The sequence below is a fragment of the Camelus bactrianus genome, chromosome 4 (genome assembly GCF_048773025.1).
Source record: "Camelus bactrianus isolate YW-2024 breed Bactrian camel chromosome 4, ASM4877302v1, whole genome shotgun sequence".
In the NCBI taxonomy this organism is placed as follows: domain Eukaryota; kingdom Metazoa; phylum Chordata; class Mammalia; order Artiodactyla; family Camelidae; genus Camelus; species Camelus bactrianus.
The window spans coordinates 35,666,041-35,804,855 of record NC_133542.1 but is presented as its reverse complement, the minus strand read 5'-3'; the positions used below and the strand labels follow the sequence as shown (position 1 = coordinate 35,804,855).

The following is a 138,815-nucleotide window of genomic DNA, read 5'->3' as shown; positions in this document are numbered from 1 at the left end:
GCAACGTGAGGATTCCTGTGCAGTGTGACCCCTGTCACTTTCACCTTTCTTTGTAGGTGAGATGTTGAGATACTAATGGTAAGTGTTCTGTTTTATAGTGCAAAAGGCAGTCCCCTAACAGGGACAATGGAGTGTCTTGGGTAAAGCCTCTGCAGACTTTTTTTCTCCTTCCTCTCAGGAATGAGTATTTTGGTACAGACTACCTGTAACCTGGCCAGCTCTGGCTGCATAGATTAGGGCTACACTGGGCCTAAGTAATTGGAGGGTGAGTTGTCCATTATCTTATAGTTCTTCTATAAAAGTAAAACTCGATTAAATGGAACTGGCTCTAAGCAAAGCGGTACCCAAGCAAGTGAGATTTAAAGGGCCACAGCCCTGTGTTTGAATGATAATAATGCCAAACGGAATTCGATTTGCTTGTTCTAAGAGAGACCCTTTTGTTGTTCTCAGGCAGAAAGAGCACACCCCCTGGAGACTCTTGGCATGCAGGTTTTCTTCTGGTGCCAGCTCTCAACAACCACATTTACCCATTTTTAGAGTACATGCACTTGCTTTGTTAGTCCTAGGAAAAACCATAGGGCCTTGAATCATCTTTGCATTTTTACTGGCTTGGAACCATCACTGTTTGCAGAACTCCCCCTAAAGCAGCAGTTTTACCCGCCCTTCCACTCCCTTCAGCCCCTTTGGTTCAGCACCTCTGCTAGAGTCTTTTTCTAGCTATTCCTGCAGATTTTAGACCCTGCCTAGGCCACACTTTTAACTCTATGTATAAGAGTTCTAGATAGACAGGGATCTCCCATAGAGACAGTGCTAAGTTGCTTATAGTTTCTCCAACCTTTTATTATCTTCTAAGAGGCATTCAGTAATTTTACTATGTAGTGTTTATGCTGTCCAAGATTCCAGCTAACTTTCCCTATTTTTAAGGGAGTCACAGATAAGTGAATTTTTTTAAAAGGTTTTTTTTCTTAACTCACTGAAAAATTTCTTTATCTTTTTTTGGGGAGGAGAATTGGATGGATTGATTGATTGATTGATTTAATGGAGGTACTGGGGATTGAACCCAGGACCTCACCCGCCCCACCCATAAGCACATTTTAAATGGTTTGTTTCTCTGAGTCAAGATCAGCATTGATGTGCAATCTGCTGTTCCTAAGTACCTCTGATAATGGCTAAAAATATGTTTTCTTTTTCTGTAGAAGTCAAAGCGACTTTTTAAAAGCCTACAATCACCTTCTGTGTTTCTCTGCTGGTCTTAGGTAATCAGCTTTGGGTATCCTCAAAAATAATTTTCTGTTATCACCACCCGTGGAAATACCAGTTTGCCTCTGAGGAATTTGCCTAAGTGAGTCAACCTTTATGCGTGTTTCAGTTCTGTTTATTTTTATTATCAAGGCTTATCATTTGTATTTTTTTCTCTTCAGAATCCTATGAAATGTCTCAACATTTAAAATATTTACTTTTTAAGTGTCCTCCAATTTAAATATCTGAGATTTTACATGTACTCCAAAAAGCATTTCAGAATGAGGCTGCCTGAAGTTTACTTTTGAAACTGGCATTTATTTAACTCTGGTGCTTTTGTGCCCCCCTGTCCTCTCAAAATGCTATTTGAAATCTTAATGATGATAAAGTATGCAGAAACACAACTGAAAAATAAGCTTAACGTATTCTGGGGAAATATACTAATGAGAAAACATTCTTATTTAGAAGTCAGAATAAGCTTCTTTTATCTTCTTGAGATGGGGAGAGGTGGGTTGGAGTAAAACTAGGGGTAGGGGGCTGAGTAGAATACTATAGAGTTTTTCATGAGAAAATGTTACACTTAAGAGAAATGAGGTATAAAGGTCAAAGGACTCTGCATTTACTCAGAGGAGGCAACATTATATTAACCATGGAAAGTTGGTCCATCTTTAAAGATTTGGTTGCTCATCCTTTGGGGCTCCTGAGCACATAGCATCATGAAATTATGGCATTCTGTTGACTCTTGTCTTTCCCATGAGGCTCTTAGTTCCTTGACTGTGTAACTTATCTTCACATAGCACGCCTCCACCCTGTCCTTCTGGGGCTCCCATACCTTGTCTCTCCCTGATAACTCAGATCGACCCAACCAGTGTTGGAAAAGAGAAGTCTTTTTGTCTGCTACATTTGCTTAGTTGGATTGTATGAGTCTGGGACTGCAAAAGGCCACGTGAAGGAACTGTGTGTGCAGGAGAAAAAGAGGTAACCTACAGAGGGAGAAGAGCTGAGAAGTGGAACCAGGGTGAGCCCTTAGGATATATGACAGCTTGGATACAGCTCTGCCTGTTCCACCCCTGTACTTCCCAGTTGTGTGGAAGTGAATTTTCTGTTCTGTTTAACCTAGTTTGAATTTGGCTTCTCTGTCTTTGTCAGCCTAAATAAAGAGATAAACTGAGGCAATTTCCTCAAATTACAGGAAATTGAGTCTATTCAGGAATAGCAGAGGAACTGCGGTTTGGGAACCACATGCTCTAGCAAGCTACACGCAGGCCAGTCCATCCAGGATTCAGGGTGGGCTGTAGTTATGGGCAGGAGGTGCAAAGAGGGGGAGGTCCAGCCAGAGTCCAGGAGTTCACTGGTTTGAGGTTGGGGAGAGATTCTTGGTGGATGGTCATTGGTCAGGAGATAAGTCTCTGTCTGCTGTGAATCAGGAATTTATGGGCAATCAGTCTCTTAGTTCTTAAGAGTCTTCTGAGGGCGCATACGTGAGATCGTCCATTTCCCATCTTCCCGGTACATTTTAGATTAAACTCCTCTCACAACTTTCAACCAAGAATTCTACCACAAACCTGGTAAAAGTTTCTGTCACAAAGGTGGCAAAAAAAAAAAAAAGTTTGAAAAATCTTTTTATTATTTTGTTGTTTTACAAATCTCTGATTCCACATTTTTTAGACTGTGATATTTAGTCTTATCTTTTATAAGTCAAACAACATTGCAGTATTTCATTGACCAATGCTTCTTTTTTTAAAAACAACTTTATTATATTATTTCTGTGCAATTAACTACATATATTTCAGATGTACAATTTGATGAATTTTGATAGAATTATACACCTATGAAACCACCACCACAACCGATACCTAATGTTTCCATCACTCCCCAAGAGGTGCAGATTTTGAATTCCCAATTTACTCCTTCCCACCCCCTTTACCCACTGGTAACCATAAGTCTGTTCTTTTGTGAGTTTGTTTCTGTTTTGTAAATAAGTTTGTGTCTTTTCTTCAGATTCCACATATAAACAGTATCATGTAGGATTTTCCTTTCTCTTTCTGGCTTACTTCTCTTAGAATGATGATCTTCAGATCCATCCATGTTGCTGCAAATAGCATTATTTTCTTTTATATGGCTGAGTAGTATTCCATTGTATGTATGTGTGTATATGTGTATATACACAACTTCTTAATTTTTTTATTGAAGTATAGTCAGTTTACAATGTTGTGTTAATTTCTGGAGTACAGCATAATAATTCAGTTATACATATACATACATATTTGTTTCCATATTCTTTGTCAGTATAGATTACTACAAGATATTGAATGTAGTTCCCTATGCTATGCATTGTAAACTTGTTTGTATATTTTATATGTAGGAGTTAGTATCTGCAAATCTCAGGCTCCCAATTTATCCCTCCCCCTCCACTCCAGTAGCCATAAGTTTGTTTTCTATGTCTGTGAGTCTGTTTCTGTTTTGTAAATAAGTTCATTTGCTGCCCTTTTTATAGATTGCACATATAAGTGATATCATATGGTATTTTTCTTTCTCTTTCTGGCTTACTTCACTTGGAATGATGATCTCCAGGTCCATCCATGTTGCTGCAAATGGCATTATTTTATTATTTTTTATGGCTGAGTAGTATTCCATTGTAGAAATATACCATAATTTCTTTATCCAGACATCTGTTAATGGACATTTAGGTTGTTTCCATGTCTTAGCTATTGTAAATAGTGCTGCTATGAATATTGAGGTACATGTGTCTTTTTGAATTTTATTTTTCTCTGGATATGTGCCCAGGAGTGGGATTGCTGGGTCGTATGGTAAGTCTGCTTTTAGTTTTTTAAGAAACCTCCATACTGTCTTCCATAATGGCTGGATCAACTTACATTTCCAGCAACAGTGTAGGAGGGTTCCTTTTTTTCCCACATCCTCTCCATTATTTGTCGTTTGTGGACTTTTGAATGATGGCCATTCTGACTGGTGTGAGGTGATACCTCATGGTAGTTTTTATTTGCATTTCTCTAGCAATTAGCATCTTTTCATGTGTTTGTTGGTCATATGGATGTCTCCTTTGGAGAGATGTCTATTTAGGTCTTCTGCCCATTTTTTTGATTGAGTTGCTTGTTTTTTGTTGTTTTTTGATATCAAGCTGTATGAGCTGTTTGTATGTTTTGGAAATTAGTCCTTTGTTGATTGCATCATCTGCAAATCTTTTCTCCCATTCTGTAGGTTGTCTTTTTGTTTTGTTGATGGTATCCTATGCAAAAGCTTTTCAATTTAATTAGATCTTGTTTATTTTTGCTTTGATTTCCATTACTCTAGGAGCTGGTTTGAAAAAAAAATTGCTGTGATTTATGTCAAAGACTGTTCTATGTATGTTTTCCTCTAGGAGTTTTATAGTATCTAGTCTTACATTTAGGTCTTTAATCCATTTTGAGTTTATTTTTGTATATGTGTTAGAGACTGTTCTAATTTCAGACTTTTACAGGTAGCTGTCCAGTTTTCCCAGCATCACTTATTAAAGAGACTCTTTTCTCCATTGTATATTCTTGCCTCCTTTGTTGATTAATTGACCATAACAGTATGGGTTTATTGCTGGACTTTTTATCCTGTTCCATCGATTTATGTGTCTGTTTTTGTGCCAGTACCATGCTGTCTTGATTACTGTAGCTTTGTAGTATAGTGTGAAGTCAGGGAGCGTGCTTCCCCCAGCTCCATCCTCCTTTTACAAGGTTGTTTTGGCTATTTGGGGTCTTTTGTGTTTCCATACAAATTTTAACGTTTTTTGTTCCAGCTCTCTGAAAAATGTCATTGGTAATTTGATAGGGATTATATTGAATCTGTATTTTGCCTTGGGTAGTATGGCCATTTTAACAACATTGATTCTTCCAATCCAAGAACACAGTATATCTTTCCATCTGTTTATATCATCTTCAGTTTCTTTCATCAGTGTCTTACAGTTTTCAGAATACAGCTCCTTTGTTTCCTCAGGTAGATTTATTCCTAGGTATTTTATTCTTTTGGGTGTGACCATGAATGGGTTGTTTTCTTAATTTCTTTTTCTGCTATTTCATTGTTAGTGTATAGAAATGCAACTGATTTCTGTTTATTTATTTTGTATCCTATAACTACCAAATTCATTGATGAGTTCTAGTAGTTTTCTGGTCACCTCTTCTAGAGTTTTCTATGTATAGTATCATGTCATCCACAAAATCATTTACTTCTTTTCCATTGGATTCCTTTTATTTCTACTTCGGATTGCTATGATTAGGACTTCCAAAATTACGTTGAATAAAAGTGACAAGAGTGGGCATCCTTGTCTTGTTCTTAATCTTAGAGGAAATGCTTTCAGCTTTTCCCCGTTAAGTATGATGTTAGCTGTGGGGTTGTCATATACGGCCTCTATTATGTTGAGGTATGTTCCGTCTATGCCTACTTTCTGGAGAGTTTTTATCATAAATGGATATTGATTTTTATCAAAGCTTTTTCTGCATCTATTGAGGCCACATGGTTTTTATTCTTCAGTTTGTTAATGTGGTGTATCACTTTGACTGACTTGTAAATATTGAGAAATCCTTGCATCCCTGTGATAAATCCACTTGATCATGGTGTATGATCCTTTTAATGCATTGTTGGAGTTGATTTGCTAGTATTTTGTTGAGGGTTTTTGAATCTATATTCATTAAGTGATAAGGGCCTATAATTTTCTTTTTTTGTGTGTGATATCTTTGGTTTGACCAATGCTGCTTTTTGAGATTTTTTTTTTTTTTCAGAATGAGAGAGGGTGGGGGATTTAGGTGGTGATTTTAATGAACCAAGTATTCCCTCCCAGACCTTTTTGTTCCTCTCAATCCAAAATATTTTAGTTGTTTTAAATTGTTTATACCTAGTCTGCTACATAAGCAGTACTTTCATTGTTTAAAATTTTTAATCTCTAATTTCTAGTAAATTGCCCAAGAGCAAACTGGCAAACAAACACTGCTTCCTGCAGTCAGTTCAGATAGATAACATCTGTTCACTCCAGGGAGATTTTACAAATTTAAAAAAAAAAAATTGTTTTTAAAGCAACCTCTTTGTTCTCTAGTTCTTAAAAATTTTTTTCAGTCAAGGCCACCACTTTGCCTGTTTGTCAACATGTTCTACATTTTCTTAGGGTATTTCTCTTATATTCAGGCAACTTTCGTAAGTTTTTTTCAAAACAGAAAACCCCAAACCTCTAATAGGACGGTCAGTTTTTATGGCATATTCCTGAAAAGACCAAAAAAAAAAAAAAAAGTATAAGCATCAGAAATATTTGAGAAGCATTGCATAGATTATTTCTCATTAGTTTAATTTTCTGCAGAGAAAAGGTTGGAAAGAACCTATATTTCCATCAGACAGCCCCAATTAAATACATTATGACACTTAAAGAAAATGTAATAAAATTTGCAGTTAAGAAGAATGAAATAGAGCATATGATATGGGACACTTCTCAGGATAGATTTTGTGAACAGCATTGTTCAGTTCATTCAACCACTGTTTACTGAGTACCTTCTAAATGCCAGATAGCATTGAGGACACAGAATTTAAGGTGGACAAGTTCTCTGATTCACATGTCTACATTAGTATAGCTCATTTCTATTTGTGACGGTTAAGAGTATATATAAATATTATAAAGTATAATTTTAAAATATTCTTTGTATATATATGTATATTCAAATATATACACACACACACAATTATATATGTGTATATAAAATGTTTGCTTTTCAGTCTTCTGGAAGTATACCTAATAAAGTGTTCAAGTGATTGCCTCTGGGGTAGGGGAGAGGAGTCTGAGGTAAGAGAGAGCCTTCCATGTCTACCATTTGTGTACCATACACATGTATTTTCAATTTAAAATATATTAATTTTTTTGTATAATTTTTTGGACCTGAGGTGGGTAGGTAACTAGCTTTATATATTTTTTTAAGTGTAGTTACTGGGGATAGAACCCAGGACCTCATGTATGCTAAGCACACACTCTACCACTGAGCTATAAGCTCCCTCCTGAAAATACAGTAACTTAAAATACAACTTTCCAATGATTATAGGCAGTATTTATAACCTTCACTTTAAATATATAACCATTGTTTGTTAAGGTAGAGGAATCATTGATGGTTGAAATGACTCATTTCCCAATAAATCTGTCTGCTCCTGTATGACACATGTCTGGTGTTTGATAACACTTGTGGAATTGAATAAAGAGTACACTCTAGAAACTGGAGCCAGGGGCAACCAGAAGTAGAAAAACATAAAAACACGGAAGAAAGGGAGAATAATGTTAATAATATTAAAGAAGTACAACTAGAGAATGGCTGGTGAGAATTTTGGTTCTATACTACGGAAGTAATTGGGAAATTTACTGAGCTCAAGGGAAATTTAGCAGTCAGTGTTAGAATGGTGGTGAGGCAGGTAGGTCAGGCAATTTTTGGGTGGCAAATATTAAAAGGTAGCAAACTCAGAAGGCAACTCATGAGAGGGAGAAGAACAAGGTGTCCTTCAGTACAGGGTACTGTGGAGCCTCTGCAGGGACAGGATGGCTGCTCCACCCCAAATCTGGATCAGACTGTTAAGACTAATGATGCCTCCACCACACCAAGACATGTGAAAAGGTTTATTATGCACTTAAGAAGACTTCTGGAGAGAGCAGAACAGGCCCCAAGTTTCCCCAAAATGGCTTGAGAGCGAGGAGGGGAGAGTGGTGTGGGTTTTCACTGTGGCTAGCGGGTGAGGTCAGGGTGAGGGTTCCTGTGGGTGGGCAGGGGCTGGTGAGGTTTGAACCCCCTGCTGGCATCAAAGGAGGAAGCACCTGAGCTCTGTATCAGCTCTCCCAGATATGGGGCACAAGCAGAAGAGGCTTATAAACCTCAGAAGTCAGACATCAACAACTGAGTCAGACTACTGTACAAGGTCCAGTGAGTTTAGAATCACTTGCCATTATTCCATTTCCATGTGAAAGAGATAGAAGGGAGAGAAAATTCTGAATTTCTACTGCCCTGTATTTTAGGACTGGTAAGGAAGGAGTGCAATTCTGGAGAGAAAAAGAAACCCAAGGGACAAAGATAAAGTGTGAAAATGACATAGGAAAGATGATACAATTAATTTAAAATGCCAGGCATTCTCAAAGATGATCTAAGGAGTCAGTGGATTTGCAGGCAAGGTTGCTAGTGTCAGAAAGTGGCTACAGAATTTGAAGTTTGAGACAAAGATGGGAATTCCCAGGAAGGGTTTTGTACAAAAAGGCTTTTAATATCAGTATTAAATTTGTTATTTATATCAATTTTGCTTGGCAAAATTCTTGACATGATAAGACCAACAGAAAATGAAAGATAGAGAATATATATAAAAAAGAACAAGAAGGAAAATACAATGTCCCCAAAAGAAGGCAGTCAAATACAGAAATTCAACAAGAAGGCAGTCAGTTACACTAGGTAGGGGAGGCTCAAATCTCAGTCCTGCCACCTCTCACTGTGTAACTTTGAGTAAATAGGTGACTTGACTTCTGTAAGCCTTAGTTATCTCTTCTGCAAGCTGGAAGATGATACCAGGACTTGTACAGTAGTTATAATGGCTTTAAAAGGATAGTATATATAACCTGCTGAACACGGGGTTCAACCAATGTTGATATTAACATATTAACATAAAGATTTTGAGAGTACTTGGCAAAAAGGGAGGAGTGAGGGTAGCTCTGTTTTGAAGCGTTATCTCATTTAATCCCCACAGCAACCCTGCAAGACAGGTGCCATTATTATCTCCACTTTACAGATGCTGAAATAGAAACAGAGGTGCTCTGTCACTGGTCCAGTGTAGGCACTGGAGCCAGCATCCAAGTACTGGTCCAATGTAGGCACTGGAGCCAGCATCCAAGTACAAGTTTTCATGGCTCCAAATTCTCCAGGCTGTCCTATACCAAGATGCTTTTCTTTGCTACTCATTCCTGGATATTTATCAAGTGAGAGAAGAGAGGAAGAACAATGGGTCTTAGAAAGAATAGAAATGTGAAAGTCTACAAATGTGTATGAGTCAGAAGAATGGAACTAGAATGTAAAATACTTTTGAGAATAAAAAGAAAAAAAAAAGAAAACAGATGAGGGAAAAATAATGGCCATATGTATATTCTTTTTTTAAAAAAACCTGCAATGTTTGTGGAAATTTTCTTGGCTAGGTGTTGAGGGAAATTGTATGTAAATATGTAAAATGTTAAGATAGCTTTTATAATTAAAACTTGTGAGAAAGAGATGCAAAATTGCTTTGGTGGGGGAGGGTGTAGCTCAGTGGTAGAGTGCATACCAAGCATTCACAAGGTCCTGGGTTCAATTTCCAGTACCTCCATTAAAGATAAATAAGACTCAGCGTTGGTGGTATAGTGGTTAGTATAGCTGCCTTCCAAAGATAAATAAATAAATAAAAACCCAATTACCCCTTCCACCCCGCCAAATTTTTAAAAAACAAAACAGAAAAATTGCTTTGGCAAAATTAAATGTACTTTACTAATACTATTAGAAATAATGTATTCTTTAAATGTTTCCTGATAATGTTTTAAGGCCAATTTTATGACCATAATTTTTTTAACATTTTTAAAGAAGAGGTCGGTGCACAGTAAGTGGAAAGAATGCATTTATCCAAAGAACTCCACTTAGAGTCACTTCATTTCCACATTCTTGTTGTTTTTGTTGATACAGGGGGCGGTGTCTCTCTTAACTTCAGATGACTGTTTGAAGACAGTCTCGAAGGCATTATTACTTGGTATACATACAAAATTTATGCCTGCAGCAACCAATCCTGATCCCAGTTTTTAACAGTTTTTAATACTCCATGCCTCTTACAAATTGCTTCAATCCCACTTTAAATTCCTCAACACTGAGTTTCTGAAGAGCCACAATGTTTGAAATTGAGGAGCAGAAAGAGAATGTGAATATGAAAACAGTAATTGTGTACAATTCCAGGAATCTATAAAGGGCAGTTAAATAGCCAAGTCCAAGCAAGATCCTGTCCTCTGGTTCACCTGCCTTTCATGATGCTCACTGAGATAGTACCCAGCCCTCTGTACCCGTCCTCTGTGTTCTCCTTAGACCCAAATCCAACAGATTACTGGTCCATGGTAACACAGCCTCTCTATAAAGAATTTTCACGCACTTGGAAGCTACAGCTGAGGCAGGAGGACAGGTAATGAACAGAATCTCTCCACCTGAGCTCTGTGGGTTCCGAAGGCTTCCTACTTATTTTTGTAAAATGAATCCAGGTTTATACAGAGTAGTTTTATCTTTCCACATTAGAATGTAAAAGGCAAGAAGAAACAGAACTAGTCTCCCTCAGAAGACACAATGGCAATCAGTTCATTAAGCCGGGCATTCTACTTCCCTTATTTTTATACTCAGTAATTATTTTTAAGACTAGATTTTGGCTATAACTTCTGTCAACTTTAATAATATGATAGACAGTTATTTTACCAGCAAAATCAAGTTTATTCAGGGACAACTAAAATAATTACAATTCAGAATATGCCAACTATGGTGGACCATAGGCAAATTCAGAAACAAGGAAGGGGAACTTGCTTTTGTAGAAAAAAAGAGGGGAGTTGGGAGGTTCTGTAATAAGTAAAGAATCCACTGGAGGAAGCTGGGAGTCCAAGGAGTGAAGGCTTCTCATTGGTTGAGCTGTTAATAGTTTCTGATTGGCCAGACTGTCATGGGGCAGAGAGGTTGTTTCTTCCTGCTGAATAGTAATGTAGGCAACACTTTCCTCTATGAGACGTATGCATAGGTTTTCTTCCTGTTTGGAGTAATTGATGATGCATGGCGCCCATGAAACCTTCCCCTACAAGCTTGTCCCAACTCCAGCTGTAGCTGAGGTTTTTTTTTTAATTCCACACTTCTTAAGAAGTTAGGGTTATAATCAGCCGAGAAACTCTTCTCTCTCTCTGATGATGACAAATGAGTCAGTTTTTATTTTAAAGGAGAGGGTATTTTTTAAAGGGTTTTCAGATACTGCTTTTTGCTTACTCTATATCAGAACAGTCTTACGGAGAATCCCGGGAGCTAGTATCAACAATAGGTAAGGCAAAACAACCAACAAGCATAAACAAGCAAGTAAAACTTGGCGGCAATAGCCTTCATGCTATGACTTGCTTTGGAATGAAAGACTCTATTAAAGTCTTTTTTTCTGTTAATAGGGATAATCAGATTGATTTTTTTAAGTTCTCAATATTTTATCAAATCAATAATTTTAACAGCTTTGGTGACTTATGATTGACATACAAGAAACTACATATATTTAAAGTGCACAGTTTATTTTGCCATACATATATACTCTTCATGAAGACCATCACAATCAAGATAACAAACACATCTATCAACCTCAGTTTTCTTAGGCCCCTTCATAATTGCTCCATCTCTTCCCACCCACCCCTGCCACATACCCAGGTTACCACTGATTGTTTTCTGACACTATAAATTTGTTTGCTTTTCCATGACTTTTATATAAATGAAATAATACAGTTTTGTTTATTTGGGGGAGGTGGGTCTGACTTCCCTTGCTCGGCATAACTATTTTGAGCTTTGTCCATGTAAGATTCCATTCCATTCATCTATTGATGGGCACTTGGCTATTACAAAGAAAGCTTCTATAAACATTCATGCAGAAATCTTTGCATGGACATATGCTTTCAATTCTCTTAAAATATTTAGGAGTAGAACAGCTGTATCATATGGTATGTGTATATTTAACTTTTTAAGAAAGTGGCAAATTGTTTTCCAAAGTGGTTATACTATTCTGCTTTCCCAACAGACTTGTAGGAGAGTTTCAGTGTCTTCCAACACTTGGTCCTATATATCTTTTTAATTTTAGCTGTTTCAGTGAATATGTAGTTGTATTGTGATGTGGTTTTAATTTGCATTTCCCTAATGACTAACAATGTGGAGCACTTCTTTATGTGCTTATTTGTTTGCATATCTTCTTTAGTGAGTTTTCTGTTGAAATTTTTTGCCCATTTAAAAAAATGGGTTATTTTCTAATTTGAAAGTACTGTATGTACTCTGGATATAAGCCCTTTATCAGATATATGCCCTGAAATTACTTTGTACCAGTTCGTGACTTGTCTTTTTCTTTTTCATTCTTTTACCAGTCCTTTCAATGAGCAAGTTTTAAATTTTGATAAAGTCTAGATGAACAATTTGTTATTTTATGAATTGTGCTTTTGGTGTCATATCTGAGAAATCTTAGTCTAACCCAAGATCATACGAGTTTTCCCATTTCCTTCTAGAAGTTTTATAATTGGTTAGGGTTTTACATTTAAGCCCATGATCTATTTTGTGTTAATTTTTTGTGTATTGCAAAATATAAATGAAAATGTGTTTTTTTAATTATGACTATCCAGTTGCTCCAGATGAAAAGGCTATTATTTCTCCACTAAATTGTCATGGTAATTCTGTTGAAAATTAATTCATCTGTGTGTATGTTTATTTATAGATTCTTTATTCTGGTTCATTGATCTGTTTATTTTTATGCCCATAGCACACTGTCTTGATAATTTTTGCTTTATGATAACTTTTAAAATCTTCTGGTGTTAACCCGCAAACTTTGTTTTCTTTTTCAAAGTTTCTTTGCATAGTCTCAGTCTTTCAAATTTCCATACACATCTTAGAATCAGCTATTCAATTTCTACAAAAAAAAAAATGCTTGCTAGGATCTTGATTGGGCTCATGTTGCATGTAGAGATCTGTTTGGGAAAATGATATCTTAATATTGAGCTTCCAACTTCTGAACAAGGTATATTTCTCCATTTACTTAGATCTTTAATTTCTCTCAGCAATGTTTTATAGTTTTCAGTGTATGTCTTTCACAACTTTTCTTATTCCTAAGATTCTGGATTTTGTTGCCTTTAGAAGCTGTATTTTTTATTTTCAGTTTCTGATTCTTCATTTCTAGTGTATTGAAATACAACTAATTCATTTAAAAGTTTTTAATTGAGGTATAACTGACATATAACACTGTTAGTTTCAGGTGTAAAACATAACGATTCCTTATTAGTATATGCTGTGGAATGATCACTGCAATAAATCTAGATTACACCTGCCAGTACATAGTTAACATTTTTTTATCTTGTGATGAGAACTTGTAAGACCTACTTTCTTAGCAACTTTCAAATATGCAATACAGTGTTATTGACTATAGTCACCATACAGTACATTACATCCTCATGACCTGTTTTATAACTGGAAGTTTGCACATTTTGACCCCTTTTATCCATTTATCTCAATTCCCAACCCCCACGCTCTGTCAACCACCAATCTGTTCTCTGTATCTATGTATCTAGTTGTTTTTTGTTTCATTTTCATTAGGTTCCACATGTAAGTGGGGTCATACAGTATCTGTCTTTCTCTGTGTGACTAATTTCACTTAGCATAATGCACTCAGGTTTCATCCAGGTTGTCACAATTGGCAAGAGATCATTCTTTTTATGGCTGAATAATATTCCATCACATAGATATGTGTGTGTATATGTATATATAATATATAAATATAACATAATATATAAAATCACATTTTCTTTATTCATCCATTGATGAACATTTAAATTGTTTTCATATCTTGGCTATTGTAAAAAATGCTGCAGTGAACATGGGAGTGCACATATTGTTTCACATTAATGTCTGTGTTTTCTTTGGATAAATGCCTGGAAGTAGAATTCCTGGATCATATTGTGTTTCTATCTTTAATTTTTTGAGGAACCTCCGTACTGTTTTCCACTGTAGCTGTGTTAATTTACATTCCCATCAGCAGTGCTCAAGGGTTCCCTTTTCTCTACATCCTCACCAACACTTGTTATTTCTTGTCTTTTTGGTAATAGCCATTCTAATAGGTGTGAGGTGATAGCTCGTTGTGGTTTTGATTTGCATTTCCCAGATCATTAGTGATGTTGTGATTCTTTTCATGTGTCTTTTGGCCATCTGTTTATCTTCTTTGGAAAGATGTCTATTCAGATCTGACTTTTTAAAGTCAGACTGATTTTTTGCTGTTGAGTTGAATGAGTTCCTTATATATTTTGCGTATTAACTCCTTATCAAATACATGATTTGTATATATTTTATCCTGTTCAGTAGGTTGCATTTTCATTTTGTGGATGGTTTCCTTTGCTGTGCAGAAGTCTTTTAGTTTGATATAGTCCCACTTGTTTAATTTTTAAAATTTTCACCTTTACTTTTAGTGTCAGATTCAAAAGTCATCACTTAGACCGATGTCAAGGAGCTTACAACTATGTTTTCTTCTAGGCATTTTATGGTTTCAAGTTGATGTCTTTAATACATTTTGAGTTAATTTTTGTGTATGATCCAGGTTTTTGCATGTGGCTGTTCACTTATTCCAACACCATTTACTGAAGAAATTGTCCTTTCCCACTCTATATTCTTGGCTTTGTCATAAATTAATAGACCATATATGCATGGATTTACTTCTGGTCTCTCTAGTTTGTTCCATTGATCTATATGTCTATTTCTATGCCAATAATATACTGTGTTGTTTACTATAGCATAATATAGTTTGAAAGCAAGGAGTGTGATGCCTTCAGCTTTGTTCTTCTTTCTCAAGGTTGCTTTGGGTATTCAGGGTCTTTTGTGGTTCCATACAAATTTTGGGGTCATTTGTTCTATTTCTGTGAAATATGTCATTAGAATTTTGATATGGATTGCACTGAACCTGTAGATTGCTTTGGGTAGTATGGACGTTGTAACATTAATTATTCTAGTCCATGAGCACAAAATGTTCCATTAATTTGTTTCTTCTTCAATTTCTTTCATTAATGTCTTATAGTTTTCAGTATATAGGTCCTTTACCTCCTTGATTAAATTTATTCATAGGTATTTTATTCTTTTTGATGCAGTTGTGAATAAGGTTGTTTTCTTCATTTCTCGTTCTGATAGTTTGCTTTAACACACAGAAATGCAATGGATTGTTGTATATTGATTTTGTATCTGGCAAATTTATTTTAATTCTTTTATTTGTTCTAACTTTTTTAGTGGAGTCTTTAGGATTTATATATATAATATCATGTCATCTGCAAATAGTGACAGTTTTACTTCTTTCCAGTTTGGATGACTTTAATTTTTTTTTCTTTCATCACTGATCTAAATATGACTTCTAATAATGTGGTGAATAAAAGTGGCAAAAGTTGTCATCCTTGTTCTTATTCCTGATCTTAGAGGGAAATCTTACAGCTTTACACTATTGAGTATGGTGTTGGCCGTAAATGACAAACATACAGCTTTTATTATGTTGAGGTATGTTCCCTCTATACCCACTTTGTTTAGTGTTTTATTGTAAATGGATATTGAATTTTGTCAGATGCTTTTTTCTGCAGCTATTGAGATGATCGTATGATTTTTATCCTTTTTAGCTATATCACATTGAGTTACAGCTGTTGAATCATCCTTGCTGGGGTAAATCTCACTTAATCATGGTGGGTGAGCCTTTTAAAGTATTGTTAAATTTGATCTGCTAATATTTAACTGAAGATTTTTGCATCTATGTTCATAGGGCTATGGACCTATAGTTTTCTTTTCTTGTGGCATCCTTGTCTGGTTTGGGTATCAAGGTAATGCTGGTCTCATAAAATAAGTTTGGAAGCATTCCCTCTTCTATCTTTCTTGGAAGAGTTGTGAAAGATTGATACTATTCTTCTTTGAATGTTTGGTTGAATTTACCAGTGAAGCTATCTAGTCCTGAACTTCTGTTTGTTGGGAAGTTTTTGATTACTGAGTCAATCTCCTATCTAGCAGTCATCCTGTTCAGATTTTCTATTTTTTCATGGTTCAGTCTTGATGGATTGTATGTTTCTAGAAATGTATCCATTTCTTCTATGTTGTTCGATTTGTTGGTGTACAGTAGTCTCTTATGATTCATTGTATTTCTGTGGTATCAGTTGTAGTGTGTCCTGTTTCATCTCTGATTTTGAGTCCTCTGCCTTTTTCTTGGTGAGCCTAACTAAAGGTTTGTCAATTTTGTTTATCTTTTCAAAGAACCAATTCTTAGTTTATCTATTGTCTTTTTAGTCTCTGTTTCATTTATTTCTTCTCCAATCTTTGTTATTTCCTTCCTTCTATGAACTTTGGACTTTGCTTGACCATCTTTTTCTAGTTCTTTCAGGAGTATGGTTAGGCTGTTTATTTGAGATTTTTCTTGATTTCCTGAGGTTGGCATTATCATTGTGAACTTCCCTGTTTAACTGCTTTTGCAGCAACCCATAAATTTTGATATGTTATCTGTCTCAAGGTACTTTAAAATCTCTTCTTTGACTCTTTGGTTGTTCAGTAATATGTTGTTAAATCTCCATATATTTTAAAGTTTTCCAGCTTTTTTTTCATGTGATTGATTTCTGGTTTCATATCACTGTGGTCAGAAAAGATGCTTGATATGATTTTAGTGCCCTGAAAATTATTAAAACTTGTTATGTGACCTAACATATGATCAGTCCTGGAGAATGTTCCATGTGCACTTGAGAAAAATTTGTATTCTGTTGGTTTTGGATGGAATGCTTCCTGTTAAGTTTACCTGGTCTAATGTGTTATTTAAGGTTGTAGTTTCTTCATTGATTTTCTGCCTAGATGATCCATCCATTGATGTAAGTGGAGTATTAAATTCCTCTACTATTGTATTGCTGTCTGTTTTTCCCTTTAGGTCTTTAATAATTTGCTTTATACATTTAAGTGCTATTATGTTGGATGTACAAATATTTACAAATGTTATACTTCTAGAAGTATTGACCCCTTTATTGTTATGCCCTTCTTTATCTCTTATTAGTCTTTTTAAAAAGTCTATTCTAAGTATAGCTACCCTGGCTTTATTTTTTTGTTTTGTTTTCATTTGCATGGATTTTTTTCCATCAATTCACTTTCAGCCTGTGTGTTTATACATCTGAAGTGAGTCTCTAGTAAGGCAGCATATAGATGTGTCTTGTTTTTTAATCTATTCAGCCACTCAGTCTCTTGATTGGAGAATTTAGTTTACTTACATTTAAAGTAATTATTCATAGGATCTTATTGCCATTTGTTCATTGCTTTCCGGTTGCTTTGTAGTTTCTCTCTGTCCCTCTGTTCCAGTCTTCTGTTGCTCTCTTCCTCTGTAGTTTGATGACATTCTTTACTGGTATACTTAAATTCCTTTCTTTTTCTCTTTTGTGTGTCTACTCTACAATTTTGCTTTGTGTTATCATGAGGCTTACATATAACAACTTGTATCTATAAAAGTCTTATTTAAGTCGGTAACAACTTAAGATTAATCTCATTTTACAGCTGTACATATTTACTCCACCCAACTTTTATGTGTTTGATATTACGTTTATATCTTTTTATCTTGTGTCACTAATTATTATAATCATAGTTATTTTTACTACTTTTTTCTTTTAACCTTCATAACTAGCTTTGTAAGTGATTGATCCACTACCCTTACTCTATATTTACCTTTCCAGCCTTATTCCAGATTTATTCTTTCATATTTTTTTTTATTACTAATTAATACCCTTTCTTTTCAGCTTAAAAAAGTCCCATTAACATTTCTCGTAAGGCCACTTTAGTGGTGATGAGCTCTAGCTTTTACTTGTCTGGAAAACTCAGTTTCTCCTTCAATTCTGAATGGTAACTTTGTCACGTAGAGTGTTCTTGGTGGGAATTTTTTCTCTTTCAGCACTCTGAATACATAGTGCCATTCACTTCTGGCCTACAGAGTTTCTGCTGATAGCCTTAGGGAGATTCTCTTGTATGTAACAAGTTGTTTTTCTCTTGTTGCTTTTAAGAGTCTCTCCTTGTATTTAACCTTTGACATTTAGACAAAATATGTGTTGGTGTGGGTCTCTTTGAGTTCCTCTTTCTTGGAACTCTCTGGCCTTGGATCTGAGTGCTGTTTCCTTCCCCAAGTTAGGGAAGTTTTCAGTCATTATTTCTTCAAGTAATTTTTTTGCCCGTTTCTCTCTCCTTCTTCTGGGAGCCCTATAGTGTTAGTCCACTTGTATTGTCCCTGAAGTCCCTTTAGCTATATTCTCTTTTTTTCTTTTCTTTTTCCTTTTGCTGCTCTGATGGGATGAATTCTGCTGCCTTGTCATCAAGTTGGCTGATTCTTTCTTCTACTTCATCTAATCTTCTGTTGAACACTTGTAGCTTTTTTTTCCCATTCAGCTGTTGTATTCTTCAGCTCTGTGACTTCTATTTGGTACCTTCTTTTGTTTGTCATCTCTTTGTGGAAGTTCTGTGTTCTTTTATTCTGCTCTCCTGTTCGGTGAGCATCTCTCCAACTTTTACAATATCAGATAAATTGCTTATCTCCATTTAATTAACATCCCCCCTCCACCCCAAGCTTTTATCTTTGTTGTTGTTGTTGTTTGGAACATATTCCTCTGTTTATTCATATGACTCTTATATGGTTTCTATGCAGTAGATGAAATAACCACTTTTCTCTTGAAGTCTCGAAGGAGTGGCTTGTATAGGAGATGAAACTTGTGTTCAACCCTTCCTTAGCTCCTGGTTGTCTCTCAAACCTTTGTGATTGCCCAGGCAGCCTATTATATTTTTAAAACTGCCAGTATTTAAAGATGTGCTAAGACCTGTCCATGTCACAAAAGGGGAGGGTCTCAGTCAGCATTTAGATTTAGGCTGATTGGAAGGCAAACTCTTAGACAGCAGTTTTTAAAATATGCAAATATCTACTGTCCTGGTGGACGACAGGGATAAGCCCCACTGACAACCAAGCCGTGTGACCTGGAGGCCAGACCTTTGGCAGAAGTCACAAATATCGGGGTTCCAGAGATATAGGACATACCAGAGAGCTGTAGTGAGCTAGAAGGAAAGCACAAGGATGGCATGTCCTGGCCTGTGTCCCCTGAGAGCAGCTCTGTAGGTCCCTAGGTGTGTGTGCCAAACCTGAAGCCTGCCCCTCAGGCCAAAGCTCCAGCAAATAGGCCTCTTTCACAGAAAGACCATGAGTGTGTGAGAGTCTGCTGTCTGCGCAGTGTCCTGAATTTGGCAGCCTACAAACTACCCTTCCAGTCCTTACAGTCCCTTGGGACCCAGGAATGCAAGCCCCTTTGGCCACTAGAGCCAGGCGGTCAAGATGTGTTCCCTGGTTGGTAGCTGCAAAAACTGCAGCACCAGAAGTGAAAGCCAGGGCACCTGACCCATGTGAGAGCCCCCCTCTGGGAGATGCTGGTGCTCTGGAGAATGGTAGGGCCCTGCCTTCTGAGGTCTGTGGAAAGGGTTACAGTCAGCCCTAGTTGTGTGTTTAGTTAGAAGCCTGCCCGTCAGGCTGCAGCTGTGATGATTAGTTAATAGGCCTCTTTCACTGAGAGACGGAGCCCCTGGGTCTGTTGCCTCTTGCTGTGCCCTGGGGGGTGTTAGCTATTTAAGAACTCTTTCTTTGGTTCCAGTTCTGCTGGCCACCAGAACCAGATCATGTAGAAGTGTCTCTTGGCAGCAGTTGCAAAAATGAGGGCACCAGACAAAGGTATAAGCTTCTTTCTGGGAGATACCAGTGAGCTGGAGTGAGGCAAAGGGAGAGCACAAAGACTGTCCACCCCACTCTGTTCCTTGAGAGCACTTCCTGAGGCCACCAGATGTGTATCAAACCAGAAGCCTGTCTCTCAGGCTAAAGCTCCTAGATCAGCCAGTAGGCCTGTTTCACAGAAAGACTGAGAGTGTGTTTCAGTTGGGTGTCTGTGCAGTGCCCTGGGGGTGGTAGCCTGCCAAGACCTGTCCCTCTGTTATGGTCCCCTGGGACCCAGGTATGTGTGCTCTCCCGGCCTCCAGAGTCAGGCGGTCAAGAGGCATCCCCTGGAGTAGCTGCAAAAATCAGTGCATCCCACACATGAAAGAGCTCCCTTCTGGGAGATACTGGTGCTCTGGGTCATGGCAGGATGACAGCATGAAGATGGTGTCCACTGGCTGTAGTGAGCAGAGGGGGAGCATATAGATGACACCTTTAGGAATAAAAAAGAAAAAGATGGCACCTGTCGGCTAAGCAAGGCAGAGTGGTAGTGCGTGGATGGCGCCTCCCAGTCTGTCTCTGGAGAGTGTCTCTGGAGAGTGTGTGTTAAATTAAATGCCTTCCACTCAGGCCAATGCTTTAATATATGAAAATAAACCTCTTTCACTTAAAGTCTGAGTGCAGATCTCCTGCCTCTGAACTGGGCCCTGGGGCCGGTGAGTCTAAGTGTGAAAGCCCATTTCTCAGATTTTGTGGATCTGGTGGATGTGAGCCTGGTTGGTTTTCAAAGTTAGATATTTGGGGGGTTCATCTCAGGTGGACATCTTAACAGTTGGGGTGCCCAATGTGGCGTTCGTACCCTTTCCTCCTCAAGGTGAATTTCTGGGTTTGAGTTCCCTGCTGATTTGGGGTTACTGCATGAGCAGTGGGGTTCATGGGAAGATTTTATCCTGCCTTCTCCTACTCATTACAGTGTGGTTTTCTTCTCCTTTACCTGATGTGTAGTCGGTGCTCATCCAGACTTTAGGTATTTAGAGAGAGATGTTCCATCTGTAGCTGTAGACTCACTATGTCTGTCAGGGGAGATGAGTTTAGGATCTTTCTCTGTCACCATCTTGAATCAGAAATTTAATTCTTGTATATTGATCTTCTATTCTGAGATTACTTAATTCACTTATTGGTTCTAGTAGAGTTATAATAGATTTTATGAGATTTTGTTCATAATGGAGCACATCATTTGTGAAATGACATCATTTCTTACTTCTTTCCTCTTGCATTATTGCACTTGCTGGAATCTTTAATGTTGATGTTAGACATCCTTACCTTCTTCCTGATCGTAGGAGAAAATCATTCAGTTTTTCACCATTTAGTACGATGCTAGTTGTAGGATTTTAAGTAAATGCCCTTTATCTGAATGAGGAATTTTTCTTTTATTCCTACTTTTGAGAGTTTTTATCAGGAATGGATGTTTGATTTTCTCAAATGAATTTCTGCATCTATTGACATAATTACAAATAATTTACATATTTATTTATAAACATTTTTAGTTAATATGATGAATTGATGTACTTTCAAATGTCAATCTTGCATTCTTGGGATAAAATCCATTTGAGCAAAATATATTATCCTTTATAAATTTTGGATTCCATTTGCTAAAATTTTGTTTGATTTTTGTTTTTTATGTTTATGACAAAGATATTGATCTGCAACTTCTTTGTAATATCTTTGTCTGGTTTTGGTATCAGGTTAATTCTGGGCTCACAGAATGAGTTGGGGAGTATTCCCATTTTTTTCAATTTTTTGAAAGAGTTCATGAAGAATTTTTGTAAGTGTCTAATGGAATTCACCTGTGGTGCTCTGTGGGCCTGGAGTTTTCTTTGTGGGAAAGTTTTAAACTACAAATTCAGTTTCTTTAACAGATACAGGCTATTTCTGGGCAAGCTTTGGTAATCTGTGTCTTTTAAGAAATTTGTCCACTTCATCTAAGTTGTTGAATTTATTAGCATAAGATTGCTTACAGTATTTTCCCTGATTATCCTTTTAATGCCCGTGGAACCTGTAGTAATGTCATTCTTCTCATTCCTGTTATTGGTATATTCTTGCATTCTTTACTGCTTTTTAGTTTCATAGATTTATTGTTTCGGGTTTTTATTTCATTCATTTCCACGCTGATATTTATTTCCCTTCTGCTTACCATGGGTTTAATTTGCTCTTCTTTCTCTACCTTCTTAAGGTAGAAGCTGAGGTATTGGTTTGAAATTGTTTTTGTTTTTAATATAGCTGTTTATTGCTATAAATTTCATTCTAAATCTTGCTTTATAGGCATCTCCCAAACTTTGATATGTTGTGTTTTTATTTTCATTTGATTCCAAATACTTCCTAGTTTCCTTTTTGATTTTTTCTTTTGCCCACATGTTTAGAAGCATTTCATTCAGCTTCTGTGTATTTGCAGATGTTTCATAGATCTGTTATTAATTTCTAATTTAATTCCTTTGTGGTTGGATATTTTGTATAACTCGGATCTTTTAAGGACTTATTGAGAGCTGTTTTATCAACCAGAGTATGATCTGTCTCAGTAAATGTTCCATGTGCACTTGTAAAGAATGTGTATTCTGTTGCTGTTAGAAGTGTTCTACAAATGTCTGAGAGGTCCGGTGGGTTGGTAATGTTGCTCACATCTTCCATATCTTTACTAACTTCTTGTTTGTGTTCTGTCAACTATTGAGAGTGAGTTGTTGAACTCTTTAATTGTGGATTTGTCTTATGTTTCTTCTAGAAGTTTCTATCAGCTTTTGATTCATGAATTTTTAAATTGTATTATTAGATGCATAATTGTTAAGGATTGTTACATCCAATTTGTAAATTGATTGTTTCATTATTGTCTCATATGCTGCTTTTTTCATTTTTCTGCTGCCTTTTAGCTTAGTATTTTTAATGACTACACTTTATTTTCTTCGTTGGCTTATTAGCTGTAATTCTTTATTTTAGTGATTGCCTTAGGGGTTTTCATATGCATCTGTAACTCACCACAACTTACCTTCCGGTGACATTATACCACTTCACATACGTTGTTAGGACCTTGCGGTAATATGCTTCCATTTCTCACTTCCCAACCTTTGTGCTGCTGTCACTCATTTTACTTTTTATGTGTGTTATAAACTCCACACTACGTTATTACTGTTATTGTTTACATGGGCAATTTTCTTTTAATAAGGTTTAAGTCATTAAAAAAATCATATGTTTTCACATGTAGTTATCATTTCCATTGTTTTTAAAATTCCTTTTGTTGGTCTAGATTTCCATGTGATACACACTTGACCCTTGAACAACATGGGGTTAGGTATGCCAGTCCCTGCACAGTCGAAAATCCTGGTGTTGGCATCCCTTGTTATCCTTTGGGCATTGGTTCCAGGACCCACCATGGGTATCAAAATCTGTGAATGCTCAAGGGCCATAGTCAGCCCTCTGTATGCATGGTTCCACATTTGTGGATTCAGCCAACTGCAGATCTTGTAGTACTGTTCTTATTGAAAAACTTCCGCACATAGGTAGATCGGTGCAGTTCAAACCAATGCTGTTCAAGGGTCAACTGTAATTTTCTTTCTGCTGGAAGAACTTCTTTTAACATTTGTTTTGGTGCCAGTGTGCTGGTTATAAATCCTCTTGGCTTCCGTATGTCTAAAAATATCTTTATTTGGCCTTTGTTTTAGAAAGATATTTTTGCTTTGCATAGAATTCTAGGTTGAGTTTTTTCTTTCAATACTGTAAATATGGTGCTCTTTTGTCCTATTTGCACTATATCCAACGAGAAATCTGCTCTTAACCTTACTGTTGTTCCTCTATATGTAATGTGTCTTTTCATCTGAGTACTTTTTAAGTTTTTTCCTTTATTTCTGGTTTTGAGCAACTTGATTATGATGTACCTTGAAATAATTTTCTTCATGTTTTTTGCACTTGAGATTCATTAGACTTCTTGGTTCTGTAGATTTATAGATTTCGTAAAATGTGGAAATTTTCAGTTTTTAAGTAATAGTAAAAACTTTTATAGACAAAACAAATGTATGTGTCAGAAGAAAAGACATTACATGTTATTTACAACTCTGTACATAGCATTTGCATTGTATTAGGTATTATAAGTAATCTAGAGATGATTTAAAGTACATGGGAGTATGTGCATAGGTTATATGCAAATATTACACCATTCTATATAAAGGACTTGAACATCCATAGATTCTGATATCCACAGGGGTCCTGGAAGCAATCTCCCTGAGTATACTGAAGGACAGCTGTATATGGGATCATGTTAATTATGATAAGTGCGCACTACTGTGACAGAGACAAAACAGTAAGGTGGTTTAAAAAAAGATGCTCAGTTCTCTTCTATTTAACACTCACTCTGTGAACAGACCAAGTCAATTTGGACAGCTTTGCAAATGGGGACCTTGCCCTGAGCCCAGTGACACAGGCTCTGAGCTCCCTGTCAGGCAGTCCAGGGACGACCTGTCTTGCTACTTGCAGGCCTTTTGAGACTTTTGCTCCATGATGCCAGCAGCCCCTTCAAGTTTATGTCCTGTTTTCCCTCTGATCGATGTGGCTACAATGTGCTCTCCCAGGCTGGTCTTAAGTCATGCTTGACAAGGTGCAGGCACTTCTTGTGTGAATGGGGCTGCTGTTCTCAGTCGCACATGGGCCCCTTGCTTATCCTCCTCTCCAGGCTGTAGTGTGTGGAAGCCAGGGGTGTGGTCAACAGAAAATGAGAACACGGTCTAGGAATACAGTGATTATGGCCTAAAGATCTCAAGAGAAAGCACTATTGGAAAATCTGTTGTACTTTTATGCTGTAAAATTCCGAATGGTAAATTTAACACGGCAAGAAAATGAATGATGGTTCATCTTTTCCTGCACACTCAGTTTAAGACCTGCCTTTGTCCTCGTCATTCATGAAGCATAGTAGCTCTTTGACAGAGCCACTGGAAGTCACTTAGATGCTGCGCTCTTGGGAGGAATAATGCAACCAGCATTAAATGCGTGGTGCTGGGAGAAGGCATAGGCAAAATCCACCTACATTGTTTCCACACAAACAAATCCCCAGGGGCTATGGTATTTAAAATACTAACACCATTGCTACTTTTTCTTGGGGTGGCGGGGGCAGGGATATAATATTAGCCAGGAGGGGTGATTTGACAATACAGAAGAGATGGTTCCTGGACCTGAACAGGAAAACATGATGCACTTATTGAACAATAAACACATTTAAGTACTTCTTTCTACTCATTATTCTAAATTTTCATCAACAAATCACTATACCTTCCATGGGCTGATAAATTTTTTAATGCATTCAAAAATTAGATTGTAATCAGAAAGAAGTAAATGTTTTTTAAAAAGACTAGGAAGAATTACACCAAAGTTTTATAGTGATTGCATCGGAATGTTGGCTTCATAAGACAGTTGTTTTTTTTTTTCATGTATTCTACAATGTGGTCACATTAGATTAGAAAATAATAACTTGGACATGGCCACGTAGCTAGTTAAGTAGAAGAAACAAATTCTCCTTGAGTCCAAAGTCCATACTCTTTTCTCTTAAAAAAAAAAAGATTTAAAAAATAGTAGTATAAGCTACATACAAAAAGGGTTGGTGAAAAATAAATCTTCTCCCACTCTGTTGTTTAGGTGTCTAGTTGTTTTCCTCAGAAGCAGCCACTGTTAGTTTCTTTGTAGTTTCTGTCAAGAGACCGAAAAATGTAGCTACATGTTTGTGTATGTGTCTTTTCTTCTTAAACACAAATGATAAACACACACATACTCTTCAGCACTTTTTTTCATTGGTAAAGCCTAGAGATCTGATCATATCAGTATTAATGTTTGCATCATAATTTTTAACCCATTCTCAACCTGTTGCTATTTCAAAGAATATTGAACTTAATTCTCACACACATGCTTAGAAATACATATGAGGGTGTACAGGTGGGATAAACTGCTGTAAGTGGATTTGCTAGGTCAAAGGGGGCACTTACTTACTCACGACAGGAGTTGTCCCGGTTTTACACTCTCACCAACAGTGTGTGTGTATCTTTCACCATAAGCTTGCCTACTCTTAGAGTTCTGCCACTCCCCGCGTTCTTTTCAGTGCAGCACACTGCCTGGCCCCGAGTCCCAGCCCAAGCGTTTACTAGGTTTGTGGCTTTGGACGAGTCAATTTTTTTTTAATATATTTTATTGAAGTATAGTCAGTTTACAATGTTGTGTCAATTTCTGGTGTACAGCACAGTGCTTCAGTCATATAGGAACATACATATATTCTTTTTCACCGTAAGTTACTGGATGAGTCAATTTAATAATCTCTCTGCACTTCTGTCCCCAATGAAGATAATATTCATTTTCCATAGTTTCTATCACAATTAAAGGTGGTATGTGAAAGACCAAACATTACACACATGGTAGGCAGAATCAGTATCATTATGCATTCTACGTACAAATACTCTTGTGCTTTTCTTCCACTTCTCCACTTCTGTTCTTAGCGCAGCAACTGTTCAGGCTTTATGATTCATCTACTTGCTTTCAGTACCTATTTCACAGGCCTTTTCCCACCTCCCCCAAATCTGATGGTGAAATGAATCTTCCTGAATTCAAGTTCTAGTTGTTACTGTCCTGCTTTAAAAGACAAACACAAAACAAAATCTATATAACTAAGAGGAAATTCTGTACCTTATTCCGCATTATCTAGCCCCACTCTGCCTTCCTGAGTGACTTTTCACTGCTGCCTTTGGATGTTGTATTTATAATTCCTTTTAAATATTCCTGAATAGGCAGAGTGATACAATGTGTAGGTTAAATTATCAGTGCAGTCAGTTTCCCTGGTCAGTAATGTGCACATGAGTGTTCTAAACAGAAGGTCCACATTAGAGCGGCGGCTATCACAGGTGCATCTACTATCCATGTATAGATTAATGCCTGATAGATGCTTTGCTAATTAGTAGAGCAACCGTCAGAAGAGGGTTTTTAATTAAATTGATGGCTTGTAATTAGCATGATGACTGTTGGAAATGGACTCTCAGTAAGAAATTACAGGTATTCAAGATACAAGTTAATAGACTGGCTAAAATGTGCAGACACTTCTCCTTGTTTTGTGAACTGAATGTAAGAATTCAGTCAGTTCTGTATGCTTTACCCTTAGAGGTGGTTCCCAAAGCTTAAACTATCACAGTTCCATGGCCAAACATTGGATGTAATGATTTCTGGTTGTTTCATGCCCATTTAAAGGAATATTATCTGATATCTGCTATGAGTGAACCTGTCTTGCAAAGTGTGGTCAAATCACCCAAATTGATAAAGAGCTAGGCCTTCATCATGCTTACAAAACAAGTTATACAAACAGTATTTTTTTTTAATTGAAGTATAGTCAGTTACAATGTGTAAATTTCTCATGTGCAGCATAATATCCCAATTGTGCATATATATATATACACACACACGTATACATATATTCATTTTCATATTCTTTTATCATTAGAGGTTATTACAAGATATTGAATATAGTTCCCTGTGCTATATAGAAGAAAAAAATTTTAATCTATTTTTTTATATAGTAGCTAATATTTGCAAATTTCAAACTCCCAATTTACCCCTTCCCACACCCATCCCCCCGGTAGCCATACATTTGTTCTCTATGTCTATGAGTCTGTTTCTGTTTTGTAAATAAGTTCATTTGTCTTTTTTTTAGATTCCACATATGAGCGATCTCATACGGTATTTTTCTTTCTCTTTCTGGCTTACTTCACTTAGAATGACAATCTCCAGGTCCATCCATGTTACTGTAAATGGCATTATTTTATTCTTTTTTTTTAATCACTGAGTAGTATTCCATTGTAAAAATAAAGCACAACTTCTTTATCCAGTCATCTGTTGATGGACATTTAGGTTGCTTCCATGTCTTGGTTATTGGAAATAATGCTGCTATGAACATTGGGGTGCATGTATCTTTTTGAATTAGAACTCCCTCCCAATATATGCTTGAGAGTGGGATAGCTGGATCATATGGTAAGTCTATTTTTAGGCTTTTGAGGACTCTCTGTACTGTTTTCCATAACAGCTGCATTCCCACCAACCTCTCCACAGCCTCTCCAGCATTTATCATTTGTGGACTTTTGAATGATGGCCATTCTGACTGGTGTGAGATGACACCTCATTGTAGTTTGATTTGCATTTCTCTGATATTTAGTGATATTGAACATTTGTTCATGTGCCTATTGGCCATTTGTATGTCTTCTTTGAAGAATTGCTTGTTTAGGTCTTCTGCCCATTTTTGGATTGGGTTGTTTGGTTTTTTTATTATTAAGTTGTATGAGCTGCTTATATATTCTGGAAATTAAACTTTTATCAATTGCATCTTTAGCAAATATTTTCTCCCATTCTGTAGGTTGTCTTCTTGTTTTGCTTATGGCTTCCTTTGCTGTGCAAATCTTGTAAGTTTAATTAGGTCCCATTTGTTTATTTTTGCTTTTATTTCTATTGCCTGTGTAGACTGCCCTAGGAGAACATTGCTAAGATTTATGTCAGAGAATGTTTTGCCTATGTTTCCTTTTAGGAGGTTTATAGTGTCTTGTCTGATATTTGTTTTTAAGCCATTTTGAGTTAATTTTTGTGTGTGGTGTGAGGGAGTGTTCCAACTTCATTGATTTACATGCTGCTGTCTAGTTTTCCCAACACCACTTGCTGAAGAGGCTGTCTTTTCTCCATTGTATATTCTTGCCTCCTTTGTCAAAGATTAGTTGACTGTAGGTCTGTGGGATTATTTCTGGGCTCTATTCTATTCTATTGATCCATATGTCTGTTTTTGTGCCAATACTATGCTGTTTTTATTACTGTGGCTCCGTCTGAAGTCTGGGAGGGTTGTTCCTCCAGCATCATTCTTTTTCTTCAGTATTGCTTTGGCACTTCTGGGTATCTTGTGATTCTCTATAAATTTTAGGATTATTTGTACTAGTTCTGTGAAAAATGTCATGGGTAGTTTGATAGGGATTGCATTAAATCTGTAGATTGCCTTGGGCAGTATGGTAATTTTAACAATATCGATTCTTCCAATCCAAGAACATGGGATATCTTTCCATTTCTTTAAGTCATCTTTAATTTCCTTCATCAATGTTTTGTTATTCTCCATGTGTACATCTTTCACCTCCTTGGTCAGATTTATTCCTAAGTGTTTTATTTTTTGGATGTGGTTTTTAAAAGGGATTGTTTCTTTACTCTTTTTCTGATATTTAATTGTTAGTGTGAAGAAATGCCACTGATTTCTGTATGTTTCTCTTGTATCCGGCTACCTTGCTGAATTCTTTTATCAGCTCTAGTAGTTTTTGTGTGGAGCTCTTAGGGTTTTCTATATATAGTATCATGTCATTCGCATATAGTGACAGTTTTACCTCTTCTCTTCCAATTTGGATCCCTTTTATTTCTTTTTTTGTGCCTGACTGCTGTGGCTAGGACCTCCAAAAGTATGTTGAATATAAATGGTGAGAGTGGGCATCCTTGTCTTGTTCCAGGTTTTACTGGGACGGCTTTCAGTCTTTCATCATTGAATATTATGCTGGCTGTAGGTTTGTCATAAACAGCCTTTATTATGTTGAGATATGTTCCCTCTATACCCACTTTGGTTAGTTTTTATCATAAATGGGTGTTGAATTTTATCAAATGCTTTTTCTGCATCTTTTGAGATGATCATGTGATTTTTGTCCTTTTGTTGATGTGGTTTATTACCACATTGATTGATTTTGTGTATGTTGAACCATCCAATTTGCTTCCATGTAGTTCACAGAATTCTTTTATGGTTTTTTTGTATTTTTGTAGTATTGATTGTAATTTCTCCATTTTCCTTTCTTATTTTGTTTACTGTGTCCTCTCTGTCTTCTTGGTAAACCTGGCCAGAGGTTTGTCGATTTTGTTTACTCTTTCAAAAAACCAGCTCTTGGTTTGATTTTTTTTTTTTTCTGTTTTTTAAATTTCTATTTCCTCCCTGATCTTTATTATTTCTTTCCTTCTGCTGACTTTGGGATGTTTGCTCCTCTTTTTCTAATTCTTTTAGATGATAGGTTAGGTTGTTTATTTGAGACTGTTCTTGGTTTTTGAGGAAAGCCTGTATCTCTGAACTCTCCTCTTAGGACTGCTTTTGCTGCATCTCATAGACTTTGTGTAGTTGTGTTTTCATTGTTATTTGTCAAAGTATTTTTTAATTTCTTCTTTTTTTAGCAGCGTGTTCTTTAGTCTCCATGCCATTTTTTTTTTCCTCACTTGTTTTTCTGTGGTTGATTTCTAGTTTCTTGGCATTGTGGTCAGAGAAGATGCTTGAAATAATTTCTATCCTCTTAAATTTGTTGAGGGTTCTTTTGTGCCCCAGTAGGTGATCTATCCTAAAGAATGTTCCATATCAACTTGAAAAGAATGTATATTCTGGTTTGGGGGGAAGTAATGTCCTAAAAATATCAACGAAGTCCAAGTGTTTTATTGTGTCTTAGTATTTCTGTTGCCTTACTGATTTTCTGTCTGGAAGATCTGTCCAATGATGTTAATAGGATGTTAACATCTCCTACTGTTATTTATATGAACAGTTTTGTGGTTGCTTGTGATAATGTTTAACAAATGTCTGAGTGGCAGAATTTGATCTAAGACTTATTTTCACTGTATCTTGTTAAACAAGGGTGTAGGGGAATAGCTCTCATCCATGCTAAACTTAGTTTTTTGCCAATAGAATTCCTAAGAGTTGTACATGACAAGATTGTCTTGAATCAGCTTGGGAATAACTGGATGTACATTTTTAACAACGTGAACATCTTTCCACTTCTGTAGAACACCTTATGACAGGTGCCTGCGTGTTCTTTTTTTTTGGAAGGTTCACTGTCATTATCTGAATTCTGTATCTTCATGAAGCCTTCACGGTTTTCAGGCAGATCCTATCCCCTCCGAATTCCAATAGTATTAAATCTGCATATCACCTACCACATTTCAAAATTTGTCTTTGTGGTCCATTTTATGCCACTTGGTAGATTGTTTCTTTTTAAATTAAGAACATTTTTTTTTTACCTTTTGACACCTTTCACCCATGTCTGTCACCTCTCACCCCCCCATCACCCCCACCACTGGCAACCATTAATCCATTCTTTGTATTTATGAGGTCAGTTTTTTGTTTTTTTGTTTGTTGTTGTTAGATTCAACATGTAAGAGAGATCATGCAATATTTTTCTCTGTCTTAATTCACTTGGTATAATGCCCTTGAGATCCACCCTGTTGTCACAAATGGCAAGATCTCATTATTTTTTATAGCTGAATAATATTCTGTTACTCTCTACATACATTCCCATTTTCTTTATCCATACAGCTGTTGAAGGACACACATTGCTTCCATATTTTGGATATTGTAAATAATGCTGCAGTGAACATGGGGATGCATCTGTCTTTTTGAGGTAGTATTTTCTTTTTCTTCAGATAAATACTCTGAAGTGAAATTTCTGGATCATATGGTAGTTCTATTTTTAATTTTGAGGAACTTCCATACTGTTTTCCATAGTAGCTGCACCAGTTTACACTCCCTCCGATAGTGCAGAAGTGTTCACTCTTCTCCACACCCTTGCCAACACTTGTTATTTTTTCTCTTGGGTAATAGTGCTTCTAAGAGGTGTGAGGTGATACTTCATTGTGGTTTTGATTTTCACATCCCAGACCATTAGTAATGTTGAGATTCTTTTTGTGTACCTGTTGGTCATCTGTTTGTCTTCTTTGGAAAAATGCCTCATTGGATCTTTTGCGGATTTTTAAATAGGTATGTTTATTTTTTTCTTATTAAGTTGTGTGGGTTGTTTATATTTTTTGGATATTAACCCCTTATCAGATATATGATTTGCAAATATTTTTTCCCATTCAGTAGTTTGCCTTTTCATTTTGTTACTGGTTTCTTTTGCTCTTCAGAAGCATTTTAGTTTGATGTAGTCCAGCTTGTTCAATTTTGCTTTTGTTGCTTTTGCTTTTTTTGTCGGATTAAAAGCATCACAAAAACCTGTGTCAAGTGTACCCTCTGTTTTCTTCTAGGAATTTTGTGGTTTTAGGTCTTATGTTTAAGTCTTTAATCCATTTGAGTTAATTTTTATGTATGGTGTAAGATAGTGGTCCAGTTTCATTTTTTTGCATGTGGTTGTCCACTTTTCCCAACATCATTTCTTAAAGACGCTATCCTTTCCCCATTGTACATTCTTGGCTCCTTTGTCATAAATTAATTGCCCATATATGTGTAGGTTAATTTCTGGGCTCTGTTCTCTTCTGTTGGTCTGTGTGATTGTTTTTATGCCAATAACATACTATGTTAATTTTTATATCTCTTTAATAAATGGTGTTAACATTAAAAAAATTATCTTTGTAATGTACAGTGGATGTACAGTGGACCCTTGAACAACGTGGGTTTGAACTGCTTGGGTCCACTTGTACCTGAATTTTTTCACTACATATGTACTACAGTTTACACGATTGGTGGTTGGTTGAATCCTCATATGTGGAACTGCAGATATGGAGGGCTAACTGAAGTTATATGCACAGTTGACTGTGTAAAAGGTTAGTGCCCCTAACTCCATTGTTGAAGGGCCAACTGTAGTTTGAAATCGTGGGGGTAGGGGAGTGATGCCTCCAACTTTGTTCTTCTTTAATCAAGATTTCTTTGGCTATTCAGGATCTTTTGTGATTCCATACACATTTTAGTATTGTTTGTTCTATTTCTGTGAAAAATGCCATTGGAATTTTGATAGGGATTCCACTGAGTCAATAGATTGCTTCAGGTAGTATGGGCATTTTAACAATATTCATTCTTCCAATGCATTGGCACAGAATATCCTTTCATTTATTTGTGTTGTGTTCAGTTTCTTTCATTAATGTTTTGTAGTTTCAGTAAACAGGCCTTTCACCTCTTTGGTTAAATTTATTTCTAGGTATTTTATTCTTTTTTTTTTTAACATTTTTTATTGATTTATAATCATTTTACAATGTTGTGTCAAATTCCAGTGTTCAGCAGTTTTTCAGTCATTCATCGACATATACACACTCATTGTCACATTTTTTTCTCTGTGAGTTATCATAACATTTTGTGTATATTTCCCTGTGCTATACAGTGTAATCTTGTTTATCTATTCTACAATTTTGAAATCCCAGTCTATCCCTTCCCACCCTCCACCCCCCTGGTAACCACAAGTCTGTATTCTCTGTCTGTGAGTCTATTTCTGTCCTGTATTTACGCTTTGTTTTTGTTTGTTTTTTTGTTTTTTAGATTCCACATATGAGCGATCTCATATGGTATTTTTCTTTCTCTTTCTGGCTTACTTCACTTAGAATGACATTCTCCAGGAGCATCCATGTTGCTGCAAATGGCATTATGTTGTCGGTTTTTATGGCTGAGTAGTATTCCATTGTATAAATATACCACATCTTCTTTATCCAGTCACCTGTTGATGGACATTTAGGCTGTTTCCGGTATTTTATTCTTTTTGATGTAATTGTAAATAGGATCATTTTCTTCATTTCTTTCTGACAGTTCAAATGCCAGAGATTTTTTTTTTTTTTTTGCATTGATCTTGTATCCTACAACTTTACTGAGTTCTTTTACTAGTTCTAATAGTTTTTTCTTTCCAATTTGGATGCTTTTTATTTCTTTTTCTTGCCTAATTGCTTTAGTTAGGACTTTTAGTACTTTGTTGAATAAGTGGTTAAACTGGGCATCCTTGTCCTATTCCTGATCTAGAGGAAAATCTTCCAGCTTTATACCACTGAGTATGATAACTGTGGATTTGTCATAAATAGCCTTTGTTATGTTGAGGCATATTCCCTCTATATTCACTTTACTGAGTTTTTTTCATGACTAGATGTTGAATTCAGTCATTTTTTTTGCATCTAATAAGATGATCATATGATTTTTATCCCTCATTTTGTTAATGTGGTGTATCTTACAAACTAATTGTGGATGCTGAATCATCCTTGCATCCCTGGAATAAATCACACTTGATCTTGGTGTATGATCCTTTTAATCTATTATTGAATTTGGTTTGCTAATACTTAGTTGAGGATTTTTGCATCTATATTCATTGGGGATACTGGCTTGAAATTTTCTTTCCCTGTGGCATCCTTTGTTTGGTTTTGGTATCAGGGTAATGCTAGCCTCATAAAATGAGTTTGGAAGAGTACCTCTTTTTTCTATATTTTGGAAGGGTTGGTGAAAAGAATTGGTATTAATTCTTAGAATGTTTGGTAGAATTCACCAGGGAACCCACCTAATCCTGAACTTTTGTTTGTTGAGAGGTTTTTAATTACTGATACAATCTCCTTGTTAGTAATCAGTTTGTTTAGATTTTCTATTTCTTTAGAATTGTCTTGATAGGTTGTATGTTTCTAGAAATTTATCCATTTCTTCTAGATTGTCCAAATTGTTGGCATATAATTGTTCATATTGGTCTCTTACGATCCTTTGTATTTCTGTGGTGTTAATTGTAATACTTCCTCTTTCATTTCTGATTTTTTAGTACTTTGTTTTTTTGAGAGGAGGAAATTATGTTCATTTAATTATTATTGTTATTTTTAAAAATGGAGGTGTCAGGAATTGAACCCAGGACCTTGTGCATGCTAAGCACTGCACTGTTCCTCTGAGGTATACCCTCACCCCTTAGTTTTTTTCTTGAGTTTAGCTAAAGGTTTGTCAATTTTGTTTACCTTTTCAAAAAGCAGGTCTTAGTTTCACTGATTTATTCTGTTGTCTTTTTAGTGTTTACTTCATTTATTTTTGCTCTAATCTTTGTTATTTCCTTCCTTTTACTAACTTTGGTCTTTGTTTTTCTTTTTCTAGTTCCTTGAGGTATAGTTAGGTTGTTTGAGACTTTTCTTGTTGTTTGAGGTATGCATTTGTTGCTATGAACTTCCCTCTTTAAGTGCTTTTGCTGCAATGCATAAATTTGAGAATGTTGCATTTCTATCTTTTCGTCTTAGGGTATTTTTTCTCTTTTGATTTCTTCTTTGACCTATTTATTGTTCCATAGTATCTATGTTGTTTAAACTTCATATATTTGTGCCTTTTTTTTTTTTATGTGACTTCTAGTTTCATACCACTGTGATCAGAAAAGATGCTTGATTTGACTCTTGTCCTCTTAAATTTATTAAGACTGATTTTGTGGCCTAACATATGATCTAGCCTGGCAAATGTTCCACGTGCACTTGAGAAAAATGTGTATTCTGTTACTCTTGAATGGAATGTTTTTTATACCTATTAAATTCACCTGGTCTAATGTGTTAATTTAAGATTGTGGTTTCTTCGTTGATCTGCCTAGATGATTTATCCATTGATGTAACTGGAATATTGAAGTCCCCTACTATTACTGTATTGCTGTCTATTTTTTCCCTCTAGGCCTTAATATTTGCTTTATATATTTAAGTGCTTTTATTTTGGATGTATAAATATTTACAAATGTTATACTGAGAAGGATGGACCCCTTTATCGTTATGCCCTTTATCTCTAGTATGGCCTAAGTACAGCTACCCCTGCTTTCAGTCTGTGTGTTTTTACATCCGACGTTAGTCTCTTGTAGGCAGCATGATGTGTCTCGGTTTTTAATCCATTCAGCCACTCAGTTTTTTGATTGGAGAATTTAGTTTATTTACATTTAAAGTAATTATTGATAGGGGCTTAATTGCCATTTGTTCATTGTTTCTTGGTTGCTTTAGTTCTTCCCTGTTCCCATCTTCTATTGCTCCCTTCCTTTGTGGTTTGATGACCTCCTTTAATGATTTGCTTATATTTCTTTCTCTTTATCTCTTGTTTATTTACTACAGGTTTATGCTTTGCAGTTACCATGAGGCTTACATATGACAGGTTATATCTATGTCTTTTTTTTTAAATGGAGGTACTGGGGATTGAACTCAGGACCTCGTGCATGCTAAGCATGCACTCTACCACTGACCTATACACCTCCCCCAATGTAGTTGTCTTTTAAAAGTTGATAACAATTTAAGTTTGATCACATTCTAAAGCTCAATATTTTTACTCCTCCTCACATTTTATGTTAATGTCTCATTTTACACATTCTTTTGTGTATCCTTTAACTAATTATTCATAATCTTAGTTGTTTCTACTATTTTTTCTTTTAACCTTCATAACTAGCTTTATAAGTGATTAATCCACTACCCTTACTCTATATTTACCTTTCCAGTGAGATTTATTCTTTCATTTTTTTTTTTATTACTAATTACTTTCTTTTCAGCTTAGAGAAGTCCTATTAACATTTCTTGTAAGGCCAGCTTAGTGGTGATGAATTCCTTTAGCTTCTGATTGTCTGGAAAACTCTCAATTTCTCCTTCAATTCTGAATGGTAACTTTGTCACGTCGCATATTCTTGTTTGGCAGTGTTTTTTCTTTAGCACTTTGAATACATAGTGCCATCCATTCATTTCCGGCCTACAAAGTTTCTGCTGAAAAATCTGCTGATAGTCTTAGGGAGAGCCTCTTGTATGTAACAAGTTGTTTTTCTCTTGTTACTTTTAAGATTCTCTCCTCGTGTTTAATTTTTGACATTTTAAGAAAATGTGTCATGGTGTGGGTCTCTTTGGGTTCCTCTCATTTGGAACTCTCTAGGCTTCTTGGATCTGGACATCTGTTTCCTTCCTCAAGTTAGGGAAGTTTTCAGTCATTATTTCTTCAAATAATATTTCTGCCCTTTTCCTCTTCTTCTGGGAGCCCTATAGTGTGAATGTTAGTCCATTTGATATTGTCTTAAAGTCCCTTCAGCTATCTTCTCTTTAAATTTTGTTTTTCCCTTTTTCTACTCTGATTGAGTGAATTCCATTGCCTTTTCTTCAAGTTGACCGATCCTTTCTTCTACTTCATTTACTCTCCTTTTGAACCCCTCTAGTGCATTTTTCAGTTCAGTTATTATATTCTTTAGCTCTGTGACTTCTATTTGGTACTTTCTTATATTTTCTATCTCTTTTTTGAAGTTCTTGCTGTATTCATTTATTCTGCTCCTTTTTTTGGTGAGCGTCTTTAGAACCATTACTTTGAACCCTTTATCAGGTAAATTATCTCCATTTATTAACTTTTTTTTTTCCCCTGAGCTTTTATTTTGTTCTTTTGTTTGGTACATAATCCTGTGTTTCTTCATTCTGCTTGACTCTGTGTTGACTTCTATGCAGTAGATAAAATAACCACTTCTCAGTCTTGAGGGAATGGCCTTGTATAGGAGATGAAACCAATCTGGAGGTATCCCCTGAGTGGCAGTCAAAATATCAAGGCTCCAGTCAAAGTGTATAAGCTCTTTTCTGGGAGATACCAGTGATCTGGAGCAAGGCAGAGGGGGAGTGCCAGGATGGCATTCATAGCCTGTATCTCTTGAGAACAACTTCAGACCACTCAGTGTGTGCCAAACTTGAAGCCTGCTCCTTAGACTAAAGCTCCAGGACAAGTAAAGGGACCTGCTTAACAGAAAGATTGGGAGTATACCTCAGTCTGCTCTCTGTGTGGTGTTCTGGAGGTGGTAGCCTGCCAAGAACTCTTGATTGCCACAGTCCTTGTGACCCAAGAATGCAAGCCCCCTGACCATCACAGCCAATCAGGGGGAGTCCCCTGGGCAGCAGTTACAAAAAGTGGAGACCTGCTATAAAAACCAGGGCACAAGACATGTGTAAAGCTCCCCTCTAGAGGATACTGGCACTCTGGAGTGTGGCAATGGGAGAGCTTGAGGACAGTACCCACTCTCCCAGATCTCTGGAAGATACTCAGACAGCCCCTAGATGTGTGTGTAACTGGAAGCTTGTCCCTCAGGTCGCAGCCATGATGATTTCTAACAGGCCATCTTCACAGACTGAGCTCCTTGGTTGTTGCCTCTTGCTGTGTCCTGGGCATCTTTCTCCACTGGTTACTGTCCTGTGGGACCTACCGGCATAAGCCCCATGGCCACCACAGCCAGGCGATACAGAGGTGTCGGCTGCAGGCAGCTGCAAAAACTGGGGTGTCAGATTTTTCTGGTGACACCAAATTTGACAGTCCCATGGGACCAGGAACACAAGCTCCCTAGGCTACCAGAGCTACATGACCAAGAGGTGTCCTTTGGGCAGCAGCCAGGAAAATCAGGGCACCAAATGCATGGAAAAGCTCTCGTCCAGGAGACACTGGTGCTCTGGAGCACGGCAGAGGGAGAGCGTGAGAACAGCACTTGCCAGCCTGCCCGCCCCAGGCGTTCCAGCAGGCGCCCAAGTGTGTTACACCAGATGCCTGCCCCCAGGCAGGGGGTGCTGACTTTTCAGCAGGTGAGCCTCCTTCTCTTATGTCTGGGTGAGATCTCTTGCCTCTAAGCAGAGGTAGGTGAGCCGTCTAAGAACTGTTTTTTAGATTACTGCAGTCTGGACCTCAGGACACAAGCCCCATTAGTTACCAAAGTTAGATGTTTCGGGGCTTGTCTTTCAGGTGCAGATCTTAAAAGTTGGGGTGCCTGATGTGTTGTCCAAACCCTTTACTCCTCATGGTTTTTAGTTACCTCGCCATTTGGGGCTCATCAGGGTGGGGTTTATGGTGAGTTTGTGTTCCAGCCTCTCCTCTGTGACATTTGATGTGATTTTCTTGTTTGCCTGATATGTAGTCATTGCTCAGTCAGCCTTTAGGGTTTTAAGAGGAAATTTTTCATATGTAGCTGTAGGCTCAGCGTGTCTGTGGGAAAAGGTGAGTTCAAGATCTTCCTTAGGGAAGATCAAGATGGGATTTGCTATCTTGAACTGGCATCCCCATCCTAGGTTTCTTGACAGTGGAATCATATGCAGACCATATTTTTTATTCTTCAAAATATACAACGTAGTGCTTTGCCTGTGGTTATGTGTAAATAAGGATTTAATCATGAATAATAGAATAAATATGCTCAAATCTCTGTTAAAGTTGGGAGAAAGGGCATTCATTCATGCTACAATTACTGAGTGCTTACTGTGAACTAATAAACATTTTTCTATGCTCTGGGGAGGTAGTCAACACAACAAAGTGTCTGTCTTCATAGAACTCATATTCTAGTGGAAAAGACAAACAACAAAAAATACATAATGATTAGTAATAAATGCTATAAAGAAAAGCTGGGATAAAAGAATAGCAGAGCGGCTTAGGGATGCTATTTTTGATGAGGGCAGAGTGGGGAAGATATGTAGAACTCTTGAAGTCTGTGACAATTGGATTTTTGAGTGTGATGGAAAACCTACCAAGTCTTTCCTCTGAAAAGATTGCTGACAGGCCACAGGGTACCTGGGTATTTCTTTGGATTTGTGGCAGAGACTCCTGCTCGTCCCAGGTACTCACCCTCCCCTTCTTGAGTATCAGAGTGGCTTAAGTTTAACTAGGTACTTAGCCACACAGGTGAAGGGGACGTATTCAGGGCTCTCTTGCAGACCATGCTCCTAAAAGGGGTGGTCAGCCCCTTGTCCTTTCCCCCTTCCTGATTGGATAGGTATGTTGGCAAGAGATGAAGCAGCCATCTTGGATGAGAAGGAACCTACAGGTTCTTGTGGTTGGCAGAGCAACAGTACAGGACTTGGGTGAGGAGCCCCAGACTGCGTATGCTCTGTTAACCAAGGGGAAACTTTTCTTTTTAGGGGGGTTGATTAACAGAAGTAACTTGTACCCTAGCTCAGGGGCATATTGGAGAAGTGATATTTTACCCACAAGGAAGTTAATCACATAATCAGGAACTGTTCATGGTATAGCTCCAGTAATTCAGAAGGCAAGGTGCCTTGATTAAAAAAGGCAGCATGGTATTCTTTAAAAAAAAAAAAGAATTAAACCTCATTTTTCAGCCCCACCTCTGCCATTTATCCATAATAAAAGCTTGAAAAAGTCATGATGTTACTAAGTTCCTATTTCTCCATCTGCAGTACAGGCACACCCCGTTTTATTGTGCTTTGTAGCTTTCGCTTTTTTTTTTTTTTTTTTTTTTTTTTACAAATTGAAGGTTTGTGGCAGTCATGCATTGAGCAAGTCTGTTGGCACCAAGTCTGTTGCATCGTATTTTGGTAATTCTTGCAGTGCTTCAAACTTTTTCATTATTATGTATTTGTTATGGTGATCTGTGTTCAGTGATCTTTCATGTTGCTATTGCAATTGTTTTGGGCTGACATGAACCCCACCCATATAAGACAGAACTTAATCGATAAATAATGAGTGTTATTACTGCTCCACTGACCAGGCCTTTCCCCATCTCGTTCCCTTTCCTTGGGCCTCCTTATTCCCTGAAACATAACAATATTGAAATTAGGCCAATTAATAGCCCTACAATGGCCCCTAAGTATTCAAGTGAAAGGAAGAGTTGCATGTCTCTTACTTTAGATCAAAAGATGGAAATGATTAAGCTCAGTGAGGAAGGCATGTCAGAAGCTGAGACAGCCTGAAAGTTAGGCCTCTGGCACAAAAGAGCTAAGCTGTGAATGCAAAGGAAAGGTTCTTAAAGGAACCTAAAAGTGCTACTCCAGTGAATACACGAACGACAAGAAAGGAAAACAGCCTTATTGCTGACATGGGGAAAGTCTTAGTGGTCTGGATAGAAAATCAAACCAGCCACAACATTCCCAGAAGCCAAAGCCTAATCTAGCTCTCTTAAATTCTGTGAAGGCTGAAAGAGGTGAGGAAGCTGGAAAAGAAAAATCTGAAGCTAGCAGAGGTTGGTTCATGAACTTTAAGGAAGAAGCCATCTCCCTAACATCAAAGTACAAAGTGAAGCAGCAAGTCCTGGTGTAGAAGCTGCAGCAGGTTGTCCAGCTTGCGATCATTAATGAAGGTGGCTACACTGAACAGCAGATTTTTCAGTGTACACAAAACAGCCTTTCATTGAAAGAAGCAACCATCCAGGATTTTCATAGCTAGAGAGCAGTCAGTGCCTGGCTTCATAGCTTCGAAGGACAGGCTGCCTCTGTTAGGGGCTAATGCAGCTGATGACCTGATGTTGAAGCCAGTGCTCACAGACCATTCTGAAAATCCTAGGGCCCTTAAGAACTATGCTAAATCTACTCTGCCTGTGCTCTATTAATAACAAAGCCTAGATGACAACACATCTGTTTACAACATGGTTTACTGAGTATTTTAGAAGTCTGGAGCAATACTACTCAAAAAACAAACAAACAAAACTTTCAAAATAGTATTATTGCTCATTACACAGCACCTTGTCACCCAGTAGTTCTGATGGTGATGTACACTGAGGTTAATATTTTTGTGCCTATTAACCACAACCCCTATTCTGCAGCCCATGGGTCATCCTGACTTTCAAGTCTTATTACCTACGAAATTTTGTAATTGAGGTGGCAGACTTCACTGTCATGTAAAGAAACTGCCAAAGCCACTCCAGCCTTCAGCAACCACCTCTCTGATTGGTCAGCAGCCGTCAACATCCAAGTAAGACCTTCTACCAGCAAGAAGATGGACTCACCGAAGGCCCAAATGGGTTAGCACTTTTTAGTAATAAAGTATTTTAAAATTAAGGTATGTACATTTTAAAGATAATGTTATGTTGCACATTTAATATATTGACTACAGTATAGTGTACACATAACTTTATATGCACTGGGGAAAAAAGCCCTTTTAACTCACTTTTTTGCAGGGGTCTGGAACAGAACCTACAGTATCTTTGAGGTATGCCCTGTAGGGTTGTGTATGATATACATGAAAACATTTCAAAAGTATCATGTAGCTTACAAACAAATTATTACAGCATCTGGTTTACAGAATAACTTATTTAGGCTTATCAGTGCTAGCCTTAGGCACTCAAATGATGCCTTCTCATGATATACGACTGAACAGAAGAGGATGACCGAAGCCATTTGGAAGCTCCTTTCAATATCTAACAATCAAATATTTGAAGATATAGAATGAACATGTCAGAGATCACTGGGACGAAATTCAGATTTTAAATATATGAAAAGAACTTAAAATTTATCATTCTATCATAACATTCATTGGAAGCTTGTCCCAATCTCTCCTCACAGTGGAACGTTTGTTTCAGCATGGTCCTTACTGAATACTGGCAGGACGGACTGTGCGACCCCCTGGCGCCGCTGTCCCCTCAGCCTCCACTTTAAACACACGGACCTAAGTGCCAAGAGAGCGGGTGGGCCTGCCCGAGAGGCATTTCACTTCAAAACGAAAGGAACGTCTACCAACTGAAGGGCGGTCAGAAAGACAAGGCACCAGTAGTTGACGAAGGACAACATCTTCCATACATCTCCAGCCTGCCTAAAAATAGCCAACCCATGCTCCAGCCTCTCAGATGAAGCCGGGACCCACGGACCCAGAGCTGTTCTTAGGCTGCTCTTGGCTTCACCAAGTCCTCTTAAGCATAGTTCTTGAAGCCGAGGAGAGTAGACTTGCTTTCTTTTTTTAAACAACACTGGCTTAAAAAAAAGAAAATACCCAAACCTTCCAGCCAATCACCAATAACTTATTTTGGAGCAGTGAGTGAGTAGTTACAGCTCAACATTTAAAAACAGTTAACAACAACAAAAATCCTACATCCAGCTTTTCCTGGGAATAAAAAAAAAAGCCCAAATTGTGAATACTCAGATCTCCTAAATGTGCAAACTGTACTAATTACAAGCTTTCCAAAATATATAGCCTGACTATGAAGTACTGAGATGGACTGGTGTGGGCATCTTTAGAGTAGCACACCTGGCTAATACTCAGATTCCATGACTAACAAGATGTATTAAAATAATTCTGTCTGTACGGCTCAAGGATCACTCAGAGCCTACAGATCTCTACATCCTTTGAACAACTGACACTACCAATAAAATATGATAAAAATCTCTACAGTAACTATACTTAGAAATCTCAGACCTTGAGGTATAAAAAAACATAGTACACTTTTCATGATACAAAATAATGAGATTTCAGTAAACCTGGAGAAAAAAAATATGACGAGAAGGAAATTACAAAGGGCCTATCAGTGGTGAAATGAAGAGAATACCCAATTCACACACACAGGGAGGTAACGTGTCTTCAAGCAAATGACAAAGTCCGCATAACTCAAAAATGTTTTGAAAAGATCCTTCAGATAGTTTAATGGAAGAGATAAGACAAAATTGGCTACTGGGAATTTTTTTTTTTTAAAGCAAATCTAGGGTTGCAACCTAAAAATACTTATACTTGCCTCGTAACTGGTTTCTTTAGATGGTGTAAACCTTTCTTATGTAATTACTGTTTCATTTAGACTGTAATTTCCTTGCAGGTAGACAAGGGACTGAATTTCTTATCCTTTTGAACATGGACTGCCAAATACTATTCTATAAATGGCAGGCATTCAACAGACTTCTCACCAAATTTGAAAACCAAAATGACTCTTACAAAGGTTCAAAGTATATAAATACAGTTCTCATTTAAAATAACATACACCAAAAGAATATGAAAATATGCTTTTATTACCAACAAAGTAGCATTTCCCACAGGTGTTTTTTCAATTACACACACATACACACACACACACACACACACATACAATAGCAGGACAAAATTACATTTTTTTACGTACTAAAGAGTCATACTGCAAAGAAAATAAGCACACATCTGAAAGACAAAAAGCAGCAAGAAATCCTTCCTTTTAATGTTAAAAACCTTTTAATAGAGATTCTCTCCTTAGGCACCTCAATGAAGATTTTGTCATTAAAAATACTTGCAATATTTGAAAACCTTAGGGTTTTAAATACTTTATTCATGAAATCAGACTGTTACCTGAAGTTTTAACAATTTGTATGTAATTAAAATCAACTTTTTCAGAAAATATGTGAAGTTTCAAGTGGCTGGGACTAATGTGCTAGACTTACTATTCTTTTAATTAGTATGTTAATACATAATTTATCCTTCACAGCTCAACATTCAGTGTAAAACCAAATTCTTCTACAGTGAAGAAAGACAAATACTTATAAACAAGGTATGGAATAATTATTGGCATATGTAAACTGAAATGTAATTGACCTTTTTATTTTTTCAAACACGCCTAATCTTCAAGCTTCTTTTTCACATTGATACTCATTTTGCAGAAGTAAGATGGCTGGCACTAACTTGGACAATTAACAAACTACAGCAAGCACTCATCAGTAAAGATATTCTGGTGGAAAACAACAAAATCATTTGGTAACAACATCCATTTGCTAATAATGTTACCAAGTTTTTCAATGTTTACATGAGTTGTTCACACTAGTAGAAGTGTTATTTTAAAATATTTTCATAGTACATGCATTAGACTTAGTTTAAGAGGGGAAGGCTCTTTCTTTAAAAAGCTATTTTCTCTTTATAAAAATTTTAAAAGAGAATGTCCAAGTGAGAGGACATAAACCTATGGTTCATTATTTTTCAACTTAACAAGAATATAAATTTCAGTGGCTATTTAAGAATATACAAAACTCAAACTGAATGCAATTCTTCAATTTAGTCAACTACCAAGTCAAAAAAATAATTTTGTCATTACTGGCACAGATCAAATCCATTGTTCAAAGATACGTCCTTGGTCTAGTCCATTATTTCACAAGATTTAAAAGAACAGAATTTGTTTTGGCACTGGTAATTAGGATTACTCAGAGATAAACAAATGATTTTCTCATCTAATTCCTTCATGCTGAAAGAAAACAATTTAAACTAGATTTTCTAAAATAATAGGGTAGGATCAACACTGTAAGGAAGGACCTATAAGCTCAGGCTTTAGAAACATTATAGTTTTAAACAAATCAATGCTTTCCCTCACTCTTTACATAACACTGAGGAATTTTCAAATATAAATTGTAGAAACCAGTATATGAAATCTTAAGAAAAATCTTACTAAAAATAATTACAAAAATGCTTTAGAAATTTAAGATGTAAAATAGAATTGACTTTAAATTAAAACAACAACAACAACAAAAACACCACCCACACTTTACAGACTTACTCTTTAAAAAACCCTTGTCACTTGATTTTATTCTGTCAATCTTTTGGTTGCATTCTGCATCATCTAGTGGCCACCTTGTGGCATTTCAAAGAAGTCTTGCTACCATTTTTGAACCCCAGTACTTTTTTTCCCTTTGAGATACCAGTACAATTACAGCATCAAGTTTCATAAAATGTTTTTTAAAAACCCATAAAATTCCATTTCCTAGTGGAGATAAAGAAATTTTTAATAGGAAGAAATGAATAGATTTGTCATAAATTATTACTATACATCAGTCTAGACATTTTCACATCAAATTTTTTAAATTAAATATAAAACACTGGGAGAAAACTATGACTTACACCATAAGAGTAATCTTTAGGCTCTAAAAGTAGTTAAAGTTACTCTGCAGTTAAAGCTCAGGGTTACTGTGTCGACTAAACTTCTTGTAATTGATAACCCCTTCCACTGTATTTTTGATTTGAGTAGCAAATACTTAAAAAAAAAAAAAAAAAAAAAAAAAAAAGAGTGGGGCACCAATGACTCATGGTCATAGGGCTAAGGACGCAAGTTCAATAAAGACTGAAGAGGACTAAGTGTCCACCACCAGATGATGTTCCACAGAAAGACACTGTTCTGGTCTCCATTCAGCAACCCATTTGTATCTAACAGCTGGTTTCTAAAAAGAACCGATCTTTTAGTCTCAAGGAGTCTCCTAACTTTTACTCAGTTGAGCCATACTTACAAACAGGTTTAAGAGGAAAATCCCAAAGTTCTCACCCTTCACTTCTATTGAGAAGGCTGAGTGAACGTGATACGGCGCCGTCGTCTCTGGAAAGCCTTTAAGTTCCACCGGTTTGGTTCCAGCATATGAGGACCATTGTAGACAAACAACACTGTCATCTTGTCAGAATAGGGAAGATTCTGTAGGAGCTGTAAGTGTTAAAACAAATGCATGCAGTGCTATACATCAAGAAGCCCAATCTTCCAATCTCACGTGTGTACAGTCAGGTGTTTTATTTGTAATATTAGTGAAGCTCTTAAAGTTCTCAAACACCTCAGTGTGCACCCTGCCAGATTGTGATCCTTACCTGAATGAGCACACCCGGAGCCTGGCCTAAGGAACCATCAGCATCCCTTGGGAGCCCTCTATAATCACAGGCCAAATGGGATCATCCAACTTTCTAGGCTGACCTTAGAGAAGTGTGTCCTCCAGAACTTTCCTAGGATACCTTCACTCTTATCCACAAAAACTTCTCAAGCAACTTGTGAAACAGGCACTGTAATAGATTGGTAGCCTGAAAAGTGTGTAACAGGGAGGTTTGGTTTATAGGCCAACATGTTTGGTAAACAACAGGGTATTAACAGATCTGACTATTCCATAGAGCATCTGCTGGGAAAAAAAAGACAGGCTATACAATAAAAACTTGAATTTAAGTTGGGCTCTCCAACAAAGTATTTCATGAACACTTGGTTCAAAAAGGGGAAAAAAATCTGATGACATTAATACATATATCTGAGTGCTGAATCAGTTTTATAGTTGACACACAGCACAAGTCGTAAGAAAATTTCCCATTGCAATGGCTCTAGCTTACAGAAAATTCTCTATAATTCTGTTTTTATCAAAGTTAATGTGTGGGTAGAAGATGCTAGGGTAGAAGATGTTAGGGTACTAAGGATTTCCTCTGGTGAAAAAAGGACAGAATACACAATGATAGGGCTTTCTGGGGAAATGAGGAGGACCACAGTGCTGGGGTTTGTATTTGCCTGTCATCTTTTGTGCTAAAAGAGGAACGTCTCCCTGCCAAAAGCAGGGAGGAAATCTCGGTTCTAGAACATAATGTTATGCCTCCTACGTTTCTTCCTCTGATAATGAGGTTTCTGATTAACTATGTCACTGTAACTTGTCCCCTTTAGTAATATAAATATTACTGTAATCTTTTTAGTTCCCTTTATGGGAGTGTTCCTGCTCATATTTACATATGAGGCCAAAATCTGCTACGTGATTTAGCCACAGGGGACTTCTGTGTACATTTGAGTATTTTTAGGTTACTGATTACCTACCTTTGGTGTAATAAAGAAGTACTGAGATGTGTTCTCTTTACAAGCAGTATTTACAACCATTTCAAACACTCTCCGTTCATTGATCGGGTCCATTCCCTAAACAATGACAATAATTATGATTAGATTTAAATCTGTTATAAGATACAGCAAAACCCAAGTAAAAGAATATGCTATACCTGATTGATTTCATCGACCACTCTGAATGGACATCTGTTAAGCTCCTGAAGTGCCATCAAGTATAACATGGTAGAAACGCTTCTTTCACCTCCACTCTGATGATGAGGAGTTAATTCGTGCAGTTGAGTACTACTGCGAAATTTGACTCTAATTCGAATTCCATATTTATCATAGTCTTCCTATAAAATGTTTAAGAAGTTGGTAAAAGGTGAGAATTTCTTCTGGTATTTCATATTACTATTAGAAACTAGACTGAATAAATCAACAGTAAATAACTTCAAATGTAGTATTATTAGTTCTATCTCAGTAGATCCTTGGAGACCCCAGAAGTTTGTAGACACCAAGTGGTTCTTCAATATTTTATTGTTTCAGTTTATTTATAAAATAGGGTTGATAAACTTGGAAGTACTTGGCACAGCGTCTGGCACGTAGGAAATATATTCCACATTAGACTTGTTACTGCAGTACGTCCCTTACTTCTAACAAGCCCAAAGACTATGTAGATGGCAGTCACCATGGCAGGTCTAATGTCTTCCTAGAACTTAACAGTGAAATGTTTGCTGTCCTTATGTCTCACACTGAGCATATATATATAAAGGAGTCATGGGGCAAAATTCCTAATGGGAGAAAGAGGTGCTAGCTTGCTTTATGTTTATGTCTGTAATGTACATGCAAAATCGTTGAGCTGTGGAGGAAAAGGATTTTTTTAATCATTTATTTCTTAAAAAAAAGTTTGACTAGGGAAAAATTTCAACATGCACAAAATTAGAACCCTAAAATAGGCTGACTGTATCTACCATCAACTAGTCTCAACTGTGATCAATACATGACCAATCTTGTTTCGTCTGTAACTTCATTCACTCCTTCCTAATTATTTTGAAGCACATCCCAGTTCATCTCTTTACACATTTCTACTGGAAGTCTTCTTTTAGCCACAACTGCAATACATGAACATATAGCTCAAGAAATTAGTACCAAATTTCCAAGTATTTTTATTTTTGCGAACTCTTATATTCCTGATCAAAAGGAAACCACTGACATCATACTATATTTCAGTTATGTTTGCTACTTTGTTTATGACTCTTCAAACCTGGGGGGTGGTAGATTCATAAAACAATGCACTTGCTCATCACAGCTGAATAACCACTAAAGATTGAACATGAAAGGAATTAGTAAGGTATTGGTCACTAATCTCAAGTGTCACCCCTCCCCCAAAAAAGTGACCCCGATGGAATCCCATAGATGGACTTTTCCTTCCTTTGAACAGTTTTTAACAAGCAAAATTTTTACAGATATACCTCTAGAGTAAATGAATAATTTACATGTATATGCATATAATTAAAATTACTTGCCAGGAAACACTGCAAATGCAATTTTACCTCATTTTCTGTATGGAGATCAACTTCACCAGCACACTGCATGGAACTAAAAAAGTTGCTGAATTTTTCATTAATTTTTTCTACCAGCTCTTTTAAAGGATTAAGCCACCTTTCTTTTACCTGCAAGCAAAGGCAATATAAAAACACAATTTTAAAGAAATGTGATTACATTGTATGAAACAAACTTAGTATCAGTATCAATCTAGTTATGAGGACATACACCACTGCTTTCTTAGAAGCATCATTACTTCATTTTGCATTGTTCTCATTCCCATACGGCTAATGGTAAGCATGTGACAAAAAAAAGATTAAGGTTAAATAATTACCTGTGAAATGTTTTCCCTATATTTATCCAGTTCAACTTTCTTTATCTTTAGTTCCTCAGTTAATTGTTCTATTTCCTCTTCTCTTTTTGTGTATTCCTCAACAACCTGGCAGGAAAAAAAAAATCTTTTAAGATAAATCTACCAAAGGATAAAATTACAGAAATTCTTGCATCAAAACATTAACTGAAAATGCCAATCATGTTGCACTGACTGTATGCAACCATTTTTTATCCTTGAAAATATAGACATTGCAGAGTTTCAGGTTAGCCCAAGTATTCTTTTTATAAAGAAAAGGCACAGAACACTGTGTTCCTTAGGAAGAATCTATTTAAAATTCTAATAGATTCAGAATCTGGCATTTAAAGCACATTGTTCCTGCTGTCTAGCTTATTATTACCAAGAGCTCTAGTACAGAGTGGGAGGCAAGTACTGGAGGGAAGCGCGTGTGTGCGCGTGTGCATGAGGGTGGGTGCTGGTGGCTGCAGTAGGGAAAGAGGCATACTGTAGGATTCAGTCCCGTGAAGCAGGAAGCTCTTGATCTTTCTTCAGTTAATAAGGCATCAATTTCATCCAATGTGTTTGGAAGATCTTGGAAAGCCTAAAGAAGAAAAAGATTATCCATCATTATATAATACAGTGAAAACAGTTCAATTCAACTAGTTAAAAATATTCTGCTAAGTGTCTACTATGTGTTCAACAGCATGCTAGCACACAACAAGGAATCAAAGGAATTATAAACATGGCTTCATGCCTTCAAAAAGCTTCCACTTTAAAACAGTGTATACACTAAAAATGTATACAGTAAAAATGAATGACACCTTAAGGTGATGTACTGATGTTGAGTATTAAAATAAGCACTACATATCATACAGGTTATAGAATTCAGAGAAAGGAAGTATCAGTTCATGCTACAGGAACTCTAAGAATAAGAGAATTCAGAGGCCTAGAACTCATTTCTGGGCCTTAAAGCAAATGGCTAGGGAAAAGCAAGGCAGAGGGGAGACAGGAGCTTGGAAAAAAGAATGAGCACTGCATACCATGGGGGGTGAGGAGTTGTGTCCATTTGGAATGGTGGGTACTTGCTGAATTGGTAGAATGGGTCCAGAATATGTGGGGCATTGAAAGAGAGCAAGAAGTTAGAACTTTATACTATATTTATGAAGAACTACAAAAGCATCCTAAGAATCCAATTACTTTGACAGTAGAATTTCAGCAGAGTACGATCTTCTAAGACCATGCCACAGAGACAAATTAGATACTTTCCTGTGAGGGGAGGCAAGCAGGACATTGTGCTGCCAGCAGAGCCTGCAAAAGTTTATGTACTATGAGGTACAAAATGAATCCTGAAACCCTGAAAAAGATCCTGACACACTGCATTAATCTAGTATCTTAATCTTACGTCTTTTTCCCTCTAACCTTTTAGAAAGCAGTCCAACTTTTATAGGCCTTCCGTTCTTTGTGTATTTTGTGAGCTTTGAACTCATGTGCCAAATACTTACTTGGTATCATCATTTTACTAACAGACATCTTACATTTAAGATGGTGAAACAGAAATCTTCAGCTCACCCACCTTCCCCACCAATGTGAGCAAACCTATTTGTCCTTTAGTCTTTCCCATCTCAGTAAATGGCAACGTTTAGGTGCTCTCACTCTCTAATGCAAATCCATCAGCAGGCTTGCTAAACTCTGTCGTTAAGCTATCTCAAATCTGTAAACTGCTGTCTCCACGGTGTCCACCCTAATTCATGCCACGATAATCTCTTGCCTGGTCCAAAGCAACAACCTTATAAGTAGTCTTCTTGCTTCCAACTTGTGTCCCCACTTCATCTCTATAGAACAGTCAGAGCGCTCTTTTACAAACTCAAGTTGTCCTGCCTCTGTCACTACTCAGACTCTACTGGGGAACTTTTTTACTCAATCTCAAAATAAAGCCCAAATCCCTCCTATGGTCTGTAAGGCCCTATGTGATCTGACTTCTGCCCTCCTTTCTGCCTGGGCTATAAATTTAGCTCCACTGAGATTCTTTCTATTCCGAAACAGGCCAAATATGTGTCTGCCTCAGGAGCTTTGGACGAGCTGTTTTCTCTGCCTGGCATGCTTTTCCTTCAAATCTTGACTGATTTCTTCTCTTCAATCAGGGCTCATCTAAAATACTATCTTCTCAAAGGAGCCTTCCCTGACACTCTAGCCTCTTCCCTTGTTTTACTTTTCTTTTTAGCACCTCTTGCTATCCAACATTATCTATTTGCTTTTTGATTTGTTTGTCCTCCCAACCCTCCAGAGTAGAATATAAATTTCAGGAGAGAAGGAAGGATATCTGTCTTGTTCAATGCCTGAAATGTAGCAGGTAACCAATACATTTTTAATGAATATAAGAATTATCTTCTAATTTTGTTACTATCAAAAACAGATATTGTACTAATATTTACTTATTTTTAACACAATGTATTCTGAAGAAGTTCTAGTATCTTTTTAGAAACAGCCCCTCAAACTGTTACAATTATGTACCAAATTCCTACTATGTACCCAAACAGATCCATGCGCTGTAGTTTCTGGATCTGATACAAAGTAAAATTTTTGAGGATATAAACATTATAATCCAAATAAGTTTTTTCTAGTTCTATTTATATCTTTAATGAACATTATTTCATTATCTACTGAAATAGGTAATATTTGAAGTTAAGAATCAAAAAAGCATATACCAGATATTTAAAAATTCATCTTCTATTCAATTTCTCATTTTATTCTGACACTATTCTCACAGAGTACGTATGTAGGTGAGGCACAAGCCCTGCTTGTCAAGAAAAAGCACTGGGTCACAGAGCTATTGAAATAATGGTGGAACGTGGACAAAAGGGCAGCATTTGCTAGCTGAATAATATGTCAGAATATGAAATACGCAATAATGGAAAGAAGAAAAGGCTCTTTTCTCCTTTCCTTAACAACATACACTAGCCATAAAGATTCAGCTCCTACTGAACCCTAAATAAACACCCTAATTTCTGGGACAACATTTTCACTTTGCCTTTGTTTTTCTAAGTATCACCTCTGTTTACTGTTTCTTATATACAAGTTACTAGTAGTATGTTTCCATGAAAAACTACATCCCATCTCTTGACCCTAACCCTTAAAGGTTGCCTGGAGAGAAATCTTTTTATTGGAAGAATGAATGTTAAGGTGCTAGTAATTCTGCAAGGTGGTGCCTGTAGTCTTAGCCACACTAGTGTGAAGCAACAAGACTGCCTGGTGTCCAAGTGAGTACAGTGATGAAAACTCATTGAGCAAAATTACTTTATGTACATACTCAGTTTAACAATGGGGAGGGAGGAATCCCTATTTTTTAAGGAACATCCTGTTCTTCAGGGCCCAGATCAATGGCTAACACATTTTACGCTTAAAAATACTGTGTTAACTATGTTAACTTGCAGCATATACTTCTTATACTTACTGTCTGATATTCTTGAGGAACGGTCTGCTCTGCACCCAGGTTACATACTTGCCTGGCTCTCTTCATAAGTTCCTTGCATTTCTGCAATAACCTCTGTCTGCTTTCATCCAGCTCAATGAAATGTTGCTATTACAAGAAAAAAAATTTTGAAAATCTGTGTTACTGTTGTATTAGAGGGCTAATGTATCAAACCATCACGTTATATCAAATACGACATTGAATTTTGATTGTGATAAGCAAATCATCTGAAAACCGTGTCTCAAATCATTATTGATTTTATTGTAAAGGTTAAATTTGAACTTAAATTTTACAATGTATCAGGATATTAATAACGTCATTTCTCTAATCCATAAGAGCTCTGAAATTTAACTGCCCTTATCTGAAACAGTTTACTTCAGCTATATATAATTATACTCTAATAATAAATTGATATATACAGTATGTAGGCTTCATACCAGAAAACTTGGCATTCAAATCTAAGTAGAACCTTTAAATTGTGTTTGATAGTTTTCTAAGTGCCTTTCATGTAGTTATCATTTATTCATGGACCCACTGGTTCCTTCACCAAATAATTACTCAGAATCTATTAAATGTCAGTATTTTATTATCCATTGAGCATAGAAAGGTGAATAAGAAGAAAGATACACAAAATTATTATCATAAAATAGCTACTATTTACTGAAAGCTTATGTGCAAGGTGCTTCACACACATTCCCTGATTTCTCACAGCACTGTACAGTATTATTATCCCCATTTTGCACATTAAAAAGAGAGAAATTAAATTGTCTAAGTGCACACATTTAGTTGGAGACTGTCAGGATTCACATCTATGCTCTTTTCTTGTATCATGATGCCTCTCAGTGGGAGAGGACTGGATAGAGTAAAGAAGAGAGTATGTGTGTGGTTGGGGCAGGGGATGGAGGAAGGTGAGAGTGGCCACAGAAGCTCTGACAAGTGAATGATCTTAAAGGACAAATAAGAAATTATCAAAGAGGGAGCAGCAGAAGGTGTTCCCAGGATAGGTGATTATAAATGGAAAGGCATGAAAGCCTCAAAGGCCTGCATATTCAGGGAATAAGAATTCAACATGGTTGGAGAGGAAAGGAGGTAAAAGACAGATAAGGTGGGTGAGAGCCAGCAGGCAGAAGCTTCCTGTGTAATGAGGGCATCATGTAGGCAACCATTGTGATAACCACCATCCTATATGCTAATTAACCTAATCCTCATTACCATCTTAAAGAAATGTATTATCTCCTTTTTTATATGTGGCTCAGAGATATTAAGAAACTTGCTCAAGGTTATGGAAATAGCAGGTGATTAGATTCCTGAGAAAGAAAACAGATCTAGGTTGCTCTTTCCATTAAACCTCAAACTTTGGTCTGCACAGAAAGTAATGGGATGGAGGCAGGTGCTAGAGGAAAGATTTGTGAAATACTTGATGCCCCAGCCACATGCCAGATCTACTCAAGTAAAATTTCTGAGCCCATAGCCTGGACATTTGTATTATTACAAGGTCCTCAGGTAATTTTTATGCACACAAGTCTGACAGCAAAGAAACTTAAACTAAGACAAAAGTTATGAAAGTAAAAGGATATACACTGGACTGATCTGAAAATACAAGCAAGCCTTTCTACTAGTTACTTAGTATACGATTTGCCTGAATGCATTCCTTGGACCCTGCGCCCCAAGAGAAATACTAGAAGTCGCTCAGGTACCCCTGCCCTGCTCTCTGGAGCCTGTTACATGCAGGCACATGCACAACACGGGGCAGCTAGACAGAAAATGAACGCTCCTAAAGTCCTCCGTTCCTGCTTCCTAGTCCTTGCGCTACCTTGCTAAAATGAAGTATTAGAACATTATGGCAAAGGAACATCCCTAAGTTGAATATCTGGGGCTCTAGGCTTAAGGGAACAAAACTTCATTTGATTTCTTCCGTTTGGTGGCATATTAAATGTGTAATAGAATCTTTACCAGAGAAAAAATGTTCTTTCTATACATACGTGTTAGTGACATAACCTCTTCACAGAGCACTTGTTCCCCACCCCCACACCACAGTTTTTACTAAGTTTTTTTTTTTGCGGGGGTGGGTAGCAGAGAAAAAGTACAATTATATAAAATAATGCTGTAAATTCAGGGCAGTGAAAAGGGCTTTATTTACATTTCTGCTTAGAGTCTAGCCTTTAAGTTAAAAGACCATAGAAACATTTCATCTGAGTAAGACATAAGGAAAAAGCAAATTTACAAAAGCTCCCCCACCAACATCTCAGAAAAGATTAATAAGTATTTTCTAGGAAATCCTTTTTGATAAAGTTCAACTGTTAGGAAAGGTGTACACAGAAATACCTTGACAATTAAACTAAGAAAAAGCTTCTCTAAGAGGGCCCTCTAGTGGAAAAAATCAGAACTGTCTGCAGAATTTCTTATCAAATAGTATGTTGCACGTAAATTGACACAGTAAGTATTCTACTTAACTTTTTAATTTGTGAAGCAAAATGAAAATTTTTGGTATGAAACGAATTAAATGAAGTTCTAGATAGCATAAACTTTTACTTAAACAGTAGTTGTAAATTATAACATTTCTTCCTCAATTTTTCTTTCAAATACAAGCATTAAATTTCATTCCAATTTAATTGATTTCAAATTCAAATGTTAACCATAAGTTTTAGTGCATATAAGACTGCATACATCTTTTAGAAATATAAAAAATATTTAATCATTTTCGATGTCAGCTTAAAACTGTAACGTAAGTTTAGAAACCAGTGGTCTTACCTGCTAGCAAAATTCTTGTTTTTTCCAGTTTCTTTTAGCCATAAAGCTTTTTCAAGAAGCCAGAAGTTTGAAGAAGCTGGCTTCAGAAGGATGCTGTCCTTTAGTCTGATTTAATCTTTCCATTCATCTCTGCAATCCTACGTTTTATTTCCTAAAAACCTATCCTCTAAGGACTTTTTCCACAAAAAGATACTACTATTGTTCACTTTTACACAACAGGTATGTTTCTGATAAATGGAAAGAGAATTATGTATAGATCACTTCCAGAAAGTAGTAGATTCTAGGAGAGTAGAAGAATGGATAGGGAAAGGTAGAAGGGGACTTTGAATACATGAGAAGTCTTAAAAACCTGGATATTATGTTACCCTTCCTGCTCTGGTATAAATATTTAAAATTTCATACTTGAAAAAAAGATTTCAGTGAAACAAATGATAAAATCCTGAATTTTCTTAAACTTCTCAGCTTTGAAGTTAACTGATGAATAAACTGCATATATAAAGTATACAACTTGATGAATTTTGATGAATATGTTCATCAGTGAAACCATCACCAATGATAATGAACATACCTGTCGACTTCAGCAGCTCTGTACCACATCCCACTGTGCCCTTCCGAGGAAGCCACTGATTTCTGTCACTAGGCATTCTGCATTTTGTAGAATTTCATATAAATGGAATCATACAGCTTTTTGGTCTGGCTGCTTTCACTCAGCATAACTGAGATCCATCGTGGTGTGTGCAATAGTAATTCATCCCTTTTTATGGCTAATACTTCCATTGTGTGCATTATGTAATTTGCCAGTTTAACTGCTGCTGGACGTTTGTTTCCAGTTTTTAGTTATTACAAAGAAAGTTACTACACACTTGTGTACCAGTCTTTCATGGACACATGCTTTCATTTCTCTTGGGTACATATTGGGAGGGGAAAGGATGGATCATACAGCAGGTATATGTTTAGCATTTAAGAATCTCTTAAATCGTCTTCCAAAGTGGATATTCCCTTTAAATCTCTACCAGTAATGTATGCAAGTTCCAGTTGCTCCACACCCTCACCAGCACTTTATTGGTCAGCCTTAAGTCATTCTAGTAAGTCTGTGGTGGTAACTCATTATAGCTTTAATTCACATTTCCTTACTGATAAGACTGCATCTTTTCATGTGCTTCTTTGCTCTCTGTATGGTTTCTTTAGTGAAGAGTATGTTTAAATCTTTTGCCAATGTTTTTTGATTCAGTTGTCTTCTTTGTATTGATAGCTATGAGTTTTGTTTTTAATAGTTGTCCATCAGGGGTCAGCAAACTTTTTCTATACAGGGCCACTAAGTAAATAGGTTTTGAGGGCCATATACAGTCTCATATTCTTCTGGTGTTTTTTTTGGAGGCGGGGAGGGAGGGGGCTTAAAAAATGCAAAAACTATTCTTAGCTTGCAGGGACTTTACACATAAACAGAACTTAGGCTAGATTTGTCCCATGGTAATAGCCCTTCATCAGATACAAGTCCTCTGTCAAGTGAATGTTTTGCAAAAATATCTCCCCAGTTTGTAGTAGCCTTTTTTTTTTTTTTTAAATAGTGTCTTCTGAAAGTTTTAATTCTGATGATGCACAATTTCTAATTTCTTTTCCCTTATAATTCACGCTGTTTATTCTGAAATCTTGCCAAAACCAAGGTCACTAAAATTTTCTTATGTTTTCTCCAAGAAGTTTTACATCTTCAGTTCTTAGATTTAAGTCTATGACCCATTTGTACATAGTATGAGGTAAGGATTATGGTTCAGTATTTGTATATGACTAGTCAGTTATCTCAGCACTGTTTGTTAGACTATTCTTTCTCCATTAAACTGCCTCAGTTTCTTTGCCAAAAAACAACTGACCATATGTGTGCATCTATTTCTGGATTCTCTATTCTATTCTACTAACCCATATGTCTGTTTTTACAATGTCTTCATTATTGTAGTTTTATAATAAATCTTAAAATTAGGTAGTGTGAGTCATCCAGTTTGTTTTGTTTTTTTTCGAAGTTCACCTAAGTCCATTGGATTTTAGAATACATGTGTCAATTTCTAAAAACTAAAAACCCTGCTAGGAATTTTACTGAATCTATAGATTCAGGAGAGAACTGACATTTCAACAAATCCTGAATCATTGATCCATGAACATATCAATTCCACTTACTTAAATATTTGTTTCTTTCTTTTATTATTTTCAGTACTACAGGTCTTATACATATATCCCTATGTATTTAATATTTTTGATGCTATTATACACAGTATTATCTTTAAATTTCAGTTTCCAATTGTTCACTGCTAACAGATGGAGCCACAACTGACTTCTGTATATCGAACTTGTATCCTGCAACCTTGGTAAATTCAATGATAGCCCTAGCAGAATTTTTGTAGAATTGATCATATTTGTCTGAAATAGGTTTCTCCTCCCTTTTCAATCTGTAAGCCTTTCCTTTTTCTGGCCTTAATACACTGGCTAGAACCTCCAGTACGATGTGAAATAAAATTGGTGAGAATGAGCATTTTCCTTGCTTGCACCACTGAGTATGTGAGCTTATTGGGTTTTGGTAGATGTCCTTTATCAGGATAATGAAGTTTTCTTTATTCCTATGTGCAGAAGGTTTTTATCATAAAAGAAAGTTTTTATCATAAAAGGATGCTGGATTCTGTTAAATATTTTTCTGTATATAGTGGGATGAGATGATCCTCTGGTTTTCTCTAGTTAATATGTTGAATTTACACTTAGGAATGTCCACATGTTAAATCAACCTTGTATTTCTGGGATATATTCCTTTGGTTAGGATGTATTACTTTTATATATTTTTTTAATTTGGTTTGCTAATATTTTATTAAGAATTTCTGCATCTATATTGAGAAGAGATACTGGTCTGTAATTTTCTTGTCTGGTAATGCTGGCCTCCTATAATGCATCAAAAAGTATTCCCCTCCTCTTCACCTTTTCAAGATTTTTAGGTAGAACTGGTATTACATGAAGTTTCTGGGCCTGGAGGTTTCTTTGTGGGAAGGCTTTTAACTACAAATTTAATTTCTTCAGTAAATAAAGGGCTATTCTAGTTAACTGTTTCTTCTTTAGTGACCTTTGATAGTTTGTATTTTTTAAGAAATTTGTTCATTTCATCAGAATTGTCAAATTTATTGCCAATTCTTCTACTATCCTTTTAATGTCTGTAAGGCCTCTTTCCTATTAAATTCCTTTTTCCTACATTGTGGCCTGGAAACTTTCCACGCAGTAAAACTAAGGCAACTGTAGGGCTCACCTGGTTTTGTTTTCCCTTCTCTTAAGGATCACTGTCCTGTGCTGCCAGTTAACCTAATATCTGAAAATCACTGCTTTATATATTTTCCCCCATCTTCTAGTGATCTGAAGTGAGAGGGTAAATAAGGCCCTTGTCATTTCATCATGGCCAAGAATGGAAGTTTTTTACTTTTATGATGGAAAATTTCAAACATATGAAAAATCTTTCAGGTATCTATCATCCAGCTTCAAACAATTCTCAACTTCTGACCATAATAATTTCATCTATATTCCCTCTCTACACAGCTCCTTCCCTGTTATATCTTGAAGCAATTCTAGATAATAATTAATCATAAAATTATTATTTCTTTGTAAATATGACAGCAATTTCAAAAAGATTAAAAAATTCACAACCACATTATCACATTTAAAAAATACTATCACTAAACTCTATTATCAAATACTGAGCCAGTATTTAAATGTCCATTTCTTAGGTTTTTTAATGGTAATTTTATTCAAATCAGGATCAAAATAATGTCCTCACACTGTATTTGGTTCGTATGTTTTTAAAGTCCCTTTTAGCTTATATGTTCCCTCTCCCTTGTAAATCTTTGATAGTGCACTGCCCAATAAAGTAGGCACAAGTTGTAAGCACTTAAAATGTACCTAAAGTTATTAAGAAACTAAATATTTAATTTAAAATTAAAAATCAATACTTTAGCCACTGGAAAATGTTTAGAATAATTTGAGTAGATGATTACTTTTGCAGTTCTAAGTTTCATAAAATCAAAATACTGATCAAGTATTCCTGATGAAAATTTATCTGAATTCAGATGTGTTGAAATATATAATACAGTATTTTGAAGACTGTAAAAATGTAAAATATCAATTTCCAATATAATATATTGAGTTAAGTATACTATTATAGGTATCTTACCTATTTCTATTTCCTTCGTAAAATGTGGTCACTAGAAAGTTTATAACTACGCACACAGCTTGCATTACAGTCCTGCTGAACAGCACTGAAGTAAATGGCTCATCCTAGACAGCCCCTCTCATTCTAGACTTTGTATTCCTACGGAACCATTTAGCATCTTTTATGCTCTCCCGTATTTCTGGGTAAACTGGTAATTTTAGAGCAGTGGTTCCGAAGTGGGGGCAATTTTGCTCCCCAGGGCAGTATGTGGAAATAGTTTTGGTTGTCACAATTGGCTTGCAAACAAGAGGCCAGGGATGCTAGTTCGAGACAGCCCCCACACAAAAAAATTGTATCCAGTGAAAAATGATAGGGCTGAGGCTGAGAAACCCTGTTCTAGAGGCTTCATCAGATTGAAATTTTCATAGGTAGTGGGTGGTATGTCCCTCCATCAGAATACGTGTCAATAAATATATGGCTATCTTTTTGTGATGTTAGCAGCAAATGTGAGCCACTGATTCTTAGCAGCTACAAAGTGGAGGTTTTCTAATGGTGTAATTCCTTCTGCATTTACTTCTATAAAGAGAAACTTCCTTTCCTCATTTATTTATCCTAAATAACAGTTCACATTAAAAAGTCAGCATAAGTGCTAGATTTTTTCTTTGCCATTTTTCAAAATCATAGCTCATTCCCTAATATCCTCCAAAGGTGACCATTATTATTATCATTATGAATTCATGGGTTTAGATATTTTTGATTAGTATTTTGAGTCTCTCTGACACAAAAAGACCCTTCATGCTCATCATCCTTTTAGATGTACCTCTCATATGATGCACAGTATTGAATTTACTTCTAAAAATATTTTTTAAAAAGATGAATTGTATCTACTTACATTTAACAATATATTTGGCCTTAGTTCTGCCCTTGTTTTATGTGTACTTATTTTTGTGTCACATGTATATAAATATCTAACCTTAAGTTATGTAATGTTTTAGATTGGCCCCTCCCCTTTTTTTGGTATATTTTTTGGCATTTAGGAAAGCTATTTTTATGAGATTATTGGTGCAAATACCCTATATAAACCCTTACGGCCCTAATCTTTTTTGAGATAGTGACTATTGGTTCCCTCTAATAAACAGCATTGACATTCTCCCTCATTTCCCTCTCCCAAAGCATCTAATTTGAATATCCTTTTACTTCTTGATAGAATATATTTGCTGATTGTCCTGTAAGTACAATTTTATTTTAAGAGTGTTGTGCCTTTACTACCAGGTGAGCCTTATAAGCACATATGTTTTACTGTCTCCTTAGTCTGCCGTGTAGTTCTTAGTCCTCAGTAAGCAGTTCTGTTCTGCAAAGTAGTTGCAGTAGCTTCGAGAGTTCACAGGGCCTGAGCCACCCCAGCACAACCTGACCTTTCTGGAGTCTACAAAGTCCCCTCCCAGTTTCAGCTGCTCTCGAATTGGTCTGTTGCGCTCTCCACACCAAATGGGGCCTCTTTCCTTTAGAGATGAATACCTGTTGGTGACTTGATTTTGGGGGTTCTTTAAGCTCTGCTTCTTACCACGTACTTTCTGAAACCATGCTAGTCTTGCTGCTGATTGGATCTTACCCATTTGTATTTTGGAGTTCATAGGTGTTACAGAATAAAGAATTTGACATTTGTCCCTGGTTCTTGGGAGGGAGACTATAAAACCCTATAAATCTTCTAAGTGATAGCAGTGGTGGTGTTATTCATGAGCCCCTAGGATCACACCTGAGTTTAAGCCAAGGCAGTTACTCAGGATGGGGGTAGGTAATGCCAGAAAGACAAGCCATGTGATTAGAGGGTTGGGGCCTTGAGTCTTACTATTATCCACCCAATCTCTTGACTTCCAGGAAGGGGAGGAGGGCTGGAGATTGAGCTCAATCACACAGCCAACGATTCAATCGGTTGTGCCCAGGTAATGCAACTCCAATAAAACCCCGGAACACCGTAGCTCCATGGAGTTTCTTGGTTAGTGAACACACGCTGTGCCAGGAGGATGACATCCTGATTTCACCAGAAAAGGTTACAAAAACTGTGTTCAGGACCTCCCCCACCCCAGACCTCACCCTATATGTCTCTTCATTTGACAAGTAGTGATTTATATCTTTTATAATACAACTGTAATTGTTAAGTATAGCCTTTTCTTGAGTTCTGTGAGCCATTCTAGTAAACTACTGAACCTGAGGGAGTCATGAGAACCCATGAATTTCTAGCCTGTGGACCCCTGAACTTGCAGCTGGCATCTGAAGTAAGGGCAGTTTTAATGAGGTCTAAGCTCTTAGACAGCCTGCTGCTACCCTGAGGGGGCTGGTATGAGAACATACTGCAGTATACCAACAGGGATACCTTAAAGCTTAGTTTGTTATGTTATCCAGGTTGCTCTTTATTTTTGGGGAAAGGATTTGTAAAACTCAGAAACGATGCCACTGTCACTACCATTTTGCTGCCAGTTCTTCTATGGGGATTTAAGTTAACTTAGTACATACATCACATGCCCACCCCCTTCAATATTTATCATCATTTCACAGATATTAACAGAAGATTAAATCACCAAGATCACACACTAAGGCCACTTTGTTGATTAGAACTCATCTGAAGTTGGCTATGGGTTGCACACTAATCAACGCTCCCAGCTGCTGCGTGGTGACAGTGGTGACTGTAATTTATATGGGTTAGGAAAGCAGGCCTGCAACTTCGGTTTTCAAGTGACTAAAATCTGATACTCTGATTTATCTTTTTTGATTATTACCACCCCTACCCCAATCAAATTACATAACATGCAGTATACATACAAAGTGTTTCACAAATTGCTTTCTCATCAACAGGACGCATTAAGTTTGTAAATTAAAGAGCACACAGCAAACTGCATATTCTAAGGGATGAGATACATACACACCTTTTCAAACTGATCTGGAACCCCAAAATAAACAAAAAAGCAAAAATTTTACCTCTGTGAGACGTAGTTGTGAAGAAGCAGCCATGTAATCTGATTCTAATTTGTTCTTCTCAGAGATCACTGTAGTATTCTGAAGAATTAAATCTACTTTTTGTATATGCAAAGAAGTACAAATCTAGGAACAAAACCCCAAGAGTTTAATTTGTTTTACAACTAAGAAAAATGTTTCTTTTAAAAAACAAAATTATAAAATAACATTTTTCTGATGTGACTGATACTTCTCTCAAATAATTCATTTTAAAAATTCTCTTAGAAGAAAATAAGTTTTCCTGTATATTTGAGTCATCTGGAATAAAATAATTTGGTTAAGATAATATAATATAAACTTAATAAACTTACTGACCTATAAGAAATGTCAAACAGAGAAAGTTGAAATTATTGACAAAAATCTCAAGATTTTACTATCTTTGACTTATCTACCTGCAACAAAAGAAAATGCCTTACCTTTATCAGATTTGTTAATTCAGTAACAAGTTTTGCTTTTTGAACATTTATTTCTTTGATTTTGGTACTTGCTTTTCGCTCTTCCTCTTCAAGGTTGCAAGTATCCTGTTCCATAAGCTTTAAACTGTATGAAATGCATAAAGATGTAGAAATCAGAGAAAACAGAATGACTGAACCCAAATTCTTAGCCCCTCTCTTAATACTGTTCTTTGGTCTATTTTAAGCAATGCCACTCAGAAGTGTATTAACTGCTAGCTTCTAGATTAAACAATCATTTTATGTAACCACTTTGGATCGAAAAGTATTTGTTGAGATACATTACATGCCCAGCACAGTGGACGTAATGCTAGTGCTAATGGTAAGGAGTCAGAACTGAATTTCCTCTTTGCCACTCATGAACAGTATAACTGAGTAAGTTACTTTTCTGAGCTTCAGCTTCCTCATCTATAAATTGGAAATATTGAAACAATATTTATACATGTAGTCCCTTCCTTTAAGAAGCTTAACTGGAGAGATTTAATATGTTAAAAAAAAAAAGGCAATACATCAGTCCTAAATGTTAACACTTTGCTCTGTAAGATGAAGAAACTAAGGCTCAGAAGTTAATTGTTACCTAAGATCACACATACTAAGTTGTAAGATGTGTCTGATATAAAGGTTGCCTCCCGGGAAAAAGCGAGAACAAAGGATGGGAGCAATAATAAACAAGAGCGAACAAGTTCAGTGGATGTTATAGAGAGTGGCCTAAATGGTACATGGAGGAAATTAGAATGGGTGGAGTGAAACAAGATTTTGAAAAACTTGAAGGCCAATCTAACGGAAAGTAGTGTTTAAGTGAACTTCATGTAGCAAAGGAAGGAAGCCACAACAGATTCTTGAAGAGGGTAGGAACATGAAAAGAAGAAAAACTTGACAACACTATTCCAGGTGCACTGAATGGAGGAGACTAGTCTGGGAGAGACCACTAACCATGTCACCACTGCAATATGCCAAAGTGATCACTGTAGGTATGAGGCAACAGGCTGACCGTGGGTATGAAAAGTCGTTTCAATACAAAAATCAACATTACTTTATAAGAAGAAAGTTTACTTTTAGACAATTTCAGTACAGCAGTCCAACAATAAGGGTAAGTGTCTTGGAGGTGAATGAAGTGAAGTAGAAAAAATTTCTAGGTAGTTAAATTAAATAGATGTATCTTGCTTTAAACAACAAAGGTATGTTACTGACTTTTTAAATAAAAGTTAATGGGCAACTATTTGCTTAAAAAACCCAAATTTTCTTAATGCGCTCCAAATATGATTCACAGGTAAAAAGATGCATTAAAGTAATGTAAGCGTATACAACTTCACTGATGATTTCAGTTTCCACCTTGCAATTAAACTTTAACAAACCACATCCCATTAAAGAACACATACACTGAAAAGTCTACTGAAGCACTCCTCCCTTTTCCAGCTATATATCTATGTCAGGCCAGGTTTTCTTCATATACATCAAAAGAAACAACATATCAAAACTGAAATACCAAAACTGAATGCAGAAGCACATATGACAAAACTGACTTCACCTAAACAGACTTATAAAAACGTAAAACAGTGCCACTCTTCTTGCTAAATGTATTTTGTTTGGAAAATAGTTTCTTTGTAAACATTTTATGTTAACTTTTAATGAATTTATTATCATTTTGTATGAATTATTTAAGTTCTAATGTGGTAAATGTCAATAGATACAATCCACATAAAATTTCCTCAAGGATTCAATAATTTTTAAAAATTGAAAAGGGTCCACGGATGAGAACAACTGATTAGAGAACAGAAAAACTCACAATACTTAAGGGTCACTTCCCCTTGCCCTGTGTTTTGGGTAGTAGGGTTACAGTGTGAGAGAGAAATGATTACCAACTGTGCTTGTGGGGACTTTGTCATCATTACAGGGTAGAACTAATGACATCCTCATGGTGCTTTTGTACCATCCCCTCAAACCCCTTACCCCAGAATAGGATGAAAGATACCTTCCTAGTTTGGAACTAATTTTTTGTTCCAGTTGTCTTTTCTTGGTTTTTCTTTCAAGAAGATCCTTCTTCTTTTGTCGAAGTTCATTATCTTTGTGCTCCAGATGTTTGTTTGTCTCACATAAAGTAATCAACCCTGATTCTACTGCTTGCAATTTTCTATTAATTTCCTATGGGATATGCAAAGTTAATATATTTAAAAAACAGTCCAGTGAAAGTATTATCCAGTTAATTTCTTTTAATACTCAAAAACAACCAACCTTTAGCTGTTCTTCTAAGTGTCGTCTCTGCTCTAGATCCACAGTGACTGTGAGAAACTGGGCTACCTTTAGGGATGTGTTACTAGAAATAACTTTGTTTGAATAAAAAGAAGTTTTCACCACATACTTTTCTTCTGCCGTATAAATTTGCTTTAATCGGGTTTCTTGTATTACCTACAATGTAAAAGAAGCATTCAATGCCCATCTAAGAAGAATTATGATTTAAAAAAAAAACTTATCCAACATCTCTAAAAAGATCTTTCAGGTTATTATTTTTGAAAACAACACTAAGGAAGAGAGAACTGGAAGAAAACCGAAACAACCAGCAAAGTCAGCTAACTTCTACTTCACAATTCAGTCTCTCCCAAGTTTTTGGAATTTTGTTTCATCTACAGTGAGACACCAGGGGTCAGCTGCCCAGTAGACTGAACTGTGTTATCTCAACTAAGTCACTGACTCGTCCCTTCCCTCAGTTATATTGTTCCAAGACACACATTTAATTCCTATATATTTGGGAAATATTTAATGCAAACATTTTTCAAGGATTTCAAAGACTTCTTTTTGCATTTTTTGGAGGTCTTTTCTCTCAAGAACTTACATGAGGAGTATCATAAAGTAATGCACATTCTAAACACCGTAACATTATCAGATTTGTTTCTGTATATTTATTTATAAAGAATAGGCTGCTGTAATGTAGTTTTCCCAGTCTCTAAATGTTTATTACCAGTATTCTTGTGGCTTATCTCTTCACTTAGACTGTAAACTTCTGGAGAGAAATTAAGTGTACTTAAATATGTCTTAATAGGGTACAAACTAGCATTCACAAATGTTGAATAATTTGAAATGAAGGGAGAAAGCCTAGGAGCGATTTTAGCCTTACCCAAGTTTCACAAAAATTAAGTTTTAAGCAGATTTAAACTGACAGAGATGGTGACGGCACTCCCAGCAAAAAGAACATTGTAAGCTAAGGAGGTCAGCAGACAATTTCACCAAAGAGGAGAGTCTTAGAAATTAATGAGAGAACAGTTCCATAAATAGAGTATAATCATTTAGAGAACCCAAAATGTCAGGACTTGATAACAGAGCAAAACCTTCCCTAAAGAATGTATTTTTATTCTAAGGAAGAAATCTAGCCCTTATTGTCATCAAGTAGACATGAAACATTGAGACGGTAAATTTCCATAAAAAAGGTTTGTATCTTCTGAAAGATGGCCAAGACAATGCCAGGGGCTTTACTAGGTATCTGACTTGGCTTTACTAGTACAGACAGTAAGAAAGAGTTAAAGCTCTCTACATGACAAACAAAATGTTAAAAAGTAAAGTACATAAAAATAATTAAACTTGAAGCACTGTTCAACAAGTGAAAAGACTGTTTCCAAGTGCAGTACTGTTCTTTTTTTGCCCCAAAGTAAAGCTATGCAAGCCCTTACCAAATTTTCTGTAGTCTTTCTGCAATAGTAAAGAATTCCTACTACCCTAACCTTCAGAGATAGTGCCCTACCTACTTTTGAGGTTAAGACAAATTGGTTTGGTCTATGCATACAAGTCTTGTCCTCTTTTTTTTAAACCCCAGCAATTAGGACAGAAGAGAGGTTACACCCACATGGAGAGTTCTATTTTTGGTTTCTCCAAATGATCATTATAATAACAATTTTTAATCAAAGATGCAGGCAACTTACCATAGTAATTAGCTTATCTTTGCAAAATTGGTTGGTAATGTACCCCCATTTCTATCTTCTGTTAATTAGGTATAATATACAGGCCCCAAATTACAAGTATCCTTAGGATATTCACTTGTAGACTAGTTGTTAAATATATAAAACACATTTTCTAATAAATTCATTATAAATTGCAGTTAGGACTGTAATTGGGTCCTCAACGCATATAAGTAGTATTAATTATGGCAACTTGGTGTTACAGAAAAACTTGTTCTAGAAGAGACTTCTTTCCTGTTTCTGCCTATGCTAAAAGCAATGAATCTGGAATGGAGTCTACAGATTACTTGTAAGGAGAAGAAAACTCCAAGTAGCATTAGCAGAATATAGAAAATTAGGATCTCATTTTCCTGGCTAGTAGAGCTACATAAATTCTATTAAGGGGTGGTCATTCATATAAAAGATAATCTTAAATGGAAGCTTTAAGAAGGGGCGGGCTTACTAAAACAGTTCTGTAACCCAGGGCACCATCCTAAAGTATAATTTGTCTTAAAAATAATCTAGACTACAAGAACTTACATGATTAAACCATTAATGCTTGAACAAAGGTAAGAGAGCCACATGTCTCTCTTCAGATTTTAACTATATTTAATGTTAAGTATTTATTTACTCTGGGTAACTCCACATCACTCCTGTCATAAAGTGTTAGTCAACAATCACTGTCCTATGTCATACTAAAAATGTGAAATACCAAGATAATTCCTGTATGGTTATTTCTCCATGACTTTAAGAAGTTTTAACAAAACTACATTTTTGGTACTGACTGAGTATTTTCTTACCCGTTCAATTCTTTCTCTGGTTCTTTCAGTTCCTACAGGAACTTCATGAATGTGATACTGGCAGCAGAGGTAACTCATCACAGGATCAGGTGCATCAAATAACTCTCGCAAATAAGAAAAAAATCCATACTCTCTGAAAGGAAAAACACCTAAGGTTCTTCTTAAAATATCATTAAAATTAATCTGATAGTTGACAAGTAGTGAATAAACAATAAATAAAATATAAATTATTTAATGATACTACAAGAAGTCTTTTCTTTGTATATTTTAAAGTCACTTAATATTAAGTGATTAATGTTCAGATTTATTTCCTTGTCAAAAAAGCTTATTATATATTTATGATTATTAACTTCTTGTTATTTATACTACTGCTTTCATACAGAGTTCAGACTGGCTGTTTTATAATTGCAGTTTATCTATTTAATCCTTCTGGAAATTATTTTTGCACTATGAAGTGATGATTTAGCCTTTTATTTTCCCAGTAACTATTTTAGTATCTTTTATTAACTAGTCCAATATTGTTTCACTGATGTGAAAAATCACCATCATATTCTAGGAACACAATGGTCTGTTCCTGGGCCTAGACCTTTCCTTATTTTAGGCTTAAGTAGAGCTCTTAAAAGGGAATAATACAGCCTGAAACAAACATATTTATGTGACAAAGAGGTAATTAAAATATATTTAAGAGGTAAATGATTATTCACTATTCAAAGTAACAGTTAAGTTCTAATAATATTTTCAAGACTTACTTGAGTTCATTCAAAGATCTTGATGGTGCTTTGTCTGCATATGAATTCTTAGGAGCAATAACAGCATTTACTCTTAATTTTTTATTGTCACGAACCTGAATATAAGGAAAAGAAAATATTAATTACCATATACTATCTATCAATTATTTTTAAAGTTACCATATTCCTACTGGCATTCATGGGATGATCAGAAATTTGAACATTGATTGACTGGATATTTAATGGTACTTAGAACAATTTTTTTAGTATGATAATATTGTAGCTATATGTTTTTACAAAAAGTACAGTTCTTTTATTATTTTCATTGATAAATTCTATCAAATAGACAAGGAAGCAATAATACCAAAACTCTTTCAGAACACAGAAAGGACATTTCCCAAGTCATTTTATGATTCCAGTATAATCCTAATACTGAATCCTGACAAAACATTACAATATTCCTCATGAACACATATGCAAAAACCCTTAACAAACTATTAGGAAACAGAATCCAGCAATATATATAACAAGATACATGACCAAGTAGAGTTTACCCCAGGAATGTGAGACTGATTAATTTTTGAATGCTACATCAATCTAATTTATTGTATTAACAGAATAAAGTACAAAAACTATATAATCATCTCAATAGATACAGAAAAAAAAATCTGACAAATACTGATGATAAAAATTCTCAGTAAACTAAAGGAAGCTTCCTCAACGTGGTAAAGGGTATCTATGATAAGCATACAGCAGACATAATACTTAACTGTGGAGTAACTGAGTGCTTTCCCCCTAAGCCTGGGACTGAGCAGGGATATCTGTACCTTACCACATCTCTTCAACATTGTCCTAGAGGTACTAGACAATGTAGTGACGCACACTAAATAGGTAAAAGATTGAAAAAAACAAGTAAAAAGATCTATTTTCAAAGATAAGACTTTCTACGTAGAAAATTCTGTGGAAATCTAAAAAGCAACTACTAGAATTCAAGAAGTGAATTCAATACTGTCACAAGATACAGATCAATGCAAAAAAAATCAAATTATGTCTATGGCACTAGCAGTGAACAACTGGAAAATTTTAGAAATGAATTTCTAAAAGTCTCAAAAATCCATAAAATACTTAGGAACAAATTTAACAAAAGATATGTAAGACAAACACAGAAAAACATAAAACTGCTGAGAGAAATAAATGGAGAACTGATGGGATTGTGGAATGGAAGGATTTCACAGTGGCACAGATTAGCAATTCTGAAATTAAACAGCATTCTAGGTTTGAACAAATGAGTCAAGGTACTGATGATGGGGAGGGGAGGCAGTGTTTTTCACTGCTGCGGCAGGAAATTACAAATATGCAAAGGAGAGTCGAAGGTACCCTGCTGTGTTCGAGTGTAATTGGAAGCATCAGTGTGAACTCATGATGCCCTTATGCTCTCCTGTTCTCTAAATATAGAAATAAATACAGATACAAAAGCTTGCATGCAAGAGTTCAGAAACAATGAGACACTAGCAGCAATGGACACATCCAGTACCCAGATCTTGGTTTTTTAAAATGAGGGTTCTTTGGGGAAAAGGCTAATGATAAGGCCCAGACAGAGTAAGATAAAGATAAGTCAGCATCTTGCTCTGCCAAAAATTAAGCAGTGCTCAAAATACATTGACAAAGTATCACACAGGAGTCAACCTGAAGATCTCACTGGCCAAATCTGGGACAATCTGAGCATTACAATAATGACAGTAATGTATTATAATCCAGAAAAAATAAAATCCTATGCATTTATATATAATAGATAAGTGGAGAAAAAGTTCTCCCTTATAGTAGAATACCAACTAAATACAGAAAGAATGATCGTTACTAGTTCTTAAATCTACTAGGTAATTTCATGAGCAACAGGATATTTTCAAAGTCTCGACGTGTCTCCACACACATAATTACAAAGAAAAGGTTTTACTATAATGCTTATTTTGAAGACATACTTATTCCAAGCAATTGATATATTAAGGGACAACTTAAACATTATGTGAATCTCACATTTGCTTGTGGGCAATCTCATCTGTAAGAAACAAGGTTTTCTCTAGGTGCATGCAAAAACTTGCACCCAACTGAATGGAGCTGCACAGGCACACGCCCCTTTCAAACACCCGCCATCTATCTCAGTTTCACCGCATGAGTTCTGAGTCACACCCAACCGTATCTGGTGTTACAACTTTCTATCCAATTTCAGAAAAGTGCTTTATAATTGCTTTCCTCACCAATCACACAATTCACAGATGGAACCCTTCCAATACCTACTTCCACAAGCCAGCTTCAGGTCTTTCAGTAAGTCACAGGGTTGGTACAGTACGGGGAACATAGTCAATATTTTACACTTTGTATTATGTGTAATCTATAAAAACATCAAATTACTATGTTGTACACCTGAAACTAATATATCAACTATACTTTGATAAATAAAAATGAAAAAGCATATTTATTGTATTTATGTATTTCTTAATAATTTAACCTGTGTAAAACTGCTTTTCTCCCCCATAGCCTGAGGGTTTTTATTGCGCAATTTTGCGTTGTATAGTTTAATCTTTAGGAATGTATATGTTGGTCACAGCAAAATCAACTGTACTTTGCAATGGAGAAATAATAAAGCAAATAGGAAAAAATGTAAATAATTGGTAAATCTGGGTAAAAGGTTTACAGGAGTCACATGTATGACTTGCAACTTTTCTGTAAGTCTGAAGTTATATCAAAATAAGTTTTTTAAGAATAGAGGAGCGGAGGTACAGATGAAACAATACTGGCCATTAGTAATACATCACTGATACTAGTTTTAAAGTTCATTTAAATTTTAAAAATCAATTGTTTTAATGGTTACACTAAATAAAACTGAACTACACAATGAGAGAGTAATTTCCCTTTCAATTTTCTTTCAATATTTCTAGTTATACCAATGAGAAAGTTAACAGTATGGTGTCAGCATGTCTTTAACTCCTTATTCTCTCCTTTTAAAAAAATTATCTGCTTTTAGGAAGCAACAGCATGGATCTAGGATTTACTACTACTGTTTCTATTGTCTTTACTTTTATGCAAATTTGATAGGGACATTATACTTCCTTTTAGAATACTTCATTTGAATAACAAGAAGCAAAGTGATTTAAAGAAAAATTTTAAATAAGTATAGTTATACTTTAAAAATAAGAGTATAGTATCTAGATACAGCAAAACTTGTGATGGCAGTACACAGTAGTATGTGGAAATGGCAAAAACTGAAGAAGGTTACTAAGTTACTGAAGTACGGAAAATGGTACTCTAGTAGATACAATTACAGGAAGAGGTTATATATAATATTTCATAATCTAAAATTCATACACAAAAAGTCATATATATAAGAGGAAGTTCTAGTCCTAACCGTGAAAAGCTATGGAAAGTTAACTGAAAGTTAACTTGTGTTACAGCACAAGGGAAAAAAAAGGTCAAATTTCCAGGAACCTATGTCATAATATTAATATATGGTTCAAATCCTTAGCACAGAGGAAGCAAGAGCAAAGCAAGTTCCTCAGTGCAGGCCACCTGCAAAACAGAAATCATCTAACTGCACCTGACCTGAGGCCCTTCACAGTGCACCATATCTCACAGACTTGTAATCTAAGTAACCCACTGCTTCACTGAGGTCTGACAGATCAAGAACTTACTGTTTAGGCTTAAGGAGTTCTAAGTACATGAATGTTTAATTTTTTGGAGTCCATGTTCTAGTTTTATAGAGCTAACCTTTCTATCCAGCCATCTTACATTCACATTCCCTGCCAATTCCCAAACCAGAAAAAGGGCAATACGGTAAAGTTAAAGAAAGTAAAGATTCTTTCCAATCAACTTGTGTACCAGAGAAACAGAGGACCACTTAAACAGATTCAGGGTCCTGTCCTCACTTAGACTTCCTAGAAAAGGTTCAAACAAAAAAATCTAAATCTCATCTCCTCAAGGCTTTCAAAGAAGCAGAAGCAAAAAAAAAAGAAAGAAAAAAAAAAAAAAAAAAAAAAAGAAAGAAAATCTTACTGACAACAGTAGTAACATACACAGCTAACAATTTATATTACAGATATATAATATAATAAAAACAATAGCTAACTAGCACTGTTCTAAATACTTTTTCATTTATTAACTGACTTACTCCTCACAGCCATCTTTTAAGGTAAATAATATTCCCTCCATTTTATAGGTGAAGAATTTAAGACACAAAACATTTTTGTTACCTCGACCAAATTAGCAGCAAAGCCAGAATTCAAATCCTGGCAGCCTGTCTGCAGTCTGTACTTCAGCTAAGCCATGCTGCCTTCCAGTTGCTTAGACTCTTGATCAGTGGTGTTTTTCTAGTCAGATTCTCATTCTTTTTAAAGATGTTTTATTTATATTAATAAGCAATGTCATATTGATTTCCCCTCCAAAGAAAATCTGAGTTCTTTCCAATACATTTCCAAAAAAGATGTCCAAGACCAACGGCCCATTATTCTAATGTTTTTCTCTTAATTAAAAGAATGATAGAATTACTCTTTATATTAATTACAAATGATAATTTCAAAGTACGTTATAGATGAAAATATAGGCTTTTCTTCCTCTTATAAAATAAATTCATTCCCCAATAATGGAATAGACAGGAAAGAAATTAGCAAATTTGAATGACTTTACACAAGAGTTATTACTGGTTAAATTAGCTGTTATTTTTTGCTCTAGTTTGAATTTAAAAATGCAAGCACTGGAAGATAAATGCCAAGTGAGTTAAATAAAGTATTATGTTGGTTAGTACTTGCCTCTTTGAGGAAAACTTCCATATCTTCTTGACTTTCAAATACAAAAGCTCTCAAGTCATTTGCTGGAATATGATTTTCAATATATTTAGCATTTTTATTATCTTTCATATTAATCTAAACAAAAGAAAATATAAATTGATTTTCATGAAACCCAAACTGATTATTAAAACATTATCATAATTAATTTAGATTTATTCATTTAGATTAAATTTAATCCCTGAGAAAAAGGAAGACCAAAAAAAGAGTTTGGTATTGAAGAATCTATTTATTACCCAAAACATCCAAAACATAGTAAAGCAAAAGCCAAGACTTTAATAGCACCTAATGCATATCGACTTTAATACTACTGAAGAAATAACTTAAGCTTCTTTTTGGTCAATTCATTGAAAACATTTGAAATAGGCTTAGATTGTAACTAAGAGTATAAACACTTCCCATCAGTCCCCAAACTGTTAATATTTTTCTTCTTAGAGATAGAAGAATTCATACTATCCACGGTAATAACTGACTAGTACAAAAACACAAAGACCTAAGAAAAATTTATAAAACTAATGAAAAAAAACTTTCTACAGATTAATTACAACTATCAGTGCTTTCAAGAGAAACCCCAGGTTTATACCACAAGAGCATAAACTTATTTTAAAAATATTAACTAATTAGACATTTCTGTATGTGATACTCAATACTATGGAAAATACTAAAATGGTTCAAGAAAACAAACTGTTTCCGAAGCATATAACCTGCTTTTTATTGCTAAGGATAGGTATGTTGAAAAGCACACCATGGTAAAACTCCATTAACAGAGGTATATAAAAAGTGTTATCTATGGATTTTAGAGGAGTGACAGATCACCTCCGGCAGAGGAAATGAACTTTCTTGAAAAAAATTAAGATTTATGAAAAAGAGGGTATTTATGCTCCATATAAATAAAATACAGCCTACTAGTTAAGAACTAGGGCTCTGGGGTCAGACAGATGTCACTTCAAATCCTACACCTGACCTTGATCAAGTACTACCTAAATCTCTGAAAGCTTTAGTTAATTCATCCGTAAAATGCGTGTAGTAAAACATTCTATCTCATAGGACTAAATGTGGATTAAAAGAGATAGTATGACAAAAAAAGCCAGTACCGTGCTTGTCACATAAATGTTGGTCAATATTATTTTAAATTATAGACTATCAATCAGCATAAAAAAATGGGAAAACTAATACACAAGCAAACAACAACAAAAAAATAAAAGCTGTATAAAAAAAGAATTAAATGACTGTGTAACCAACTTACACAAGATGAGGGCCCCAGAGTCTGATAGGTCAGACTTATCTCTGATAAATACAAATACACCCTGGGGGAGAGTTTAATGAAAGGGTTTTAATAATTTTTTAAAAAAAAAATTAAAGCCATATATGGCATTTTATAGATGAATTAACTAAAGCTTTCAGACCTAAACACTTACAGACACTTAGTGTCTACTATTTCACAATTTTTTTTTGTTACCAAATTACTTTGTTAGAAAAAATGATACAAATGAAAGAAAATGTTAAGTGGCTGTTTACTACACCTTATAGAAAGGGTAAAATAACCCCCATATCACCACAGGAAGTCACCTTTTATTAAAAGCTATGGATAAGCCAACCTGGGACTTAACTCTCATTAAAACTCCCCCAGGGTGTAATTATCACAGATAAGTCAAGTCTCACATATCAGACTTGGGCCCCCATCTTGTGTAAGTTGGTTACACAGTCATTTAATTCTTTGATGAATTTCACCTGGTCATTTAGGTAATGCGTCTCAAAGAAGTCACATAAATAGGGGTCATTTCTGTCACTGGCCAGTTTGTGAATTTTCAGTGGTGACTGATACACATTTTTTCTGAAGTATAATACACACCCCACTGCACTGACTATCTGGCTTTCTGATATCCTGAAAGATTTGGCCATATTGTTGATTCTGCAGCTTCATCAACTCCTTAGCATACTCTTTCTCCTCACGAGATTGGTGAAGAAAATGTTTGGCAAAGTTCTTCAAAGCCACATCTTCACAAAGCAGTAAGACACAGACAGGCAGACATAGGAGGCATAGCACTCCAAGATGTTTTGGTGGTTGATGGCTGATTCCTGTTTCATAATTTTTTTAAATGAGATCTTTTAAAAAATCCTATCCTGTACCCTGTTTTGTAATTCATTAACATATCGTAAATGTCCCTTTGGATTAGTAAATAGAGACCTACAGCAACGTTTTAAATAGCTGCACAGTATTTCATTATAAAGACACAGGAAAATTTAGATAACCAACCAGTATCTTCTGAAATTTTGTCCTTTGCTCCATCATTCTGCTATTGTATACACTACTGTGACGAGTACAGCTGTAAATAAATCTCTGCACACTTCTCCAGTTCTAGATTAGAATTGTTAGAAATAACTCATGGAAACAGACTGCTAATTGACAAGTTATATGACTAAAATTTTAAGTTTATGTATTACTAACCTACTTATGGCACAGCACCATCTCAATTAGGTCTTGAAGGGTTAGGTAAGTATGTGAGCAAGACACAGTTGGAAGGAGGTGGTAAGAAAGGTGAAGAGTTTCTCCAGAAAGGGTTAAATAGTAGAGTAAATCTCTTTTATCTCTAAGATTCAAATGTAATTTTAAAAGTAAACATATGCTAGCTAGTAATCTGACTTGGTGATATGTTACTATTAGGAAATGAAATGACAAGAGGATGACAAATCTAATAAAGTTTACAAGTATTTTTTTGAGGTGGGCATGTTAATAAAAATCTATTGACAATTACATTTGCATTATAACTTGTTATACCAAGGGTCACAACATTTTTTCTTTTATTTTCTTTCAGTCCTTACCAGATTAATCAAAATAATATATGTCTGCATCCAAAATAGGTATTCCCTTCTTGATCTGGCAAAAACATTCTAATAATAACATACCTGAGCAAGAAGAGAATACGGTATTATGTACACTAATTTTGCTAATATAAATGTAAGATATAATAAAAGACAAAAACTGTATGAAATGATTTTGAATAAAGCATAAATTAAAAAGGAGCTGCAGAAGATAGAACTTTTCATGAATCCTGCAGAGATCTATAATGAATTATTTTAGAAAAGAAGAAAAATTATCCAGCAAAAATAATCCTTATGTCATTTGAGGGAAAGTTTTATTTTATATATATATCTATATATCTATCTATATCTATCTATCTATCTATCTATCTATCTATCTATCTATCTATCTATCTATCTCTAACACATCATTACCAAAGAACATGGCTTTTACTTTTTCATTCCTTCTCATGGTCCTATTTACCATTTTCAATGGAAATCTTCCCAGTAAATCCATGCCCACATTTCACTGAGTTATGTACTAATTACAGCTTGCCCTATTCTTGCAATAAGAACTACCAGATGTTTATGAGGCCAATAAACTGTTTCATTCTCAGAATCCTCAGAATGCTCTGTTTTTGTAGTGGGTGATTTTCTGGTCTATACTGCCAGGTGTCCCATATCAACTTTGTTTATACATAGCAGTTTTCTACCCCTTTTGGAAGCATTTAATACATTGCCTCTTATAACCTAAGGTTAGCAACTGTCAGAAGGAACCAGCTAAACAAGTTTAGACATGATTCTTGGTCAGTAAGCTGCCAATTTCATACTTCCATGAAGAAGAAGTTCCCAGGTTTACTGATGAAGGGCCCTCTAAAAAACTCATGTGTGGATCCAGCAGTATACCAGAGGCCAATAATGGAAAACCAGGATGTCAATAAAACTAAGAATTCTTAAAACAACAAAAACCTACAATGATTACAGTAATAAAACTAACAAGACACTACCAAGATGAACTGATTTCTTACCGTAAGCATTATGGGCTCACAGACTCTTTGCTTAAATTTGTCTCTGTTATTTCTCAGCCATAAAACAGCAGCATATGTATCGCGGTATCTCTGTCTCAGCTTATCTTCCTTTTGATTCATAAGATCATCAAAACGTGTAATGTGATCATCCACATCTAAAATTGGAAAATAAAATTAGGCATTACTTCTCTGAAAACTTTTATTATTGAAATAATCTATTAATAGATAACAACAACAACAACTAATAATAATAATAATAATAATAATAATAATAATAATAATAATAATAATAATAATAAAAATAATTAGATCTAAAAGTTAAAACACCAGTTAGCAAGTACCCAGCATAGTGAAAAGGACCCACCCTGGACAAATCCTTTTCAAATTTCTACATACCTGGGATAAAAGATGATCTTTAAGCTATCAAAAATAAATAGGTCACATACAAAACAGTGGGAAAACACTGAATTTCCTATAAGAAGATAATAGTAATTGGAGAAATTGAGAGAAAAAGTACTTTCAAGCTAGATTTTTATATATAACAAAATAGAAAAAAGTAGAAATGAAGTAAAGATTTTTCAGGGATGCAAAGATTGAAATTAATTTCAAAATATCTCTTCTTTGGAGGTTAACTAAAGATGTACTCTAACAAAATAAGGAAGTAATGTAAGAAAAATAAAGACAAAGAATTCAGAAACAGCTTTACCCAACACAAAAAAAGGTGGGAGACACATCCCAGATAACAGCCATATAGAAGACCTTAAGAAAAATCACTTTAAATGGGAGAAGAATGGAAGCTTCCAGAACTCAAGAGTCTGAACGCCGGACAAGATAGCTTTCCCCCCCAATTTAAGGAAATGCTAAAGCAAATGGTGTTTTTTTAAGAAGTAAATTAAAATCTTTTAAAAAGTTATCAATGAAAAGAAATTAGATCATACTATACTACTTGGCTCTATGAACAAGTTTAATAACATAAATAATACTTAGTATTGCTACTGTTAGAATTAACCCATAAACAGAGCAGATGACTTAATTATGGTTCTCCTTTAAATGTTTTCAGCCTTGAAACCATGAATACCAGAGTCCAGATTAGAGAACTGAGAATGTGAGAAGGGAAGAAAGTAAAAATGAAGGCTGGGAGTACCAGTATTTTTACTTTATAAATGTGCGTTCAAATGATATCTACAATTGTTAAATAACAAAAAAAGGCTATAAGAATATTACAATAAATCAATAAATGTTAAAGATGACTAATATTAATATAATAATCCCATTTAAGAAATTACAATAAGGAGGGGAGTAGTTATGAGTTGAAATCAACATTTAAAATAACAAAATAGTAAAAGATAATGTCTAAAATTGATTAATAAAGCCATGTGAAATAAAAATATGAAGACATATTAAGGACTATCAGATAAAACTGCTAAAATAGTTAACAATGCTTACTCCCAAGATTGTTCTGGAAGTTGGAAAGATGCGGGGCCACCTTTCCTGTGTAGTTTTTTTTTTTTTTTTAAAAACTATACACCTACTATTTTGCTAAACATTAAAAGCATACATATTTTTAACTGATCTTAGTCACATACACTGAACAGACAGGATGTAAGATCTCTATCTGAATAATGCTATAGATCTATCCACTTAGTCTATAGGAAAAAAAAAGTGAAGATGAAACTGGACAGATTTCAAGGAGCAAGGCTCATGGAAGTGCTTAAATCTGACCCAAGAGATAAAAGGTCAGTGACTTTGTGAAGAAAATAAAGCAAAGTATTTTTAGAGAATTAAACCAACTGCCATAATCTGACACCAGACAATGATCAGCAAGTGGCAAATCATTACACAGTAGATACAGGTAATTAAGACTCTAAAATGGAAGAACTGAGCTGGCTTCCTCAGCAAGGAGACCTGAACACTTAAGAGACACAGTATCAGGGGAAGCAGAAAGGCCATCAATAGACCTATCTCCACTTTATAAACAAGACTTCTAAGCTTAATAACACTTACTCTTTTTCTCCTTCTCTAGATTTTCTCTCTCTTTTCGCTTATCAATTATCTCGCCTTCGCATAATGCCTTTTCCTCTTGAACTCGTCTCAGATCATTGGTAATGGCATCAATCTGAGGCTGAAGATTCTCACAGTTTTCTGTGGTCTTCAGTTCATTCTGCAAATCTTCTATCATTTTGCGGGTATTACTTATTCTCCTCTGTCGGTCATGCTCCTCATTCTGTTTTACTGTTAAAGCCTGCTGAAGCTCCTCAATCTAATAAAACAAAAGCAGGTTAGTACTGGAGATTTTTTCTCCTGGTTTATAAGGCTTTTATAGTAACATAGTTTTACAAATACAAGCAATCTAAGAACACGGGTGTTTTCCTCACTAAAAGGTACCTCCTACTAGAATCAGGCTACCTGTATTTTCATTTGTTCAGTAATACATCCCAAGTACCTAGAGCAGTGCTTAGCATATAGTCAGCATTCATTAAATATTTGCTGAATAAATAAAATATTTATAAGGCCAATCAGCAGATTTCTAAATATTCATAGGAAAGAAATACATACTACACATCATAAAACTGAAATTAAAAACAGTCACATGATATAAGACAGACTTTCAATAAAACAATAATAGAAATGATGACTGTCATCCTATTAATTTTAAACCACAATAAACTATTTTCTTTCAATAAAATTATTTTCTACTAGCACTTCAAATTAACATTTAAAGGTTTTAATCCTCAATCTGTGTAAATCATTAAAAAAAAATACCAGATCATGTAAGTTGCCGGAGGAAATTTTATTAAAACCATAACATACCTAAGACAGAGCTGTGATTTTGTTTAAGACACACTCATACACCCAATTTATTTTTTTACAAAAATAGAATTTTGTGTTAAGATAGGTAAGGTTAACACAGGAGATAATTTGCTGATTAGCTCCCTTTCTTTCCAAGTCACATTCACTCCCTCCCCTTCTCCCTACAAAAGTAACAACATATAGAAATATGGAAAAGATACAAACTTGTAACACAAATCACCTATAATCTTAATGTCATTAAACACTTACATTTTAATGCCAACTTATATCTAACAATAGAAAGCATGTTTTACTAAATGGCATCACTAAAAATTGAGAGCAGTTTCTCATTACTTCCTATATCCTTGCAAAATAAAAGTCTAATGCCTGCATAATGTTCTATTATATGGATATACATTTTATCCCATTCCCTACTGTTGGAAATTTGGGTTGGTATCAATTTTCCTTTCTAAAAGTTTAGCTTTGACAGTGTGTCAAGATAATGAACTAATAAACATATGCCCAAAATCCCTTCTCCTATAACAAACATGTAGAAGTGAAAGAAAAAATATTTCAAAAAATTAATACACATGTATCTGTTATTAAAAATTAACTATGTTCAATGGGCCTAAAATAAGGAAAGAGGTAAGAAGCCACAGTATTCAGCCAAGAAACCCACGAAGTCTAAGGCAGTCAGGAGAATAAATAGGTATGTCATAGGGACAGGTATAGAATTAAAAATCACCAGCACATGAATATAAGTCCAAGTCCATCAAAAAGGGATAAGATATTTAACAAACATAACCACGGCAATCCCATTGTACTACTCCCTCCATTAACTAAGCCCCACTTCAGATCTTTTGAAGACAATGTGATCCAACTTTACCACCCATTATTTTTGTTGCTATGTTAACTACCTTACTCAAAATCATTCCTCAGCCCCTTCATTCACTGACGACTTTAGCACCCGACTTCCTCTCCAACGTTATGCTGTCATTATGGAACTTGAATAGACATACAGAAAGTCAGTCTGATTCTCTGGCCTGTGTTCCCTGACCTCTACAACTTCAACCATCATTTCCTAAACCCCTCCTCAGCCATCTTTTCCTATGTTTATATTAGCCTGTATCTCCTACTAGATCATGTAAATCATCAAATATCATACCACATCTGAAAACTGTATTGTTATGATCCTACTCCTTTATCACTATTTCCTTTCTTTCCATTTTACACTCTATAGTATTCCTATTCCATCTATCCTATGACTGCACAGGATCCTAAAATCCACTGACCCTACTGTGTTTTCACAATCTACCATCTCCCTCATTTCTTTCCTTAACCTGCTAAGGTTCCACAATCCAGCATTAGAACCACTCCCTTGCAAAGACCTCTTGACCCTTCACCATTCCTATGTCACATGAGCAAGGAAAAAGCCTTGTCTTTATTAAACCTAGCTATAAAACTTCTGCTTATTTCTACCTAAACAACTGAACCAATTGGAGAAACTCTTAAAAACAGGTCTCACTTCAAATTTATGGCCACAAAACAAGCATCCAGAACTACCAGAAAAAACTACTACATTTTTCTAATAAATGTGTGATCTCATTCTGAGATGACTTCACATCTTTTCCTCCTTCACTGATCCTTTATTGACTCAGGGCCTTTACCACTCAGCTAATAACTTGTCTCATATTTCATTAACAGCATAGTTAAAATCAGAGTACTCTGATCAGAGTACTTTTCCTGTTTTCAAAACCATTACCCTACCTCCACCTGTACTCTAACCCCTCCAAGGCTATTCCAAGCAGTGTTTCTCAAATTATTTATAGTAAAGGACCATTAAAAGAATTCTAAGCAATCACAAGTCAACTTTTATCAGTTACAACTACAAAATGCTAATAATCATTTTGGAAAACAGTGTGGCAACTCCTTCAAAAGTTATATGTACACCTATGATATACAAGAACTTGTACAAGAATACTCACAGCAGCTTTTTTGGTAATAGCTCCAAAGCACAAACAACCCTAAATGTCCATCAACAAATGAATGGATAAACAAATGTGATCTCAAGAAAAGTGAAAAAACACATCAAAGTGAATAAAAATAAAAATACAACATACCAACATTTGTGGGATACAGCTAAAGCAGTGTGGAGAGGAAAACAGCACTAAGTGCATACAGAAGAGGAAACGCCTCAAATCAATCATCTGAGCTTCCACCTCAAGACTCTAGACAAAAATCAAAACAAACCCACACAAAGCAGAAGAAAGGAAGTAATAAAAATATGAACAGATATCAATGAAACCAAAAAGAAAAAAACAACAGAGAAAAGTCAATGAAACAAAGAGCTGGTTCTTTGTAAAAAAGCAATAAAATTAACAAATCTCTACCAACATTGGTTCCCTCTTCCCAAAAACAACAACAAAGCAGTAGACACAAACTTCAGTATAAGGAATGAAACAGGTGTATCAGTATCTCTACAGACCCTACGGAAATCCAAAGGATAATAAGAGAATTTTTGCACATGTAAATTTAACAACATAGTCAAAATGGACCAATTCCTTAAAAAGCACTAACTACCACAACTCATCCATATGAAATATATTATCTGAACAGCCCTGTGACTATTAAGTAAACTGAATTCATAATTTCGACACTCCAAAAAGGAATCTCCAGATGTAGATAGTGTTATCTGAGAATTATTAAGAATATTTTAAGAATTAACACCAATTCTACACAATCTCTTCCAGAAATTAAAAGGAGGGAACACTTACCAATGCATTTTAGAAAGCTAGTTATTATCCTGATATCAAAAGCAGACAATATGAAAAGAAAACTATGAACAATATCCCTCATAAATATAGAAACAAAAATCCTTCAAAGGTTAGCTAACAGAATTCAACAATATGTAAAAGGAATTATAAATTTAAACACCTTAACCAAGTAAAGTTTATTTCAGAAATGCAAGACTGATTTGATATTCAAAATTCAATGTAGCCCATCATTTTAATAAGCTAAAAATGAACATGCGCATGATCCTATCAATAGGTGCAGAGAAAGCATCTGACAAAATCCAACACTCATTCATGACATTCTCAGAAACACAGGAATTGAGCAGAACTTTCTGAACTTGATAAAGAGCATGTATTAAAAAAAACCTACAGCTAACATTATACTCAAGAGTGAAAAACTGAATGCTTTCCTCCTAAGATCAGGAACAAGGCAAGGATGTCCACTCTTACCATTCTTATTCACAGTGCTGACAGCTTCTAGCCAGTGCAATAAGGCAAAAAAGGAAATAAAAAGCACAAAAATCGGAAAGGAAAAAATAAAGCTGTCCCCACTTGTAGATGACATGATTGCCTATGTAGAAAATCCCAAGAAATCAATTAAAAAAAAAAAAAAAGAGAAAGAAAAATACAAAAGAAAAACTTAGATGTAACCTAACAAAACAGAGAACTTGTATGCTGAAAACTGCACAAGGCTAAAGAAAAAATTCAAAGATCTAAATAAGTGGAGACATACCATGTCCATAGATTAGAAGACTCAACACAGTAAAGATTAAATTCTCCCCAAATTGATATACATGTTTATTTAATGCAATTCCTATTAAAATCCCATTAACATTTCTCTATAAAGACTTGGCTGTCATAAATAATAAAATAAGGAACTCTGAAAAGCCTCTCCTCAAGAAAAGCAATGAAAATATTGACAAAAATGGTCAAAATTAACTTTTCAAAACACTCAAAATTAACCAAAGGCTTCCAACAACCAAGAGAACATCTATTCAAGAAAAATGCCTGAATTTTGGTTAAACAAAACAGAACACAAGCTTAGTGGCATTGTGAACATGCTCTATTCCCATTCCCCTCTCCCTCAGTTCCATGGCAGCCTTGAAAACCAACAGCCCACAGTCATAGTGAAATTAACAGCCTACCAGACACTGAAGAGATCATAAGAGGGTTGGGGCCCTTTCAAATTCTCATTCTCAGAGAACCATCATTATCTGATCTGTGTGGCAGTTTCCTGGAAAACCTTACTTGCAAGGCTTGTCTTCACCTGACCTGACTCCACAGCTGGCACACTGAAAAAATACCCTTTTCCTTGGAGGCATCTGCCAAAAACCAGTGGCAATCATTTAGCACCACAGCTGCCTGCTGTGGGGTAACAGTGTGGCAAACAATAAACTAATGAAAAATAAAAATAAAAAAACAGGAAGAATATCTGAAGAAATAATGACCCCAAAACTTCCCAACTTTGATGAAAAACATTAATTTTCACATCTAAGAAGCTCCATTAATTCCAGGCAGGATAAATTAAAGGTGACTTACATCCAGAAATTTCAGTTAATTATGAAAGAAAAAGAATTTTGAAAGCAAGAAAGAAGTAACTCATCACATACAAGGGATCTTCAAAAAGGATTAATAGCTGATTCTGCATCAGAAACAATGGAGGCCATAAGGCAGTGTGATGTTACATTCAAAGTACTGAAAGAAAATCAACAATTCTATACCCACCAAAACTATCCTTCCAAAACAAAGAAAAATTTAAGACATTCCCAGATAAACAAATATTGGGGGACTTTGTCACTAGCAAATCTGCCTTAAAAGAAATACTAAAGGAAGTCTTTCAGGACGAATGTAAGGACACTAGACAGTAACTTGAATCTACACAAAGAAATAGTACCAACAAAGGTAACTACACAATTAAATAAAGAAGTAAAAATATATTTGTTGCTTGTAACTCTTCTTTTCTCCTATCTAATATAAAAGACAACTGTTGTGGTATAATAAAAATATATATTTGGTCTTTGTCCCTGGCTCCTGGTTCAGAGGTCTTAAGACCCTTAGAACTTCCTAAGTGACAAAAGTATCTTTCGTTATTCATACTAAGCCCCTTTTGCAAATACCCGATTTTATGCTAATAAGGTGACTCTTGGCAACCCCTATACAGCTTCAGAAGAACCAACTACATGATTAGAGGGTCCAGACTTTCAGCCCGACCCCTGGACCCTCATGAAGAGAAGAGGGGCTGGAGAGAGCTCTCAAACACCAATGGCCAATAATTTAATCAGCCATATCCAGGTAATGAAACTCTGATAGAAACTCTTGAACAACAGGGTTTTGGAGCTTTCAGGTTGGTGAACATGTCCATATGCTGGGAAGGTGAAGCACCCAGAAAGGGAATGGAAGCTCTCCGCCACTCTATCCCCCATCATACCCTATGCTGTGCAACCATTTCCGTTTGGCTGTTCCTAAGTTACACGCTTTATAATAAACTAGTAATTGTTAAGTATAACATTTTCCTGAGTTCTGTGAGTTGCTCTAGCAAATGCTGAACCTGAAGCAGGGGTTGTGGGAACCCCTAAATTTGTAGCTGAGTCACACAAAAGTGCAGGAAATCTGAGGTCTGGGGATTTGAGATTGGTGTCTGAAACAAGGGCTGTCTTGTAGGACTGAGCTGTAAACTTGCAGAATCTGCTTTAATTCCAGGTAGTTAGTATCACAGTTGAACTGAATTGTAGGACACTCAATTGGTGTCAGAGAATCAGACACTTACTGCTACAAAATCAAAACTATATAAAGAAATAATTATAAAATTGTGTGGATGGGGGCGGGGGTATAGCTCAGTGGTAGTGTGTGCCTAGCATGCACAAGGTCCTGGATTCAATCCTCAGAACCTTCATTAAGTAAATAAATAAATAAAAACCTAATTACCCCTCCCCCCAAATCAATAAAATTAAAAATAATAAATAAAATAAAAGAAATTGTGTTGATGGGCTTATAATGATTAAAAATGTAATTTGTTCTGGATCAGCCAAGATTGTGGAGTAGAATGATGCTCGTAGCTCACCCTCTTCCACAAATACACCAAGACTCACATACACGAACCACTCAGCCAACCAGAGCACCTGCTGAACTCTGACAGAACATCACCTTCTTCAAAAGACAAAGACACCACGAATCTGGTAGGAGAAAAGGAAAAAAGAAAGAAGAAAAAGCAAAACAGTGCAGGACTGGTCCCGCAGGGAGGGAGCGGCAAAGGAGGAGTAGCAGTCGTTCACTGGGTCTCCAGCTCTCCAACGGAGAGGTCAGTGGAACAGAGAGGGAACCTCCGAGGCTCGGATCTGTACGAACAGCCCTTGACCAACAGAACTAAGTTAAACGGGCAGAGACGGTCTCCGCAACCGCCAGCCCTGGAGACAAAGCAGCAGGTGGGGGACAGAACAGGCTGCCCGAGCCAAAAGACTGGGGCAGGCTGTACAGAGGCAACCCCGGGGGACTGCAGGGTGCTGGTATGCCATGGCCGGGAGGGTATACGGAGCAACAACCTGGGCCTCCATGAAATATGAAAAAAAAAAAAAAAAAAAAAAAGCAACACGGCTGGTGTACCCTGGTGGGGAAGGGTGCCATACCCCCTATCTGAAAACCCCAGTACCAGTTTTCAGGAGAAGAGAGGCGGGGCTCACCCACAGCCACCATATCCTCAGTGCTTATGCAGGGTCAAAACCTGAATTCGTACATAGGGGCTTAAGAGCCTCAAAGGTGAGAGGGAAACTTGTTTACAGCCCAAGACAGGTAGAATCGTTCTGCCCTGGTACCTCTGCGAACTCACACCTTCAAGACAAACGAACAAGGAGCTGAGTTCTGGCACAGAGCAGAGGGGAGTGCTGTTCCGCTGTCTTCCACGAGCCAGCCTATGGAGAAGCGACCCGAGGGGAGCAGGCAGCTGCACAGAGCAGGGGAGGACCCACCTGCCTACCTTGCAGGAGTGCAGCACCTGACCTTGGTGCTGGGAGGGGGCACGACCTGCCCGCCTACCTTGCCCAGAGCAGCATCTGACCATGGAATCGGAAGGGGGAGTGACCCGCCCAACCACCATGTAAGAGTGCAGCACCTGACCGCAGTGTTGGGAGGGGGCACGGTCTGCTTGCCCACCAGCACTGGGAGCAGCACAGACCAGGGGCGCCAACGGGGGACCCCTGGAAGCAGCGAGCTGAGTTTGCGCAGCAGGGTGAGGACTAGCGACAGGACTAGCGACAACCCACAAAACAAAAAAGGAGGCCCCATTTAATAACAAGGGCAGGCTCTGACTATCAGGTCAATGGCCACAGTCCCAACCAAAGTGAAGTAAGACTTGACAACCACCCATACTTAAGACCTCTCAATAAAATCACTGAGAGTGCAGTCTCCATGGGAACAAATTCACTTTTTTTCTTTTTTTCCTCTGTTCTGCTTTCTTTTACTTTTTTAATTTTTACTTTTTAAACAACTGCATATGTCTCTATTTTTAATCCCTTAAAAATTGTTCTTTCAAATCATCATTATTACTATTACTACTACTACTACTACTACTACTACTACTACTACTACTACTACTACTACTACTACTAATTCACCTCAATTTCATTTTTATTTCTCTTGGTCTTGTTCTGTTATTGATTATACTCAGTCTTCAAATTTTTTTTGTTCTTTTTTCCTCTTTTAAGGTTTTTAAAATACATCTCGATTTTTATTTTGCTTCAACTTGTTCTTCTGTTATTGATTATACTGTTTTCAAACCCTTTTTTCTCTCCTTTTAAAATTCTTTTTTTTCTTTTTAAGTTTTATTTCCGCATATGCTTTAGATAGATAAATAAATAAACTCCTTAAGGACCACAATAGATAACTGATACTCCATAAGCCTCAGTGCCAGAAACATGAGCAAGATGAAGCAGAGGAACCACTCCCAATTAAAAGAACAAGAGAAATCCCCTGAAAGAATGATCAATGAAATAGCTATTGACAGCCTAACAGATCAAGATTTCAAAAAAGGAGTGATCAAACTACTGAAGGAACTAAAAGAGATTGTGTTTAGAGACAGAGAATATGTCAAAAATGAAACTGAAGCTATAAAGAGGAGCCAATTAAAACTGGAAAACTTATTTGCTGAGGTGAGAGCTGATCTAAAGGCTGTACAAGGCAGGCGAGATAATGCAGAGGAACGAGTAAGTGGCTAGAAGACAGATCAACAGAAACCACCCAATCAGAACAGCAGAGAGAAAAACAAATAAAAACCAATGAAAACAATGTAAGGGACCTATGGGATAATACAAAGAATACCAATCTACACATAATAGGGGTTCCAAAAGGAGAAGAAAGAGCAAAGGGGATTGAAAAGGTATTTGAAGAAATCATGACTGAAAACTTGCCAAACCTAAAGGAGGAAGCAGATATCCAAATACAGGAAGTTCAGAGGGTCCCAAACAGGAAGAACCCAAACAGACCCACACCAAGACATACTATAATCAGGATGGTCAGGGTTAAGGATAAAGAAATGATCCTGAAGGCAGCAAGAAAAATACAAAGAGTGAGTTACAAGGGAACCCCCATAAGGCTTTCAGCTGATTTCTCAACACAAACACTACAGGCCAGAAGGGAGTGGCAAGATATATTCAAAGTCCTGAATGAAAAAAAAGATGCAGCCTAGGGTACACTATCCAGCAAGGTTATCCTTTAGAATAGAAGGAGAGATAAAGAACGTCAGAGAAACAAAAACTAAAAGAGTTTAGCAACACTAAACCCATGCTAAAAGAAATACTGAAAGGTCTACTCTAAATAGAAAAGAAGCAGGATGCTACAAAAACGAGAAAACCGTAACTGGAAAGGTGATAACTACCATGAATTACAAATAGAATGAACATGAAATTGTAAAAGAAGACATCTAAATCATTAAGAGTGGGAGAGGGAAGCAAGAAAACATAGATTTTTTTTTTCTTTTTAAAATTTTTTGTTCTCTGTAGCATAGGGTTTGAGCTTATATTACTATCAGTTTAATACAAACAGTTATAGTAATGGGTTAATAATAGACTTACAAAAAAGGGTAATTACAAGCCAAAAACTTACAATTGAGTAACAAAAACTAAATAAAATCCAAGATAATACAAACAAAAATTATCAAACCACAAAAGGAAGAAAGGAACAAAGAGGAAATATCACATCAACTGCAAAACTAAGTTCAAAATGGCAATAAACACACATCTATCATTCATTACTGTAAATGTCAATGGACTAAATGCTCCAATCAAAGGACACAGAATGGCAGACTGGATAATAAAGCAAGAACCTTCAATTTGCTGCATATAAGAGACCCACTTTAGGGAGGACACACACAGATTGAGAGTGAGAGGATGAAAAAAGGTATCCCACACAAATGGAAATGACAAGAAAGGAGGAGTAGCAATACTGATTTCAGACAAAATAGACTTTAAAACAAAGGCCATAAAGAAGGACATTTTATAATGATTAAAGGAGTAAAGAAGATGAAGATATTACATTCATTAATATATATGCATCCAATATAGGAGCACCTAAGTACATAAAGCAACTACTAACAGAGATAAAGGGGGAAATTCATGGAAATACAATCATTGTCTGAGACCTTATCACCACATTAACATCACCGGACAGATCTTCCAGACAGAAAATAAATAACACAACAGAGAAATTAAATGATACAATAGAAAAATAAGATTTGGTGGATATTTTCAGAGCATTACACCCCCCCAAAAATAGGATATACATTCTTTTCAAGTGCCCATGGAACATTTTCTAGGATTGATCATGTACTTGGGCACAAAAGAAGCCTCAACAATTTTAAGATAATAATTATCTCAAGCATCTTTCCTGAACACAATGTCATGAAACTAGAAATCAACTACAGAAAAACAAAGGAGAAAAAAATATCATGGAGATTAAACAACATGCTACTAAAAAACCAATGGGTCAATGATGAAATCAAAGTTGAAATTTAAAAATACCTTGAGACAAATGAAAATGAAAACACAATCACACAAAATTTATGGGATACAGCAAAAGCAGTGCTAAGAGGGAAGTTTATAGCGATACAGGCCTTCCTCAAAGAAGAATAATGTCAAATAAACGATCTAACCCACCAGCTAAAGGAATTAGAAAAAGAAGAGTAAAAAACCCCAAAAGTCAGCAGAAGGAAGGAACAAAGATGAGGGAGGAAATAAATAAAACAGATAAGAAAAAAAAAAAAAAAAAAAAAAAAGAAAAAGAAAAAGAAAAAGAAAAAATCAATCAAACCAAGAGCTGGTTTTTTGAAAGAGTAAATAAAATCTACAAACCTCTGGTCAAACTCACAAAGAAGAAAAAAGAGAGAGCACAAATAAGCAAAATAAGAAAGGAAAATGGAGAAATTACAACCAATAACATAGAAATACAGAATATCATGAGAATATTATGAACAACTGTATGGAAACAAAATAGATAACCTAGAGGAGATGGACAAGTTTCTGGAAACATACAGTCCACCAAGACTGAATCAAGAAGAAACTGACCACTTGAACAAAACGATCACTAGAAATGAAATTGAATTAGCAATAAAAAAAACCTCCCTACATATAAAAGTCCAGGACCAGGCGGCTTCACCAGGGAGTTCTACCAAACATACAAAGAACTCATACCAGTCCTTCTCAAACTCTTCCAGAAGACTGAAAAGGAGAGAATACTCCCAAACTCATTCTATGAAGCCACCATCACATTGATACCAAAACCAGGCAAAGACACTACCAAAAAAGAGAATTACAAACCAGTATCACTGATGAACATAGATGCAAAAATCCTTACCAAAATATTAGCAAATAGAATCCAACAGCACATAAAAAAGATTATACACCATAATCAAGTGGGGTTTACCCCACGGACACAAGGATGGTTCGACATACGCAAATCAATCAATGTAATACATCACATCAACAAGAGAAAGAATAAAAACCACACAATCATCTCAATAGATGCAGAAAAAGCATTTGATATAATTCAACACCCATTTATGATACAAAACTCTCACCAAAGTGGGTTTGGAGAGAACATATTTCAACATAATGAAAGCTATATAAGACAAACCTACAGCCAGCATAATACTCAACATTGAAAAACTCAAAACCTTCCCACTAAAATCTGGGACAAGACAAAGCTGCCCACTATCACCACTCCTATTCAACATAGTCTTGGAAGTCCTAGCCACAGCAATCAGGCAAGAGAGAGAAATAAAAGGGATCCAAATTGGAAAAGAAGAGGTAAAATTGTCACTATATGCAGTTGACATGATACTATATATAGAAAACCTTCAAAGGCCCACACAAAAACTACTAGAACTAATCGAAGAACTCAGCAAGGTAGCAGGTTACAAGATTAACGTACAAAAACCAGTTGTATTTCTTTACACTAACGATGAATCAACAAGAAAAGACAGTAAAGAAACAATCCCCTTTAAAATAGCACCCAAAGTAATAAAATACCTAGGAATAAATCTAACCAAGAAGGTGAAAGACTTATACACGGAGAACTATAAAACATTGATTAAGGAAATTAAAGACTTAAAAAAATGGAAGGATATCCCACACTCCTGGTTTGGAAAAATCAATACTGTTAAAATGGTCATACTGCCGAAGGCAATTTACAGATTTAATGCAGTATCTATCAAACTACCCAGGACATATTTCACAGAATGAGAACAAATCATAGTAAAATTTATATGGAACCACAAAAGATCTAGAACTGCCAAAGCATTACTGAAGAAAAAGAGGCTGGAGGAATAACCCTCCCAGATTTCAGACAATACTACAGAGACACAGTAATCAAAAAAGCATGGTAATGGTACAAAAATAGACATATGGACCAATGGAACAGAATAGAGAGCCCAAAAATGAACCCACAAACTTTTGGTCAACTAATCTTCGACAAAGGAGGCAAAATATACAATGGGATAAAGATAGTCTCTTCAGCAAATGGTGCTGGGAAAACTGGACAGCAGCATGTAAATCAATGAAGCTAGACTCCTTTACACCATACACAAAAATAAACTCTAAATGGATCAAAGACTTAAACACAAGACAAGATAAAATAAACCTCCTAGAAGAAAACATGGGCAAAACATTATCTGACATACATCTCAAAAAATGTTCTCCTAGGGCAGTCTACCCAAGCAATAGAAATAAAAGCAAGAATAAACAAATGGGACCTAATGAAACTTACAAGCTTTTGCACAGTAAAGGAAACCATAAGTAAAACAAAACGACAATCTACAGAATGGGAGAAAATTTTTGCAAAAGATTAAACTGACAAAGGCTTGATCTCTAGAATATATAAGCAGCTCATATGACTTAATAAGAAAAAACCAAACAACTCAATCCAAAAATGGGCAGAAGACCTAATCAAGGAATTCTCCAATGAAGACATACAAATGATCAAAAGGCACATGAAAAAATGCTCAGTATCACTAATTATCAGAGAAATGCAAATCAAAACTACAATGAGGTATCACCTCACACCAGTCAGAATGGCCATCATTCAAAAATCCACAAATGACAAATGCTCGAGAGGCTATAGAGAAAAAGGAACCTTCCTACACAGCTGGTGGGAATGCCAGTTTGGTGCAGCCACTGTGGAAAACAGTATGGAGAGTCCTCAAAAGACTAGGAACAGACTTAGCATATGACCCAGGAATCCCGCTCCTGGGCATATATCCAGAAGATACCCTACTCAGAAAGACACCTGCACCCCAATGTTCATAGCAGCATTATTTACAATAGCCAAGACATGGAAACAGCCTAAATGTCCATCAACAGATGACTGGATAAAGAAGAGGTGGTATATTTTTACAATGGAATGCTATTCAGCCATAAAAATAACACCATACATAACGCCATTTGCAGCAACATGGATGTCCCCGGAGAATGTCATTCTAAGTAAGCCAGAAAGTGAAAGAAAAACACCATATGAGATTGTTCACATGTGGAATCTGGAAAAAAAGACAAGACAAAGACAAAGACAAAGACAAATGAATATAAATACAAAACAGAAAGAGACTCATACACATAGAATACAAACTTGTGGTTGCCAGAGGGAGGGAGGTGGGAAGGGACAGATTGGGAGTTAGAAAATTGTAGATACTGAAAGGTATATATAGAATAGATAAACAAGATTATACTGTATAGCATAGGGAAATATATACAAGATCTTGTGGTAGTCACGGTGAAAAAGAATGTGATAATGAATATATGTTCATGTATAAATAAAAAATTGTGCTCTACACTGGAAATTGACACATTGTAAACTGACTATAACTCAATAAAATTTTTTACAAATGTAATTTGTTATGACAATAACAAAGGAAGAAGGGAATGGAGCCATATGGGAACATAGCTTAATATACTACTGAAATTAAGTTCACATTAATATGAACTAGATTATAAATTAAGATGTTAATTATAATTCTAAAGGCAGCCACTAAGAAAATAGCTCAAATAATACATAGTAAAGGAACAAAGGAATTAAAATGGTACAAGAGAAAATATTTAACATAAAAGCAATAATGGAGGAAAAACAGAAAAGTCATAGGACAAATGAAAACAACTCAACAAAATGGCACATGTAAAATCTTAGTAATTACATCAAATGCAAATGGATTAAACACTCCAATTAAAAGGAAAACACAGAATGGACCAAAAAACTACGATCCAACCAAATACTGTTTTTAAGAAACACATTTTACATTTGAAGACAAACAGGTTTTCAGTAAAAGGATGGAACTCTTCTACATAGTCAAACAGAACTCTGTTTTCCCTGTCCTAGCAATCCTCAGTTCAGTAAAAAGTAACACTATCCATCACTTGTGAAGTCAGAAAGTTAGACTGGATCCTTGATTTTTACACAGTATGATCCTTATATCTACTCTCTGAGCAAATTTTGTTGGTTCAATTTTCTATATTTATCAACTGCTACCACCCTAGGTGAAACCATCATCTCTTGCCTAGACTACTGTAGCAGCCTCCTAACTGAACTCCCGGCTTTTATTTTTGCCTCATATGGGGCAAAAATTAACTACAGTCCCTTCTCCATAAGGCAATCAGGAGTTCTTTAAAAACATATATATACATGAAACACTGTTTCTCTATGGCTTAAAAACTTCCAGAGCCACCTCATAGTTTCTCACTGCACTTAGAATCAAGTTCAATTTCCATTCTTTATCTTCAAGGGTTTTCTAATACAGTCTCTGCCCACCTCTTGTAGCTGCTACTTCTCAAGGACATTACAGTCATCCCTTGATATCCTCAGGGCATTAGTTCTAGGACCCTGCCATTCCCCTCACTTTCCTATATTGCTACCAACATTAACAGATGCTCCAGTCCCTTGTATAAAATGGCATAGTATTTGCATATAACCTACATACATCATTATTATAGGATGCAAAAGTACATCATTACTGCAGTTTAAAAGCTGTACATAAGACATATTTTGTTTTTACTATGTTTTTACTAAATGATCTATTCCTTATCCCAAGGTTAAGCATGAATACAATTAGGTTAAATGTTTAAAAAAAAATTCAAAACTTTAAATCATCTCTGAATTACTTATAATACCTAACACAATGTAAATGCTGTGTAAATAGTTGCCAGGCTACGGCTAATTCAAGTTTTGCTTTTTGCAACTTTCTGGAATTTTTTTTTCCTGAATAATTTTGCTCAGTGATTGGCTAAATCCATGAATGCAGAAACTATGAATGTGGAGGGTCGACTGTATCAGACCCAAGAAGACAATGAAGCAGAACAAAGTGTTAAGAAAGTGTTAAGTGTTAAGAAAAAAAACTGTAATTTAGAATTAAATATCCAGCCACATTAATATTCCAGGTGACTGCAAAAAAGGTATTTTTCAGCACAAAAGGACTCAAAGTTTATCACCTAAAGAACTTCTCTAAAACACCTACAGAAGACGGCCAGTAAGAAAAAATAACAAAAAATCCGCACATCCTCAAAAGGAGCCAGAAGAAGTGTGATATAACAGTAACATGATCAAATAAACCAATAAAACATACTATTAACTCTAAATACAGTGAAAAATAACATCTCAAATAACTGACAAAATTTCTGATGACAATGGCATAGGGTGGCGGAAGAAATAAAAGCATGCTAAGATTCTGATATCATTTAAGTGCAAGAATAAGACGACTGATTAACTTAAAAGTATGTGTTATTTAAACTTTAAGAGTAATCAATAGAACAGGCTTAGAATATACAACTTCAGAAAAAAATGGAATAAAAACTTTGATCAACAGCAACAGAAAATAAAAAGGGGAGCAGGAAGAATCAAACAAAAAGCACAGTAAGTAGAAAACAATGATAAATATAAGCTGGTTAAACTCCTTTACTGTATGAAACAGTGTCTCACACCAAACTGAAAAAAATTAGAAAGCAAAATCCAGTATATGTTATTTATAACAGGTAAAATAAATCAAAACATGAAAGAACAAACAACAAAGCTTTAAAATCTAAAAAGCAAGAACTAATACAATTACAAGGAAAACTAGACAAATCTACATTCACAGGAGGTACTGATACTTTAAAATGGATAAATCAAGTAGATAAAAAAAAAAGGAAATAGAATATTTGCATAATATAATTATAGTAAGCCTGAGATACATACATATATATATAAAACCACACCTAAAGACAGAATACACATTCTTTTTGAATATATGTAGAACATGTATAAAACCAAATATAAAAGAGGTTTCAAAAAACTCTAAGTCATTTAGTCCATATTTATTAACCACAAAGCAATATAAGTAGAACTATACATCTTTTAAAAGGCTTAAAAAATTCCATATCCACAGAAATTAAAACAGTAATAACTCCCATATAAATTTAATTAAGATCAGAATTATAAGATCATAAGCCAAAAAACAATAAAAGCACCTATCAACACATGAGATGTAGTCAAATGATGAGGAAAAAATGTATACCCTAAACTGTATTTATTAAAAATAAAAAAAAGAAATTCAAGAACTTATAAAAGTGACAAGCCCTGGCAATTATGATAAGGGGAAAAAAGAGAAAATCAGGTTCTAAGAATACTAAACTACTTACAACATCTTGCATAACAATAAAAAAATAGTTAAAGATGGAACAAAATAAATTCTTAGGCCAATCTCATATGGTGCAAAAAATCCAAAATACAACATTTTCTAGCTGAATCCAGCAATGTACTAAAATACCAAGTGAGATTTATGACATGAATGCAAGGATAGTTCACAGTTAGACAACCTATCAACCTGTTTGGGGTTTTAAAGATGAATGTGCCTTTTCCCCTTCTAAACTCTAACTACATAATAGAAATGGAGCATAAAGGGTTCAATCTCACAAGGACAAAAGGAATAAGGGAGAAGACATCAACAACTAGAGATTTCAATGAATATTCAGAAGAGTAAACAGAGAGACAACTAACTTAGCAGCCTATTATAAGAACCACAGAGCAAAGGGTGAGTGAAAGAGAAAGGAACAAGTAAAGAGCTGACTCATCTTACAAAAAGAAAAATCCTAGATACTCTTGGAACTAGGGAAATGTCAAACAGAAAGACTTCACACATTAAGGAAGATTTCTGTGGAAATTTTTATTTTACCTTGGGGAAAGTAGAGTGTACCATGGGGAGTTACTTCTGAGTTCTAAGTCATTTAATTCTGTTGAGCCATTAGTTCTCCACCAGCTATTTGGATGTAGTATGATTGCCCTGTACATACTTTAGAGGAGTTTTGAGAGGGAAGATTTTGCTATGAATACCTTAAAGTAATGTTGAGACTTCTGAGGAATAAAAAAAAAAAAAAAAAAGGTATCACACAGAACAGAATTACCCCTACCTTCCCCACCTCCAATCCCACTGCCTCTACATCCCCTCTATACACATACCTTGTGCACTAATACAGGCAAACAAACTTCTGTCAAGAAAATTTGAGGTTTATTCTATGGAGAAATTAAATAAGGGAGAATTGGGACTTGAAGATAAAGGCACAGAAAAAGGGGTAAAAACTGAGAGATTAACGTAATGCTTCAAACACCAGGAAATGCTTCAAGTTACACATTTACCCTTAAGACAGGTAATTCAAACTTCATTTTCTGAATAGTCCTGGAGAATAGAACCCTAAAGACACCTGGGGATCTCTTAGTTACAAAGCCCACTTTCTTGCCCAATCATCCTAAAATAATTTTGCCATCAAGTCCTACCCATGCACAAAGAATTTATAATCAGCTTTGTAATACCCTACTCTGAATGTAAACAAACAGAATAAAATCCCTTATAATTTCTGCTATTAACAAAATCACCACACTATTAAAAAACTATTAGCCATCCAGCTACAAAGATTATAACACATGTATATGAATAGTTTTGAGCAATTTTTCCCAATTAGCCTCTCTACAATGGCTATACTTCCAAATCTTAGTTCCCCTCACTGATTAAGACAAGAAATAGAGAATGAGGAGGATCTTAGACAATTCCCAAAACATGAAGTTGTCTCATAACCCATACCTGAACACAAGTTAGGGCAAATTAGCATAACAAAAATTTCAACATAAGATCTTACCTGTTTATCTTTTCTTTCTATAATATCTTGCTTTTGCTTGCATTTTTGAGATGTCTCTTTAATATCTATTGCCTATAAGATTGAACCAAAAGAGGGGAAGTTAGTTAAAAACTCAAGCAAGCCAATTATGTTGCCATGTTCATCTAAATACTAAGTTCTTAACGTAAGTTAACCCACAATGCTTTTCCATGATTGAATTCATAACAACACCCAAAATACCAACACTTATTTGCAAATATATAAAATGTTATTCCTATTGATATGAAAAATAGCTGCAAGCAATATGCATAGGTATGTTTCTTTATCTCTTCACATTTATTTCCTCATGCTATTTTATCCTAAAAACAATCCTACAGAATAGCAGGGTCTATGGTTTAAACCATTCTCAAAGTAACATCTAACTCCAAAATCTCCCCTAAAGGTTAAAAGCCACGATCACAAAAGTTTTGAAGTTATATTTTCAAAATACAGGGAATATTCCATATGCCATTATACTACTTATTCCTAAAAAATCAAGTTTTTTATATTACACTCCTTCAAAAGGGTACATAACTACAAACCACATATGATAAATTCACAAAAGGAGTTCATTATGTTTAAGAACACTACCCTGAATCCTCTTCTAACTGAAACAATCACATTTCATTTTTCTTTTTTTATACCTTAGAATTTCTATAAAGTAGTAAGCCTCGAACAATGATGATTAGGATCTTTAAAGCCCTGTGCTAGTAGAGTTCCTAGTAAAAGTTTAAGAACCAAAGCTATAAGTAAATCTACAAAATATTTTTAAAAATCTGTGAAATATTTTTTTGTATTTGCTAAAATAAAATACAGGGACTCCAAAACTGAGCCAGAAAAATACCTTCTCTTTAATTCGAGCCTCCAAATTGTAACGTTGCCTTTCAATTTCTTCAATTCGATGTGTCATAGGAATCTGACCTTCTTTAAGTTTTCTGACCTCTTCCTTCACTCTGTCACGAGCTAGTTTTACTTCTTCATATTCCTGACGAACATTTTCATATTCCTTGTGATGAGTTCAAGAAAGAGAAGTTAATGCACTACTAGCTTAAAGTAACACATGTACTAAAGTCAAGGTACAGGCAGAAACTAAATTTATGAAAAGACAGCTTTACATCTCTTTGGCAGGTCCATTGCTAAAAAAAAAATGCCCTCTAAAACAACTTCAGAAATAGTAAATACCAATATTAACGATTGACTCACTGATATTCATTGAGCATTTATCACTAGGCTGGACTCTATGACTTCCATCTCTTCCTGTTTCTAAAACTTACATCCAAACGGATACTAAAGTGAGGATCTCCTCTAGTCTCTCAATAAGGGATTCAAAAACAAAAGAAGCAAAAGAAACTCAGTAATGAAAAATAAAAATGAAAAAAACAAAAGGAAAATGGCTCAAAAGAAAAATAAAATGAAGCATCCAGGTAAAATGCTGCTTGTCAAGTCACAGGAATTAATATTTGTTTAAAAAAATGGAGTGCTAAGAGAGCATATAGTAAGAATGAATGGTAATAAGAGAAAACAATATAATCATTAGAGTAAATTTTTAAAAAGGGAAAAAACTGAAAAAAGATTGAAATTAGTCTTAAAAGGAGAAATCAAAAGACTTCAAAAGGCAAAGCAGAATAACAATGGACACAGGAAAAATGTAATCAAAATGAGATAAAGAAATGAAAAAGTTTAAGAATAATGGAATTATGAGAAAGAGTAAAGTGAAGCAGGGGTGGGGTGGGGTGGAGAAGGTCGCAGATATAGCCACATACTTTCCTAATCTAATAATTATTCCCATTCTAGCTTTAAAAACATTAAACTTTCTTATTTTGTTGCACTCACTGAAAAGTAACGCATTGAGGGAAATGAATCTTTAGCCCAAACTGTGGTTCTAAGTAATAAAGTATACATAACACAGTGATCAAAAACAGTAGCCTCAGTAAAGTTATAAGCATATGAGTGGAAGATTACAGTTAATATCCTTCAGCTTCTTCTGTAGCTGAAGTTGGTAACAGAAGCACCCTCCAAGTAAATTCTCAGTGACCCAAGGACGCTCAAAAGATTTAATTTTCCATATGTAAACATTTTTAACTCATCAACATTTTATTAAAAAAAAAAACAACTATCTGTTGAGGACTCAAATCTGGAAGAATTAAGGACACAGACAACTGTTTCCTGTTAAACAACAACAACAACATAGCACACAGCTATATAACTTCACCAAGAAAGAAACAGATAAATTTTATTACGTGTGATATGTGAAACAAAAATGAACAAAAGCACCTAATTTGAATACACACTAATTAATGCCTTCTTTATAACTTTTGTTACTTAAAGAAACATTATTTTGCCTTTAACAACTAGACTTACCACCCATGGCCTTTTTGCTTCAAGCATCTCAATCAAATCTAAATGTCGCTTACGTTCATAGAACCTTTCCACATCTTGTTTATATCTTTCATTCCTCTGAATCATTTTCTCCAGATATTCAGTTTTCTCTTTGCATGAGGTCTAAAACAAATATTTATTTAACAATTAGTTTAACCAAAAAAAGACAAGTCAAATCTTTTAATAATGAAAAATGTACAGTCCTAGCAAAATTTCACAATAAAGGACTCAGGCATTTTTAAGAACTGTGTAAAACTAATGTGCACACCTGAGTTCCTGTCTAAGCTGTACAATTTATTAGTCATGGGACTGTGAGGAAGCCCTGCCACATCTCTAAGCCTGGATTCTTCTTGCCTAAAAAGAGAAAGATCTGCCCAACTGACCACAAGGGTAGAAGCAACCTGACCTCCTATAGGTGAAAGCTGAACAAAAGCTGTAATGTGACATACAAATGAAAAGTGGTATTATTATGATTAGCATGTCATGAATACCCATGACTTAAGGACTTAGAAACGAGATGAAGGAAAGCTAAAATTCAATCTCTATACTGCAAATTAAAAAATGCAAAGATGGACTGAGAACCTAGAATACATGCTTGTTTTCTTTCAGAGGATGGTATAGGTAGTTTCAGTGGGGAGTATTATATTGTTTGATGTGAAAGAGAATAAAAGGACTGGAAATATCTGAAGTAGGACAACAGAAGTACAACTCCTTTGTCCATTCACTCTGAGTAAGTATAATATTGAAACAGCATTAAATTATAACAAAACATTGTCACGTACAGACAGTTACAGTTTAAGAGAAAGTATCTGTTTATGAGAATTCTTATCACAAAATTTACTGAATTTATTTTAGTTGTTGAGATATGGAAAATGATTCACTAAATAATACATCTTTTCAAATGATATGCTATAGAAGGACATTTAATTTTTATGTTTATTAAAGGTGAAAATAAAAATTGAACACTGCAACTAAATAGTTTTTTTTTTTACAAAGTCTACCTTATACAGCTGAAAAAATATGAGAAATGGCTAACAGAGATGGTGTATTAAAGTCTAAATGATGCCTGCTGTATTATCCAAAGCCTTACATTGCTTGACATATGGTAGGTGTTCAATATATATTGAACGAATAAAAGAATACTGAAACTTCCTGAGAGAAAAAAATTCTTTATAATACTATTATTGGTTATTTAGAAATTCAATTAGTAACATGTATTTGATGAAATGATAGTTAATTTTTCAAACTTTATATCAAATCCATTCTTTTTGTCACCTAATTTAATTAATGTTAGCAATAAAATCCTGGATGGAAAAAACCACAAATACATGAATTCACTCAACGAATCAGAGCTACTATTCACTCTCCCACATTCTGAGACATGGACATCAATGAGACAATAAAAATAAGTTGTCTATTTATAAATACCTCTAGTTGTTTTTCTTTCTCCCTGAAGTTTTTGAGATCACAGTGGTATCTGTGCATTTCTGGAGGACCAACTGACTTCTCAGTAGCTTCAAGGAGTTCAATTTTACTGAGTTTAGCAAATTCTCCAACTTTATCCTACAGCACAAAACTTAAACATCAGCTACCATCATTTATAAATATGTTCAAAACATATTTCACTCAATGATGCCTGTCAAGATGAAACTCATTTAAAAGAAAAAAGCCTTTAGAGATGGGAATCTTAATATAAACGCCGTTCTTTCATGTATTATTCTTTAAAATAATAAAAATGAACTTAGGGTATAAACTATCATCTCTTTGAAAACCTTAAAAAATTTCACTGTCAATATTTCTAGGTTAAAATGTTTATATATAATAAATAGTTTGAAAAATAAAAGAAAAAATACTCCCCTGGATTGAAATGATCATTATCTACCACACATCAATTGGATTGGAATATTAGAAGTTTTTTTTTTTAAAAGGGCAATTTTAAACATCTACTTCTGGAGACAGTCTCATATCAGCTGATAAATGCTTCCAAATTTTAACTTATAGCTAATTTGGACATAATAATCAAATCATCATTGCTTCTGAAGAAACAAATGAACTATAATTCAGTCATTAGACAGCATTCAAAGACATTATCAGGATGCTTTATTTTTACTAAACAAAATATAAAAAGTTTTTAGAACGTACACCTATAGATTTAATAGTCTTAGTGTATAAAATATTTTATACAAATACACTAAGTTGTTTAACAAAATTTTAAGAGCCTACAGATGGAAGCACACAGCTATTCAGGTTACTCTCTGTACTTAAAAATAATACCTTTATTTCCTTTACAGTACTTTCACAGACCTACTAATTGAAAATTTCCAAATTACTACAAATTAGTAAGATTATACTGTAAGAGATGAGATGCTACCATTGACAGAGAACTTTTGTAAGTATTAAGACTGCTATGCTCATTTTGAATAGTAACCATTACAATAACCCTTAAAAATATTTACATTCTCACGACATAAAGAAGAAACATTATACATAAAATTTTCTTATCTTTACATTTAAGTTTCTCATACCTGAGGTAGAAATTGGCAAAGATTGCCCACTTGAATATTTAAGGCTGCAACTTGCTCTTCTACTACTTTCTGGGTTGTAGATTTTTTGTTGATGAACCAAAAGGACTGATTTTTTGCCACATCAATCTCACGAGTGATTATAAGATTGCCAGAAGTCCTGAACCTAGTTTAAAAAAATTTTTTTAAATCTTTATATTCAAAATACATACATTATTTTAGAAATGAAATTTCTAAAATTCTCCTGCACCAAAGGTTGCCAGATAGGATTTTAACTATAATTTTTGTTCCTTTTGATATTTTGGACCCTCAAAATAAGGAAAGCCTGACATTTTATTAGTGATAATACATAATTGATCATATGTAAGTTATTACTCTTTCAACATTTGAAATTAAACTGTTAAAAATAAAATTAAAACAAATGCCAGTACAAATTGCCAAACACTGCCAGAGGATTCACATATCTGGAGTTATTTATCCTCTAATCATTATGCTACTCTCCAATCACATGCGTTGACTGCAATTCAAAATGGGCCAGTACATAACCATTAAACCTTGAAACCCTCTCAACTTGAAAAACGCAGGAATGTAAACCAACTCTTGCATGTGCATTTCCAGAACATCAAAACTGCCCATACAGGTGGCCCATGGCTCCTGTACTCCACTGCTCTAAATTCAGAGGGGCCTATATTGCGTGACTATTAAGCAACATTAAACAAAAGAAAATCTGAAAGAAGAGTATTTACTTATTTCTTGCTTTTAGGAGTACTACTGCTCCACACCTCCCATTTATTCATCCATCTTCTTCATTGGCAATCAGCAGCATGTGGCAGAAAGATAAATTATTGGTATCCAATGGCTAAATGAAAATGTAAATGTTGTGTGTGTGTGTATGTTATACTATAATTAGAATTTTTCAAACAATAAGATTTTAGGACTTAAAAAAAGTAGCTTTAAACTTTCATTTCTAGCAGCATATCTAATGAAGTATCCTTCTTGATTCTCTTGCTGTAAACAATTAAAAATAAGATATAAAATACTAAAATATATTTGTAAATGTATTTATAAGTTAGCATCAAAGTAAGGTATTCTGGCCAAAATTCCAGTGCAGGCAGGAACCCGGAAGTGGAAAAATGAAACTGCCTTTTACCCTGAGGGTATGTGGCCAACCAGGTGGTAACCTTGCACATTCATTTTTATGATCTCCTGAGAGAGGGGTGTTGCAGACAAAGCCCAGAGTTCTCCAAGGTGGAGAGTTTAACAGAAACCATCCCCCAAAGGCTATACTCTCAGTGTGAGGATAAACTAGAAATTACTCCATCACCACCACCATTAGCAATAGCAAGGTAAACTCTGTCTCAAGCTATGCCTTGAACTGTGAAACAAACAAAAAATTCACCCTAAGAGTTACTAACCCAAATCAGTCTTAAATAGATTTGTACCTGAAGTTACATGACATACCTAAGGAAGTTCAAAACCCCTGAAATTGAGAATTCTGTAAACTGTGACCCTGGTTTAAAAATATCCAATGGTTTATAACAAAAATTCACTCTGCAGGGAATCTACCTTTATCATCAAAGAATTTAATGCAGATGAAGTTCCAAGAGAAAGGAACAGCTTTCTGGAAAAACACACAAGAAAATAAAGCATCAAGAGTAAGTTAGAAATAGAAAGTAGAATCATACCGGAATAGACTCAAGTATAAAATAAGTACGTTTACTATATTTTAAGAAATAAAAGATTGAAAATATAAGTAAAGAACAAGTAGATCTGAAAAAGAACCAAAGAGAAATGGATCTAGAATGCAGTACAGAGACAAAAAAATGAAAAGAAAAAAAAAAAAAAAAAAGAGAAATTTGAGATTTCCAGTCAAGATGGTGGAGTAGTAGGACCATGAGCTCGCCTCTCCTCGTGACTATAATGAAACCACAAATGACTGCTAAACAACCGTCGAAAAAAAGACTGGAATCTAACAAAAAAGATCTTCTTCAACTGGAAACATAAAGACGGAACCACAGCAGGACGGTAGGAGGGGCTGGAGATACAATCAGGCCCCATACTTCCCCCTTCCCGGGGTGGGCAATCCATAAGCTGAAGAATAATTAAGTCACAGAGGCCCTCCCACAGGAGTGAGAGTTGTAACTCCACATCAGGCTCCCCAGCCCAGGGTTCCAGCACTGGGAGGAGGAGGAGACCCCAGGACATCTGGTTTTGAAGGCCAGTGGGGCTTAACTCCAGGAGTCCCATGGGACTGGGGGAAACAGAGACTTCATTCTCTTGGGACATGTACACAGAGTCTCACATGAGCCAGGTAGGTCCAAAGGCAGAGGCAGTTATTTCATAGGAACCTGGGCCAGACCTCCCTGCTGGTTTTAGAAGGTCTCCTGGGGACATAAGGGATGGCTACAGCTCACCCAGGGGATACAACAGCTGGTGGTAGACATTCCAGCAGTGTTCATCTACATGGGCATTCCTGGAGGCTGATAGCACCAAGACCCAGCCCCACCCAACAGCCTGTAGGGAAGCCTCAGGCCAAACAACATACTGGGAGGGAACACAGCCCCACCCATCAGCAGACCTCCTACCCACCAGGCGTCCAGGACCAAGCTTCACCCAGCAGTGGGCAGGCACCAACTCCTTCTGCCAGAAAACCTACGTAAGCTTCTAATCCAGCCTCATCCACCAGGGGGCAGATAGCAGAAATAAGAAAACAATCCCAAAGCCTGTGGAAGGAATCCACAAACCCAGGCCAGACTCTACACTGGGACCAGCTGGACCCTGGCTCTTGGGTGACAAAACAGGAGTGTACTGCTGGGACGCACAGGACGTCTCCCACAAAGGGCCACCTCTCCAAGGTCGAGAAACTAACTAACCTACCTAAAAACACAAACAGAAAAACAGACAGTATGAGGCAGCAGAGGAGTATCTCCCAGGCCAAGGCACAAGATAAAATCCCAAAAGAAATAAGTGATGAGGAGATAGGCAATTTATCTGAGAAAGAGTTTAAAGTAATGATGGCAAAGATGTTCAGAGAACTCAAGAGTATAGATGCAAGAGCATAGTTTTTAGCAAAAAGTTGGAAAATATAAAGAATACCCAGAATTGAATAAAATCACTGAAATGAATAACACACTAGAAGGAATCAAGAATAGACTAAATGAGGCAGAAAAATGGATCAATGAGCTAAAAGACAGATTAGTGGTAATCACTACTGCAGAACAGAAAAAAAAAAAGAATGAAAAAAATGAGGATAGTTTAAGAGAACTCTGGGACAACATGAAACACATCAATATTCACATTATAGAGGTCCCAGAAAGAAAAGAGAGAAAGGACCTGAGAAAATTTTTGGAGAGGTAATAACCAAAAACTTTCCCAACTTGGGAAAGGAAACAGTCACCCAAGTCCAGGAAGCACAGAGTGTTCCCACACGGGATCAACCCAAAGAGGAACACACCAAGGCACATAGTAATCAAATTGACAAAAATTAAGGATAAGGAGAATATATTAAAATTAGCGAGAAAAACAACAAATAACATGCAAGGGAACTCCCATAAGGTTATCAGCTGATTTTTCAGCAGAAACTCTACTGGCCAGAAGGGAGTGGCACAATATATTTAAAGTGATGAAAGGAAAAAACTGACAACCAAGAACATTCTATCCAGCAAGGCTCTTGTTCAGATTTGATGGAGAAATCAAAAGCCTCACAGATAAACAAAAGCTAAAAGATTTCAGCACCACCAAACCAGCTTTACAGCAAATGTTAAAGGAACTTCTTTAGTCATCAGACCATAACGAAAGAAAACAAAAAGCAGACAGACCAAAAAAAAAAAAAAACCAAAAACCAAAAACCAAAACCCTACAAAAGATTGCTTTGGCTGTTTGGGACCTTTTATGATCCCACATAAATTTTTGAATTCTTTGTTCTAGTTCTGTGAAAAATGTCATTGAGTATTTTGACAAGGGTTGCACTGGATCTGTAGACTGCTTTGGGTAGTACAGCCATTTTGATAATGTTGATTCTTCTAATCCAAGAGTACAACATATCTTTCCATTTCTTTGTATCTTCTTCAATTTCCTTCATCAATGTTTTAAAGTTTTCAGAGTATAGGTAACCTCTTTGGTTAAGTTTATTTCTAAGTATTTTGTTGTTTTTGATGCAATGGAAATGTTTATGCTAGTTAAAAATTCTGGCTTTTGAAGTGAAAAGAAGAGGAAAAAAAGTGAATGAAGGGCCACAAATGGCAAGATATCCTTTTTTATGGGTGAGTTATATTCCATTACATATATATGCAGCAACTTCTTTATCCATTCATCTATTGATGTGCACTTAGGATGCTTCCATATCTTGGCAATTATAAAGAATGTTGCTATTAACAGTGGGGTGGATGTATCTTTAGTTATCAAAGGAATAAAGCCAACCACAAACTAAGTTTAAAAAGCTAAAGCTCTAAATGTTCTTAGAAACAATGAACAGTACATATATGTAAATTTTTAAAATATGGGCAGCATATTGTGTATATGTATTTACAGGCAATATACTGTGTATATGCAGTCAAACTGTAACAATTCTACGTAATAAAACTGAAAAATGGAAAAAAGAATGAAAAATTTGAAAGATGTTAAGAGACACTGACGACCAAGAAAGCCTAACAATCTAGTAAGTTTTCTGGAAGGAAAGGAGACAGATAATGGGTCAGTGGCAATACATGTAGAGAAAACAGGTTAAGAATTTTCTGAGCCATAGATTTGAGAAGCTCCTTAAATCTGAAGCTAAATAAATAAATAAATAAATTCATACCTAAATATATGTGAAGCTATGTAACACCAAAAACAGAGGTATGATTTCAAAAGCCTCTTGAGAAAAAGGGAATTACTATCCAAGAAACTAAGATTAGATTCACAGCAGAAGACAATGGAATTACACTTTGTATGTGCTTAAAAAAGAAAAAAAAAAAAACAAAAAAACTTTCAGTGTAGAATTTTATATCCAGTAAATACATCTTTAAGATTTAGAGCAAAATATTTACAGACAAATCAAGTGTTCCACTAGATAAGCCTCATTAAAAGAAATGTCCTCTGGAAGAAAGAGATCCCAGAGGGAAGAAAAGAAATGCAAGAAAGGATGAAAAGCAATGCAAACAGAAAATATGTGGGGTAATTCTAAACAAATATTGACAGTTTAAATTCATAATAGTTATTATATCTTGAAGAGTTTAAAAAACAAGACAATTAAGATAGTATATAAATTCAGAGAATAAGTTATTAAAATAAAACTAGTCTAAAATCTTTATTCAGGAGGAGATGAAGATTCAATTGTCTAGATTCTAATTAAAATATTTGTTAAGAAATTTAATAACCATTAAAACAAGAGAAGAATGCATAATTTTCAAAACAATAAAAAAGAAAAATTAAGCCCCCAAAATTCAAATGAAGGCAAGAGAGTTACGAAATATTCAAAAGTGAAACAAATAAAAAGCACAGAATAAGATGGTAAAAATAAGTCCAAACATGTAAGTAATTACAATAAATGTGAATGGACCATTATGTGCTATTTAAGAGACTACATGAAACACAACACCCAGCGATCCTTGTTTAAATGAGATACGAGGGAAATAAAAAGCTTGAAATAAATGAATGAAAAAAGATAACCAAGGAAAGGCAATATACAGAGTCAATGCAATCCCTATCAAATTACCAACAACATTCTTCACAGAGTTGGAACAAAAAATGTTAAAATTTGTATGGAAACACAAAAGACCCCAAATATCCAAAACAACCTTGAAGAAGATGGAGCTGGGAGAATCATGCTCCCTGACTTCAGACTATACTACAAACCTACAGTAATCAAAGCAGTATGGTACTGGCACAAAAACAGACACATAGATCAATGGAACAGGGCAGAAAGACCAGAAATAAACCCATGGACTTATGGTCAACTAATCTACGACAAAGGAGGCAAGAACATACAATGGAGAAAAGACAGTCTCTTCAATAAGTGGTGCTGGGAAAACTGGACAGCTACCTGTAAAACACTGAAATTAGAATAGTCTCTAACACCATATACAAAAATAAACTCAAAATGGATTAAAGATTTAAATCTAAGACCAAATACTATAAAACTAGAGGAAAACATAGGCAAAACACTCTTGGACATATATCACAGCAATATATTTTTGAACTGGCTCCTGGGGTAATGGAAATAAAAGCAAACATGAATACATGGGATCTAAAAGCTTAAAAGCTTTTGCACAGTTAAGGATACCATCAACAAAATGAAAAGACAACTACAGAATGGAAGAAAATATTTGCAAATGATGTGACCAACAAGGGACTAATTTCCAAAATATACAAATAGTTTATACAGCTTAATATAAAACCAAGCAACCCAATCCAAAAATGGGCAGAAGACCTAAACAAGCAATTCTTCAGTGAAGACATACAAATGGTCAATAGGCACATGAAAAAATGTTCAGCATCGCTAATTGTCAGAGAAATGCAAATCAAAACTACAATGAAATATCAATTTACACCAGCCAGAATGGCCATCATTAAAAAGTATACAAATGATAAATGCTGGAGAGGGTGTGGGGAAAAGGGAACCCTCTACACTGCTGGTGGGAATGTAAATTAGTGCAGCCACTATGGAGGGCAGTATGGAAGTTCCTTAAAAAACTAAAAATAGACTTACCATGTGATTCAGCAATCCCACTCCTGGGCATATACTCAGAGAAAAATATAATTCAAAAAGACATGCATCCCAATGTTCACAGCAGCACTATTTACAGTAGCCAACACATGGAAACAACTTAAATGTCCATAGACAGATGACTGGATAAAGAAGCTGTGGTATATATATACAATGGAATGATACTCAGCCATAAAAAAGAAAATAATGCAACATGGATGAACCTGGAGATTGTCATTCTAAGTGAAGTGGGCCAGAAAAGAAAGAGAAAAATGCCGTATGGTATCACTTACATGTGGAATCTTATAAAAAAAAAAGGGGGGGGGGCACAAATGAACTACTTATTATTTATAACTTAGATGACTGAATTCTTGAATATGTGTAAGCACATGTAACCGTGATTTATGACTGGATTACTGAATTCTGTTCTTATTTTGTGGTTAGCTTTATTCCTTTGATAACTATGTTAAGTTTAAAAAGCTAAAGCTCTAAACTGTTCTTAGAAACAATGAACAGTATATATAGGTAAATTTTAAAAATATCTGCAATTAAAAAAATAATTTAAAAAAAGGCTTTCAGTTTCCTATATAGAAGGTGTATGTGATTCTGTGATTTTTTTATACAGATTGTGCTTTCAGTGTACAGAGTATGTCTACAAGGTTTGGAGTACCTAGTGAAATATTTAAGGGACCCACCAGGAAAAAAAAATCTCTTTTTAATGTTTCATTAAAAGCTGCATGAAGTTCTATGTTTAAAGACCCAAAAGAGTGAAAGATTTTTTGACTGCATGAAAAGGCTTGATTCTCATTTGGTAAACGTAGGTGTTCCACTAGCTATTTCAAATCCAAGGTACAAGTTTCTTACGTTGAAAGAACAATCTTTGTAAAATTGTTAATTTACCTTGTAAGAAACACATACAACTTCTATATGGGAAGTATGCCTTTTCCTACTCGGTGCAAGGCCTTCATGCTTACAGATCTTAGCTTGAACTTCCTCTAGAAATAGAAGTATTACAGATCTTTCAGGAAACATACTATGTACATCAGATCATATGTATCTCCAACTCAATAAAAGAATGCAGTACATAGTATTTCTTCCTTTGGAAGAAACAATCAGCTCTAATCCTTCTATGGGAAACCTGTTGAAGATGCTGTCTCAAAGGCTTTAAGGTCTGGTTTCATTGAGTTTAGTTCCCTCAGTTTAGTTCAAAATCATGTAGGTATCACAATTGCTTATTTACAGGTGTATGGTCCAAGTGTGTAAATGTATTACACACTGTATAAATTTCCTTAAGAGGAAGAACCCAGTTAGAAAAACCATGTACTGCTATCTTGTTAAAAGTTCTTCAGGTACTAGAGAAAACTCTGTGGGATTAAAAGGACTTTGCTGCTTAGTTATGTCGCTGTTTTGAGGAAGGACTGCCCAGCCTATAGAAACACTAGTGTTTCAAGTCTGTGAAATTAAAACACTACTGGCTTCAGCCACTCAAAAAAAAAAAAAAAGAAAAAAAAAGATAACCAGGAAAATAAAAGAAAGCTGCTGACTACAGTAATGGCAAATTAAACAGACTGTAAGTCAAAAAGCCTCAAAAGATGAAGTCAGTACATAACAAAAAAAAAATTCAATTCACCCAGGAGGAGAGAACAAATCTGAATCTTAGCTGCAAGAAATAATGTCCTGAAAATATATACAGCAAAAATTGACAGAGTAAGTGTAATTGACAAATCTACATAAAGGGATAGTGTACTACACTTTTCTCATTAATTAAGGATTTGATCTGACAGATGAAATAAAAAATATAGAAGATTTAGCAATTTAACTAATCAACTTGAACTAATGGTCAAATACGGAACACTGCAAATACAACAGCAGAATACTCATTCTTTCAACCAAACAAGTAACAATTATCAAAGCTCAGTACAAAAAGTAAATCACAACAAATTTCAAAAGGCTGTGTACAAACACACACACATACGTATTTACCACACTACTATCAAAGTGGAAATCAACAAGTTGTAACAAGAAAATCTCTACATAGACTGGGAGTTCAAAATTTGTAGATACTGACAGGCATATGTAGAATAGATAAACAAGATTATACTGTATAGCACACAGAAATACATACAAGATCTTGTGGCAGCCCAGAGAAAAAAAATGTGATAATGAATATATGTACATTTATGTATGACTGAAAAAATTGTGCTCTACACCGGAATTTGACACACTGTAAAATGACTATAACTCAACAAAAAAAGTTTAAAAGAAAATCACTACATTAGAGTTGGAAACAATTTCTAATTTAAGAACTCAAGAAGAAAACATTCAAAACTGAAAAACAGGAAAATACTACATGCCCAAATTTGGGAGACAGAACTAAAGCAATACTGAGAGGGAAACTTTTAACCTTAACTATTTTTATTAGGAAAAAAACAAAAGACTGAAAATTAGTACAATAAGTATCCATTTTAAGAAATTAGAAAAAGAACCAAAGAAACCAAAAGTTTAGAGAAGAATTAATAAAGAACAGAATTTAATGAAGAAAATGAAAATTGACACAACATTGTAAACTGACTATAACTCAATAAATATTTTTTAAATAGAAAATGATATAAAACAAAAACAATGCAAAAGTTAATTCACTGAAAGACTAATAAAACATCAATTTTTTTCAAATCATGAAAAAAATTAATGAAAGAGGGAAACACAGAGACACTTAGATAATATATATTATATATGATACAATGTAATACAAACATAGTAAACTTACATAGGAAACTATTATTTAGTCAAAAAATTAAAAGCTAAGATGGTAAAAATTTTTAGAGAAGTATAAATTATCACGGTGATTCAAGAAGAAAAGAAAAACTAAATAATCCATTATCATTAAATAAATTTAATCAATAGTTAAAAACTCCAGGCCCAAATGATCTTATCAGTAAGTTTAACCAAACATTTAAACAACAAATATTTCACAAATAAAATACAGATGTAAAAATCCTAAATAAAACATCAGAGAACCAAATTTAGCAATCAAAAGAAAATTATGACCATATTGCATTTACTCTAAGAATGCAAAACTGACTAATCAGGAAATTAATTGAATTTATCAATTAAAATATGTTTAATTCAAAAGATGCAAGTAAAACTCATCTGCTAATCCTAATTAAAAGAACATCAGATCAGGAACAAAAGGAAATATCCCCAACCAAGTAAATGGTATCAAACTTCTACCTCATTTCACCCCAGCTACACTACCATTTTTCTATTCCTCAGAAACAACAAACTTAGATCCTCTACACAAACTATTCCTTCTGCCCTTAATAGTCTACTCCAGTTCTTATGGTTATCATTCAGTTCTCAGCTCACAAATATTCTCAACAGGCTTTTCCCAAACATTCAATAGGAGGATCTAAAGGCACCACCTCCCCCAAACCTTGCCAAGGCCACCAATGAGCTAAATCTAATTAAGCTCTCTGTCTTCCTTTTTCTCAATCTATCATCAGCATCAGACACATTATTCATCAAACTATTCAAAGAATTGCTTTCCAGGCACTATATTCTTTTGATTCACAAGCAAACTCTTTTCAGTTTCCTTTCCTAGTTTCTCCTATGTTCAACCTCTAAATGCCACAGTGCAACAGGGGCTAGTTCTTAGATTTCTTTCCTTCATCTATACCTTCTCCCTTGGTGACTTCAACCACTCTGACAATTCTCATAATGTGTTATCTTCGGTTGACTTCTAACGAAAGGTTAAAAATCTAACTGCCCATTCAACATTCCTACCTGAATGTTTATATACAGGCATCTCAAAACTTTACTCCGTGTTTTACCTACTCTGAAAAGCAGCTGTTTTTGTTACTCTTTTCACACCTTAACATTTCTGAAACTGGGATGCACATTTCAAACTGTTTCACAGTTTAACTGGGAGCTTCATTTGACAAATGGTAGTATCTTAATTCCATGAAATATGATATACTCCAAGACGACCTTCTGATCTTACCCTAAAACCTCCTGAGGCAGGTTTCATTACCTCAGCTAACAGAAACTCCACTCTTCTTAAGATTGCCAGCTAACTAACTATACATGTACTTATCTTTCTTGATGCCTCTTTTTCTTCTACACCATATATTCAATTTGTGAGCAAATCCTCAGCTATTTTCATCTCTCTTAGGGTTATTATATTGTCATTACATTGATATCCTTGCTTTTGCCTCTGTTCTCTTACAGTGTTTTTGACACAGCAACCTAGATGGTCTGGTTAAAGTTTAAGTTAGATTATGCCACCTCTCTGCTCAAATCCTGGTGGCTTCACATCTTATTCAAAATAAATGCAAAGTCCTTACACTGGCCTCCAAGGTCTTATTAGCTGGTTCCCTGGTGTTTTCAGAATTTATCTTTTACTATTCTCCTGTTTAATGTAATCCAGTCATATTGGGTACCACTTCAGAGTCTTAGCATTTATAAATTCCTCTACCTGAAATGCTGTTTCCCCAAATATCTCCATGCTCATCCCTTTATCTCCAAGTCTCTGTTCAAATACTACTTTCTCAGTGAGAACTTTCCTGATCACCTTACTTAATACTGTAAATTTCACTCTGGTATCTCCTAACCACCTTTCCTGCTTTATTTTTCTCCGTAGCACTCATCACCATGTAATACAATATATATTTCATCTATTTGTTTATCTGTCTTCCCCTCATGCCTCTAACCACAAATTCCATGATGGCAGACTGCTGCATCCCCAATGTACTCAATAAATATTTGAAAAATTACTGCATAAATACATGTCAGAAATTATTCTATCTACCATTCCACCCAATGGATATGTGGCCAGTTAATGGGTTTGTTCAAAAGCAATGACGATTTCAACAACAAATAATGAGCCATTTTGTATCTAGTATTCTCAAAGCCACGTGGAGCCATTTAATGGAACAAGTGATCACAATATAACCATGGTGAGTCCGGGGAAAGGGAAATCTCCCCTTGTGTCAAATTTGGTAACCGAACTCTGGTTAGTGGTCAGTGGCCTGGCCAGTTTATTACACCTAGTAGCTACTGCACACCAAGTAGTTAACTCTTTAGATAACTAAGAGGACAACTGGGCTTTGGTGATTCAGAGTAGAAAGTCAGGAGTGCTTAAGACCTGCAGTCATCCATAATGAACTTTTCAAACTTAAATATTACTACTCCTTCTGTATTTTATAAATATTCCTGGCTTGGGATTTTTTTTAGTTTTAATATCTAACAAACCATTGTGGTCAATCAATGGTACCAAAGCTAACCCAGGAGTATCTTTGACAATTACAGGCATACCTCAGAGACACTGCAGGTTAGGTTGCAGACCTCTGCAATAAAGCAAGAGCGAGACACACAAATGTTTTGGTTTACCAGGACATATAAAAGTTATGTTTATACTACACTGTAGTCTACTAAGTGTGCAGTAGCATTACATCTAAAAAACAATGTACATACCTTAAAAATACTTTATTCCTAAAAAATGCTAACCATCATATGACAATGCAGGGTGCCACAAAACTTCGATTTGTAAAAAAAAAATCAGTTATCTGCAAGTGCAGTAAAACGAGGTAAGTACCTATTTTTAAAAATTTGATGTAATTCACCTATTGCAGAATCCACCATTTTAAAGTAATAATTCAATGTTTTTTAAAATTGTGGTAAATGTATAAAATTTACGATTTTAACCATTTTTAAGTGTACAGTTGAAAGAATATGTATAATGACAATAGTTTTTAAATACATTCCCCAAGTTGTGCAACCATCACCACCATCTAAGTCCAGAATATTTTCATCACACAAAAGAGGAGCCCATACTTGAGAATCAGTCACTTCCCATTCTTTCCTCTATTTTCTGTCTCTATGGATTTGCCTATTCTGGACATTTTATATAAACGGAATCATGCAATGTGCAATCTTCTGTGTCTGGATCCTTTCACTAAGCATAATCTTTCCAAGGGTCACCCATGTTATAGGATCTATCGGTACTTCAATCCTTTTTGTGACTGAATAATATATAATTGCATGGATATATGGTATTTTATTTAGTTATTTATTAGGTGATGGACATTTGGGTTGTTTATAATTTTCATCATTAAAATTAGGAAAAAGCTAATTTTGTGCAAATGAGTAAACATTCTCTGGAATAGTAACTGGATCAAAGAATATCTGTATTTAAAATCCAATACTGTCAAATAGGATATAGCACTTACACTCCCACAAACAGTGCAAGACAGGACTCACTTTACTGTACCTTCATATTATTGAATTCATTTAAAAAGTTTTCTAAGAGGAAAAAAATCCGCATTTTGATTTCTCTGATAACTAGTGATATGTAGCCTCTTTTTATACTTACTGACCATTATTTTACTTTATATTAGATTTCCTTGCTTATTTTCTATTGTTTTTTGTAAGTTATTTATAATTTTTACTGACTTAATGAAACACTGATGTTTTAGTAATTTTAAGACATGTATGTGTTATCTGTGCTAAAAATTTGTCTTCTCATTTGTCACTCATTTTAGGTATGGCACCATTATTTTTAGCTAGATTTTTGTGGAACCTAAGTTTCCTAACTTCCTTTTTATGGTTATTGGCTAACCTGCTCTGCTTAGAAAGGCCTTTTCTTTTCCTGAGATATAAAAAATTCTCTATTACTTTCAAAGTTACGCATTTTTTCACTCAGCCTTTAACATATCAAGATTTTATTTATATATTATTTGATAAAGCTCTAAATTTGTCTTAAAAAATTAGCAGCCAATTATTTCAACTCAATTTGAGTAATTTATACCCCATGCTTAACTGCCACCTTTACAATAAATTAAACTCTCATATACATTGATCTCTTCCTGTTTTCGCCATTCTGCTCTTCTAATTTTCTGTACCAATACTGCACTATTAACATCTTTATAGTACACTTTAACATCTGTTAACACAAATGTCTTACTCGTGATCCTGCTTTTCAAAATCTCTTAGGTTTTCTGGCACGTTTATTCTGCTAGATAAACTTTATAATCAACTTGTAAACTTACCTATTGAGACTCTCACTGGAATTGTATCAAATTTATGCATTAGTTTGGAAAGGGTTGACATGCTGATGGTGATTCCAACTTGATATTTTTAGGAACTTCTCCATTTACTCAGGTCTTGGTTTTCTATTTTTATCTTTCAGTAAAAACACTATCATCATATTTTAATAAGTTGACTGTAATCTCTTAATTGTTTTCTGTTTACTTCCATGTATGCCTATGCCTATTCCTCATCTCTACATAAATTTTTAAATTTCCAACAATTTTTGAATAAAAACATCATTTTCTCATATCCTATAAGATGACAGGGCTATTATCTTCAAGAGCTATTTCAGCTAAATAAAATTCCATGACTCTTAAAAAACACTCCAAAAAACAACACTCTAAATATCATCCAAAAGATGTGCATATTCACATATAAAAGACTGAAAAGTATATACACCAAGGATGGTCAACAGGTTTCATCTTGAATACTAACTCTACCAGAAATGGCTGCCAAGACGGGCAACTTGAGAACATCTAAGTTGGAGGGAAAAGAAAACCATAATGAATTATTGATTTCTATCATGAGGGAGGGAATGGAAAATGGTGACATAAATGCCAAGTATTTGCCATGTATGAGATTCACCAAACTATTAACAATGGTCATTTCTAGAAGTAAAATTACAGCAAGAAGGCCTTCATTTTCAACTTTATACATTTCTACATTATTTGTATTTTCTAGTATTACTTTCAAAATCAGAAAAAAAAGACATCTTAAATTTGTAAGAAATGCTGCAACTTCTTCATAAATATTTAACAAAGGTATATTTCTATTTCATTATCTCCCATAAACTTGTAATTTCCTTAAGAATTTTTTTCAGAAAGAAAATTCTTACAATTTAGGTTTTAAAAGATACATTAAAAAAACTTGTCTAAAGTATTCCTCAAATATTATTTCCAGTATGTATGCCATAATAATGTATTATTACTTCTTACTAAAGTCATCAGGAAAGCATGAACATAGACTAAGAAATTATGCAGGAAAAAGTGATTTCAGCACTTTTAACACTTACAATTCAATTTCAACCATGCCTTTGGTACATCCTCTCTTCACAAAAAAACCAACCTAAGACATAAAAAAGACAAAGTGAGCTGTGTGATGACATCTCCAGGTTACAGTGATTCAGCAGTCATTATTATTTGTCAGATCAGGAGTCCTTCAATAACTACTCTGTATGTTCACTTCCATCACTTTCTGATGTGCCTTTCAGAGATTTAAGCTCTTCCACTGTTTCCAACCACAGACAATAATAATAATCTTAGTTATCATTTATTGACCCTTTTACTTGCCTGATGGAATCTTACAAAATTCATGACAAAGCCAGTAGTGGTACAAACAAGAACCTAAACCCAGGTAATCGGCTTCAGATCCTGGGTACTTCTACGGAGTTGCACAGATTAAATATTAACAATCACTCTAATAGTACCCATCCTGTTATTACTTAAGATATAACTACCACAAAGGAATTTTTTAAAAAGAGCAATATACATAGTAAATACAACTTAAGTAAGCACAATTTACATGGCAAAATAGGCAAATGTGAGCTAGTTTCTATACGTATATAAGTATGAAAAAAGATCCTGGGCCTAAAAAAATCAGATTGGATCTTAAATTGAGCTATAAGTAAATAATACTAAAAAGTTGCAGAAAATACAACTTACAAATAATTGTCTTTTTAAGTTGTAATGACAGTGATATTCACAATTATAATCAGAACAGTTAATATTTACTAAGCTTTACTATATGCTTCTGTGCTAAGCACTTTATATACAATTTTCTCATTTAATACTCATGAGCAACCTTATGAGGTATATCTTATATCCGTTTTACAGATGATGAAACTGAGGCCCAGAAAGATGAAAAAGAAAGTCTGTTCCTGTAACAATAAAGTATAGCTTAATGACCAAGAGTACAGGCTTTAACATACAGCATCTAGGTTCAAATTTCAACTCTGCCACATACAAGCTGATGACCTCAACCAAGTTACTTAAATTGTTTCAGGTTCTTCACAGATAGGGAAAACAATGGCACTGTTGTAGGAGTGGCTTCTGCTCATTAGCCTGCAACAGTTAAAATACTTAGTGCCAAATGGAAGAAAAGAAAAAAATTAGGAGGCAGTTCTTATTATAAACTATCCATACAGGTGGTCCAGAATATGCTTGTGTTAAATTTTTGTTTGCATTTAAATAAAAATAAAATATTAAAAAGATTTTTGCCAAGAACTTGGACATGCCCTAAATACATCTGTGGATACCCAGAGGTCTGCAATCTGTCATCTAAGAAACACTGTACTCCACAGCCTCCTTTAAAAGCCCTACCAATCAAGGATGAGATGTGTCTTTCTTTATGACAAAAATAAATGGGAAGGTTGGTGAAAATTTACACAGCCCAATCCATTCTGATTACACAGCTCTTGCAGTACAATTCAGCAGACTATTACAGAGAGGTAAGGATGTAAAAAAATGATTTCTGACAATTTAAAAACTACATATCAATATTTATAAAAATCTGGTTTAGTCCTTAGAAGTCAGCTACTCGAATCCCTTTTCCTTGAAATAAAACTGAGGCCCAGACAATTGACTAAGGTTACAAAGCTAACCATTAATAAGGCAGTGTGTTTTCTACCTCAAAAATGCCTCCTATATAACATTAAAGAAACTATATTCTGAATAGGTTTACTTATAATCTTAAGGGGTATATAACTCAATCTCATAACCTATGTTAAATTTTTAAGCCTGGCTAAGAAACTTGTGATATTATTTTGATAATACTGAAATATTTATAATAGTTTTTTTATAATTAAGAAAAAAAATTTTTGGAGGGAAGGTAATTAGGTTTAGTTATTTATTTTTTGGAGGTACTGGGGATTGAACTCAGGACCTTGTGCATGCTAAGCATGTGCTCTACCACTTGAGCTATACCTTCCCCCTTTTAATAGTTTTAGAAAAAGTTATTTCAAGTTTTAAAAATATTTTACAGTGGAGTAACAACTCAATTTTTAGACTTTCTTTTTAAAACATGTTCTTATGTGCAATATGTACCAAAACAGTATATATAAACTTCATGCACTATTTAAGTAATAATAAAACAACCATGTATCTACCAATTTAAGGAATTGTTCACTATTAGTGTATCTGACAGGCTTTGTGTAACTCACTCCAATTGCATCTTTCTCTCTCAACAGATGTAATCTCTGAACTCATCTGCTGATCATGTTTTGCTTTTACTATATACATGTATCTCTAAACATTAAGTATATTGTTTTTGACCATTCCATAAACAAATTCATATTACATGTTATTTTTTCAAGATGGCATTCTTCCTTAAAATAGGTTTGATATTTAACCAATGAGCTAAGGTTTATTTTTACTGTCATATAATATTCAATTTTATTTATTTATTTAGCCTCTTTTTTAAAAAACTGAACTATAGTCAGTTACAATGTGTCAATTTCTGGTGTACAGCACAATGTCCCAGCCATGCATATATATACATATATTCATTTTCAACTGTCATACAAGTCAGTTTTATATGAACATACTATAATTTATTGCAAACAATACTGCTATAAATATTTACATAATTTCACCTAGTATAAATGTACAAGAGCTTACTAGGGTACCTAGGAGGTTTTTGAGGGACTGGATATATGCACTTACAGATTTACTAGGTAATGCCTTATCATTTTCCAAGGAGATTGTATAAATTTATATTCCCACCAAGAATGCATCAGAGTTCCCACTGCTCTATATCCTTATAAACACATGGCACCGCTAGAATTTTTATGGGTCTGTTGGATATACCATGCCAGTATTAATTTCTGTTTCTCTGATAATTAATGAAATTGAGCATCTTTTCATGCATTTACTGGTTGTCTGGGTTGCCTCTTCTGTGAGACATCCGAGCATATCTTTTGCCCATTTTTCTTCTGAGTTATTCTTTTGCTTATTACATAGTCTGGATACCAATGTTTTGTTGTAAGTGCTGTATATACCTTCTCCCAATTTGTGGCTAGTCTTTTCTTTATAAGGTTTCCTTTGATGAACAGAAGTTTTTAAATTTTATTATAGCTGAATTTATCAACTCTTCCCTTGCCATCTATACTTTTATTTAAGGAATTTTTCTTTAACCTAAAGTCACAAAGACAGTCTCTTCTATTACCAGTATCTTCTAAAAACTTCTTATCAATCCCATTTAACTCTTTAATCCACCTGGAATTGATTTTTGTTAAAGTATGTGGAAAGGCCTCAATTTCACTTTTTCCTGTACAGATAACCAGTTGTCTCAGTACTATTTACTCATCTTTCCCCCATTCATCTACAATGTCAGTTCTGTCATCAATCAAGCTTCTACTAACCATGGCTTTGTATTTGGACTTTTTATTTGGTCACATTACAACAGTCTATCACACATTCTTAAACCAACACCACAATGTCTTAACTTACTGTAATTGTGTATTAAGTTTTGATGTCTGGTAGGCAAGCTTTTCCATTTTGTTCTATTTCTTTACAAGTATCTTAGCTATTCTTGGCCCTTTATTCTTTCACCTAAATTTTATTTTTTGTTTTCCCATTTTTTTAAATTGAGGCATAGTTGATTTACAATGTTACATAAATTTCTGCTGTATGGCAGTGATTCAGTTATACATATATACTCTTTTTCATTACAGGTCACTATAAGCTATTAAATACAGTTAGGACCTTGCTGTTTATGTATTCTGTACAGAGTAGTTTATATCCAAACTCCCAATTTATCCCTCCCTTTCCCCTCCTCTTCACAACCATAAGCTTGTTTTCTGTGAGTGTTTTTTAAATAAGTTTGTGTCATTTTTTTAGAGTCCATATATAAGTGATGTATCTGTCTTTCTCTGACTGATGGACTTCCCTTAGCATGATAATCTCTAGGTCCATCCATGTTGCTGCACATGGCATTATTTAATTCCTTCTTATGGCTAGGTTGTACTATACACATTTAGGATGCTTCCATGTCTTGGCTATTGTAAAAAGTGCTGCTATGAACCCTGGGGTACATTTACCTTTTCGAATTAGAGTTTTCTCTTGATACATGCTGAGGAGTGGGATTGCTGGATCATATGATCACTCTAGTTTTAGTTTTTTAAGGAACCTCCCTACTGTTCTCTATAGTAGCTGCACCAATTTACATTCCCACCAACAGAGTAGGAGTGTTCCTTTTTCTCCACACCCCCTCCAGCATTTATTATTTGTAGATTTTTTGATGTTGGCCATTCTGACTAGAGTGAGGTGATACCTCATTGTAGTTTTGATTTGCATTTCTCGATTAGTGATGTTGAACATCTTTTCACGTGCCTATTGGCCACCTGCATATCTTCTTTGGAGAAATGTCTATTTAGATCTTCTGCCCACTTTTGGATTGGGTTATTATTATTATTTTTTTATATTGAGCTGTGTGAGCTGACTGTATTTTGAAAACCAATCCCTTGTTGGTCGCATCATTTGCAAATATTTTCTACCATTCTGTAGGCTGTCTTTTCATTTTGTTTTATGCTTTCCTTTGCTATGCAAAAGCTTTTAAGTTTAATTAGCTCTTATTTGTTTATTTCTGTTTTTATTTCCATAACTCTGAGACATCCAAAAAAAATATGGCTGCAATTTATGTCAAAGAGTGCTCTGCCTATGTTTTCCTCTAAGAGTTTTACAGCATCTAGTCTTAACATTTTGTTCTATTTCTTTAGAATTACCTTAGTAATTCTTGGCCCCTGGTTTTCCATCTAAATTTTAGAACCAGCTTATAATTTGTAGACACTACTGGGATTTTGACTCAAATAACACTGAATACGTAGATGACATAAATAGAAGGATGACTTTTTTTATGGTTGGTATCTTTTATTATTGAACTATAGTTGATGTATAATAATACAACATAAAGGTGTACAATATAGTGATTCACAATTTTTACAGGTTATACTGTTTAGTTACTATAAAAAATTGGCTATAGTCCCTGTGTTGTACAATATATCCTTTAGCTTATTTTTAGTTTTTTTTTTAATTTGAAGTATAGTTGGCTTACAATGTGTTAATTTCTGGTGTACAGCACAGTGACTCAGTTACACATATATACTTTTTCATATTCTTTTCCATTATAGGTTATTACATGATTCTGATACAGGTCCCTGTGCTATACAGTAGAACACTGTTGTTTATCTATTTTAAATATAGTAGTTAGAATCTGCTAATCCCAAACTCCTAATTTACCCCTCCCCACTCCCGACCTTATTTGGTAACCGTAAGTTTGTTTTCTATGTCTGTGAGTCTGTTTCTGTTTTGTAAACAAATTCAATTGTATCACTTTTGGATTCTACATATAAGGGATATCATATGATATATGAAGAAAGACATTTTTATATTAGTTCTTCCTGTCCATTAATGCAGTGCTTCTCTCCACTTAATGTTTTTAAATAAAATGTGTAATTTCTGCATATAGATCTTACATGTCTTTTATTGATTTATGCTATGTAATTCATACTTCTGTTGCTACTGTAAACAATATCCATTTTTAATTGCATTTTCTGCTCAGTGTAGTATGTAGAAATGCAACTAATTTTTGTTACATAACTTTTTTTGCTTCCCAGTTTTTATTTCTAATCTGTTATTTCTAAGTTTATTATTAATTCTAATTGATAGACATAACCCACAGAACAAAAGCTTTTGGAGTCCTCAGTAAGTTAAAGAATGTGAAAAGGTCCGTGACTTAGTCTGGGCTTCTAAAACCAAAATGTCATAGACTGGGTGGCTTAAACATATATTTGTTACAGTTCTGAAGGTTGGGAAGTCCAAGATCAAGGTGCCCACAGATTCAGTGTTTATGTTATATAATCTTTAATAATCCGGGTAAATATCCATATTAATCTGTCAGAAGGCTTATCTGGAATTTCTTTTGTGGGTTTTATGCAGACACTAATATAATCTGTGAATGAGTTTTCTTTCTTTCCAACACGTATTTTTTCTGTTCTACCTAGAACTTCCAGTACAATGTTGAATAGTAGTGACAGTAGGTAACCTTGATTTGCTCCTGAACATCTTCATAGATATCTTTTACGAAATTAAGAAAGGTCTCCTCTTTTCCTAGTTTGCTAAAAGTTTTTAACCATAAATTACTGTGGAATTTGATTGAATGCTTTTTCTCTATCTACAGAGATGATATATTTCTTCTTTAAAATGTGATGTATTATGTTCATTTGTTTCCTGATAGTCAATCAATCTCTCATTCTCTGAATAAATTCAACTTGGTCATGGTGTATGTATTATTAAATTCAACATGAAGTTTCTTTTTTTGTGTGATTTTTGTTTCTAGATTCATGAGTGAGACTGGCTTGTAATTTTTTCATTCTATCCTTGACTGCTTTTAGTACCTAGAGTCATATTCTCTGCATAAAATAGGAACTTACTGCTGTTAGAACTAAGCCATAATTGTCTTTGTCTAGTGTTCTCTATGAGAAAAAATTTACTGGCTAATTTATCTTTTCTACTTAAGAGTAAGTTTTGATCATTTAAATAGTCATAAAAACATATATATCCACAACTGTAAAAAATTTTAAGCTTTATTAGAATAAAGTTTCTCATAATATTCTCAAATAAGCTTTCAAACCTCTGCTGCATTCCTGTAATGCCCTGGTGGTAGTCATTAGGGCAGTTCATGAATATTCTGATTCTCCTCTCAAGCCAATAGTAGGACTGCCCTTGCTCTTTTCTCTGATCCTAGTTATGGCCTCATGACTTGCTTCGTCCAATTAAGTATGAGTAGAACATATATATTTACTATTGAAAAATATTTACATATAAGTGGATCCTCACGTTTCAAACCTGCGTTGTTTAGGGTCAACTGTATATACTGAAATGAAGACTTCATCAACCTAAATACCTAGGTGACCAAAGATGGCCTATACTGGAGAAAGAGTAAGAATTAGTCTTTTTTATGTTTAAACCACTTAAATTTGGGTTTTTTTCTGGATCACAACGTAACATATCTTAACTATTACTTTTTGCCATTTCCTGTATCTTTTCTCTCCTTACCCCCCTTTATCTTCTCAGAAGTCAATTTTTGGTTTTGTGGTCCCTATTGTATCATTGTGTATTATGTTATTAACTTCCTCTCCTACCTTTCAGTTTCCATTTAGATTTCTTCTTTGATCTGTATATAATATAGAAGTAATGTTTCATTCTAAACAAATGGGAAATTTTTAGTGTTATTATTTCTATCTTAATAGCATTGTGGCCAGAAGATACGGTCTATGTGGTAGCAGCAATTCTTTGATAAATTTTGATACTTGCTTGATGGCTCAGTATATGGTTAATTTTAAGAAACACTCCATTCCTGCTTAAAAAGAATGTGCCTTCTCCAACTGATGAGTGCAGTGTTTACAACATGTCCATTAGTTCAAGCTAACTGTTTACATCTTTCTATATTCTTACTACTTATTGATTGATCTACTGGTTATCAATAGCTCTTCCACTATGATGATGGATCTCTTGTCTTTAAGAATTCTGCAATTTTGCTTATTTTATTTTGGAGTGAGATTATGTGAATTCAAGTTAACTGAATTATCTTCTTGCTGAACTTGACCTTTCATCAATATTTAATGACCATCTTTATTTCTAAAAGTTCTTTTTGCTTTGAATTCTGTTTTGCCTGTTATTAATTCAGCTAGACCTACTTTCTTTTGTATATTTGCCTGGTAAATATTTTTTCATCCTTTTACTTTCAACTTCTCTATACCTTTTTATTTTAGATATGCTTATAGTAAACAAAATAGAACTGAACTCTATTTATCTACTCTAACAGACTTTCTCATTTAACAAGAATTTACACCATTATTGTGACTGTATTGTACATGTATTTCCACTATCTTATATTTTTTAATGATCTCCTTTTCTACAATTCTGTTTCTTTCCTTTTCCCTCTCCTTTCTTAAGACTTCTCCTGGGTTGCTTGGGCAGTGGTTATTTTCTACTCCACTTCTCTCATCCTATTTTTTAAAGATCTTTCTTGTTTGGAGGCTATGTATTTCAATTTTTTATGGTTTACTCTAGCCATTTTAACATGCATATTCAACTTAATAAACTCTGAAGTTAACCAATTATCTTAACTTCCTCCCAATAATACAAACTTATAGAATATTTTAATTCTGATCATTTCCTTCCTGTTTTCCAGAAGGGCAACATTTAGTTCTCTGATTTAAAAACCTGACAAATGAAGGGAGGAGGGCGTAGCTCAAGTGGTAAAGCACATGCTTAGCATGCTCGAGGTCCTGGGTTTAATCCCAGACACCTCTTCTAAAAATAAACAAACCTAATTACCCACCCCCAAAAATCTGACAAATGAGACATCAGTATTATTTCACAGAGTTTACATATAACTTTCCTATATGTTTACCCCCTTTTTTTTTGCTCACCATTTTTTTTTTTTAACCTCTCAGATTTTCTTTCTGGGATCATTCTTCCTAAATTATATACTTTCAAAGTCCTTTAGTGAGGATCTCAGGCTTTACTACCCCACCCCCGTTCCCATTCTGAGACCATATTACTACTACTATGGAATTCACTACAATGTGTCTGTTTGTGTATTGCTTTCATTTATCCTGTCTGGGATATATGAGGTGTCTTGAATCTGATGCTCAGGTTTTCAACATTTCTGGAAAATTCTTAGCCATTATTCCTTTAAATAATGCTTCTTCCTTAGTCCATTTTCTCTCTTTAGAGACACTTAGATCTATACTGGATTATCTTCCTTTAATTACCAGGTCTCAACCTTGATTTCAAACCTTTTTTCTTTCCCTTTACTCTCTATATTGCATTTCTAGAAAAACTGTCAGGTATTTTGGTTCACAGATTATCAAATGTGTCTGCTTTGTTGTTTTACCTGTCTACCAAGTTTCTATCCTCATGTATTTTTATTTCTTTATGCTCTATTTGATTTTTTTTCAAATTTACTTCATCTTTTTGTTACTTATTCCTTTGTTAAACTTGCAACTTTCTTTTAATTCCTTAAACAAACTAAATATTCCATATTACATTCTATATCTACAAGCTTTGTAGGTCTGATTGTAAAACAGGTCTGCTGTTTTTGTTAGCTTTTATTTTTGGTAACTCATTTCCTCCTATGTTTTGTGAATTTTTTTTAGGTATGGATTCATGAACCTCTTGGAACTTTATGTTAGAATTCTTTTGAGGACTGGATTGAAGGTATTTTCCTTCAGAGGATTTACATTTGCTTCTGCCAGCTGCCAGGAAATATTACCAACTGGGACTACTTTAAATTAAAATTACAGTGTATACATTAAGGCTTATTTGGAAAATTTTCTTCTTCTCTCCACTCTATTCAGAGCTAACAATGAGATAAGTAACTCTGCTATCCCATTTTGTGGTGTTTTTTCCTGCTACACAGAGCACTTGGCTTCTAATTTTATCTTCTAACCCTTCCTCACCTTCAGGACCCCCAACTCCATGTAACCAATTCAAAGCCAGGCTTCAGGGTGCAATGCAAGCAAATACCCCTGGGGAAACAACTCCAGAGCTTACTGAAATCTTCAGATTCAAACATTTTTTTTTTCACCTTTGTAAACTTACTTCACCTTTCCACAAGCCCAGCAATACATTTTAAAAGATATTTATACCATTTCTAAGACTGCAGGTGTTACATACTTGGAAAATTCTCTAGGTATACCATATAATGCAACATACTTCTGGAAATGGAAGTCTTCCCCCCAGTGTCTCTATCTACCAACTTCACTATTTATATTCAAGCACAACACATTTATTATAACCAAGGAACTGAGATGTAGGAATTGATTTGTTACTAAAAGCAATTCATGGCTTTGAATTTTGTTAAAAAGTACTTATGTTAACTCACCTTATCAGCCCGTCCCATGAAAGCTGGTTTGCCTGCTAGTCCAAGGCAAATGGCACACACGATGCTGGACTTCCCTGTTCCATTAGCTCCAATAATCATATTCAAGTGGGGTCCAGGAGACACTTCACAGATATCATACGTTCTAAATTATAAAGAAATGAAATTACTAAGCAGAGATAAAAGATGAAGAATATTTTCTTACCAATGCATTTTTTCTTGCTTTGCCTTATCATTATCTACAGGCTTCCTCAAATTCCTTTAAAAATCAGCTAACCTTAGTAATTTAATGTCATTTATAGGTCATTAATAACTAGAATGAAAAATCTGTCAGCAGGAGAAATGAAAAAGTGATAATGTATATCTAAAATAAGAACATTCATAAGAAAATAAGACTTCTTTTTTTATACTAAGTCTACTGAATAAAGCGAAGTTTGATATTATTTATTCTTTAATAATTGTAACACATGCAAGAGTACATCACATTTGCTGTACAAATAATTTTAAAACAAGTTATATGTAAGCAAAGTCATGGCTCATCCCAAATCTGTGGATTTTACATTTATATTTCTCTTGGAATTAAAATGCTTACTAGCAACTTCTCATTGTTTAATATTTGAAACAATTCAAATTATTTTTATTATAATAAGAAAACTGAAGATATTTCAACCCAATAGTTTCACTTTACTATTAATTTTTCAAAAATAACATCCATTTCTTTTAATATGCTGCAGGCATTCACCAAAGGATCTATTTTTAGTATACAACTGAGTAACTTCTATTCCTAAGGGAAAAAAAAAACAAGACTACATCATCACCAACCACTTTTGTGACATTCCCTCATACCATAAAGCAGCATGCTGTCCAGCACTCTACCTGCAACAGTACCATCTACACCTTACTGGTCCTCAGGGACAGCTCTAGCAAAATGTGAAGCAAATGCTGACTCACATATCCTTCTATCTTGTCTTTGAATATCCTGAAGTGGAACCCATAAATTATGTTCTGTTCCCACAGGGTTTCAGTTAGCTGCCAATAAATGCCCCAAAAAGAAAAGCTTAGCTTGCTACTAACATGCTAAGTATTTAAATAATTTAACCAAGCACACTTCAACTTTAATACTCGAATTAATAATCTGAAATGTCAGGTGGTAATAAAACAAATACAGGTGGTAAAGAGAAGTATTTCTTGGCACATTTCCAATCCCACATCTCTACACTGTATCTACCTATCTTTTCAGATGTTTTATTCTGCTAACAGCTGAGTCCTAAAGGAACCCTTTACAATGGTTAAAGTAAACTAGTTGGGAATTTCAGACATCTGGAATATTACCTGACCTAGGACTTCTTACACCCAACACATGGAGCCTCATTCTTTTAATAAATTTCCTGATGGGAAATCTCTATGCAACTGACTTACTAAAATAGTGATGCAACTGGTATTTAAGAAAACAATAACAAATAACAGGAAAAAGCATGAGAACTTACAGCCTATAATATATACACAAATATTATAAACAGGAAAAATTACCAAGAACAAAATACAGCCTCTGAATTTAAAAAAAATTGTTCTGACTCTACGTTTATTGGGAATTCCCTTTTCTCTGAGCTCTCCCTGAAAGAGCTACCATCAGAAGCTCACTCTCTTCTCATCTACACACTTGGCCTGGTATCTTATGCATTCTCCATGGCCTCAGGTAGCACCTGTATGTTGAAAGTCAGCCCAGATGGCCTATATATGCAATTACCTCCTCAAGAACTCTATTTGGATGTCCCACAATAGTCACCTCAAACTTAACACATTCGAAACTAAACGCACCATCTTTCCCAACCAAAAACCACTCTTGTGGTTTCTTAGAGAATGATAACATCATTCGCCCCGCTGCCCAAGTCAGAAACCTAAGCATTAGTTTTTCATCATCTTTGATTCTTACCATCTCCTTCACCGCTATGCAAGCGGCCCTCCATCATCCAATTACCAAATCATGCTGGTAAACGTGCAAACCTGACATCACTATTTTTTTTAAAAAAAAGGAAAAAATAAGCCCCTTCATAATTTAGCTCTAATTCATCTTTTTCTACTTTCTACCTCCTTCCTCTATTCTCTAATCAGACCTCTAAATTTTACCTACCGTGAATTTCTTTCAGTTCTTGACTATTTCGTTTCCTTCTTTCTCCAAGCCTTTGCACATGCTATCCCTTCTGCCTAGAAATCTCTCCCTGCACTCTCAATCCCATTCGACTTGGTTCAATCACAAGATTCCTTCCCTTGAACACTCTTTCAGGCCATTTCGGTTCTCTAAGCCTACCGCTCCTACTTCATTTCTAAAACTCAAAGTCCTCTCATAGTGAAAACAAACAAAACTTCACTGAGCTATGCACTTTCCAGCTCCCTTTTCTTTCTCCTCTTTCCTCACACTCATTCTTCTACAACTGCAAAGTTTTCTGCTTCCACTACTTCATCAAAGAGTCGAAGATTTCCTAATTGCTAAAGGCAATGAGCTCTTTTCCGTCCTGTTATCTGACTTTACTGTAACAGAAGATATTTCTGAAGCACTCTTTTTCCTTGGCTTCTCTGATAACACTCTCCCACAGTTCCCTTCTTCTCTGAACAGTTCCTTCTCAGTCTGCAAGTTCTACTCCTCATCCTTAAATGCTGGTTTTCCTCCAGGACTCTGTACTGGGTCTTCTATTCCTATTTATATTTCCTTCTGGACAATCTCAACCACCTCTGCAATTTCAACCATCACCTATATGCATGATCCCCAAATCTCTCACCTGCCACATTTTCCTGTAAGCTCAAAACCCTTATATACTGCTTACGGAAGATCTTTCAGATGCCCCACAGCAAACTTCAAGTCACAAGATCCAAAAGACATTTATTATTATCCTCCCCAAATTGTTCCTTCTGAATAGCACTACATCTGACCAATTAGCTAAGGCAGAGAATTGAGAAAAATGCTGCATCCCTCCCTTACCCTCTTGCGTCACAATCTGCAGCCAGACCCTATCAAATCTCTTCTACAAATCTCCTACTTCACACTGCTAGGTTCAAACCCTGATCAGCTCTGCCTTCATACTGTAAAAGCCTTCTAGCCTCCAATCTTGCACCCTTTCTAAATCATCCTTCACACTGCTTCCAGAGTAATATAAGTCGCATGTCATTCCTGCTTAAAATGCATCCTGGCTGCCTACAGGATAAAGCTGGAATTCCTCATCATAGTAAACAGAGATCCTCAACAGTTGTCTACAACTTCAGTATCAACCCTGTCCACATACTCACTCACATTCTATGTTCTAGCCACACTAAAATGCTGGAAACTTCCTAAATAAAACAGTTTCACGCAGTTCCTTTGTCAACAACGCTCTTCCCATCTTTTAAGATTTTAAACCTTCCAGTACAAAGCCCTTCTCACAGTTGTAGATGAAATTAACCATTTCATCTTTGGGCCCCAATGGCATCCTGACACATATACATTGTTATGGTAGATACTTCATTTGATTATATTTAACTTTCTTGATTTGAATTCAAACAGTAATTCAGCTACTTATTAGCTGTAAACGTGGGCAAATTAACCTCTCTGAGCTTACCAGTGGAGATAATACAAGTAGTTATGAGAAACCAACGAAAGCATTGTGTAAATAAAGCACCTATTTCAATGCCTGGCACACGATGCTTGAAAAAATAATGTTGGTATTGCTACTGCAATTCTGTTTCCCCTACGCCACTCCGTGCAATCTTAAAAAAAAAATAGACTTTAATCAAATAAGCTGTAAGGTGCTAGAGGTAAACACGGCATTTGTGTTAGAACATATTTACTAAATTCTAGAGTATTGATTATTAGCTGTCTGGAGGAAGAGGCAAGAAACCAGGGAAGAAAGCCGGATTTGAATGAGGTCAAAGGTCTGTAGGAAGGCGCAACAAATGAGAGTAAGACTTAATTTTCCTCCACATTTCAACCTCTATCCGAAACAACCTTCACCATCTTTGTCTACCTGGCAACTACTTAGTCTTCAGGAATCCGCCACAGCACCACTGCCGCTGTGATTAAACTGTTGCTTTCTCTGAGTTCCCAAGGCGCAGTTTTGTGAATTACAGATTATACCCTACCTCTCTAGGCCGTGACTCCCAGCGGGAAGAGACCTAATCCCTACTACGTCCACTGGCCGCCATAGGACGCCTTCAAACAACGTTGGCGTTAAGAATTTAAAAGCCACATCACACAAGACACACACCTATCACATCAACAAACACGTCTATCTCCACAGCCTGCGAGTAAACACCCTCCCGGCAACCCCGGCACGAATTTACCGCCAGATCCCCAAGCCAGGCACACATCCATCCACCCACCCACTCCCGCACGCACGCAGCCTGTGCCCGCCGCCTGGCCGCCCGCTCGCCTCCCCTGCCGCCGCCGCACGGCCTCCGGCCACTCACAGGAAGTTCTCCATCGCGATGCGGACGATAGAGCCTTCCACGAAAGGCCCGGACGACTGCAGCGGCAGTGGCGGCGGCGGCGCCGCCTGAGGGGCCGAACTCTTTTTCTTGCTCGGGACCTCCGACGAGGGATCTCTCGGGAGAGCTCTCTTGGAGGCCAGGGGGCTTGAGGTCGACGTTTTCCTGCTCGGTGTCGCCATCCTGGCTTCCTCCCCTCCCGGCTTCGGCTTCCGTTCCCACCGACCTGCAGCCCCGGCCCTTCGGCGCCCCACTCCCGCGCGAACTGCCCGGCGCGCGACACGCCCGCGAGCCCGCCCCGCGCCTGCGCAGTTCCGGCCCCGTGGCGTCCTCGGGCGCGCCCCGCCCCTCCGCCCCGCCCCGCTCGGGACTTGGAGTCCCTAGCCGGCGGGAACGCGGGGATGGGGCTGGGTACCTCGCGGGACGTGGCTACGGGAGTTTGTACATCTCTGCATTTCTCTTAGAGGTTTTTTGTTGTTGTTATTGTTTTTTGTTGGTGTTTTTGTTTTAAACTCAAAAAAAGACATCAGTTACATTTACTATTTTGAAAGCTTTTTCAGCGCTCCGAGGAAACATCTGCGAGGGGACGGAGGGAGGCGTTTGCTCGGGCACCTGGGTGGTCTGGAGCGTGGGGGCGGGCGTCGTCAGACTGCCCAGGTGCGCCGGCACTCGCCGATTTTAGTCAGGTCTCCGTCTCCAAAACAAAAACAAAACAAAAGAAAGAAAAAAGAAGAAAAACTCTTTCAAATGACTCTATCCCATTCTCTCCCTTAAAGAGTGGTGCTAGGGTCTCCTGTGCTCCCCAGCCTGTGGCAAGACTATACTGCACAGATTCTCCTCATTGACTCCCCAGCCCCACCCACACGTTCCCTGATTGCCTATTAAGCCTGCCTCCCCCGAAGTTTCTAGATATCCTCAAGCGCGCAGGCATCACTGAGAAGGTGCTGCCACTTAAACTTACTCACGTTCAGCTAGTTAACCCCTTATTGAAGACGAGGGGCACTGAGGCCTACGTAGATATTCACATGCTCATCTAATTATGTCTAATCCAAGAGCGGCCGGGCTGCGGCACACCGGCACATTCCGGTGTAGGAGACAGAAAAAGAACAAGTTAACCAGTGAACGATCAGGAAAATTTCAGGTGGAGATACATGCTATGAAGGAAAGAGTATGAATGTGATGGAGAGGTAGGGAGGGCCTATCAGGGGAAGTGGTGTTTGAGCTAAACCGTGAAGGAGAAGAAGGAGCCAGGTGCGGAAATGAGAAAAGAGCGCCCCAGGCAAGGACGAGGCGCTTAGATGGGGACAAGTGGAATGAGGAATGAAGGGAGGCCGGCGTGGCAACCGTGCTGTGCAGGTGTGCCGTGGAGTGGGCATGGTTGCATAGAGGAGCCTTGTCCATCATGGCGGAGCTGAATTTTATTTTAAAAGGAAAGGGAAGCCATTGGATGGTTTTGAGCAGGAGAGGGACATGAACGAATTAAAGTTTTTAAACGGCCACTCTGGTTGCTGTTTGGAGGCATCAAGCATGGAAATGGCGAGGCCATTTAGAAAGCCATTGCAGTCGAACCCAGATTCCTGTCTCCCGGACAAATCCTCCTTTCCCAGGGTCCTGACTTCTCCTCTCACAGAAGTGAAATCCACGCTCTCTAAAAGTTATGACCAAAGAAAATAGAATGAGTGAAAAACACGTATATTTGTCATATTATAATTTTTAAAATGCAAATTAAGATAAAAATAACTTAAAAACTGTTCAAAAGGCGGGAAATAATAAAAATACGCAGTGTTTAGGAGGCGGGCACTATACTGTCATTTGGTACATTGCTAAGTACAATTTTTTGGAAAGGTAGTTTGGTACCCTGCTTGAAGAGCCTTAAAAGAGTCAAATCCTTTGAAGAAATGCTTACATTTGGGGAAATCTATCCTAATGGAAAAATAATATAGGCAGCAGTAATGGGAGTTGAGAGCAGGGAACCAATCTAATCATTTTATACCATCATCAGTTCTTTAGTGAATTAATCGGATTGTCCTTATAAACTTGAAAGTTAGGAAAGAGCCCTGAACTTGTGATGACCCCACAAATACCCACACACCGTAGTTCTTGTCTTAACAGCCAGCCAGTCATGCTCTGCCACCATCCTTTAAAAAGAAAAACGTTACTGGCTTTGCTTCTAACTACAAAAGCAGTGTGTGTTAAATGTGGAAATTTTTGAAACAGAGAAAAACAAATATACACAAAGGGGGAAATTACTCATGATTCCTCTACCCAGGCTAATCACTATTAAGATTTTGGTGTATGTTTTTACATCTTTTATTCTTGTGTATGTATGTTATAGTCCTTTTGTTAAAAAAAAAATGGGATTTTGCTGCACAAATTATATATCCTGTTATTTTAACCCCCCTTTTCCTAGTTTAATATATTATGAGTATCTTTCCATACCATTAAATATTTTTCTTTAACATAGTTTTATGTAACTATATAGTGTTCCATCAAACAGATATACTACAGTTGATTTAAGTACTTCTCTTTTGTTGGACTCTGTATGACTGGAAGTTAGCATGAACCAGGGATACTCTGTTAACATTAGGAATACTCTGTTAACATTAGGAAGCTCAGTTCTTCCTAACATTCTTTAACAATTTCATGCACCCATAAAGGTGTACACATTTATCTTGACATGTCTGGTTTCTTTAATTCCACTGGTGAAAACTGTCTTGAAAGGGGTCGTGTTAAAGAGAAGGAGTTCTTTGGGAATAGAATATCAATTAACCAGAATCTGATGCTAATGAATGAGTGAGTCACAGCAATTAATCCTACACATCCATGATTTAAAGTCCAGTCATCAGCTGAATTCATCGTGCCATCCTTGCTAACTAATGCATGTGGCAAAGCAATTGTATTTAAATTTTTATTGACAAAGAAATAAGTGACCAGAGGCCATTTTGAGTAATGGCCTTCCAATTCTATAGAAACTTTGACACAACAAAGAGCTGGCAGAAAGGGGCAGGGTCAAGGATTATAAATACATTTCACCTCACCATCGGAATACCATCTTCTACATTCTCTTTCTTGGCTTCACTCCAAGCCCTAGATGCCACAATAGCAAGAAAGGTGGGGCAAGAGGCATGGAATGGGACTCTGCTAAGTCTGTCTCTGACTGACAGTTTTCTATTCCAGTTCTAACAAGAACTCTCACAGGTTAACAGGAATAATCTCCTCTGGTTTATACACCAAATGAGAGGGAATATTACTTTTGCTTTTGGCAAAATTCATAAAGTGGGAACACGAACCCTCATAGCTTAAAAGGGAGGGAAAAAGATGCTAAAACCAAAGTCCTTGGCACCCAGGAACAACTTATGTAATTAATTAATTAATTAATTAATTAATGGAGGTACTGGAGATTGAACCCAGGACCTTGTGCATGCTAAGTATGCACTCTACCACTGAGTTATACCCTCCCCCCCCCGCCCCCGCCACTTTCTAATCAACCTAGTTAAGGAACTGATGGGGATGCTCTCAGCAGAGATGAGGGCCTCTGAAGAGAATGAGCAACCCTCCCACAGAGAACTAAAACCCCTTCCACTAGAGATAAGAACATCTTATCTCTATAGTTCTTAATTTTTTAAAGTTTGTTTCTAACATCATACAAAAGTTAAAAACAATAAAAAAAAAACTGCTTCTTCCCACTGTAGCAACATTACTATTGGAATTGGTTGTAGTGATAGCTACAGTGTTAGTAGTAATGGCTAATACCAACAGCATATACCATATACCAGCTACATCTCTAGGCACATTCTCATATCTCACTTTTATATTTGAATCAGTGTCTCAACAGATTTGTCTCTTTCTCAGATTTCTATCTCGTGGATACAAAAACCAACTGAAAGATTTAAAAAAGTCATTAGGAATTAATATCAGGTTTCAAGTGATCTTTGTGGTGAGTCATAATAGAAAGACATGAGCTAAACAGGCCTTCATTTCTTTGGAGGTATTAAAACAGTATTAAATTGCTCCAGAAGGAATTTACCCTTTATTTCAGAAAGATCAGAAACAAGGTGTTAAAGTATGATGTGCAGTCTTCTCCGCAAGTCCTTGCCGAATGAATTGGTGGTCCTCTTTGCCCAGGCTGGGACAGGAGCCTCGGCGGGGCGGGTGAGTGTTTTCCTTACATCCTGTTACCTCCTAAAGGAAAGAAGGTTGGTCATTGTCAGGACTGTGCTAAATCTGTTGAAATCAGCTACATAAATTATAAAATGAGTCCTTTGGTATCAGACCCTGAGAGTGACATTTCATCCTGACCTAATAGCAAAAGAAAACTGTGGTAGGCAGAATAATGGCTCCCCAAAGATGCTCACATCCGAATCCCTGGAATTTGTGAATATGTTACCTTCCATGACAAAAGGGAGTTTGTGGATGTGATTAAATTGAGGGTCACGAGATGGGGTAATTATCTTGGGCCATCCAGTTAGGCCCAGTATAATCACAAAGATCCTTATAAGAGGGAGGCAAGAGGGTCAGAGTCAGAGGAGATGTGACAATGAAACCAGATGTTAGAGTGATGACAGGGCTGGAAGGGAGCCATGAAGTCTTCAGTATCTAATGCTGCTGTTTGTTCACAGCTGATTTTCACTTCCAGTGAATTGTTTCACTAAGTGTTTTGTGATTTTTGGATTGTGAGTCCTTCCATGAAATTTTATATGTGGGAAACTTGTGCAGCCTGGGTTGAAATCATGGCCTTGCAAAGAAGGTGTATATTTGTTTTTACCCAACTTTTGTTGGTGCTCCAACTGGCCAGTGACACATGTTTAAGTTAAATTTTTAGTGTGTGGATTTCCAGACCATAAAATTCTGATGGACCAAAGAGAATCTCTGTATCCTTTGTGATTTTTGGAATCCACATACAAACTAAATGCTTTTGTTGAAAATTTTTTTAGTTCAGCAGTATTTGTTGAGAATGCTAGGCAGTATAGGTACAAAACTGAATAAGTGACCATTCTTGAGGATGTGGACGTAAAAACAAGAATTTAGATTTAGCATAATAAATTCTGCCAGGGATATGAATACAGGGTAAGCAGCACAGAAGAACCATTAACAATGGATGGAGTAGGAAGAACAAAGAGGGAGGCGTTGCCCAGGTGCTCATTAAAATGAGCCTTGTATTACAAGTAATAAAAAAAAATGCTAAAATGACAAGATTAGATGGTTGCTTTATCCTTAAGATGGCACTATAAACTCACAATTCCTTTGTAGAGAAGAGAAACTTAATAATAACTGACTTATCCAAAAATTTCATTCCAACCTTATAAACTTGAAAGACTTTTGTATGTCGGACACTAAGTGCTTATATGTATTATTTTCACTTAGTCTTTACAGGACTCTTAAGAAGTACAGACAAGTATTTGCCCCATTCTGCAGACTAGGACTAGGACTCAGCGATAGTGTAAGTGACCTACCCTCAGTCACTAAGCCTGTAAGTGGCAAAGCCAGGATTAAACAGAGACAGTCTGAATCTGGAAACCGTGCACGTAATCACTCTGCTGTATCACCTCTTTATACTGACCTATGTGTTGAAAATGCAGTCATACTAGAATGGTCAGTTACGAAAACTCTTCCCCACCCCCACCCCCCAGTTATAATCAAATCACACAGGAAACCATGTCCCTTGCACGAGAAGTCAAAGAGCCCATGCCTAGCCCTCAGAGAATGACAGAAGACATTGGGCCCCTGGACCACTGCTATAGTGTTGGTTCTTACTGCTCTGCCCAGGCTGCAGCTGGAGGCTGGTCCTGCCCTTCCTCTCAGATGCTCCTCTTAAGCCCGCTCTAGGCATGTGGCTTCATCATATGTAGCACTCTGATTATGCTGACAGGTTTAGATCTCCGTTTTCCTAACACGTAAGCATCTTTGTAACCCCATGCTTGGTATAACCCCTGGAGCAAAGATTTTTTCAACAAATCTTTGCTAAACCTTCTCTTCTTCCACATTAAGCCAGATCTTGCATCAGAGCCACTATTTTCTCAGTAGCCTGTCCTCCGCTCCCTCCTATGCATAAATAATCTCCAACCCACACAGCAAATTAAAGGAGAAAAGACAATTTGTGTGAAAAAGCAATTTCTATCTGAAGCACTTGTGTGTTTGGGTGAGACTTGGAATAAATGTAAACACTGCGCTTTAATTGTTACGCAGTATTTATTAGCTAGTATGCCTTCCCCTGGGGCATTTCTAAACCTGAGAAACCAATACTGTGCTTACCATCCTTGCTTATTTTCATTCAGGTGAAATGCGGTTAAAATGAATGCCAAGAGCAACCTGGAAAAGGAAGAGAAGCATCCAATCAGCGAATCCAGCAAAAGAGGCATAAGTGAGGGAGGGTAAGTTCATCTGCTTACCTTTCACCTCCTCTCTTCCTCTTCTGTGAACTTCAGGTTGTTTCTTAGCAACAATTGGTAATAGTTACCTCCTTCCTTTCTGCCCTAAGTCAGTAACTAGCTCCCAACCCCCACCTTTTTCCCCTTCAGTTCTCAAAGTTGGTGTCCCAAGCAGTATTTCTATTTTGGCAAACTTTGGGGCAGTTTTGGCCTCCTGAGTGAGGGTAACTTGGAACTCTTGGTATTGGGCATAGAATTGGTAGGTTCAGGAGGCAGTCTTGTGAGGATTAGAACACAGGTTTGGCAGTGTTGAATAAAAATTCAACCAAGTAGAATGTAAAGATCAAATTGGCTTTCTTGAACAATTCATGAATTGGGCAGTATCCTATCTAGCAAGTAGAGAGGAGCTCCAAGGAGCTGTACAAGATGGAAGGCTTTTATAGACTGTAGGGGAGAGGGAAAAGGAGGGAGTGGATGACTCATCCTCCTTTGAGGGATGGGAAGGGCCTTTGTGGCTGATTACCTCATTGGTGCCGACCAGAAAATTCCAGACTGACCTGTGAAGACTACAATTCTGGGGGAGACTGTAACTGTGATTAGGCTAGGTATTAAGTCTTGGTTTGCTGACGTGGAGCTTGGCGCAAGTGACTCCATTTTGGGCTGATCGTTTCTTTTTTCAACAGCAGTTGAAATAGACCCAGGTTCAAACCTCAACCCTCCACTGGCTGCTGAACTTGGACAGATTTAGTTTCCCTACTGATAAAATGAAAATATCACTAGATCTACCTCATAGATTGTTGTAGGATTAAATGAAAGAACTCATGTACAGCTCTTTGAACAATGTCTGAAAATAATAAGTATTCAATAAATGTTAGCAATGATTATTACTATGGATTTTTGTAATCTGTAAGCAAGGAAGCTGGTGAATGATTTCATTCCCTTGCCACCTATTATAAACCCCTTATTATGCACTATACACTGGGTTAGGTCCTGACACAATCATTTCTTTATTCAGCAAATATAGCTAAGCTTTGGACTATGCTTTGAGGAAATTATAATGTCTAATATGCTGTTGAATTAGTCAACATCTTGAAATCTTCCTTCCCAGTTGTTTCAACTCTATTTAGGGATGTCCCCCCAGGGGTAATTAATCATCATGAATAGAAAGGATTTGCTTTACAATATTTTCCTTTACTATGAAAGTTGATTTTATTTTCCCCATAAACTTCAGGATGTTTATTTTGAATAGTGGAGTATTTTTGGTTTTCTAAGTAATGTGGCATTCGAGGAGGTATAAGGCTTTTTATGGATTAATATATGGGTTTTGACATTCTTGAGTGAGAAAACCTCCCAAATCCACGAGAACAGTGGATTTTTTGCCACACAAAGGAGTTAAGAGGTATAGGCTTTGGGGTCAGAGAAACCTGACTGTTAAGTTTCTCCATTTGACAGTGGTGAAATCTTCAGTAATGTTTTTACTCTTCTGCACCTTTGTTTCCTTACCTATAAAAAGGGATAATAATATGTCCACCTTGGAGGATGTTTGGTGGGTTAAATTCATTCATTCATTCATTTATTCAAGTGTTTATTTGTTGAGCACTTACTATATACCAGATATTTTTCTGGATACTGAGACTACAATAGTAAATAAAACAAGGA

At 35.7% G+C, this 138,815-nt stretch overlaps 1 protein-coding gene across 4 annotated transcripts; it reads right to left on the bottom strand.

The window, feature by feature from the left end:
• Window positions 1-43,128: 43,128 nt before the first annotated feature.
• SMC5 (structural maintenance of chromosomes 5) lies at window positions 43,129-131,081 on the bottom strand. Of its 4 annotated transcripts, XM_074361675.1 has the most exons (26): window positions 130,771-131,081; window positions 126,337-126,478; window positions 116,462-116,514; window positions 101,682-101,844; window positions 100,585-100,719; window positions 99,139-99,279; window positions 97,622-97,783; window positions 96,760-96,831; window positions 96,086-96,139; window positions 78,552-78,807; window positions 76,548-76,702; window positions 72,682-72,795; window positions 67,904-67,998; window positions 67,155-67,287; window positions 64,661-64,834; window positions 64,401-64,570; window positions 62,393-62,516; window positions 61,941-62,063; window positions 52,025-52,150; window positions 49,614-49,658; window positions 49,079-49,174; window positions 48,577-48,681; window positions 48,251-48,370; window positions 46,871-47,050; window positions 46,695-46,790; window positions 43,129-45,563 (listed from the first exon to the last, which is right to left on the bottom strand). In XM_074361675.1, exons 1-26 carry the CDS (start codon window positions 130,968-130,970, stop codon window positions 45,420-45,422), a joined length of 3,378 nt encoding a protein of 1,125 aa, XP_074217776.1. In that variant the 5' UTR covers window positions 130,971-131,081; the 3' UTR covers window positions 43,129-45,419. The 4 variants fall into 4 exon arrangements, with proteins under 4 accessions (XP_074217776.1, XP_074217777.1, XP_074217778.1 ...); XM_074361676.1 differs by lacking the exon at window positions 49,614-49,658; XM_074361677.1 differs by lacking the exon at window positions 96,086-96,139.
• Window positions 131,082-138,815: the final 7,734 nt, after the last annotated feature.

What these genes read in the sequence shown, in the direction of transcription:
- SMC5 (XM_074361675.1), bottom strand. Translation starts at nt 130,970, where the DNA reads ATGGCGACACCGAGCAGGAAAACGTCGACCTCAAGCCCCCTGGCCTCC. An exon ending in CCAGAGAAAGAATTGAACGG is followed by an intron (nt 64,835 to 67,154) that starts GTAAGAAAATAC and finishes TTTACATTGTAG; the next exon opens with GTAATACAAGAAACCCGATT. An exon ending in TTCCTCAAGAATATCAGACA is followed by an intron (nt 49,659 to 52,024) that starts GTAAGTATAAGA and finishes CTACCAATTCAG; the next exon opens with CAAGTACCCACCATTCCAAA.